At 40.4% G+C, this 144179-nt stretch overlaps 4 protein-coding genes, 1 long non-coding RNA gene and 1 pseudogene across 7 annotated transcripts; 5 read left to right on the plus strand and 1 right to left on the minus strand.

The window, feature by feature from the left end:
• The first annotated feature begins 10267 nt into the window (after positions 1–10267).
• LOC126380939 (tetra-peptide repeat homeobox protein 1-like) lies at positions 10268–16623 on the plus strand. Of its 3 annotated transcripts, none has more exons than XM_050030515.1 (3): positions 10268–10368; positions 10925–12136; positions 12234–16623. In XM_050030515.1, the coding sequence occupies exon 2, from the start codon at positions 11106–11108 to the stop codon at positions 12072–12074; it is 969 nt and encodes a 322-aa protein (XP_049886472.1). In that variant the 5' UTR covers positions 10268–10368; positions 10925–11105; the 3' UTR covers positions 12075–12136; positions 12234–16623. The 3 variants fall into 3 exon arrangements, with proteins under 3 accessions (XP_049886472.1, XP_049886474.1, XP_049886473.1); XM_050030517.1 differs by lacking the exon at positions 10268–10368 and having other exon boundaries at positions 10823–12136; positions 12234–12346; positions 13044–16623; XM_050030516.1 differs by lacking the exon at positions 10268–10368 and having other exon boundaries at positions 10823–12136; positions 12237–16623.
• Positions 16624–23799: 7176 nt separating this feature from the next.
• Positions 23800–87750, minus strand: LOC126380963 (protein RCC2-like). The gene is made up of 9 exons (XM_050030530.1): positions 87715–87750; positions 84321–84393; positions 83423–83522; positions 49184–49287; positions 45672–45838; positions 38449–38479; positions 37818–37895; positions 24484–24584; positions 23800–24343 (listed from the first exon to the last, which is right to left on the minus strand). Exons 1-9 carry the CDS (start codon positions 87748–87750, stop codon positions 24173–24175), a joined length of 861 nt encoding a protein of 286 aa, XP_049886487.1. The 3' UTR covers positions 23800–24172.
• Positions 87751–90436: 2686 nt separating this feature from the next.
• On the plus strand, positions 90437–94054 carry LOC126380940 (uncharacterized). Its single transcript, XM_050030518.1, has 2 exons — positions 90437–91163; positions 92987–94054. Exon 2 carries the CDS (start codon positions 93086–93088, stop codon positions 93989–93991), a length of 906 nt encoding a protein of 301 aa, XP_049886475.1. The 5' UTR covers positions 90437–91163; positions 92987–93085; the 3' UTR covers positions 93992–94054.
• A 23092-nt stretch (positions 94055–117146) lies between these two features.
• LOC126380956 (uncharacterized) lies at positions 117147–122699 on the plus strand. Its single transcript, XR_007568600.1, has 3 exons — positions 117147–117946; positions 118076–118179; positions 118289–122699. It is a non-coding gene; the product is annotated as an uncharacterized LOC126380956 (long non-coding RNA).
• Positions 122700–126845: 4146 nt separating this feature from the next.
• Positions 126846–133585, plus strand: LOC126380964 (uncharacterized protein K02A2.6-like; annotated as a pseudogene).
• A 4346-nt stretch (positions 133586–137931) lies between these two features.
• On the plus strand, positions 137932–142976 carry LOC126380965 (uncharacterized). Its single transcript, XM_050030531.1, has 6 exons — positions 137932–137945; positions 138075–138238; positions 138363–138737; positions 139196–139255; positions 139736–139840; positions 142936–142976. Exons 1-6 carry the CDS (start codon positions 137932–137934, stop codon positions 142974–142976), a joined length of 759 nt encoding a protein of 252 aa, XP_049886488.1.
• Positions 142977–144179: the final 1203 nt, after the last annotated feature.

The raw sequence follows: 144179 nt of genomic DNA on the forward strand, positions 1-144179 counted from the left end.
GTATATACCATGCCCAGCTCGAGCGTAACTCCGCGACCATCCCGGGCATTTATGGAGTCACGGAACTCCTTAACATGCCCGGGGTGAAGATAGAGGCCTGGCGGGGCAAAAAGGGACCGGCGCAGTGCCACCGGTGCCAGCAGTTCCGCCACTCCTCGCACAAGTGCCACCGCAAGATTGCGTGTGTGCGGTGCGGGGAGGAACACGCGGCCAGGGACTGCCCCAGACCAAGGGAGCAACCGGCGACCTGCGCCAACTGTGGTGGGCCACATCCCGCCAACCATGTGGCCTGCCCGGCCTTCGTGCGCGAGGCGCGCAACAAGAAGGCCGGAACCACAGCCCGCACCTCCTCGGGGCAAGCGACCAAGAAGGTCTTGGTCGCGCCCACAGGCGAGTCGAACGCCCAGGGGTCGCTCATGGCGGCGGCCAACGGCCCGAAGAGTGGCCCCACGAAGCGGCGTAAGAGGAGGCGCGGCAGGGGAGGAAAAGGTCCCTCCTTGCCCCAAATCCCGCCGCGACAGCAGCCTAAGGAGCCGGCGACATCGTCTGCTCCTAAGACAACCCCCTCCATCCGACCCCCCGCCCCAAGCCAGGGGAAGGGGAAGTCGGCCGGAACTGGCGATCCAGCCGCCGCCAAGAAGGCGGCACTACTGGTCGCCATGGGGGTACTCCAAGATGTCCTGAAGGCACTGGAGCAGGATCTCGATCCTGTTACAGTGCTTTTGGACGGGATGAAGAGGTTGTTAACGGCATAAAATTTATGCCGTTAAGAATCCTTCATTGGAACGCCGAAGGCCTGTCTAGAAAGATAGGTCTTCTACGTGTTCTCTTGAGGGAGCAGAACATTGATGTCGCCCTGATCTCAGAGACCAAGCTGAGAGGCGCAGATCGACTGAAGATCCCCAACTTCTTCGTATACCGGAAGGACGAGCTCAGTGACCTCGGTCAGGCCTATAGAGGCCTAGCCGTCCTGGTAAGAAGAAGGTTGGTGCACCAGCCTCTGCCACCTATCGCTGGTATTCAGTCGATCTACGCCCTGGGAGTAGAGATCGCTCTCGGAGACGTCCCAACACGTGTGTTTGCGGTTTATAAGCCGCCGGCGGCGCGCCTTGTCCTCGCGGACGTTCAGAAAATTCTGGACAGCCCGGGGCCAACGATCGCGGCCGGTGACTGGAACTGCAAGCACGTTGGTTGGAATTCCACGTGGACCTGTCCAAATGGACGACGTCTGTTCGATGACGCCAACGGGGGCGGGTATGTGGTTCTGGGGCCGGAGACCCCGACCCACTACCCGCACAACCCCGCTCATCTCCCAGACGTGATAGACCTCGCGGTGGTCAAGGGGCTCCGGCCCGATCCCACCGTTGAGACGTTAGACTATCACACAGGCTCCGACCATCAACCAGTCCTGATGGTCATTTCTAACCATCCTACCAGGACGAGGCTGCTGCCGCCGCGGCGGAAGTACTCCTGGGATAAATTCGGCCAGTACATGGTAGAGAACACTCCCATGCGACCAGTCTCGACCCCCACGGATGTCGACGAGTTGGCAACCGAGTTCGCCTCTACAGTCCAGCGGGCACTGCAACATGCCACGCTCGAAGCTCCCAAACCGGGAGCCGCTCCTCCCACGCCGAAGCATATTGCGAATATGCTCGCGGAAAAGAGGCGACTCCGCAAGCAGTGGAATACCACGCGTTGCCCCACCATGAAGTCCCGGCTGAATGCGCTGGCCGAGAAGATCTCGGCCGCGCTCGATAGTGCCTCCGCCGACTCTTGGCAACACACTATCGACTCAGCCGGCGAGGATTGGACCGGCATCCATAGACTGTGTCGACAGCTCTCCGGGAAGCCGACACCAGTGCGACCTCTCCTCGCTCAGGACGAGACACCCCGTTTTAGAGCTGAGGATCGAGCGGAAATCTTCGCTGAGTGTCTGGAGAGCCAATTTCGGCCGAACCCAGGCGCCGACCATGACGAAGAAGAAGTCTCCCGAAATCTAGCGGGCTATTTCGGTCAGCCGATAGCCCCTGATGAGGATCCCGTCGTCTTTACGCCCGGACAGGTGCTCCGGGCGCTAAGACGGACTCCGCTCCGGAAGGCCCCCGGCCCGGATGGCATTACCAACGAAATGCTGCGTCACCTTCCACCGCGTTCAGTCGCAGCGGTGACGCGCATTTTTAATGGCATCACGCGAACGGGGCACTTTCCGGATTGCTGGAAGCTTGGGCGAGTTATCATGCTCCCCAAGCCCGGGAAGAATATCCTGAAGCCTGAGAGCTATCGGCCAATCACCTTGCTACCGAACATCAGCAAGGTGTTTGAGAGATTTCTTCTGCGTCACATGATCCCACATATCATGCCACGCGAGGAACAATTCGGCTTTCGAGCCGAGCATTCCACGACCCTTCAACTGACAAGGGTACTGCACGATATGACGGCGGCCCTCAACAAGAGGGAGACCACCGTAGCGGTATTCTTGGATATGGAGAAGGCGTTCGATCGCGTATGGCACCCGGGCTTGGTATATAAGCTGTCCACGTCTACGACTCCACGTCGAGTCGTTAAGACTGTGGCCACCTTTTTAGAGAATAGGCGCTTCCAGGTGGCAGTGGAAGGCGCCCTCTCCCAAGTCCGAAGGATCGCTGCGGGAGTTCCCCAGGGTAGCTGCCTATCTCCGGTTTGCTACGCCAGGTACACGGATGATATCCCCGTGGAGGGAGGGTCCAAGCTGGCGCTTTACGCCGATGACGCTGCGATGCCCTCCCTGCCTGGCTGGCAAAGTGGAGATTGACGGTGAACGTGGGGAAAACCCAAGCGATCACTGTGGGACGTGGTCGGCTACACCCTCCGAATCTGACGCTGCATGGTGAGGAGATCGGGTGGTCCTCGCAGGCTAAATACCTGGGTGTGACCATAGACCGCCACCTCACCATGGCCCAGCATGCGAGGAATGTGATCGGACAGGCAGGTGCTGCCACTGCTCTGCTCCGCCCCATTCTTTGCTCGAGTCTCCCGTTGCGCATGAAGCTCGGCGTGTATAAGGCGTACATTAGGACACGGCTTACCTATGCCGCCCCCGCGTGGTACGCATTGGTCTCTGAGACCCATCGCCAAAGACTGCGGGCACAGCAGTCCAAGGCGTTGCGCACCATCGCGGACGCGCCGAGATTCGTCCGCAACGAAGTAATTCGGAGGGACCTAAAAGTCGAGACCTTGGATGAGTTTATCTCCAGGCTCTCGACTGGGATGTTCGCGCGCGCGGACGAGTCAGATTTCGTGCACCTACGAAATCTGGCTCCATACCACGCGCGACCCCCGGACTGGAAGCCGTATCCTCGCGAGCTGGCTGATGTGGAGGAGCTCGACGAGGATACCTACCCAGCAACGGACTGACCCAAGCCGCCGGTTTGAGGGCAACCGTCATTGTTGACGGTTTCGACCTTGCCGGCGGACTCACCGGACTGACCTCACTGGACTGACCCCGCCGGCTCGAGCTGACCTGGAAACTTCGGGTCAAGCTCGCCGGCCACCTACTATGACGAGACACGTACCGCCTGGCTGGAGTCGCTCACTGGGCCTCCCTCAACAGGGTCTCACCCGGTGGGCTGACTCGCCGGCGGTACCATCCCGGACAAGAAATTGGGCCTTCGGAGGCGCGAAACTCGCCCACCGTGGCCCGCCCCCGTGCCCCGCCCGTTTAAGCGGGCGGCGAGAGCTATCGCACCAAAGGGGCCAAGCCCCGAGGGTGCCTCCCCGACGTCCGCTTCGCGGACGTCGAGAAGACAACAAGACTTTTGAATAAAAAAGTGGAAGCAGTCCTCTCCCCCCCTCCAGCCGACTCGACACCAGCTGCCCCGGCGACGGAGCAGCTCACCGGACCTGACACCACCGCTAGCTGACGGGCGCTCACTGGGCCTCCCCCAACGGGGAACCACCCGGTGGGCTCGACCTCGCTAGCGGCTCCACGGACTGACTGACCATCGGGCTCACGGAGGGGCGATCATCGCCCGCCGTGTCCCACCCCCGTGCCACGCCCGCTTCCGCGGGCGGCGAGTGCGACCACGCCAAGGGGGCATAGCCCCGAGGGCGTCTCCCCGTCGCGGGCTTCGCCCGCGACGAGAAGAAGCAACCGACCGATGAGGAATAAACTCTCTCCGTATCTAAGTATGAAGTGGTTTCATTTCTACTTAGACTTTTGGGATCCTGTGCGAGATTAGTACATAAACTTTAGAATTTAAAAATATTCTACTTATAGATAATTTTATCAGCTTTCTTTGCAACTTATGAACTATACATCACTTGTAGCTTAGTGTCAAAAAATCAATTAACATGTATAAGTGTTTTCTGTACGTTCGTGTACATAACTAATAGTAACAGAATCAAAATTTTAGCACTGCTGGTACAATAGGTACAACCTATGCTATAAGTACCAGCTATCTCCCATTGACACAATAACATCCATAACAGTTTGAGCGGAGTTCTAATACAAGATGCAATTACTATTATTTTAGAAGTCTGTTAGCTCCGGCTTTATGTTCTCCACTATTTTAATATATTTTCCGTGCTAGTTCGTGTGTATGTATGAGGGTGTGCGATAAGTATGTCGAATAAATATTTTTTCTTTCTTTCTTTTTTTCTTTATGTGTGTGAGGGTGTTTTTTGTAATTGTAAGTTCTTTGGTCTGCTCGTAATTGTTGGTATTGTATGAAAACACTTTGCTCATTTCAGATTTACACGCATACTTCCCTGTGGTATTAGTGGAACGTTTGAGTCATAATTTCGAGACTGGCAGTCAGAATGGACGAGAGACTGGCAGTAGAGCCACGTCAGAGGGTAGTGGGGTTCACAGAACCTCAGGAGGCCGCGACCTCGCCAAAGGCTGTGACGCGTCTTCAGGGCGAGAAGGAAAAAGAAGTACGACACACAACGACACTCGCGTACTAACTGCTAGATTGGAAGAACCCAATCATATTAAAGACGACAATACGAGCTCAATAGCTGGTTCTTTAAGTGAAAGTTCAAAGGGCAATCGAGAAGATGAGCGCCCAATGAAGTATTTCAAAGTAAATAACCAAAACACGACGGCGTTGCAAGCCACACCAGGTATGTAACTGCAAGCTTTTATATCATTAGCAAAAGTGTTCGTAATGTCGTTCTTGTTCATCAACAAGTAGATAGAGAAAAGAACTTAAAGCTGTGCTTCTACTGGAGCGGTTTACGTTTACGGAGCGTGCGGAGCGTTCATATATCTTGCATTTTGTTTTTTAACAAAACCGCGCCTGCTTCCGCGCATTTCTAATATAAAGAAATGGTACATTGAATAGAAAATTATACTTATTATTAAATTCTTTACTTCAAAATTCCACTTGATGTTAACTCGGAATGATGAGCTGAATCATTCCTCTCAGTATTCGTTACGATCTCACTTACACCCCTTACAAGTACATAAAGGTAGCCTTACAAATAGGTATGGGTGTTAGTGATACCGTAACAAATACTGAGGGGGATGATTCAGACCATGATTCTGAGTTTATATCAAGTGGAAATTCCTGTCGGAAAATTCATGAAAATATTTAATGTTTTATTTTTTTAAAATTAATCTCAGTTTCATGCATACGTTAACACAAGTGAGGCTAACACAGCAGTGTCGGAAACATTTTCATGTTCATATCTAAAAGCACACGTGTATTACTATGAAAATGCCAAGTCGTTTGTCAGCGTGAGAATGACAGCGTGAGTCAGGTACCTTGGCCATGCGCCTGCGCCGACCTCGTCGCCACTCGTTAACTTTGAATGACTGGTCGTGATGACTCATCTTCCGTCTACGCTTTTGGACAAGAACATCCGCGCGAAATTCTACTCGGGAGTCGAGGCGACTATTTTCATGTAATCGATATTTTAGTCGATTATAAACAACTGCGTCATAATGTTTGTTTATAGTTGACGCAATGTGGTTTATTTCGCTAGAGTAACGTAAAAATAATAATTTTGCGTGGAATACTTCCGGGTACAAAAATTAAAGAATTAAATAATTACAAAATACTCACTACCGCTCCACGTAACTAATATCGATCGCAACGGATGCGTGTTTTTCGAGAATATAAAGAAAAATGAGTTTGTTATTAAAATGTGTCGCGTGCTATATAATAATTGACGAGATGCTTACGTATATCCAAAATAAAGTGTCGTTGGTGGATACTGATACTATGATCAAATTGTGTAAATCTACGTTTAGTAGTGAAGAAATCCGGAAATCGAAGACCTTGTTATTTGAATCCATCAGGACGAGCCAACGAAATATACGTCGTAAAAACACGGGCAAAGAACAACGAGATCTGGAGGATATCATAAATGTGTTTAAATCAGCAGAACCGGACGAAATGCCCGTGTTTGTGGCTCGGAACTTGGACAAGCTACCCCCTATAACCTTCGACCACTTGGACTGTTCCAAATTGCTACGAGATATTGACCGAGTTCGTGCAGAGGTGGATAAAGTGAAAACTGTGTATGCTACACTCGATCAACTCAACGAACTGAGAATTGAGTGTCTGCAGAATCGGAACTCACTTGGTCCATCTGCATTTAATGTCAACAAGAGGCGAGGCGCTTGGGGCCGAGACAGTGGTCCTATGGGATTTTCAAACTTACTAAATTCGACAACAAAAGACCAACTTTCATCTTCGCTCGATAATAAATACGATACACTCGTATACAGGGACTGCGAGAAGGTAGTTGCACAATCGCCGTCGCCGCTGACTGATCAGCTGTTACCACCTGCTAGTGATTCATCAACTAAGGTATATACACGCGCGCCGTCTCGTGTGTCATCGCAGCCGGTCCCGAGCGCGTCGAGTGTGCCTACCGACTGCGTCATTGCGTCGAATGAAACCGGTCCGTCTAAATCGCCTGCCCCTCCGCCACCGCCCGCTCCGCAGACATCTGAGCGACAGGTGACTGATAAGAATGCAGAAACTAATGATAACGGTGCTTGGGTAACTTATAAAGATAGAAAGAAGCGTAAAAAGAATGCGAATTATCGTTATATGGGTAAGAAAGGCGTAGCAGATGAGTTGCAATGCAATTTTAAGGCTGCAGAAATGAAAATCCCCATTTTTATAACGAACGTGCATAAAAGCACACTGGAGAAAGACATATTGAATTTTATACGCACTAAGACACAAGAAACAGTCTCCGTGGCGAAAATTAATATGAAAAAGCATACCGAACATGCAGCATATAAAATATTTGTGTCACCACAGAAACTGCCTATGTATATGGACGAGAACTTTTGGCCTAAAGGAATAATTTTTAGGCGGTTTGCACATTACAGTCGCAACGTAAACAGAGCCTCCTCTGATGGCCATTTAGAACTCACTAATGGATAAGCGCCTTTATAGATTTGCTAGCTTTAATTGCAAGGGCTTAAAACGCTCTGTAGGTAATATTAGGCAGTTATGTCATAGCTGTGATATCATAGCCCTACAAGAGACTTGGTTGCTGCCGTATGAAATATCCCATCTGAGTGACATAGACGACAACTTTGGGTACACCGGGACGTCGGCAGTGGACACGGGTGCAGGGATGCTGCGGGGGAGGCCGTACGGCGGCGTCGCGCTACTTTGGAACAGCCGCCTCTTCCAATCTGTGTCCGTTGTACCGTGTGATAACAGTCGTGTATGTGCCATAAAAATAGTGACTAACGATCGCCCCATTGTAGTGGTAAATGTGTACATGCCTACAAACGCGCAGGAGAACCTGCCTGAGTTTACGGACTGCCTCGGTACGGTGAGCGCTATTGTTGATGAGTTTGGTGTGGAGTCAGTGTTCATTTTAGGGGATTTTAACGCACATCCAAATGGATTATTTTTCAATGAACTTTTAGACTTCTGCTCTGAACAATGTTGGTCGTGTATTGATGTGGAATTGTTGGGTCTGTCATCGGATACATACACGTTTATATGTCCAGCTTCTGGATCGGAGAGATGGTTGGACCACTTTATTGTGACACAATCGGCTAAACAGTCAATATGTAATGTGTTTGTAAAATATGATGCACTGTGGTCTGACCATTTCCCCTTAATTCTGGAATGTAAGCTGAACCTGTTAGCACCAAAATTATCAGGAGGAAGTACGGCAGATAGATCTGTATTGTGGGGACAGCGCACTGGGGAACAAATGGTTCTGTATAGGACGAAAAGTCATTATAACTTGAGATTTATTGATTTTCCTGGTGAGCTTACCTATTGTGCAGGTCGGAACTGTAATGACCCTAGTCATAAAATTGTAATTAACGGGCTCTATGATAACATTGTTGCTGCCCTGAGTGGTGCGGCGGTGGAGGGTCGAGTAGGTACGAACAGGAGCAACCGTGGGAGGGACTCACGCATAGTCGGGTGGAATAGGCATGTCAGAGAGGCTCATTGTACAGCGAGGCACTGCTTTCGAGAGTGGATGGTATATGGGAAACCCAAATCCGGTCGCGTGTATGATGCGATGTGTGAAAGCCGGAAAGTCTTCAAGGCTCGACTAAAGTGGTGCCAAAGTCATGAAGACCAAATCAGGATGGACATTCTGGCTTCACAGCACTCTCGTCGTGATTTTAGAGGTTTTTGGAAAAACACTAACAAATTGAACCCACGACCTGGCCTTCCAGCAAGTGTCGACGGTGTGACGGATCTGAAGGGCATTGCGGATTTGTTTAAAGACCACTTTCAGGTACAATCACCTTTGGGGTCGGCAGCACGGTCGGTAATCAATGCTGAGACGCCATCGGGGGACGTGGTAATGACATTTACAGCTAAAGATGTGAATAAAATCATAAAGTCAATGTCTAGAGGCAAGTCTCCCGGGCATGACGGTCTCAGCATTGAGCATCTCCAGCATGCCGGTCCTCACGTATCGCGTGTCCTGGCAATGCTCTACTCGCTGTGCGTGAGTCACTCCCACTTACCGCCTCAGCTAATGAGAACCGTCGTGGTGCCTGTGGTGAAAAATAAGACTGGAAATATCTCCGATAAAAATAACTATAGGCCAATTTCCCTTGCGACGATCATAGCTAAGGTGTTTGACGGCTTGCTTGAGTTACAGTTAGACAAGTACGTAGTGTTGCATGGCAACCAGTTTGGTTTCAGGACGGCATTGTCAACAGAGAGTGCAATACTGTGTCTCAAGCACACCGTCAAATATTACACAGTGCGGAGTACTCCTGTGTATGCGTGCTTCCTCGACCTATCCAAGGCGTTTGACTTGGTGTCCTACGATATTCTGTGGAAGAAACTACAGGATATTGGGTTACCTCAGGAGCTCATAAATATTTTCAGAAGCTGGTACGGGCACCAGGTCAATACTGTGAGATGGGCAGGAGTGATGTCGGAGCCATATCGGTTGGAGTGAGGCAGGGCGGGTTGACCTCTCCCACACTCTTTAATCTTTATATAAATGAGCTTATCGTCGCGCTCAGCAGCACACGGGTCGGCTGCCATGTTGATGACGTATGTGTCAGTAACTTGAGCTATGCAGATGACATGGTGCTGCTGAGCGCATCGGTATGCGGCCTAAGGACGTTGCTAAAGATCTGCGAGTCCTATGCAGTGAGCCATGGCTTAAGATACAATGTATTAAAAAGTCAATACATGGTTTTTGAGGCCGGCAAGGTACACCCATTTAGTGTGCCGCCTATCAGGCTTTACGGTGTCCCCCTGGTTAGGGTGGAACAATTTAAATATTTGGGCCACATAGTGACCTCCGACCTCAGGGACAATGTTGACATGGAGCGGGAACGGAGGGCGTTGTCTGTGAGGGCCAACATGATAGCTCTCAGGTTTGCACGGTGTTCAACAAACGCTAAAATAACGCTTTTTAGAGCGTACTGTACTTCGCTCTACACGTGCAGCCTGTGGGCGAATTTCACTCAGAAAGCATACAACACTATCCGCGTCCAGTTCAACAACGCTTTTAGGGTGTTATTGCGGCTGCCTCGCTTCTGTAGCGCCTCGGGCATGTTCGCTGAAGCTCGCGTCGACTGCTTTTATACGACTATGAGGAAGCGATGCACGTCTCTGGTGCGCAGGGTGCGGGGCAGCGGCAACCCCGCCCTCTCGATGATAAGTGCGCGACTCGACTGCCCGTATCTGCGTAGATGCTGTGACTTGCATGTCATAGCATCTAATATTAGATAAAGCTACTAACATCTAGAATAAGTTTACTAACACATATGAGACATGTTTCGTGAAATAAATAAATTATTATTATTATTTTTAGCAACCCCATCCCGTGCACCGCCTTCACCGACGTCGAGTCAGGATGGCGAGTGCTTTAAACGTCGTGATTTACCAATAGGAGTCGCTAAATCGGATAAAAAGCCAGGTAAGATAGTTTTTGGTGCATTAAAGTGATTTTTGTATTGTAAAAAACAATACAGGTGTCAAATGTACAAATTACATGTGTATGTTTTCTATCACAAATACTTCTTGCCTGAGTTTCGGGAGATGCGTTATAATGCTTACAAATACAGGATGTTAGTGACCTAGGGATTAGAGCCCCAAACTAGGGATAAGAAAGTAATTTTTGTCATTTTTCCCTACCGGGATTCTAACCCGGGACCTCCGGATTGTGTTTAAAGTTTATTATAGAGAAATCATCAGCAAGCATGTTTGGCTGAATGAAGTCGTAAGTGTTAGTTCGAGAAACCATATTTAAACTTACTTTAGAACGCTGTGAAGTATAGATAGTATACTTTAGTAGACAGTCAATATGTTTATGTTGTTTGGAAAATTTGGTAGGTGTAAGTAGTATAATTACGAGTATAACCATAGACTTAGTAGCGCGAGTCTCTATAAGTTTTAGATTTCTAGATATATTTTTTTAAATTTGTTTGTTGTGTTTATTTTTTTAAATGTTATAGAAGGTTGATTCTTTGCAGGAACCATCCGTACACGGCGCGCCCCGTGGCCTGAGCCGTTGTTCACCTCGTCGCCCAACCCGTCGCCGGCACTGTCGCCCTCCTCGTCGGCCAACTCGCCGCCGGCCCCGTCTCCCGTTTGTTCGCCCGACCCATCGCACTACCTACGGCCGGCCGTGTCGCCTGCCCCGTCACTCGGACCATGGTCGGTTCCGTCTCCTACCCCGTCACTCGGATCATGGTCGGCTCCGTCGCCTACCCGGTCACTCGGAGAATGGCCGGCCCCGTCTCCCGTCCATTCGCCCAAGTCGACGCCCGCCCCGTCAGCCAACTCGTCGCTGACCCTGCCACCGATCCGGTGTCCCGTGCCGGCACCCAACCGGTCGCCAAGGCCGGCCCTGTCGCCTACCCCGTCACTCGAACCATGGTCGGTTCCGTCTCCTACCCCGTCACTCGGACGATGGTCGGCTCCGTCTCGTACCCTGGCACTCGAGCCATGGCCGGCTCCGTCGCGTACCCGGTCACTCGGAGAATGGCCGGCCCCGTCTCCCGTGCCGGCACCCTACCGGTCGCCATGGCCGGCCCTGTCGCCTTCCCCGTCACTCGAACCATCGTCGGTTCCGTCTCCTACCCCGTCACTCGGACCATGGCCGGCTCCGTCGCGTACCCGGTCACTCGGAGAATGGCCGGCCCCGTCTCCCGTGCCGGCACCCTACCGGTCGCCATGGCCGGCCCTGTCGCCTACCCCGTCACTCGAACCATCGTCGGTTCTGTCTCCTACCCCGTCACTCGGACCATGGCCGGCTCCGTCGCGTACCCGGTCACTCGGAGAATGGCCGGCCCCGTCTCCCGTGCCGGCACCCTACCGGTCGCCATGGCCGGCCCTGTCGCCTTCCCCGTCACTCGAACCATCGTCGGTTCCGTCTCCTACCCCGTCACTCGGACCATGGCCGGCTCCGTCGCGTACCCGGTCACTCGGAGAATGGCCGGCCCCGTCTCCCGTGCCGGCACCCTACCGGTCGCCATGGCCGGCCCTGTCGCCTACCCCGTCACTCGAACCATGGTCGGTTCCGTCTCCTACCCCGTCACTCGGACCATGGCCGGCTCCGTCGCCTACCCGGTCACTCGGAGAATGGCCGGCCCCGTCTCCCGTTCATTCGCTCAACAATAGCCGTCGCCTAACTCGTCGCTCAACTTGTCGCCGTCTGAGTACTACTAAACATCCGTAAATAGGTAATGTTAATTTCTATTCAATTAAATACTCGCACAAAATTGATTGCGCTACCTGTTTTAATAAAGGATATTTATTTACTGTTTTTAAATATTATAGCAGATGTTGCCGAATCCGCTGGCGTGAAGGCAAACTACTAACAAACCCAACACTAAACTAAAAGCCAAGATAGGCGAAGCGCAAGTGCCATGATCACGGGACGACGAAACAATGTACGTATAGAAATACATAATTACTGAAAATTTCAGCTGTGGAGCTGTTGCGTTTTTTGAGATACAGTTGATGTTTCTTACTAAAGGTAGGAGAAATAAAAGGTTTCGAAGGAGCGGCGAGTGGTAATTTTATGTAGGGTATTAATGACATTGTAACGAATATACTAAGGGGATGACTCAGACTATGATTCTGAGTTAATATCAAGTGGAATTTTCCGTCGCAAAATTCATGATGATTTTTTAGACTTTTTTGATAATTTTCAATTCTATACTTTTGCGATGGAAAATTCTACTTGATATTAATCAGAGTAATCAACTGAATCACCCCTCTCACTATTTGTTACGATGTCACCTTACACCCCATACAAATAAATACAGGTAGCCATACAAGTACGTACGGGTGTTAGTGACACCATAACCAATACTGAAGGGGATGCTTCAGACCATGATTCCGAGTCGATATCAAGTGGAATTACCTGTTGAAAAAGTTTTCTTCTGTACTTTTGCGACGGAAATTTCCACTTGATATCAACTCAGAATCATGGTCTGAATCATCCCTCGAAGTTTTCGTTACGATGTCACTAACACTCCGTATACATTAATTAGCTCTGTATATTGTAATTATTTCCATCTCTGTTATCATGTATCAGTCAGTATCTATCTAATCTTACTGACGCCTTATGAGTCGCATTTTTAGGTGTGGATTGGCTTGCTGGTGGTGATGTGTCTAAGTTACCACGCGTCAAAGTGCTCGGCTTTCTGTTTTCGATTTGAGATTTTTTTTCTTCAATCTTCTTTAATTCCGATGATTCTAGCACTATTTTTTGATCCATAGGTGCTAAGTCCTTCTGAATTCGTTTTTCAATAGCTTCTAAGGTCACTTTTGCCATATTGACTTAAATGTCGGCGTTAGTTATGAATTAAGAAGAGAAATTGATCAAATCGGAAAATAAAATGAAGTTACATCACTTCCGTTATGAAGTTGCAACGCTCCGACGAAAGGTGGCGTACGGCCAGAGCTGCGTGAAGTCGAGGGAGTCACTACAGAGTCGTCGTGTCGAGCGGACGTGCACTGCCGTTCTAGTCGGGCAGTCTACCGCGAACCTTCGTCGTGAACGGACGTGTGGAATAATTACGATCGGAACGTGGAGTGCTATAGTCGCTCACCTATAACTTGTAGGGACGTTAAGAAAGTGTGATCGGAAAAGAGCACCTAGCAAGTACGTTCACATGGCCCGATGATTCGGTCCGAATGTTGGAACCATGGGTGGTGGAGGGCCCCTTCGCGCTAACGTCCTTATGCGCGCTAGATAACGAGAGACTGTGTAACCGTTACGAATACTGTGACGTTGCCGTGAGTGTGTACCTTATGCTGTGACTTTATTTAATCGTGATACAAAAACTATGTGGAAGTAAATAAAATGATTGTGATACTGATGACGGCCATTATTGTCTTCTAACGCCCACTCTTCTAACGCCCATCCCTTCTGACATCACACCACTGTTACGACATCAGAAGCGGGATTAGTGAACTTGGATGAAGACAATGTGATGCGACGTTCACTACAAGACAATGTAAGTTTGGATTATCACAATCAGAAGAAGATTATGATGACTATCACGTTCGTGTGATCACGTGATGAAGATGTAGTCTACAGCCATGCCTGAATTTGGAGATGGACCTGAATTTGAAGTGACCTGGACCTTGTTAATGATCGACATCACTACATGCCGTAAGATATGATGGCGTGAACATCACAATATTTCCATACTGTGTGCAGTCGTGTTTGAAAATTATGGTACCTCAACTTGAAAACTGTTATTACGGTGAGTCGTTTTCATACTGGAACCTTATTGTTATTGACTTCATTGGTATGTGAATTTTCGTTTCTAATAATGAGAAAATTGCCTTTTTTAAAACCAAATTGCCGAGACATATTGTGTCAATCCGTGTCAATCATACCGCGTTTTCCAATCTGTTTTCATCATCGTCAAATCTTTGTATTTTGGTCTAAAAATATTTTGAATTGGTGTAGACACGCTTAACCTGCGTGGTTAAAGTTGTATTTTCTCACTTCAAACAAAAAGAAAATTAATCATGAAATGATAATAATTAACTCTAGTTAAATCACGTGTTTTGTTATCTACCGTCATTCATCAAATCTTTTTAAACCGATTGAAAGAAAGTCATGTGAATACGATAATACAGTGAATTCTTTTGTTTCATGTCAAAACTTTGCACGTGGTTCGGCAACTGGTGGATTGCAAGCGGCAATCCAAGTGGCGCGGGCTGAGCTGTAGCCGTGTAAAGTGACGACATCGTGGCAGCGCGTTGTATACCAGCCGGACTTGCTGCGCCGGCGCTGTTGAAGACCTAAACCATGTCACAAGACCGTGGTTGATCTTTTATTGGAAATTCTTATAAGGCCTGGTGAGTCGTATCTGTTTTACCTGATTTGAAAGATGGGAAGTTTTAATAGGATACAAACGAATATAGTGCAGAAAGTTCTCTTTTGTTAACTTTAGTTAAATTAGAAATCGTAATGAAGTGAAGTAAACATTGCGAAGTAAAATGATTTGGATTATGATTAAGTGAAATAGACTTGGAAAAAATGCCTCGAAGCGAATTGCCTTCTGAGTTAAATGTTACTGATTTAGAGAGTGAATAAGATGTTACACGGCACACATACTTTGGTATTGTTATTTTCTCTTTTGTTGTTGTGCTGCATTTCCAGCGTAGTCGTAACTGCAGTCCCGTTAGAGGCTGTTCAGGGCGCGGTGTGCGACTGGAGGTGTGGTGAGTGTGTAGGTCCATGGGGACCTGGTTTTAGTGGTATATGATTACCTTGTGGAAATGACCAATGATGGTCTGTTATGAAAGTGGCAAATGGTTGCCAATGTTATCACCGAGTATTAAGGTGCACTGTGGCTCCAGCGTAGTCGTAACTGCAGTCCCGTTAGAGGCTGTTCAGGGCGCGGTGTGCGACTGGAGGTGTGGTGATTGTTTAGGTCCATGGGGACCTGGTTTTAGTGGTATATGATTACCTTGTTGAGATGACCAATGATGGTCTGTTATGAAAGTGGCAAATGGTTGCCAATGTTGACTTATAACCGAGTATTTATGTGCCCGTGTATGTGTGTGTATAATGAACAGTCTAAGATACTTTTTGTTTTTTTTTTATCATTAGTTGTTGATTGAGGCATTCTTTCAAACTGTTTACTCTGTGTGGTGATGCACTCTGGAAATCCACTTGATGGATATGCGTACTGAAGTCTCATGTAGAGTCACAAGTAGAGCTCATGTAGAGTCACAAGTAGAGCTCATGTAGAGTCACAAGTAGAGCTCATGTAGAGTCACAAGTAGAGCTCATGTAGAGTCACAAGTAGAGCTCATGTAGAGTCACAAGTAGAGCTCATGTAGAGTCACAAGTAGAGCTCATGTAGAGTCACAAGTAGAGCTCATGTAGAGTCACAAGTAGAGCTCATGTAGAGTCACAAGTAGAGCTCATGTAGAGTCACAAGTAGAGCTCATGTAGAGTCACAAGTAGAGCTCATGTAGAGTCACAAGTAGAGCTCATGTAGAGTCACAAATAGAGCTCATGTAGAGTCACAAATAGAGCTCGGACGAGTCCTTTATAGAGTCTCATGTCAGGTCAGGAATGACCGAGCGAACTTGGATACTGTGCTGTGGTATATTGTTTCAGATTAACACACGAGGACGTGTGTCACGCAGGATGGCCGTGTCGGCGTTAGTTATGAATTAAGAAGAGAAATTGATCAAATCGGAAAATAAAATGAAGTTACATCACTTCCGTTATGAAGTTGCAACGCTCCGACGAAAGGTGGCGTACGGCCAGAGCTGCGTGAAATCGAGGGAGTCACTACAGAGTCGTCGTGTCGAGCGGACGTGCACTGCCGTTCTAGTCGGGCAGTCTACCGCGAACCTTCGTCGTGAACGGACGTGTCGAATAATTACGATCGGAACGTGGAGTGCTATAGTCGCTCACCTATAACTTGTAGGGACGTTAAGAAAGTGTGATCGGAAAAGAGCACCTAGCAAGTACGTTCACATGTCCCGATGATTCGGTCCGAATGTTGGAACCATGGGTGGTGGAGGGCCCCTTCGCGCTAACGTCCTTATGCGCGCTAGATAACGAGAGACTGTGTAACCGTTACGAATACTGTGACGTTGCCGTGAGTGTGTACCTTATGCTGTGACTTTATTTAATCGTGATACAAAAACTATGTGGAAGTAAATAAAATGATTGTGATACTGATGACGGCCATTATTGTCTTCTAACGCCCACTCTTCTAACGCCCATCCCTTCTGACATCACACCACTGTTACGACATATTGAATATTAATAAGACACGCACAAACACTTCGCGCGCGCACATTGTCTGATTCTTAATAATAATCTGGATTTAATGTGGATAAGTATAAGTAGATTATAATAGACTTCGATGATTAATGAGATTTCAATACATTATAATTCATATTGTAAGTGTACTTAAGAAATTATTTTTTTACTTATTAACACAGATCATCGGGCATTGGAGTGGAGTAGGTAGAAACTTCAAACAATGTAGAAATGCATAATTAGTGAATATTTCAGCTGTGGAGCTGTTGCGTTTTTTGAGATACAGTTGATGTTTCTTACTAAAGGTAGGAGAAATAAAAGTTTTCGAAGGAGCGGCGAGTGGTAATTTTATGTAGGGTATTAATGACATTGTAACGAATATACTAAGGGACTATAATTCTGAGTTAATATCAAGTGGAATTTTCCGTCGCAAAATTCATTATGATTTTTTAGACTTTTTTGATAATTTTCAATTCTATACTTTTGCGATGGAAAATTCCACTTGATATAATCAGTGTAATCAACTGAATCACCCCTCTCAGTATCTGTTACGATGTCTCCTTACACCCCATACAAATAAATACAGGTAGCCATACAAGTACAGGTAGGGTGTTAGTGACACCATAACAGATACTGAAGAGGATGATTCAGACCATGATTCTGAGTCGATATCAAGTGGAATTACCTGTTGTAAAAGTCATGAAAATTTTAGTATTTTTTCAGTTCTGTACTTTTGCGACGGATAATTCCACTTGATATCAACTCTGAGTCATCCCTCAAAGTTTTCGTTACTTAATAATGTTACATAGTTGAATTGGGATTGCCTGTAATGACTATGTAAATCCATACTAATATTATAAATGCGAAAGTAACTCTGTCTGTCTGTCTGTCTGTCTGTCTGTCTGTCTGTCTGTCTGTCTGTCTGTTACTCTTTCACGCCTAAACGGCTCAACGGATTTTGATGAAATTTGGTATGGTGATAGATGATAACCTAGAAATGGTCATAGGCTATAAATAATCACGCCATCGTTCTTAGGGGGTAGGCAGTTGGCAGATAACTAAATTGATTTAGTGATTTGTAGTCGTTTTTGTTGGGACTTTTGCTCTTTCACGTCTAAACGGCTGAACGGATTTTAATGAAATTTAGTAAGGTAATAGTTGGTTATCTAAAAACGGTTGTACGAGCAAATTGATCACGTCATCGTACTTAGGGGGTAGGAAGTAGGCAGAAAACTGAATTGAGTTAGTGATTTTTTTATAGTTTTTGCTGGGAGTTTTGTCTATCATGCCTAAACGGCTCAACGGATTTTGATGAAATTTAGTTAGCTGATAGATAGTAATCTAGAAAAGGATATGGCCTATTAATATTTATGCTATCGTACTTAAGGCGTAGGCAGTAGACAGAAAACTAGGTTAGTGATTTTTAATTGTTTGTTTTAAAAGTTTGCCTCATTCACGCCTTAACGTCTGAACGGAATTTTATAAGACTTGGTTAATTTAAAGATAGGATCTTAGGCACGGACACAGGCTACTTTTTATGGCGGGAAAATACCTCATTCCCGCGGAAATCTAGATTTCGTGATCGTGTCAAGAAGCGCATGACGCCATAGCTACTGGAATGATTTCGATGTTTTTTTTTTAAACTGAGTGACCTCAAGTTAGTATTTGATCACTTTTCTAACTTAGAGGGTAGGTAGGCGCCATAATTTAGGGAATTTATGATAAAATTTTGATGCAACTGTCTTTATTAAACAGTTATATCTCATTCCTACAGGAACCTACACATAGCTATAGCTAGCTATCTATTAACATTAAAACTCTTTCTAGAATCACATTACGCCAATTAATTGATCTGATTTGTATAAGTTTTTTTATTCAACTGACTGTTACATTACATACAGATAAAATCTAATTACTTACACCACATAATTAATATAGAACTACATGACTAGCTACGCTTTAAACTTGAGGAGGTAATTCGATAGACATTTATACGAACTTTAAGCCCAATCAATCAATCAATCAATCATAGTAATAAGGTAATACTCATTTTAGACAAAGAAACGGATAGGTAATCAGTTCGTCAACGAAATTATAACACCTACACTTAGTTTGTTTACTATTTAACGAGGGAAAATAATCCTTACTAATATTATAAATGCGAAAGTAACTCTGTCTGTCTGTCTGTCTGTTACGCTTTCCCGCTTAAACCTCTCAACCGATTTTGATTAAATTTGGCACAGACAATCTTTAGACCCTGAGAAAGGACATAGGATACCTTTTATTGCGAAAAGAAGGGACGAAGAGATTGAAATAGGGGTTGAAAGTTTGTATGGGATATTTTAATTTTAAAATATAAATCCATGAAACTTTATATTTAAGCACTTGATAAAAAATAATTAAACATTTGTTCTAGCGTTGCTGAAATTTCGACCAGTGAGGGGGTGAAATGAGGGTTGAAAGTTTGTATGGGAGTTCGTCATTTTTGGGGATAAAACCACGAAACTTTATATTTAGGTACTTGATAAGAAATAAAAAAACAATTTGTTAAAGCGTTTTTGAAAATTCGATCTTTGAGGGGATGAAATAGGTGTTGAAATTTTTTATGAGGTTCGTCATTTTTCAAGATAAAAATATTAAATTTTGTGTTTAGGCACTAAATAACAAACAAAAAATCGTTTGTTCAAGCATTTTGAAATTTTTACCAGTATGGGGGTGAAATACGGGTTGAATGTTTGTATGGGTATTCGTCATTTTTGAAGATAAAACCATGAAACTTGGTACGTAGGTCTCTTAGGATGTGCAGAGTTTTTCCGGATACAAACGGATTTTCCGAAATTCGAACGGAACGGAACGGATTCGGAACGGGAACTACGAAGCCAAACTTTTTGTATACAAAATATTAACCACTGAACCTAGGAACATGATATTTAGTAGTTTTGGGTGTATCAAGTTAAAAAAATTTGGCTTTTGTAGATAAAGTTCCTTTTAACGAATACTCTGCATCGCCGCCACTGCCGTCGGTCGTCGTTCGTCGTCGCGCACATTCGCCGAAGTGTGGCGGCAGTCAACGGCGCTGTCTTGTGGTGGGGGAGCGCACGTGGTGTATACGTGGCCTGCTCGCGAGTGTCGAGTCCAAACAATTTCTACATTTTAACAAATAATAACAAAATAGCAAACGTTGTGTACAAAAAAGTTTTAAATTAGGTCATTTTAAAATATTTTTGTACACAACGTGACGCTGACCCCTGTAAGTGTTCTGGGCATAAGGGACCGATAAATATTCCTAGGTAATTTCTGCCACTCAATGGAATACATAGGTACTTTATAACGACTGTAAACAGATATTTTTTATTTTTTTTAAATATACCTACTTACTCTCTTAATGACATGCTATACCGTTCCTTTTATATAATCCTTAATATTCAAATTATAAGTACGCAGACGAAGTCGCGGGTACCAGCTAGTTGTGTATAAATAAATAAATAAATATGGATAAGTATACGACTTCGATGATTATGAGATTGCAATACATTACAATTCATTTTGTAAGTGTACTAATTTATTTTTTTATTATTAACACAGATCATCTGGCAATGTTGATCTGATTGTTTTTTTAAATAATTGTAATAAATAAATAAACCGTATTAAGTATGTACTTAGATGTTCTTTCATTTCTTATCACGTAGATGCATACCCCAAAAGGACAAAGGTAGTCATGTCTCTTTTCCTGGCCCTGACAACATGACGGACAGGGATTCTGACTACACAGAAAAATGGCGAAATTTTTTCGCCAAATATCAGAAATTTGTGTCGGTCTGCCGTTTCAAAGTTATAAGCATTTTTTGGTGGCAGTGCCCCGATAAGGCTTTCCTTAGCATCACTGTTTTGTTATAGCACCTAGGGAGGATCTGATTTCACTAACAAAGATTTTTTGTGACAGCGCCTACGAAATCCTTATTCTAGGACCTCTTTTTTTATATCTCGATAACTACAGCAGGTAGCGAAGATCTGATTTCTCAGTAATGTTAGCATTGATTAAATTCTAGGTACTGCTTTATTTTTATCAGATTATTTTGTTATTATATAGTTTTAAGAGGTATTTAAATTAAAAACTAGTCAGATTAAAAGACAACTTTATTTACCAAATCACAAGTCTGTTGGTTGACTGCAGTAATGATAGACAAAATAAATATCAGTTTGTACCCGTTACTTTCACAATATCCCGAGCAAAAAGATTACGTGATAACCTACAAGCTTTATTATAATACTTATTTAAAATGGTGACTTTTAATCAAACAAGTGAACCAATAGGCAAAGTTTATGAGATGAAAACTGTATTTGTTAATTGTCTTGCTTACTTAAAAGTCACCAGTGAAGGAATGTATTTCCTCAAAGGAGGTAACATTAGACACAAAAACGTTTGAGATAGCGTATCTAATTATTAATCTTAACATTAATTGTTACATTACCACTTTATAAGTACGAAGATTGAACCTTAGTCATAATTAAAAATAAATCTTTAAAAATCGTAGAAAAAGTTCAGTAAATTCGATATACTCGTATGTAAATTAACAACTCAAAAGGGTAAACGTGCTTAATTGCACGGTAGTTACAATCTATGTCGTATACAGGGTGTGGAGGGCGCCCGCAGCAAGGGGACACGAGACGGTGGGTGGCCGGGCTCCTCGCGCCGTGGTCTAGCGGCTCTACTTGTTACAAAATCAAACTCTTCCTTCTGTATGGTTATGTAGTCTAGTTTCACAGATACAGCAATGTCCCCGGCGCATTGAAGACACATTTGTCTACACATTTAATTCGTAACTATGATACAACACGTTTATAACAAACACTGCACACTATCGCAGTCTTCGAGCGGTGGTGTACACGCAGAGCTTACAACGTAACATACATTTCTTAATTATACAGATACATCTATTTAAAGTCTGATTACGTTGATCGAAAACCACAGTTATTGTTCATACTGAAATCTAATGTTTGTTATGTACCTATAATGCCAGGCACTTGTGAATATATATAACACGAAAACATTGTAGGAAACATTACAACTAGTATAACAGGATATTTTGTCATTAAAGTACAAAGATAATTCGTTGATAGTTGAACTATTATGTGAAGAACAGCTTTCCGAATATCAGTTTCAGTATGAACAATAACTGACTTGTATAAACGCGAAATGTTTCGTTATTCATTACTTATATCGAATTACACATATTTAAAAGTTATCTATAAATTATGAAGCTTAAATTAATCGGTAATTAATTCGTATAAACCGAATAATTCGAAAATTGAAAGCTTTAACCATCTTAAAGCATAATTCCATTGGAAAAAACATACAGCTCGGCAAAGAATTAGAATGACACCGCGCTCTGTTGCCTCATTAGCAATACTAGTATATTTTTTGATTGAGATCAGTGCGCAACTAATTTAAAAAGTATTTTTCAAGTTTCTCTTTTTCGCCAAGCTGTATTTGAATAACATATTTTACTTTTAAAAATGGTGAATGTTATTATAATTTGTACCTTGTTCATTCTGCAAATATACAAATTATTGGTCGCTAAAACGGTCATGTGACATAAATCATGCATCCAGTTTGATCGTAAACCAACTAACTTATTGCTATTTAAAAGTCTGCTTAGAAATAAACTTAAAAACTAAGCGAATGATCAACTTCTCACATAAAATTAACTAAAATAATATCATTCAAATTCGAGGCGTGTGAATGAAAACGTGTTCAAACGATTTGTGTTTGTAATACTATTGTGACCTAGTCAGGTGTTGATTAGACTAAGAAAAATAATCGTTCGCGTCTCATCCCACGAGGAGAAGCAGTATTGGTCGGTGGACGGTTGTTGATACTCCAGCTAGTCTATCAGTCAAATAACGTAATCCACAAGGGTTACTCTTAAACGTGTAACAGTTGTTCCATGGTGAAGCAAGTCTATAAGTCTTTCTGGAGTTATTTAGTTTGGACAAGGTAGGCATTGAATTCCATCTTTTTTACATAAACACGTTCACTGCTTACCACTAACTCTCTTCCCATCGTGTATTTTAATTGGCTAATGTAGGCAGGACAAATAAACAATACGCGGTTAGAAGGTCAGACAGGCAGTCGCGTGTCACCGGACCTGTCAAATCTTCAGGTTAGGTAAACGAGTCATTTGGAATACGCATAACTTTGATACCATAATCTTAAATTTGTTTAAAATTGACAATTCTACTATTACTTTATGGCAGTGACGTGCATAATCACAAGGCAAGGTTTAGGTCCTGTTTCACTGCATGGTACATTTCTAACCTATGTCACATCTCAGATACTCCATACAAAAATGTGGTTCTTACTCATACATACATAAATACAGTGTGCGCGCTAGACACGGCCCACGCGCGCTTCCTTGCCACTTAACGGCTTAGTCTAAAGTGAACCGCAACGGGGGGTGAGGTAAAACAAGTTCATAACGGCGCGGGGCGAAGAGTGTCTCTTCTATATGTAGTATTATCGTGTATTGTATGCTTATTTTGCTGATAGCATTACTAAGCAGGTCGTATTTGGCGTATTTGTTTACTAGTAAGTGGTGAAATAGACAACTAGAAGACAGTGTTGGTCGCATTTGTTTAGGTAGATAGCGTTAACTGCACGTCTTAACGTTGATTATTGAGGTGTACACACCTCTTGTTCTAATCTATTGTAATAGTTGAAGCAACTAGCCCTGTCGCAATCGCATACAATGAACCAAATTTTATTTTACTTTGAGAGCTCTAAAATATGATGAATCTTCAGAAGTGAAGGGCAACAACATTTTCATGAAGAGTCACACTAAGTGCCATAATTGACACCAAACAATCACACAAATTCTATAAATAAACACATAAATAGCCATATATGTTCCACTGCTGGGCACAGACCTCTCAATCTGGAAGGGGTATGGAGCATACTCCACCACTCTGTTCCAGTGCGGGTTGGAACAACAACTAAATTATTATCTGTTAGTACTGGTTACTATCTACAGGCATGACTGATGCCTTCCAAACATTTTAGATTGAGTACCGATGCTCGCCACCTTTTTTTTTGTCGTTTGGGTTACTCTATTTCGCCATAGAGTAACTAGACGTCGCTAGCAGCATAAGCTTAACATAAGTGCCATCTAGTGACAGTATGTTGTATCATTATGAACACTTTGACAGTTAGTACAACCGATCGCCGCGCTCCATTTGTGCGCGTTTATTATATTGTTAGTTCCATACTAGAGTTCTGTACTTTAGCTTAAAAAGTCAAAATGGACATAAGTTTACATCAGTTACAATAATTTAAAAAGATAATTTTGTACAATCGCCCAGCGTTAGATAATCGCACAGTTCAGTTACAGTTCTGTGTATCAGAAAGGTATCTGATTAGAATAAAAATTGTATTGAAAAGATGAAAGTGAACGTGTTTTTGTGGTGTTTAGGGTTCGAAGAGGGGTACGGTCTCCAGTTTCTGTTTGACCTCGTCGTTGGCGTCGTCGCAGAGCAGCAGGGAGTGGGAGTAGCCCATCGCGACATGGGTCACATTCAGCCCCTCCATCTTTGTCACCTCTTTGGGCCGCGCGGTCGACTTGTTTATCTCCCCTGTGCCCTGTAATTAGCAATGATATTACAACATACCGTTTCAGTGGTATTTAATATTTTATCATATAAGCTGTTGGTGTACCTTTTTATAAGTAAATAAGTATGAAGTAGAAAGTTGTATGTATGAAATAATTAATTGTATGTTACCAGCTCGCCGTAGGTGGGTGATACGCCCCAGGCGATAACGGAGTCGTCCGCCGCGATCACAATCGAGGTGTTACTGCACCCTATGCTCCGGATGTTCCAGCCTGGAATGAGAAATACCTCGCTTAAAGTTCGGATTCCACCACACATTGGGTCGAAAGTGCTATTGCAGGGACTTACGATTCAACTTTCGTTTATCACATATTTGATTATGCCAATAGATAGAGCTCATCAAACACAATAAATGTTATGTTAGGTCATTTTTTCCTAAAGTTTATACTTTGGTCAGAAAAAAGCATTTTCTGTTTTTTTTGTATGAAACGTATCAAAGACAGTTAAATTTCTGCCAAGTCCATACCGATCCAGTCGCGAGACCTTATTTTCTGTAATCTTTGTCTAGTTGACTACTCAAATGCAAAATCAGCATCTGCCTAAAGTTGCAATTCTTTGAAAGAAATGGGTCAGAAAAAGACAAAAAATTCAACATTTCAAAATTCAGTTTTATGTTTTATTAACTTATTATAAGCTTAGTTCTATGTTAAATACTATACAGAAATACATTACAACACAAGTGACAAAGTTAAAATGAACAAAAAAATATTTTGAAGGTATCTACCCAGAACATATATTATAATTAATGAATAACCTTTACTTATGTTTTTTCGTTATAAAATTTCTCAAAATTAATTAACCTCTATATGTCACTATTGCTCGCCATAAATTGTGACAATACATTCTTACAACTCTTATTAATTGGTTACCTACATTAGTTTTAACAAAATAATAATATAATCTTAAGAGATACTTAAACAAAAATATACTACTTGTAAAAGACAAAAGATATTAAATACAAAAAAGTTAGCCATTATTTTAAAATACTATTCACTTCACTATCACTAGAACTATCTTCTAAATTACTTGTGTCTATAAATTCTATATCAGATTCAAGCGGATAATGCAGCAAAAGCTCTCTGGCTTCGGAAGAAAGAATCATTCCCTTTTGCTTTGTCATTCGAGGTCTAAGACTCGTTATCACTGGATCAGAAGACAATAGAAGATTATGCAAAATGTCTTCATTTGTCGCTGTCCTACTTATTTTTCTGGAATGGTTCTCTCTGTATTTCCGAAAGTCTTTGTTACGAGCTTCTGCTGCTTCTTCAGATAGTTTTTCTATGGGCATAGCACCAAAAATTGATATAATTAAAAATTTCTCAGTACTGTAAAAACACTGCAAAGATGTATGTGGAATTTTATCCATGGTATTACATGCCATCGAGCTATTGATCCATGGAGCAGATATAATTAAACATTTTGGTGCTATGCCCATAAAAAAACTATCTGAAGAAGCAGCAGAAGCTCGTAACAAAGACTTCCGGAAACACAGAGAGAACCATTCCAGAAAAATAAGTAGGACAGCGACAAATGAAGACATTTTACATAATCTTCTATTGTCTTCTGATCCAGTGATAACGAGTCTTAGACCTCGAATGACAAAACAAAAGGGAATGATTCTTTCTTCCGAAGCCAGAGAGCTTTTGCTGCATTATCCGCTTGAATCTGATATAGAATTTATAGACACAAGTAATTTAGAAGATAGTTTTAGTGAGAGTGAAGTAAATAGCATTTTAAAATAATGGCTAACTTTTTTGTATTTAATATCTTTTGTCTTTTACAAGTTAAGTAGTATATTTTTGTTTAAGTATCTCTTAAGATTATATTATTATTTTGTTAAAACATATGTAGGTAACCAATTAATAAGAGTTGTAAGAATGTATTGTCACAATTTATGGCGAGCAATAGTGATATAGAGGTTAATTAATTTTGAGAAATTTTATAACGAAAAAACATAAGTAAAGGTTATTCATTAATTATATGTTCTGGGTAGGTACCTTCAAAATATTTTTTTGTTCATTTTAACTTTGTCACTTGTGTTGCAATGTATTTCTGTATAGTATTTAACATAGAACTAAGCTTATAATAAATTAATAAAACATAAAACTGAATTTTGAAATGTTGAATTTTTTGTCTTTTTCTGACCCATTTCTTTCAAAGAATTGCAACTTTAGGCAGATGCTGATTTTGCATTTGAATAGTCAACTAGACAAAGATTACAGAAAATAAGGTCTCGCGGCTGGATCAGTATGGACTTGGCAGAAATTTAACTGTCTTTGATACGTTTCATACAAAAAAAACAGAAAATGTTTTTTTCTGACCAAAGTATAAACTTTAGGAAAAAATGACCTAACATAACATTTATTGTGTTTGATGAGCTCTATCTATTGGCATAATCAAATATGTGATAAACGAAAGTTGAATCGTAAGTCCCTGCAATAGCACTTTCGACCCAATGTGCACCAGGGCGGAGGCTTACATAGCTGCGTATTAATTTATACGAAATAATTGTAGCCCGTTGGTCCCGGCTGCATTAGCAGTCGATAATATCCCCGCACTGGGCCCGCGTGACGGTTTAATGCCCGATCTCCCTATCCATCCATAGGGAAGGCCCGTGCCCCAGCAGTGGGGAAGTTAATGGGATGATGATGATGAATCGTAGTCCAGTGAAATGCTATTATGCGTTTTTTTTGGTGTATTTTTGACTTGGCATGGTTGCAATGACCAAAAATCAAAAACAATAAAACGAAAATGGTTACAATATTTTGCATATAAAAAGGCAATTTCGGTTCAATGACTGCGATCATTTCACATACTTTAAGTAATCAATAGAATAAGCTTAGCGACTCAAAGATAAATTATAAAATGCTAATATAATAAAAATAGAACCCAGTTTGAAGTCGTAAGACCGTATGTCGTTTTAAAATACGTTGTTGTCACTATTAAGGTTGATCAAAAAATCGATTTCATTTTTTTTTTTTTGACTGGTAAACAAATTTCGATTAATAATTACATAACATGGAGTACGCTTTTGACGTTTATTGATGACGTCATACAAGTGTGATTCTATACAAATTTTAACGTTTTTGACGTTACGTCAAAACGACGCATTCCGGAATTAATAAATCTTGTGAAATTAGTTTGGTGGTTGCCCGAATAAGTCAATCAATAATATCGCGGTTATTATCTATTTATTTATTTTTATTTATTTATTTATTTATTATGGACAACTTACAAGCTACACTCTGCACATGCAAAGTTACAGACAATAAAAAAAAAGATTAAGAGCTAGCTCAATTACAAGTAGTCACAGCATGCACAATCAAGTGAACAAGAAAAACAAGATATAAACTATATTAAAAAATAAAAAATAGACATAATTTAACAAAAAGCAGCCAGTGCAATATTTTTATATGCATTTAAGGGCATAGTAATGTCAAGATCATGATATCTGGCCAACATATTATACAATCTACACAACCTGGAAATAGTAGCATATTGACCCAAATTTGTTCTAGATGGTGGAGTTACCAAGAAGGAGTAGGCTTTTTTCCTACGAAGTCTCAGCGGAGTACTTATTTTAAATTTTGATAAAAGATGTGGGGAATCAATAGAACCGTTAAATAGTTTGTGCAAGAACACGAGGTCCAGTTGCTTCCTTCTATCAGCTAGAGGCCGCACGACATAATGTTTCAGTCTATCCCGATAGTTTGTAAGCTTCTTAGCCAAGAAGTCACTGTATGATATATGGTACATAAAACGCCTCTGTACACTTTCTATTCTCTTCTTGTATATATCATAATGCGGATTCCAAACAACGCTACAGTATTCTAAAATGGGACGAACTAGCGAGTTAAAAAGTATAATTTTAGTAGAGTGAGATTTAAATTCTTTAGCATTTCTTATCACAAATCCAAGTACTTTAAAAGCCTTCGTAACAATGTTATCTATACAGGGTGTAACGGAAGGGGGGTATCAAGCCGAAAGGGGACAAAACTATACCTTATGTAGATCTTATCTGCAAAATTTCAATTAAAAAAAAACACTTTTGATATTTCTTTCAATTTCAGTTAAAAAAATATTTTAATATTTCCAGCATGTAAAAAACACGGCACAGCACTATTGAGGTCACTGTTCTTAATCCACTCAAATATTGGCACTACACAAATCTCCTAGCGCGTCCTGGTCGCCTGGTACTCGCGGCGCTCGCACGGCCGCGATAGGTACGAAATTCGAGCGGGCGGCGGCTTTGGCGGCAACGTCAAAAGGAGTCGGCGGCCGATTGGAACAATCCGAGTCGGCGGCACGTCGGCGACTGTAACAAACAAGAATGACACTAAAGCATCTAATAATTGGAGTCATTTTGCTTTGACAACTATTCTCACATTATTTTATGACGTGTAAAATAAGTTAAAATTACCTACTTGTTTAGGTAAGGTATTTAATTTAATAGTAAATAGGAAAAAAAAGTGTGAAAGTGTGGGTAAGTAGGTAGGTAATTAATAATTAGACTTACGTTTTACAAGAAAGGTTCGAAATGTCGTCATCCCCGTTCGATGCACAGACCTGCCGCTTCATCTGTCCACAACACTTTCGAAGCAAAGTCTGGTGAGCACTTGAACTCGGTACCATTCTCAGAATGCCACACGAGGTAAATAATCAGCAGGAATTAGCTCGGGCGTACGTTGCATGTGGTAAGGTTCGCGTGGTAGTCCTTGGGTTGGCTGCACGGCTAGTACGGCTTCTTCAAACTCCGGATCACGGGTCGCCGAGCGGCCAGTCTCGGATGACGCGTGGAAAGAGCCCGTTAAATGCAGTAGGCGATTGACCATTTTCCTGAAGCAATGCAGTGAAGGCAGTTGCCTGGCTTCATCAGCTGGTCTACCTTCTATGAATCGCTGATACAAGTTCCGTGCTTCACTTAAGTTGCCATCGCCGGCACCCACACACATCATCATTTCATAATAACCTACATTACTCAAAGACATCTCGAACTATCACTGATCACAGTTATCACAACAAATCCAAATTTCGAACTTCACTCCACAGATAGTAAACAAGCACTGACAAATAATTTGACAGTTTACTTTCGTGTGCATGTTTCTATCTCTTTCGAATGCTAGTATCCTGGTACTTAAGGGTATGTTATTTCTTTGTGCGCAATAAAATATTTTTATGGTATTGTTTGAATGTATGAATGTATTGTATTTTATGAAAGTAGGTACGTATTTTACTTTGAACCTAGAAAAGTAAAAAAGTCGTTTATCTAATAAGGATCACCCGCGCTCACACTCTGGCACTAACACAGAATTGCCACGTTTCTTCGCAAATATCCCGCGCAATAGCAGAAGGCGAAATTAATCTGTCAATAATAAGACATACTATCACTCTGCCCGTATCCCTAATGGGGTGGGCAGAGTCACAAGAACATCCCATTAGCGGTACGAGCATGATAATTATTTATGTACCTATGTTATGATTACTTGTGGCTCTGTCTGCCCCATAAGAGATAAAGGCGTGATATTATGTATGTATGTTTGGTAGCGATACGAGCGTGTAGTGGTAAGTGAAATTCCGCAGTCTCTGCCTACTCCAATGGGAAAAAGGCGTGATGTTATTGTTCACTGTTGGATAATACACGACTACAATTTAGGAAGGAAAAAAAAAACAAAAAAAAAAATAATATTTTTTATCATGGTTAATGATAACTTTCCCTTAACAGCACCGCCATTTTGAATTTCGGGTGCACTAGGGCTTGCCGATCAAAAAATGACTATCGATAATCTATCCCGACCGAGAGTCGATCGATAGCAAGACTATTGATAACTCGGAAAGTGGGAACATTTTCGATTTTATTACCTAAGTGCAATACAATCGATAGTATCGTTGCGGATTAATAACAAACTATCGATAATTTTGCCCTCAGTCAGTAGTATTGCTACACTCCGATAGTATGGTTATTTTGAGTGGGCTGATTGTCTAAACTGAATTTCAATAACTCAAAAGTCCATGGATTTAGATTTTTTGAAAAGCTATTTTTTTATTTCTACCAATCAAAATCGTAGTTGAAAATGATTATGATCGATAATCGATACTGAACCATCGATAGTTTGAAACACTAGCGTGCCTTTTTCTATTCGCGAGCCCTGGCATCCTGGTACAGGGTATAAATCCCATTAACTGTCCCAATGCAATTTGCAATTCCGTGCTTCGGAAGGCACGGTTGGTCCCGGTGACTACTTACTCATGTAAGAAAGTAGTTATTACATGAGTCATGTCAGGGGCCTCTGGCGGCTCAATAGTTACCCTGACACCAGGGTTGATGAGGTTGGTAATCCACCTCACAACCCACACGATAGAAAGATTTTAAAAAGTACTGTTATGTGTTTTTAATTCCTTGTACGCAATAAAGTATTATTGTATTGTACGAAAGTACTTATTTTAAGATTACTTTTACCATGTCATAGTAAAAGTAAAGTTATGTTAGGTAGGTACTTTACTTGAGAAATTGATTTTGTCTTTACTATGTTGTAAACGTAACATTAATGTCTCGTTAATAAGATACACAATCACTTGCAGCTGCTCGTATCCCTAATGGGGTGGGCAGAGCCATAAGTAATCAGAACATACTAACATAATATCACGCCCGTATCACTAAGGGGTAGGCAGTCACAACGGTACTTGAGAAATTTATTTTGCTTTTACTATGTTGTAAATCCCCAAGGAATTCTAAGAAGCCTCTGACGTTGCCGGCCGCCTCAGGGAGGCACCCCGTCTGGCCAAGGTGCCGGACCCGGTAGTTGGCGGCTCCTTCACACTCCAGTAGCACATGGGCCGCTGTCTCGTCCATGCAGGTTCTGCACAGGGGCTTGTCGGTGACACCTAGTGTAAACAGATGTTTGTTGATATCACCGTGACCACAAAGCTACACCTGCTACCTGCAGCTGTTACCTGTATTAGTGGAGACCTCTTCACATTTAGAATTCTTAGCCTGCCTGCATTTATTTACGGTGGTTCATAGTCTGGTGTGTTTGTTCATTCCCAAATACCCTAATACCGAACTAGCTTTATTTGCGGATGATACAGCCATCTATTCTTCGTGCCGTGGTCGAGTTATGATGACCGGAATTCTCCAACGCGCCAATGCCTTGGGCAAGTAGTTTCGCAAATGGAGAATCAAGGTAAACCCGGAGAAAAGTGCAGCGGTGTACTTTTCAAAGGGCTATTATAATACGTCACGGTCACGCTGTCAACTTAAGTCATCAAGATGTCTGGCAAGCCGATCCCTTGGGAGGAGCAAGTCAAATATCTCGGCGTAGTCTTAGATAGACGTCTTACTTTCAAGGCCCATATCAAACGTGTGCGCGATCGCGCCACGTTTGTAATGGGCCGTGTTCATTGTCTCCTTAACAAGCGTAGTAAATTATCCCTTTGGAATCTACACGACTTGCATCCGTCCGATCATGACCTATGCAGGGGTAGTTTTCGCTCACGCGAGTCTCTCTCAAATCCACCGTCTACAGGAAATACAAAATCGTTCGTGGTTCCATCGCAATGAAAATCTGCACATTGACCTAAGTCTGCCAACCATTGCCCAATGGCTCAAATTAGTTTTTTCGATTCTGCTCCGCACCAACCAAATCCCCTGGTAGTTGCGGCTTCCGAATACATCCCGCTTAGGAACGGTACTGAATAGCATCGGCGTCCAAAGTATGTAATACGATCCCGACGACCCGATTACTCTAGCCATAGAATCAGCCAATCAGCTCGCGACAACAAACATTTCAGGACCCCGATACCGACACCGCCGGCGTGGTCGACGACTTCCCTCAATCAGCGCTTATCGCTATCGACTTACTAGGGTCGATTAATTCTTTCAAATATTTTTCCTCTCAGACGACGCCCTGAGCCGAGGTTCGCGCCCAACTGGGCACCCTCAGGCCTGTTGTCTTAAACGTTGTACCGGGTGAGAGCCTTCAGCGCTCCCCATTTGTCCGGCAAAGTAGTTAATGTCATTTGCGGCAAAACTTCGATAAGTCACGTCAAAAAAAGGTGTGTTTGTTGGCTGCTCTCGTTCGTAGCAGCGAGCGGACCTGTCCGAATGAGATCGGCAATATCGGTTCCGGACCGATGGCTGTTACCTCCCGTTCCCCTTCTGGCCAACTCGTCCGCCGCGTCGTTACCTCTTGAATCACTGTGTCCTTTAATCCATTGTAAAGTGAGGTGTTAGTATTTGCACACCTTAGTCAGTGATTGGTGGTAACTGTGTATGAGTAGTAGTAGTTGTTTAGGGCCTGCAAAACTCTGAAAGTATTCTAATGAAACTGTCCCGTACCTAGCTAGCCATGAACGCATTCGCCGCTAGCGTGATGCCCATTTGACCTGGATGACGGTGTTAAGGGAGCCTGATATTACGTAATCATAAAATAAAGCATACTACACAAGGAGACGAGATGCATTGTAAAGTACATTTCTTTATCAACTATTAATGTAGGTAATCGACTACATTTTTGGACAAAACTTGTACAACAAAGTGACTCTGCCCACCTCAGTAGCGCAGTAAGTGTGATATTAGATATGTGTAATTACTTGTAGCTCTGTCTGGTCCATTAGGGATAAAGCCGTGATTTATGTATGTTCACATCTTGTTCTATCCTATTGGTTGTGAGGTGGATAACCAACCTCGTCAATCCTGGTGCGAGGGTTATTATTGAGCCGCCAAATGCCCCTGACATGGCTCATGTAACGACTACTTATTACATCAGTAAGCAGTAACCGGGACCAATGCCCATTGTTTTTTTAACTATTGTGTCTGGAAATCTTGGCCTCACAAGGATGAAACAAAACAATTTAAAAAAATATTGATTAATATGGCCATCACTGGCACGTTTACCCTTTACTAGGGCAGGCATAAATAAAAGAGGTGGTAGCTGTTCACTCAAAAGTTAAATACCTTGAACAGCTGATTGCTACGTAGTGTTGTGCAAATTTGAATTTATTACATGAAGACCTGGAATTCAATTGCTCATAACTAATGCAAATATGAATTTAGGCGGCCAATACTCTCGCATGTGATTTGTAGATAGTGACAGAGTAGGCACACTTCGGGTTGATACCCCCGTTCCGTTACACCCTGTATGTTTATTAAATTTAAGTTGATTATCAAATAAAACGCCTAGATCTCGAAATTCCTTAACGTGCAGCAAAGCCTCTGAATTAATCATGTATGTGTTGGCTGTAGGAGATTTATTACGCGTAAACTGCATTATAAAGCACTTAGATGTGTTCAAGGTCATATCATTTTCAACACACCAGACCGCTAACCTATCCAAGTCCTGCTGCAATAACTGTGGGTCAGTATCAGATTTAATGGGCTTCAAAATTTTAAGATCGTCAGCATAAAGGAAACATTGAGAGTTTACAAAGCACTTAGTTACATCGTTAACAAATATATTAAATAACAAGGGACCTAGATGTGAACCTTGAGGAACTCCCGATATATTAACATAAGCAAATGACATATAGCCATTAATGACAACCGTTGAACTTCTGTCTTGAAGGTAAGAATGAAGCCAATTTAACATGGAGCCAGAAACACCCAGACTTTTCAATTTATTTATTAGCAATGAGTGGTTAACACGATCAAATGCCTTACTGAAATCCGTGTAAACCACATCAACGGGGATTTTTCGGTCCGTATATTCAATTAATGAATTAGAGAAGGACACAAGGTTACTAGCAGTGGAGCGTGATTTTACAAAGCCATGTTGTTGGTCGACTATAATTTGCTTAAGGAACCACGTCAGGTGGTGTGTGACAAGCTTTTCAAAGACCTTCCCAAAATTAACAAGAATAGATATAGGCCGATAATTTTTAGCCTGGCGTTTGTCACCAGATTTATGCACCGGTACAATTAAGGCGTCCTTCCATTTTTTAGGAAAACTACCGCAACTAAGAGACCTGTTAAAAATTAAACACAGAGGCCAAGCCAAAACATCGGAGCACACTTTGATAAATACTGACGGTATGCCATCAATGCCAGCACCTTTCCTTTCGTTAATAGAACGTTATGCTTTAAGCACTTCAGACTCAGTAAATGAGAGGGAGCATAAGGATGTTGCAGGTGAAGCTTCACTAGTAGAGGGAGATACATTTATAGGAGTGTTATAGGTGTAAGTATAAGAATTTGCAAAGCAATTGGCAAATAAGTTGCACATATCAGGGCCATTAGTTGCAGTGGTGGAGCCGCTATGCACCTCAGAAGGATATTCACTACAGTTTTTTCTTTTGTTTTTAATAAAGGTAAACAGTGCTTTGGGATTATGTTTAATAGATGACTCAATTCTTTTCAAGTACTCACGGTAACAACTATTTTCCAACTTATCACATCTTTCACGCAGAATATTAAATTCAATTTTGTCCATAGGATTATTGAATTTTTTTACCTTAGAATGTAGTTTAAACTTTTCCTTCAGTAATGCAATGAGTTTAGCAGAGAACCAAGCAGGATATTTTTTGTTACCAATTTTTTTAAGGGGCACGTATTTGTTAATCAAAAAGTTTAGTTTGTCGTAGAATTTATCAATCATATCATCAACAGTATGACAGTCCTGAAAAATATAATCCCAATCAGCCTCTTTCAAACATGATATTATATTTTCATAGTCGGCATTAAAAAAATTTGGTTTGATGACGGTTTTAGGAACAAGAGTGCCGTTTATCATAAGAGGTAAACAAAATTCAAGCGGTGGATGTGGCGAATCAACTTTGCTTAAAGGATTATGACTAACCATCACATCATTTACTAAAATATTGCAAAGTATGAGATCGAGAATTCTAAAATCTTGATTCAGGATATGGTTATACTGATTTAGATTAGTAAAAGCCAAGAAATCCAATAATAAAGATGTAGTACTACTGTCTTTTTCTAGTGTCTCGGCGACAGTGTAAGGAACAGCGTCAACCCTATTCCATTTGATCATTCCCAGGTTAAAGTCACCAACAATAAGAGTATTAGCACCATGTTCATTAATAGCGTTAGTTGCATTGTTAACAAAATGCTCCAAAACAAGCTTATCAAGTGGGGAGGGCAAGTAGACGGCGCATATATATAGGCAAACATGATTATTAGGCCCACTCAATCTAACCCAGATATCTTCACAGTTACTATTATAACGCTTAATTTCCATAGAATTGAACCTCTTGGAAACAGCTATCAGCACACCACCACCATCCTTTTTTTTAGTAAGACTAGTAGTTTCGCGATCTCTTCTATAAATATTATATCTATGGTCAATTATTTCTGAATCAAAAATACCGCTATGCAACCAGGTTTCTGTAATAATGATTATATCAAAATCTTGTTTAATCAAATTTCTAAGGAAGACACTAGTTTTGGTTCTTAAACCACGTACATTCTGATAGAATATTTTTAAACTTACGAATTTTAACAATTAACGTTATGAGATCATGACTAATACAATTAAATCAAGAGTAAAGAAAAATACTAAAAAACTACTTAAGAGACTTAAGCCTATCGACGTTGCTAATAAGAATTGCTTCAGAGGCCTCATCTTTCCGCACAAATATTCTACCATTACGCACCCAAACGAACTTGTATTCAAGTTCCTTAGTACGCTTCCTGGCAGCAGCGTGAATCTTCTTGTTCTCAATAGAGAGGTGCTCAACAACGTAGATAGGTTGAGGTTTATCCGTAGCAATACCTAGATGGCCAGAGTGCAGCTTCTCCTGACGGTGAGACTTATTATATTTTATGACAGAAGCCAGGATGTCGTCGCGAGCACGAGGGCTAGGGAGCTGTACCAAGATAGATCTAGGTCTATCACTATCAGTTTGTTTTTTAGATATTCTGGTGCAGTGCAAGATATCAGACTCACTAATTTTGTGATTAACAGTCTCCCCCAGTTGTTGAACAATCTTCAGAATATTTTCGGATCGGTGCTCGGGAACGCATTGTATCTCAATGTTACTCGATCGTGCAAGCTGTTCCATCTGGTTAAGACGAACTCCCATGTCACGGACCGAAGAGCGCAGATTCTCATTTTCCTTCTCCAGCGCATGAATAGTTTCAGCCTTTTCCTCCAAACATGTTTTTATTTCTTCATATCGAGTGTTAAAAAATGAGAGCGAATCCTGGAAACCTGACACAAGTTCCTCAAATTTTTTCAGCTGAGCGGATACCATATCGCCAACAATTCCACTAAATTCTTCTCTAATTATTTGACGCAGATTGGCACTAGTAACGACGTCATCGTCCACTTCATCGTCGAGCAAGCGTGTTTTCCTGTCTCGCTGAGTGACATTTATGTCAAATGGAGTAGCAGGAGTTGAGCTGCAACCCCATTCTTGGGTCTTAGAGGGGGTCTTCTGGCGAGCAGGAGTACAACCAGCGGGAACCTTTTTTGCCAAGCAAATATGGCACCTCCAGTTTTTTTTAATGTCCGCCGACATTAGGCGGAATTTTTTTTCGTTTATGTTAGCACAGATAAGGTCGTATAATTTCTGGCATACTGAGCAGCACAAGGAATCACTGACATGAGTGATAGTGTCCTTGCATACGTTGCACTCCATTTTAAAAATCTATGAATAATCAGCAGCGAACGAAAATGACAGAGAGAAGCAATATACACTCAACAATAAAGTAAAACTTTCTCCGCAGCGCCTAACAGGGTACAGCGTTTAACAATTAGAAATAGTTGGTCAGCGATGCAGCGGCTAGTATGCACGAGCCGCACGCAGGTCCGCGGTCGTGTCCAAAACGTTGTAAGCGCCGTGGAGAACGTGTCGCTTACGCGTTACTTGCGGCGAAGCACAACACTTTAAAATAACACTTAGTTTGAGGTTATGTTTTGTTAGCTGTATAATTTAATTAGCCAGATAAAACAAAAAATACTGTATAAATCACTGTAAAAATCACTACACAGCCTTTATAACACTAATACTAGCTGTTAACACAATTTTTAGCAACGATTTCAAGAATTAAACCAGTTAAATTATTTATAAAATGAGGAGCGTTTAAGACGGGGTCTTGTTTTTTAGGCAACCGCAAATGTCATTGATATCATATAATATCGGGAGTCTCATATCCCTATTTCAAACGCGGTAAGAACCCGTTATTATGTGTTTTAATTAGGCATAGTCTATTCACTTAATGTCATTGTCATATTGATTAAAGATATTTTGGTTGACATTGGCAACACTAGTTGCCAATAAAAAAACTTAAGAAAGAAAAGGGAAGTGGAATTTTTCAACCATCACGGTTGCTTTTGGATTATTTTCATTTTTTAAATGCTTACATTGCAAGTTGATTAGTACACAGTTACCTCTATTATTTAAAACGCCGCTTATGCATTTATATTAAGCTTTGTAGATTTTTTTTTATGAAGGGGAATACAGTTTTATGTATGCAGGTGTTAAGAGCTTACCGTGCAAATCCTGTACTGGCTTGGGATACATGTTGGCCTCTCCAGTGCGCTTCGTTTGACCGAACAAGAAGAGGGCACCTGTAGCAACACATACGATTGTTTACAACAATTTTTTTAATACTACTTATAAACATTAACTCGCTCTGAACCGGTACAAGTGCAGATGATGGTTACATTTTCATGCATAACATTTTGTGCTCAAAGATACACTTTCGGGGCTACGTTCCCCCATAATTATATATTTATTTATTATATCGGTCCTGCGCTGCCCGCATCCAGCGGCTTTCCGCGACCTTCACCAGATCGTCGGTCCACCTTGTAGCGGGCCTACCCACAGCAGCACAGCTCGGCGCAGGACCGATCGTCGTGGAGATCCTTGGGGGAGGCCTATGCCCAGCAGTGGGCGTCGTACGGCTGATGATGATGATTTATTATATAAAAAATATATACGATACAGGGGAGCCGATTATAGGTTTCCACAAATAGACATAGTTTAAATCGGTCTGATAGCATTAATCACACAATACTACACTACACACAAACACTACAAATAAGGTAAACAAACGTAAGCACTAAACTTATTAAAAACAAATGATACACAAAAAATATGTAAAAAATAATAATAACTAACAATTCGCTATCCCATGCCGGAATAAAGCATGCTGAATTAAAATAACCTATTTAAAAATAAAAGTAAAGAAAAAAATGTCTGCAGTAAAAACAAAACAACGTAGATTCAACGTTATGACGCTATTAGATGGCGCTGTCCAGATTCAACATGATAATCACCTATTTTTCAAAAATACAACGTATTGGCAGAAGCATAATAATAGGTGGGTGTAATAAAAAGGGTCATCATTTACAGCCAAAAACAAAGATAAAAGATGAATCTGTCTGTTATACATGAAATGAGAAGGTTAAACGAAGGAAACTCTTACAGTGCCATCTATATTGTTTTTGAGGATCGTAGTCTGGAAAGTCCCTAATTCAGGTATTAAATCTTAGCATGCACATAATTTACACAATTTATGACGTATAATGAAGCAGGTGGAAGAAAAAACCGAACAGGGCCCCAGATTTTCTTAAATTACAGTTTCCTAGATCAAAGATTAATTATGAAATTTTTATTACTAAATAAAGACAGATCTAAAGGTGACTGACAATAGAGATTCTTTATTCTATTTAACACGTTCAAGGACAGAACGTCTAATGACGTTCCGATTCCAAGGTGTCATATTACCAATTATGAACCATCAATGACCCATGATCTCTGTCCGTGAAAGGGTTAACACTTTCAAGGACAGAACGTCTAATGACGTTCCGATTCCAAGGTGTCATAATTATTACCTATTATGAACCATCAATGACCCATGATCTCTGTCCGTGAAAGGGTTAACTTATTTCTGAATTTTAATAAAGAAAAATTTAATAATACGTACGACATTTTGTCACGTATTTCCATGACTTCACAGGTTGCTTTTTCATACAAATTCCATAGTAATTTCGGGTATTGACGTTTAGTAAAAAGTAACTGATTTGACCTCTGGGGTTAAAAAGGCCACATCGAAGCAATTCATCTAAGAAAGCAATGTTGCAATTTGACATTTGCACATATAAAAGTAAGTGCGCAGTGCAAACAAACAAATAGCAATATTGGTTTCTTAGATGAGTTGCTTCGATGTGGCCATTTTAACCCCCCAGTTGGAAACTAGCCTATTGTAGTATGATAGGACAGTTTTCTATGGCGAGCAGGCAGAACCCTTAATGGCATAATAAAAGATCTTGATATTGATATCTTCAACTGTAGTATACCATCATCAGTGCTTCTATGCTGTTCTGGGAGCAAATAAAAAACATAGAAAACGTTCAGCTGCTTGTCTTCCCGGGCATGTCGTAAAAACCGACAGATGGATTGTGTCCTCTAACATGATGGACTAATGTTATGGGCGATAGGCTGATCCCTTATCACCATAAGGTTCATCATATCCAGCTTACGACATCGTATCAACAGTGGCTGCAAGTTGTCTTTGATTACTTGTGGCTCTGCCCACCCCACTAGGGATTACGGGCGTGAGTTTATGTATGTATGTATGTAGTATACCATCAGTGAAGTGGAAATTGGCAAAAAGATATTAGTTGGTTGGGAGTATCATGCGTTGTAATTACGTGATCGCAGGCATTTTTCTGCTTGCAGTTTTCTATCCCGGACATTGTGGGCGACTAGTTGATTTTGCGTGAAATATGTTTGTTATGTCTGTATAGGTACCTAGTTTATTTTGCTATCTATTGTTGCTGTATGACCAACATATACCGAAGTCTATCTGTGGAAAACTATAATTGGCTCTTTTGTGATTTTTATGTTTATACTATTTGACGTATTTTTTTTTATTTACTTTCTTTGTATTGCTCTATTTATAACATTATTAATGACCGTATTCCTGGAGGTGGAATACGGTCATTAATATAGTAACCATGGTATAAGAAGAGCAGGCATGCTCAAAAGTGACAGCTAACATTTCAAGGTTAGCCCAGCTGACGTCATCCCGCCCTGCGTTGACATTTCGTAAAAACTAAATTACCCACGACCAATGTTTTTGTATTTACTTTGCAAGGAAAGGAGAATGGGCGAATCTGGTCCAAGAACCTCCACTGATGAGACTTATATGTAATGAAAGCTTATGCTTTCCCTATGAATCTGGCAAAGTTCTATCAGATTCTGTCCCGGGGTTCTTTTTTTACGGCCATGTTTGTCCTGGCTAAAAATGTGATAAAATACAGTGGGAGCTAAAATCGACTCAAGATTTGTTGATAGATAACCAAGTCTACATAAATAATTATGTATCATTATTGTATATCATTTTAAAGAGAATCTTTTCCAGAATCCGAAACATAAAAAAAAAAACAAAAAAAATCTTTTTGTAAGCGAATTATAGTCAATTTATATCTGCAGCGCCATTGTTTCTCGGTAGCTAAGTTCAAGTTTCATGCCTTTTACCCCTTCCAAAAGTATCTTACCGATTTTTTTTTATATTGCTTCCTGAATTTGATCTGAGTGATAATAACAAGAAAAATAAATAGACACCTCTCCGATAGAGACCGCCTAAGCTATTGCCTATTGCAAGAAATCGTCATCATTAGCAAGTCATTACGGTATTGCATATAAGCTTATCAGCAACTTGGAACTTGGTCCAAGAACCTCCACTGGTGAGAATTGCGTGTAATGATAGCTTATACTTGTCCTATGATTCTGGCAAAGTTCTATCAAACTCTGTCCTAGGGTTTTTTTAAGGCCATGTTTGTCCTGAGTGTACTAGTGGACTGCAAAATCACCTCAGGATTTGTTGTCGAAAAACTATTTAACTAAGTCTATATACATAATTATATATCATAATGTATATCAATTTTAAAGGGGAAGGTTATCAGAATCAGAAACACAAATAAAAAAAAAATGTATTATGTAAACGACTTTTAGCCAACTCACGTCCGTAGCACCATTTTTCTCAGCAGCTACGTACGAGTTTCGCGCCTTCCAACCTTTCCAAAGGAGCCCAATCATTTTTTCCTTCCACTGATACATTTCCGTCCTGCCGCATTCTAATCATGTTACGTCTGTTGGATTATAATGACTAGCCTTTGAGTACGTTATCTTGCAATAGGTCCATAGCTTACGCGGCCTCTATCGGAATGGTATCTATTTTATTTCTTGTTGTTGTCACTTGTCAGGTTAAGAATGCAATATCAGAAGAAGAAAAAAAATGATTGGGCTCCTTTGGAAAGGTTGGAGGGCGCAAAACTCGTACGTAGCTGCTGAGAAAAATGGTGCTACGGACGTGAGTTGGCTAAAAGTCGTTTACATAATGTATTTTTTTTATTTATGTTTCTGATTCTGATAACCTTCCCCTTTAAAATTGATATACATTATGATATATAATTATGTACGTATATAGACTTAGTTAAATAGTTTTTCGACAACAAATCCTGAGGTGATTTTGCAGTCCACTACTGTACACTCAGGACAAACATGGCCTTAAAAAACCCTAGGACAGAGTTTGATATAACTTTGCCAGAATCATAGGACAAGTATAAGCTATCATTACACGCAATTCTCACCAGTGGAGGTTCTTGGACCAAGTTCCAAGTTGCTGATAAGCTTATATGCAATACCGTAATGACTTGCTAATGATGACGATTTCTTGCAATAGGCAATAGCTTAGGCGGTCTCTATCGGAGAGGTGTCTATTTATTTTTCTTGTTATTATCACTCAGATCAAATTCAGGAAGCAATATAAAAAAAATCGGTAAGATACTTTTGGAAGGGGTAAAAGGCATGAAACTTGAACTTAGCTACCGAGAAACAATGGCGCTGCAGATATTAATTGACTATAATTCGCTTATATAAAGATTTTTTTTTGTTTTTTTTTTATGTTTCGGATTCTGGAAAAGATCCTCTTTAAAATGATATACAATATGATACATAATTATTTATGTACACTTAGTTATCCAGCAACAAATCTTGAGCTGATTTTAGCTCCCACTGTATTTTACCACATTTTTAGCCAGGACAAACATGGCCGTAAAAAAAGAACCCCGGGACAGAATCTGATAGAACTTTGCCAGAATCATAGGGAAAGCATAAGCTTTCATTACATATAAGTCTCATCAGTGAAGGTTCTTGGACCAGATTCGCCCATTCTCCTTTAGTAATTCAAATTTCACCCTCTTCCTGTCAACCGATTAATCTGAAATTTTGTATACACTTTGGATTCTGGTGACAATACAATTATGTTTATTCATTATCATTATAAATCCAAGATGGCGGCCGCTACAAAATGGCGGATAACGTAGGTTTTATCAATCCCATCAATATGGGTATCAAATGAAAGGGCTCAACAAGCAAAATACAATATACTAAAAAAAAATTAAATCCAAGATGGCGGCCTCTACAAAATGGCGGATAACTTAGGTTTTATCAATCCCATCAACATGGGTATCAAATGAAAGGTCTCAACAAGTAGAATACAATTTACTATGCAAAATTAAACGGTTTTATATTTAGCTCACCCCGTTTGTTTTATATTTCTTGGGTCAAATTTAGTAATTCAAATTTCACCCTCTTCCTGTCAACCGATTAATCTGAAATTTTGTATACACTTTGGATTTTGGTGACAATACAGTTATGTTTATTCATTATCATTATAAATCCAAGATGGCGGCCGCTACAAAATGGCGGATAACGTAGGTTTTATCAATCCTATCAATATGAGTATCAAATGAAAGGGCTCAACAAGCTGAATACAATATACTAAAAAAATTTAAATCCAAGATGGCGGCCGCTACAAAATGGCGGATAACGTAGGTTTTATCAATCCCATCAATATGGGTATCAAATGATAGGGCTCAACAAGCAGAATACAATATACTAAAAAAAATTAAATCCAAGATGGCGGCCGCTACAAAATGGCGGATAACGTAGGTTTTATCAATCCCATCAATATAGGTATCAAATGAAAGGGCTCAACAAGCAGAATACAATATACTAAAAAAAAATTAAATCCAAGATGGCGGCCGCTACAAAATGGCGGATAACGTAGGTTTTATCAATCCTATCAATATGGGTATCAAATGAAAGTGCTCAACCAGTAGAATACAATGTACTATATAAAATTAAAATCCAAGATGGCGGCCTCTACAAAATGGCGGATAACTTAGGTTTTATCAATCCCATCAACATGGGTATCAAATGAAAGGTCTCAACAAGTAGAATACAATTTAATATGCAAAATTAAACGGTTTTATATTTAGCTCACCCCGTTTGTTTTATTTATTCTTGGGTCAAATTTAGTAATTCAAATTTCACCCTCTTCCTGTCAACCGATTAATCTGAAATTTTGTATACACTTTGGATTTTGGTGACAATACAATTATGTTTATTCATTATCATTATAAATCCAAGATGGCGGCCGCTACAAAATGGCGGATAACGTAGGTTTTATCAATCCCATCAATATGAGTATCAAATGAAAGGGCTCAACAAGCAGAATACAATATACTAAAAAAAATTAAATCCAAGATGGCGGCCGCTACAAAATGGCGGATAACGTAGGTTTTATCAATCCTATCAATATGGGTATCAAATGAAAGTGCTCAACCAGTAGAATACAATGTACTATATAAAATTAAAATCCAAGATGGCGGCCTCTACAAAATGGCGGATAACTTAGGTTTTATCAATCCCATCAACATGAGTATCAAATGAAAGGTCTCAACAAGTAGAATACAATTTACTATGCAAAATTGAAATCTAAGATGGCCGCCGCTACCAAATGGCTTATAACAATTTTTTATCAATCCCACCAATATGGGTATCAAATAAAAGGGCTTGACAAGAAGAATACAGTGCACTATATAACCTCAATATTTAAGATGGGCGCAGCCACTAAATGGCGTATAATAATAAGATTAAAATTTAGAAATTGAATCTGGGATGACGGCTGAAAGAAGAATGTTGCCTTTAATACTAACATGGGCTTCTACAATACATAAAATGCAGGGCAGCACTGTGGATCACGCAGTCGTATACTTAGGTGCGAAACTGTTTGAAGAAGGTCAAGCCTACGTGGCTCTTAGTAGAGTAAGATCTTTGCAGGGACTACGTATAGAGGAGTTGGACTGCAATAAACTAACGGGCACGAAACCTTGCAATAATGAAGCACTAAATGAATTAAACAGAATGCGAAATAAAAACTAAAAACTAGAAAATAAAAATAGGTAAAAAAACTTTAACATAAAAACGTTAAACGGTTTTATGTTAAACATACATTGCAATGTTAAAGCTAAATGTACTAAAAACAAAAAAATAATAAAATAGATACAGTCGTGGGAATTATAAACATATGCATAGACTAGACTAAAATAAAACCGTGGGGCACGTCAATTGTCTACAATCGTTGATTAAAATGTTTGTTTTGTAATGTTACACTATAATTAGGCAGTTGTTCAACCGACAACGATGGACGTGTGATAAGTAGGGCTAGAATGTGGAAACAAGCTAGCAAGCTTGATTATAAGCGAGTTTTAGGGTTTCATAGTGGTGAGCGAGTAGTACTTTTATCATATGTTTTGTCGATTAAAGACAAACTACGAGCAGTGAAACGATTCCTCGCCAGCCAGCAGTGTGAATATCCAACGATAAACTAGTTGAAACATCTCTTTTATTTACATGGAGTGTAAAACTATTGGAATTTCCATGAGCAAGAAAATAGTAAGTAATTTCCTCACCGTCTGCGGGCCAACTGCCTAACGACGAATTAAACGATTCTTCTATCGCACATTAAGTCGATAATTTGTAGACAATTGACGTGCGCCACGGTTTTATTTTAGTCTAGTCTATGCATATGTTTATAATTCCCACGACTGTATCTATTTTATTATTTTTTTGTTTTTAGTACATTTAGCTTAAACATTGCAATGGCCCCGATTCCTGGAGACACCGTCTAATTTTATTTTAAGTTATATCTGTCATTTTCATATCCGTCGAAAAGGAAAGGGACGGATGATTCACATCTCTTAATTTTAGGAAGAATGAGTAAATGAACGTGTCGGGTTATTGACTGATGTAAAATTTTTAGACGGTTGGTTTAGATTTGTGCTTAAAATTGACGTGTGTTCCATAAATTTTATGCTTGTCGATTACCCGTCCCTTTCCTTTTCGGCGGATAAGAAAATGACAGATATAACTTAAAATAAAATTAGATGGTATTTACAGGAATTAGCACCATTGTATGTTTAACATAAAACCTTTTAACTTAAAAAGTTTTTTTACCTATTTTTTTTTTGTTTTTGATATGGTCTTACAGTGTGGTTATTTCCGCAGGAGAAGTCGACAATGTCCACGTCCTTGACGGGCATCACGTGGCCATCCTTGGTCTTCTCGAAGAACATCGCGACGTGCTTCGGGACCGTCTCAAAGTGGAACGAAAGCTTCGTGCTCGTCACGAAGTACTTCCCGTCCGTGTTGTGACCTGGGACAAAACAAGTTTTACGACAAAATTCGACGACCGACCGACAGCATGAAATATCATTAACACCCTCTGATGTCCAGTGGTTGAGGTTCGACTCCCGGTGAGGTCAAATCTAACAAAAAAATCGTTTTGTGAAACTGTCTGAGGTTTGGTCAGGACATAGCAGGCTGATTGAAAAATAAGATGATTCCGACACTCACGAAGTACATACGTCCACATACTCACAAACAGATTACACTCTGGTGTTGATGCATGTGCATTAAGCATGAAAAGAGCAGTTCGCGCTATTTATAATCTGCGTCGTCGGGAGCTGTTTAAAGAAATAAATACAATGACGGTCGCAAGTCAATATATTTATGAAAACACTAGCTTTTGCCCGCGACTTCGTCCGCGTGGCGTGTTATATAAGAGAGAGATCTTTGTGTGTGTGGGAGTGCATACTTATGCAGTTTAGATTTTTTCATAAGTACATTTTTTTTTTCCCAATAACTCCCATTTTTCAAAATACAGCCAAAAATAAACTTTATATTTACTAAGGTATGCATGCATGCTAGATTGAATCAATTGATTGAATTGTTTTTTTTTAATTGATTGTTCATTGAGTTTTAATTTTAATACACACTTCCTCTCTTCCCTTCAACGTTGCTGTGCCCTACAGGGTCCATGTTTTAGTTCCTATGCCTATGTAACACCCCATTGTACTACATGGAATGCAATAAATAATTTAATTGAATTGAATTGAAAATATCTATCTTACGCGGTTTCGATTTTATCATACAAATGTTTTTTTCCCACTAACTCCCGTTTCCGTGGGAATTTTGCAATATCCTGTTGCAACTAAGCTTTAAGTTAACTAAGGTACCTGCATGCCAAATTTCAAGCGTCTAACTTGAGTGGTTTAGATTTTTCATACAATACATACATACATACATAAACTCACGCCTATTTCCCACCGGGGTAAGCAGAGACTATAGAATTCCATTTGCTTCGATCCTGACACACTTCTCTTGCTTCCTCCACATTCATCAATCGCTTCATACACGCACGCCGGTTCAGAGTAGATCGTATTGAACCTTTTCTAAGGACATCTCCAATTTGGTCATCATAAGTCCTAGATTTTTCATACAAAAGGATTTTCCCGCTAATTCCCGTTCCCGTGGGAATTTCGGGAATTCCTTTCTTAGTACACCTCTACGGTATCTAAGGTACCTGCATGACAAATTTCAAACATCTAACTTGAATGGTTTAGATTTTTCATACAAAAGGATTTTCCCGCTAACTACCGTTCCCGTGAGAATTTTGGGAATTCCTTTCTTAATGCACCTCTACGGTACCTAAGGTACCTGCATGACAAATTTCAAACGTCTAACTTGAGTGGTTTAGATTTTTCATACAAAAGGATTTTCTTGCTAATTCCCGTTCTCGTGGGAATTTCGGGAATTCCTTTCTTAGTGCACCTCTACGGTACTTAAGGTATCTGCATGCCAAATTTCAAACGTCTAACTTGAGTGGTTTAGATTTTTCATACAAAAGGATTTTCCCGCTAATTCCCGTTCCCGTAAGAATTTCGGAAATTCCTTTCTTAGTACACCTCTACGGTATCTAAGGTACCTGCATGCCAAATTTCAAACGTCTAACTTGAGTGGTTTAGATTTTTCATACAAAAGGATTTTCCCGCTAATTCCCGTTCTCGTGGGAATTTCGGGAATTCCTTTCTTAATGCACCTCTAAGGTACCTAAGGTACCTGCATGACAAATTTCAAACGTCTAACTTGAGTGGTTTAGATTTTTCATACAAAAGGATTTTCTTGCTAATTCCCGTTCTCGTGGGAATTTCGGGAAATCCTTTCTTAGTGCACCTCTACGGTACTTAAGGTATCTGCATGCCAAATTTCAAACGTCTAACTTGAGTGGTTTAGATTTTTCATACAAAAGGATTTTCCCGCTAATTCCCGTTCCCGTGGGAATTTCGGGAATTCCTTTCTTAGTACACCTCTATGGTATCTAAGGTACCTGCATGACAAATTTCAAACATCTAACTTGAATGGTTTAGATTTTTCATACAAAAGGATTTTCCCGCTAATTCCCGTTCTCGTGGGAATTTCAGGAATTCCTTTCTTAGTGCACCTCTACGGTACCTAAGGTACCTGCATGACAAATTTCAAACGTCTAACTTGAGTGGTTTAGATTTTTCATACAAAAGGATTTTCTTGCTAATTCCCGTTCTCGTAGGAATTTCGGGAATTCCTTTCTTAGTGCACCTCTACGGTACTTAAGGTATCTGCATGCCAAATTTCAAACGTCTAACTTGAGTGGTTTAGATTTTTCATACAAAAGGATTTTCCCGCTAATTCCCGTTCCCGTAGGAATTTCGGAAATTCCTTTCTTAGTGCACCTCTACGGTATCTAAGGTACCTGCATGCCAAATTTCAAACGTCTAACTTGAGTGGTTTAGATTTTTCATACAAAAGAATTTCCCTTCACTACTCTGCTCCTATTGATTGTAGCGTGATGAAAAGTATACTATAACCTGTCCAGGAGTGTGAAGAATAATTGTACCAAGTTTCATTAAAATCCGTCCAGTAGTTTTTGTTTCTATAAGGAACATACAGACAGACAGACAGACAGACAGACAGACAGACAGACAGACAGACAGACAGACAGACAAAAATTTTACTGATTGCATTTTTGGCATCAGTATCGACCACTTATCACCCCCTGATAGTTATTTTGAAAAAATATTTAATGTACAGAATTGACCTCTCTACAGATTTATTATAAGTATAGATTATGCATATACTTACGTAAAATATATCCCTCCTTACGAGAAATTGTGAAAGGCATACTTACAATTCAAGGAATAAAAATAAAATTGCTATTCAAAATTCTAGATTAAGTAAATTATATTCGTCTTTTTTGGGGGTTATGTATACGTTTTAACAATAAAATACCAGATAATATTTTAAATTTGTCAGAAAATAAATTTAAAGCTCATGTGAAGATTACTTTATGTAAAAAAACTTATTATAAGATTAATGATTACCTAAATGATAAAAATGTCTGGTATTGAATGTGTTCCTCTATTTATTTAATAACTTGTAATGTATACCCTGGTTGATTTAAAAGATGAGTAGCTTTTGCTGTTTTTGTTTCTTGGAGTTTCTTGTGACGTAAATTCAAAAATGTTACATTGACTTTCAACAAGTTTGTCCATGATAATTACGTTGAATAAATGATTTTGATTTCTGATTTCATGTGCAGTGATAGGAGTGGCGAGTGTATGCGCCACCATGCAATTTAAGGGGTATAGAGGTGCACGTTATGGGGTATAAAGCGAGTACTCACCCAGCTGACCGTACTCGGGCAGGCCGAAGGAATGAAGGGCGCCATTGCAGTCGAGAATCATTGAGAACTCCGCACCGCAACCCACCTTCACGATTGGAGCGCCACTACAATCATTATTTGCATAAAAAACAGACGGGCAAATTATTAAGTTAAATAATAAGTATGCCGATTGAAAATGTAAAGAACTTTAAATGTCTAGGCAGTGAAACGGAAATCTTTTGCTACCTATAGACAAGGTAGGTAAATAGGAAATGGTGTTAAAATACTGATATGTTTCAGAAATTTATAAAGTGGTGTTTACCTGAAGGGCACAGCTAGATGTTATAGACCGGTGAGCATGAGACAAAGAAAACTCCCTTGAATTTGTACAATGTATATTTTACAATTATAATTATGGAAGTACAACCATGGGCAGGTAAAAACCCTATGGAGGGAGACAGGTCGCGCTTTGGTCCGTCAGGTTAATTGTCACTCCGTAACAACCATGGGATATCACTATATTTAAAAACACTGTCCGTACACCTGTAGGCACCTCACTTACTCGAGGACCTCCGACTATCAGGCCTACCTGAGGCGTTCCGGAATACCGTACAGGTGATGAGTTGAGGCCGGCTCAGGCCAGGGCGTGCTGGACGATGGCGGCGCAGCGGGCCAACTGTTACGCAGCTGGCGGGCTGCACGTCCACCGGTCAACCTCGCAGACCTTCACCGGGCCTTATCCGGTGTGTTGACAAAAGGAGAGGCGCGGCACATCCACATGCGCGCCGCACAAAGGGAAGCTTCGACGTGCAAACAACCAAGGCAAGCTCCGCCGAAATGAAGCTTGAAATAACTCTCAAATGCAGAAGAAAACAGTAGGAATCTTCATTCACAAAATTTGTAGAAATAGTCTGATCCAATCATAAACTTCTTCACAGAACTTAAAAACGTCAGAAAATTAAACAAAACTTTAAAGACGTTAAAACAATTAAAACTCAAAAACTTTAAAACTTTAAAAACTTTAAAAACCCCATCTGCAACAAGGAATGGCAATGATTAGCATGTGGTTCAGCTGACAGCGTGGCAGGGCAACTCACGAGTGTAAAACAAAGAAAATAACTTACAGGTTCATCCGGGATAGTTGGGCATCGCTCGGATGAAACCTAATCCCACCCACTGGACCTTCGGCGATGGGATTTCAGTGATGTTGCTGAAAACAAGGACCTCGAGGTTATCACAAAGTTGGTGCAAAAATATGCACGAAGAATTGCGAGGACTCACCATCTCGGTTAAGTTGTTTATTTAAATCGAGACATCGGCTCTTGATGTCGCCGATAAATCGTGGCTTTTAATTTGCCCACATTATAGTTACGGCAGTGGAGTCTCCGGCGCTCTCGCGACGTCCCCACTTTCCATAACCTGTCTCTCAGCTCAGCCAGCTGTCAGTCTGACACAAGAACCACGAACAAAGTTGCTAAACTAGAAAAAATCTACCAAACCATAAATTCGCCGAATCAACGACAACAATCGATCGACTTGTTTGATCCCAAAATTTAAACAATATAATTATAATATATCAAAATAAATGTTGCAGATAATTTTAATATACCAAATTTTGAAGAAAATAAAATAATTAAAAATATTCGGGCCCATCGATAACCCTGCAGCGCCATCTGTGATTTCCTGCGGGTAAAATATAAAAACAACGTTATATCGCCAGAAACCACAAGATGTCGCTACAAGGCTCGTTGGTCCGAAATGCTTCGTTACAATACCCCCCTACCCACGAGAGGTTTCGAACTGGGTGAGAAACACGGCTGCCCTCAGCCATAGAGCCTGGAGCGCACAACCAGTCTAAATTTTATCAAATTTTAAAAAAAATCTGTCACAGAAGACGAGACAACAACAATTTATAAAAAAAAAACGTAACGAAGCACAAACACCAACATCTAAACAGCACAACCCTAAGCACAACAATTACCCCGACCTGTTATTCACCACCATTCATTGATCACCTTTCACTTCTTTCATATAGTAGCACCCAGTATCCATTTCACTGGATGTTACCCACATTCATACCCCTGTTGAGCTGACGACTATCTTAGTGTCACTCGATACCCCAATTCTAAAGACAAAGACAAAAAACAAAACAACAGTTGTTAGAGGCTTATTTAAGGAGTCACTACCCGCTCCGTCAAAAAACAAAAAAAAAAAAAAATAGTCAACCTAATGAGGTTTCCTATTTAAGTATATTTTCTATTAAACGGCTTCTATATGCCTAAAAAAAAAAATGTTGACACGAGCAACATAAAAACTATTTTAAATAGTTGGCTATAATCGCCTATACAAAAAAATATGGAACGCTAAAGTGGGCGTTCATAAAAACGCTGCGTTGCAGACGCTAGTGTGCATGGGCCTTTATCAGCGCACACATAAACACACTAAAAAAAAACATAAAACCACATAAAACATTTATTTGTAAATCTAGTGATTTTAAATCAAAAGACTACATAAAAAAACGTGACAGTTACAAATAGGTTGTTACTAGGTCTATTACGACACAAGTAAGCACACCAGTTTTATTTTTCTAAAACAAAATGTTATCAAAGCTAACCATATGAAAAAGAAAAATAATGTAACTTTCTTTATAAATGTAAATTTAAATTAAAGCCAAAAACAAAGATCCAAGCCGGTAAAATGTTTTTAAAAAAATATGACTAGGGGAACACGGGGCAATTTGAAAATTAAATTTTTAAATCTTTTATATGCCAAGAACCTAAGTTCTTGCCACTAAATGAGACCAATTCGTATACCAAGGGTGATAATACCTTTTTAATTACGCACTGCTCGTATTTTGGGGCAAGTTTCGAGGCTTTAAAATTAGCGGCGTCACTCTGCACGTACGTTTTCCGCCACACTACTTGACCTTCGCGCAAAGTATTAACGTTACGGCGTCGCAGGTTGTAGTACTTCGCGTTCGTCGTGTGAGCCTTCTCTATATTAACCCGAACCTTATTAAAAATATCCCGAAGGACCCCAAATTCACCCGCATACTCGTCCCTTGGCATAGAGATCTCATATTCCCTGTCATCATTATAAAAAGAACCGTTAATAATTGGTTCCCGGCCATGGACCAAAAAGAATGGACTAAACCCAGTGGTTTCGTTCACCGCACTATTTATTGCAAATTGCACCTTAAATAAATTAATATCCCATGCCCTATGATCGTCAGCTACATAAGACGAAACAGCTGTCATGACTGTTTTGTTATACCTTTCCACCATGTTAATCTGTGGCGTATACCTAGGCCCGTAGTGAACTCGTGGAATATTGTACTTCTTGAGAAGGCCACTGAATTCTGATCCCGTGAATTGAACCCCATTGTCGGTAATTACGGTTTCAGGAATCCCGTGAGCTAGAAGCACATAATTCTCAAAGTTTTTAGCTACTGCAGCACTAGTCGCTCGACGAAGTGGAAATAACATGGTGTACTTTGAAAAACAGCATGTTACTACTAAAAGGTGCATGTAACCCGAACGTGATCGTGGGAGAGGTCCTACCAAATCTACGGATACAGCTTGAAACGGCCTATAACACTGCTTAGGCTGACCCATGATCCCAGGAGTGAGTTTGGTCCTGTGCTTATAAGCGGAACAAATACTACATTTGTTGACAAAATCAAGCACGTCGCGGTACATTCCTGGCCAGAAATACCTCAAACACAACCTACGGTGCGTTTTAAACACTCCGAGGTGTGCCGAGGTCGGTGGTTCGTGGTTTTCGGACATGACCTGCAGACGGTTTGACTTTGGCACAACAATCTTCCAATCAAACTCCTGAGTCAGGGCATACTTACCCTTGCTGTATCGTAGAAGAGTACCATTTTCGACGCGATAATTGGGATAATTTTTGGGATAAGCCGTACATCCAGAGTAAACCTTATCATACCACTCATCACCGGTTCCTGCATTTGGAGCATCGATGGCATCCACATGCAGCAATCGTGAGAGGGCATCAGGGACGACATTATCCTTCCCTTTCCTATGCTCGATTGTAAAATTAAATTGGGATAACCTACAACCCCAACGAGCTAAGCGTCCCGTAGGATTCTCCAAATTCATGAACCACCTAAGTGAAGCGTGATCGGTTACGACGGTGAATGGTCTACTACCTAAATATGGTTCAAATTTCTCAACCGCGTACACAACTGCTAACGCCTCCCTTTCGGTAGCACTATAGTTACGTTCGTTTTTGTTAAGGGATCTGCTGATATAAGCGATAGGGCGGTCATGGCCATCAATGTTCTGCGCTAACACACCTCCTACGCCAAAATTTGATGCATCGCAGTGAACTGAAAATGGTTTACTAAAATCAGGGCAGGCTAAAATTGGAGCTGAAACTAATGTGTTTTTTAAAGTGACAAAAGCGTTTTCTGCATCCTGGTTCCAGATAAATTTAGTTTTTGAGCTGGTAAGAGCGTGTAAGGGTGCCGCAATGGTGGAGAAATTCCTAATAAACCTACGGTACCAAGAACAAACACCTAGAAAGGTTTTTAGTTCTTTCGAACTTTTGGGTACCGGAAACTCCAGAACAGCACGAACCTTATCGGGATCCGTCCTAAGCCCAAACTCATCCACTACATAACCCAGATATTTTAAAGAGCTGCGGAAGAATTTGCTCTTCTCAAAGTTAATCGTTAAATTGGCGCTCTGTATTCTTTCGTGAAGCCTTTTTAAAAGAAGTATGTGCGTTTCCAGATCCTCAGCAACTACTATAATGTCGTCGATGTACACGAATATCATGCCTTTAGTTACGTCACTGCAGAAAGGATGTCCAAACAACATGTCCATGAGCCGTTGTTGGCGAGCAGGAGCTCCGCATAGGCCGAATGGCATAACTTTAAATTTAAACAACCCCCTACCAGGCACTGTAAAACTCGTCTTCTCCTGTGAGCTAGGGTCGAGTGGAATTTGCCAAAAGCTCGATTTAAAATCCACAGAACTGATGTATTTGGCATTCTTGAGGCTATCTAATATCTGGGGTATGTAAGGAATGGCATAAGCATCGCCTTTCGTCACAGAGTTGAGCCTCCGGCAGTCCAGACAAAATCGCCATGTACCGTCAGCTTTAGGAACCATAAGGACCGGGTTGTTCCAAGGGCTCTCGCTCGGAGCGACGACGTCCAGCTCCAGCATCCTGTCCAATTCCTTATGTAGTTCCTTCTGCTTTTCCGGTGACATGGGATAAGGTCTACACTTGACCGGTGGTGCAACCCCAGTGTCGATGACATGCTGAGTAAGATGCGTCCTACCTAAACCCTTGCGCTCAAAAGAAATGTCATGAAATTTCGATATCATTAGCTCCGCTAACTCTTTGTGTTCACTGGGAAGACTGTCATAAGCTTGTATAGAGTTGACTGGCATTTCTAAAAACATTTGTGGACCTTTCATGTAGGAAACACTTTCGAAAATTTCTGGCATTAAATTGTATGCCCGCCAAAAGTCCACGCCTAAAATAACATTTAATTTAATACTGGGTATTATAAAAAATTTCAAAATTTTGGTTACTCCATTAAATGTAATGGGCAACATTAAAAATCCTGTAGAGGTACACTGGGAACCATCCGCAACAGTAACATTAGTGTTTTTGCCAGATTGTACTGTAAAACCTAATGATTTAAAATATTCTTGTGCTCCATTTCCTAAAATTGAAATTGCTGCACCTGAGTCCAGTAATCCATAAATTGTCAAATCCAGGACATTAAGTTTTAAATATGGTCGAACGTCATCATCATTGGGCTCGAACAAAACGGAAGCTACGTTGTTAAGCTTAAAATAATTAGTTACTACCTGTAACCATTGTTTCCAATCCCCATCTTCGACCTTCGATGGAGGATCGGCGTTATTGTCCGAGCAACCTAGTTTTTTGGGTTGTTACATTTTGGGCACGACCTTACCGTAAACCCTAAATGACCGCATTTAAAACATTTGACTGTCTTGTCCCTACACCTTGCGGTTGAGTGAGTAGACACTTTACATCTTTTGCAAAATTCTGATTTGTTAGCAGCAGATTTTGTCCTATAACTACCAGGCTTTTCATTATTTGGCGGTTGTCGCTGCCTAAAAGTTTGAGCCTGAATTGGTGGCTGAACTACCGAAACCTGTTCGGTTTCCCTAACATCAGGGGATTCGCTGACTGGCATAATAGGTTTTGTTTTGCCTTTGTACACGAAGTCATTGTTCAAACTAGACTGCTTAGGTGGTTCGACAAAGAGCTGTGTCATTTGTCGCGCAGATTCTATTTTTCGGCATTTTTCTTTTAATTCAGCTATCGTAGCTATGTCGTGCAATGCTAACTGCTCTCTAAAAACGGGCCTAATATTGTGCGTCAAAATTTCTAATTTGTCACTATCCGAAAGTGGTCGTTTCAATTGTGAAAACATACAGTTCATGACTGCAAAATAGATGTGTGTTGGTTCATCCTGTCCTTGGGTGCGAGCTCTAATCTCCCCCAGCAAACGATAATCGAAATCAACGGGTGCGAATTCCTGGACTAAAAGCTCACTTAATTCCTGCCAAGACGAAACCTGCTCCTTAACACCTCTGTACCATAGAAGACCTTGGTCCGAAAAGAAACAAAAGGCGGACTTGAAAAGTACATTGTCACTAACTCCGAACGCTGAGGCGCGTTCACCTATCGATTGCAAGAACGTATGTGGACTCGTACGGCCGTCGAATTTAATGTTCCACTTCATTAAATTAATTGCTGAACCATCTGTCCCTTTTCCCCTGTTTTCCTCTTCTGGGTCGATGACGTTTTTTGTTGACAACAATTTCTCCAATGAGTGACCGCATGCTATAAGATTTTTATTCAGCTTCAATTTTATGTCCCTATCGACAGACTCCGTGCATACCACACGCTCAAGACGGTGATGAAGATGATTATATAAAGCCCTTGCACGCATAAGGTGATGACGTTCCCTAGACTTCACTGCTAAATCAAGTTTTGCCTGCAGCTCCTTCAGCTTTTCGGTGATGATTGGGAATTCTGCCTGTGGTCTTCGTTCATCATCCATTATTTCATCCGGAGAGAAACCAGTGATCAACTCCCTAAGCTGTTTCTTCAATTTGAGAACAGTATCAGCTGGTGCTTCTGCACGAATACTCACCTCATATATTAATTCATCACGGAGCAGTGAATGTAAATAAACAGTTTGGATATCCATGGTTGTGTTTCAGAGTTATAATTTCAAGATTGAAAAGTGGTTTGAAGTAAACTGAAGTAAATTTATGTTTCAAAATGTACCCGTCTGCCTCCAAAACTTATTTTCTAAAATATGTACTAAATTTTCATTAAATATAAACCAAATAAGTGTAATTATCACACAACATCAATTCTTTATATCCCTGTAGTTAATTTTCACAATAATAAAAGAAACAACAGTGTTTTTAAATAAATTTTGTTGAAGGTTATGTTTACTTTTAATTGTTATTGTCAAGTTGTAATATGTTGTGAATAAATAAAGATTGTAAAGCAAGTCGACTACTAAATATTACTCAATAAAGTTGTTTTTTTAAAGACAGATCTAAAATTATTCCAAAAAACAAATAAGTAAAATGCTTGCCAAGCAGCGGCACAACTAACAATATGATGATGAAGCAAAGTTACAAAATATCAATTTCTACTCAATGTCCTGTTGTAAATGTTATCAAATAACTATCTTTATAGCTGATGTTTTGAAAGTATTATTAATTGTTTTAATAATAAATGGTTTTTTAATTATTTATGTTTACAAATTGTAAAAAAAAAATGTTGAAAATATGCAGTACTACTATTATGGATATTAGTCCTAATTTTACCAAAAGAAAAACTCAATTGTTAATAATAATAATAATAATAATAATAATGTTTATTGAATAGCTCAGTTACAGTTCTCGTTGAAACCCTGTCTCCCAAACTAGGCGAACCTGTATTTTGGAAGACAGTGTCTTCCCAAAATAAGTACTTATTAGCTACAATAACAGTGGTGACAATACGGTATTAAAATAAACAATAAGTAATAAAATAAATAAAAATAAAAGTGTTCGTGTGTGTGTGTGTGTGTGTGTGTGTGTGTGTGTGTGTGTGTGTGTGTGTGTCGGTGTGTGTGTTTGTGTGTGAGTGGGCGTGGGTTTGCGTGCTAGTGTAGTGAAAGATGTCATATCAGTGGATGTAGAAATTTTTCCGTATGTTCATGGTTTAGCTCTAACATTATAGCTTTAAGTTTCTTTTTCAGGTTATATCTGCTAAATTTTGTTATATTTACTATCTCGCTACAGGTTCTATAAAGATACGGACCTCTGTAACAGTATTGTCGTCTAGCAAAGCTCGTTTTGTAGGATGGTACAGGAACACGAGGCCTTCGTTTTTGGAGAAAATTTGATGGTAGCGTTGGAAGGACAGATTTATGATGTCTTAAAACTGCATTGTGTATGTACAATTGTCTTACTGATAGTATCTTAGCATCTTTGTATATCATCTCCGTTGAATATCTCCTGGGTTTTCGAAACATAACCTTTAGTATAGAACGTTGTGCTCTTTCCAGAACCTCTAGGTGTGTTTCAGCTGCACCTCCCCAAGCTGGCAAACAATATGCTATTAACGATTGACACAGGGCTAAATATACTTTTATAAGGAGAATAGGATCAGCAACTTCGCGTAGATTTCTGAACACTGGTATCAATCTCCTTATTCTGCTAGCAGTTGCTATTATATGGGGTTTCCAACTCAGTCTTTCGTCAATCATGACTCCCAGATATTTCATCGTTGATGTTTGGGCCAGGCGTTTACAAGTACATGTGCCGGGCAAGCCCGTTTGCCTGTTGCACGGATAGGTATGAGCTGGTACTTTAAAAGATACTGGAGGTCTGGTTGCCGCTGTTTTGCCAAAACAGATATATTTTGTTTTGGGCACATTAATGGTAAGGAGGTTGTCTTCCAACCAATGGGTTACGGCCTTAAGTCCTTTTTCAGTGCTAGTTTGGACATCGTCCCAAGAAGGACCATGGAATATTAGGGCCGTATCATCAGCAAACGCAAGCAAATGACCATTCTCAAGTTGCAGTTGACAAAGATTGTTGGTGTAAATCAAGAACAATGTTGGTCCTAGAGTACTTCCTTGTGGTATACCGTACGTTACACGGGAGTTGCTACTATTAATTCCAGACACTCTTACTGCTTGTTCTCTAGACGATAGATAGTCTCTTAACCATTCAAGCGCTACTCCACGGACCCCAAGATGCTCAGACTTATGGAGGAGTAGTGGTATTGACACGGTGTCGAATGCTTTCTTTAAGTCAAGAAAAACACTTACGCATTTTTCGCCTGTATCAAGATAATTAGTCACCAGATTAGAGAGGGTTATAACAGCATCCTCAGTGCACTTGTTCGGACGAAATCCGTACTGGTTGCATGCTAGGAGCTCCTTACTTTCGAGAAATTTTATAAGTCTGATGTTAACAATTTTCTCCAATATCTTGCTAATCGTACTGAGTAAAGAAATAGGCCTGTAGTTCGACACCGTGGCTCTATCACCTCCCTTATGAACCGGTATAACAACCGCCTTTTTGAAGAGTCCTGGAAAACTTCCAGTAGCCAAACTTAAATTGCACATGTGGGCAATCGGATTACAAAGTATGGTATGGAATTTTTTGACAAAGTCGGAGGAGATTGAGTCCATGCCAGGGGCGCTTTTGCTCTTCATATTAAGAATTATCTTGTCCACTTCTAGATAGTCAGTTGGAACCATCATTATCGAATGGATACTATTCACCGGGGTCGTCTGTTGGGTATTAGTCAGATCCTGCACAGATTTTCCTAGATTTATAAGTATTTCGTCAGCTAGCTCACTACCTACTGACGTAAAAAACTTATTCACCAGATCAAGGGATTCAACTGGTGAATCTGTTATCTGAAGCAGATCAGAGGCGGGTGCATTCTGAGTGGTAAGATTACAGATCTCTTTTATTGTGGTCCAAGTAGCCTTGTTGTTTCCAACGTTTTTATAGAGTTCCTGCCTATAATATGATACTTTTAAAGATTTAGCTGTGGCGTTACATATGTTTCTATATGCTTTATAATTGCTTTTAAGAATCTCATCATTGGGTTGTTTTCTTGTTAGTTGGTGTAGGCGATCCCTTTTATGGAAACATTTTAGTAGGCTGTTTGAGATCCACGGTTTTAAGGGTCTTTTTTTACGAGTAAGTGTAGTCGTTTCGGTGTTAGATGCAATGATTTCTTGAAGTATGGAAATTAGTGTTTCTGCTGCTTCAGTAGCATCGGTGATATTTAGAAAGGAAGTCCAGTCAAATTCTTTAAGTGCTTTGCTGATCGCGTCATAGTTTATTTTAGTTCTAGTGAAGGGTCCTAATTTTGGGGGTTTTATCTGATGGACAGGTGAACCAGCTATAGACAACATCAGAGGAAAATGGTCGGTTATGTCTGTATCAAACACGAAGCATTCAGAATTTCCTACTAGCTTACACATGACATGGTCAAGGCAGGTTTTATCGTGTGTAGGTACATTCACAACAGAAATTAAACCATGCGAGGACAGAACATCAAAGTAGTTTAGGGTGTTAACACTGGTGGGAATAAGCACATCAATATTGATATCACCCGTAATTACTATATTCCGCGTGCGACAGGTGGTGAGGACGGTGTCTAATGATTCCAAAAAGGGATTTGGGCGGTCATGAAAACAATATGGCCTGTAAATACCAAAAATGGTCAAGTTACCAATTTTGGCCGCCAGGCAATTAGCTTCTGTTAGTTCCACTTCATTAACCGAACCACCAATATTCGTTTTGAGGTACATGATAACACCATCATTTTTATTATGACTTCGCTCTGTAGAATACACGGCGTAGCCATCTATGATTGGTGGAATTGACTGGTCATCACACCAACACTCTGACAGAACGAAGACGTCTACGTCTACTTTCAGGCGCATAATATAAATTAGAAGGGAGTCAAGATTTTTGTTAACACTTCTGATGTTAGCTGAGAAAATGTTAAATGTTTTACTGTTGTTTAAAGTGGTTTGTGTTATAAACATATTAGGGTTAGAAATATTTTTACATGGTATATTACATGATATTTCAATGTCGTCCACTAGTTGCATGTTGTCCATATTAATCCACAAATATAGAATAAACGATGACGTATCTCTTTTCCCTGTTAATCATTATAACTAGGTATAGTCTAGTCATGAAATTATGGTATGAAGGGTCTATGTATCGACGAACATCCACTAATGTGAGGGAATCAAATGTTGTGTTTAGATGATTTATGTGTGTGAGATTGTGAGTGTATATCATGTATTTCGGTGTGTGAGGGTGAGGTAAGCTAAAATTAGAGCATGCAGATACATAAAAGATTATAAGCACTACTATTAATGAAATAAACAGATTGATGGAAAATGTGTCTAGTCACATCTGTGTTTTCAGTTTCTGCAGGTCTTCTTCACTATTGATTCGACATGCAGTTGCTCCTTCTTTTTTACGCAAATAGATGTTACCATGCGAGACCCAACAAAATTTGTAGTCGTAAGTTTGAGCAACGTCTCGGGCAAGGAAGTGGAGGCGCTTGCCTTTTGTTGTCAGGTTTTCGGAAATGTAGATCGGAGTTTCAGGTCCATCAAACTTAAGTGTAGCTGTTGTCAGCTTTTTATTATCATGACGGATTTTCTTGGTTGAGTTTAGTAAACATTCTTTCTTCCATACCGACGTGAATTCGGCTATAATGGGTTTGGTACCGTTTTTGGCAGGGATGCGAAACACATCTCGTATTTCAGTCTGTTCTATGGGTACATTTGAACTGGATGCAATTTTTGTTACGATCTTGATAAGGTCTTCCTTAGACTCGTTCGGAGTTTGTGGAAAATTTCTTACCTCGACACTTGCCGAACGGGAAAGAAAAAAAAAATTGTGATAAATATAATTGCTAGTAAGCATTTAAAAATGTTCTAAATATGGTTTTAACCCTGTAATTAAACAAAAGGTTAAATAAATAATGAAAACACAAATGTAGTAGCTACTAAATATGACAATAAGCCCTGGACCACTTTGGTCTTAAATTTGGGTTTAAAACTTATTGTACAAAAAAAAGTATTTAAGTTAGGTCTCTGTAGGAGGCCTAGAACCTTACTTATGCTAAGACAAACACAACTTAACCTAAGATGCAAACAAAACACAATTCACACAAAATCCCATCACTTTTAATATTAAAAAAAAAAATACACTGTTTTCACAAAATTTATTCTTAAAGTTTATGCCAACACCACTTATATTCTAAAATGGTTGTACAGAGCGACAATTTCACCAAGAAGGGCGCCACTGAAACGGAAATCTTTAGCTACCTTACGGAGAAGGTAGGTAAATAGGAAATGGTGTTAAAATACTGATATGTTTCAGAAATTTATAAAGTGGTGTTTACCTGAAGGGCACAGCTAAATGTTATAGACCGGTGAGCATGAGACAAAGAAAACTCCCTTGAATTTGTACAATGTATATTTTACAATTATAATTATGGAAGTACAACCATGGGCAGGTAAAAACCCTATGGAGGGAGACAGGTCGCGCTTTGGTCCGTCAGGTTAATTGTCACTCCGTAACAACCATGGGATATCACTATATTTAAAAACACTGTCCGTACACCTGTAGGCACCTCACTTACTCGAGGACCTCCGACTATCAGGCCTACCTGAGGCGTTCCGGAATACCGTACAGGTGATGAGTTGAGGCCGGCTCAGGCCAGGGCGTGCTGGACGATGGCGGCGCAGCGGGCCAACTGTTACGCAGCTGGCGGGCTGCACGTCCACCGGTCAACCTCGCAGACCTTCACCGGGCCTTATCCGGTGTGTTGACAAAAGGAGAGGCGCGGCACATCCACATGCGCGCCGCACAAAGGGAAGCTTCGACGTGCAAACAACCAAGGCAAGCTCCGCCGAAATGAAGCTTGAAATAACTCTCAAATGCAGAAGAAAACAGTAGGAATCTTCATTCACAAAATTTGTAGAAATAGTCTGATCCAATCATAAACTTCTTCACAGAACTTAAAAACGTCAGAAAATTAAACAAAACTTTAAAGACGTTAAAACAATTAAAACTCAAAAACTTTAAAACTTTAAAAACTTTAAAAACCCCATCTGCAACAAGGAATGGCAATGATTAGCATGTGGTTCAGCTGACAGCGTGGCAGGGCAACTCACGAGTGTAAAACAAAGAAAATAACTTACAGGTTCATCCGGGATAGTTGGGCATCGCTCGGATGAAACCTAATCCCACCCACTGGACCTTCGGCGATGGGATTTCAGTGATGTTGCTGAAAACAAGGACCTCGAGGTTATCACAAAGTTGGTGCAAAAATATGCACGAAGAATTGCGAGGACTCACCATCTCGGTTAAGTTGTTTATTTAAATCGAGACATCGGCTCTTGATGTCGCCGATAAATCGTGGCTTTTAATTTGCCCACATTATAGTTACGGCAGTGGAGTCTCCGGCGCTCTCGCGACGTCCCCACTTTCCATAACCTGTCTCTCAGCTCAGCCAGCTGTCAGTCTGACACAAGAACCACGAACAAAGTTGCTAAACTAGAAAAAATCTACCAAACCATAAATTCGCCGAATCAACGACAACAATCGATCGACTTGTTTGATCCCAAAATTTAAACAATATAATTATAATATATCAAAATAAATGTTGCAGATAATTTTAATATACCAAATTTTGAAGAAAATAAAATAATTAAAAATATTCGGGCCCATCGATAACCCTGCAGCGCCATCTGTGATTTCCTGCGGGTAAAATATAAAAACAACGTTATATCGCCAGAAACCACAAGATGTCGCTACAAGGCTCGTTGGTCCGAAATGCTTCGTTACAATACCCCCCTACCCACGAGAGGTTTCGAACTGGGTGAGAAACACGGCTGCCCTCAGCCATAGAGCCTGGAGCGCACAACCAGTCTAAATTTTATCAAATTTTAAAAAAAATCTGTCACAGAAGACGAGACAACAACAATTTATAAAAAAAAAACGTAACGAAGCACAAACACCAACATCTAAACAGCACAACCCTAAGCACAACAATTACCCCGACCTGTTATTCATCACCATTCATTGATCACCTTTCACTTCTTTCATATAGTAGCACCCAGTATCCATTTCACTGGATGTTACCCACATTCATACCCCTGTTGAGCTGACGACTATCTTAGTGTCACTCGATACCCCAATTCTAAAGACAAAGACAAAAAACAAAACAACAGTTGTTAGAGGCTTATTTAAGGAGTCACTACCCGCTCCGTCAAAAAACAAAAAAAAAAAAAATAGTCAACCTGATGAGGTTTCCTATTTAAGTATATTTTCTATTAAACGGCTTCTATATGCCTAAAAAAAAAATGTTGACACGAGCAACATAAAAACTATTTTAAATAGTTGGCTATAATCGCCTATACAAAAAAATATGGAACGCTAAAGTGGGCGTTCATAAAAACGCTGCGTTGCAGACGCTAGTGTGCATGGGCCTTTATCAGCGCACACATAAACACACTAAAAAAAAACATAAAACCACATAAAACATTTATTTGTAAATCTAGTGATTTTAAATCAAAAGACTACATAAAAAAACGTGACAGTTACAAATAGGTTGTTACTAGGTCTATTACGACACAAGTAAGCACACCAGTTTTATTTTTCTAAAACAAAATGTTATCAAAGCTAACCATATGAAAAAGAAAAATAATGTAACTTTCTTTATAAATGTAAATTTAAATTAAAGCCAAAAACAAAGATCCAAGCCGGTAAAATGTTTTTAAAAAAATTATGACTAGGGGAACACGGGGCAATTTGAAAATTAAATTTTTAAATCTTTTATATGCCAAGAACCTAAGTTCTTGCCACTAAATGAGACCAATTCGTATACCAAGGGTGATAATACCTTTTTAATTACGCACTGCTCGTATTTTGGGGCAAGTTTCGAGGCTTTAAAATTAGCGGCGTCACTCTGCACGTACGTTTTCCGCCACACTACTTGACCTTCGCGCAAAGTATTAACGTTACGGCGTCGCAGGTTGTAGTACTTCGCGTTCGTCGTGTGAGCCTTCTCTATATTAACCCGAACCTTATTAAAAATATCCCGAAGGACCCCAAATTCACCCGCATACTCGTCCCTTGGCATAGAGATCTCATATTCCCTGTCATCATTATAAAAAGAACCGTTAATAATTGGTTCCCGGCCATGGACCAAAAAGAATGGACTAAACCCAGTGGTTTCGTTCACCGCACTATTTATTGCAAATTGCACCTTAAATAAATTAATATCCCATGCCCTATGATCGTCAGCTACATAAGACGAAACAGCTGTCATGACTGTTTTGTTATACCTTTCCACCATGTTAATCTGTGGCGTATACCTAGGCCCGTAGTGAACTCGTGGAATATTGTACTTCTTGAGAAGGCCACTGAATTCTGATCCCGTGAATTGAACCCCATTGTCGGTAATTACGGTTTCAGGAATCCCGTGAGCTAGAAGCACATAATTCTCAAAGTTTTTAGCTACTGCAGCACTAGTCGCTCGACGAAGTGGAAATAACATGGTGTACTTTGAAAAACAGCATGTTACTACTAAAAGGTGCATGTAACCCGAACGTGATCGTGGGAGAGGTCCTACCAAATCTACGGATACAGCTTGAAACGGCCTATAACACTGCTTAGGCTGACCCATGATCCCAGGAGTGAGTTTGGTCCTGTGCTTATAAGCGGAACAAATACTACATTTGTTGACAAAATCAAGCACGTCGCGGTACATTCCTGGCCAGAAATACCTCAAACACAACCTACGGTGCGTTTTAAACACTCCGAGGTGTGCCGAGGTCGGTGGTTCGTGGTTTTCGGACATGACCTGCAGACGGTTTGACTTTGGCACAACAATCTTCCAATCAAACTCCTGAGTCAGGGCATACTTACCCTTGCTGTATCGTAGAAGAGTACCATTTTCGACGCGATAATTGGGATAATTTTTGGGATAAGCCGTACATCCAGAGTAAACCTTATCATACCACTCATCACCGGTTCCTGCATTTGGAGCATCGATGGCATCCACATGCAGCAATCGTGAGAGGGCATCAGGGACGACATTATCCTTCCCTTTCCTATGCTCGATTGTAAAATTAAATTGGGATAACCTACAACCCCAACGAGCTAAGCGTCCCGTAGGATTCTCCAAATTCATGAACCACCTAAGTGAAGCGTGATCGGTTACGACGGTGAATGGTCTACTACCTAAATATGGTTCAAATTTCTCAACCGCGTACACAACTGCTAACGCCTCCCTTTCGGTAGCACTATAGTTACGTTCGTTTTTGTTAAGGGATCTGCTGATATAAGCGATAGGGCGGTCATGGCCATCAATGTTCTGCGCTAACACACCTCCTACGCCAAAATTTGATGCATCGCAGTGAACTGAAAATGGTTTACTAAAATCAGGGCAGGCTAAAATTGGAGCTGAAACTAATGTGTTTTTTAAAGTGACAAAAGCGTTTTCTGCATCCTGGTTCCAGATAAATTTAGTTTTTGAGCTGGTAAGAGCGTGTAAGGGTGCCGCAATGGTGGAGAAATTCCTAATAAACCTACGGTACCAAGAACAAACACCTAGAAAGGTTTTTAGTTCTTTCGAACTTTTGGGTACCGGAAACTCCAGAACAGCACGAACCTTATCGGGATCCGTCCTAAGCCCAAACTCATCCACTACATAACCCAGATATTTTAAAGAGCTGCGGAAGAATTTGCTCTTCTCAAAGTTAATCGTTAAATTGGCGCTCTGTATTCTTTCGTGAAGCCTTTTTAAAAGAAGTATGTGCGTTTCCAGATCCTCAGCAACTACTATAATGTCGTCGATGTACACGAATATCATGCCTTTAGTTACGTCACTGCAGAAAGGATGTCCAAACAACATGTCCATGAGCCGTTGTTGGCGAGCAGGAGCTCCGCATAGGCCGAATGGCATAACTTTAAATTTAAACAACCCCCTACCAGGCACTGTAAAACTCGTCTTCTCCTGTGAGCTAGGGTCGAGTGGAATTTGCCAAAAGCTCGATTTAAAATCCACAGAACTGATGTATTTGGCATTCTTGAGGCTATCTAATATCTGGGGTATGTAAGGAATGGCATAAGCATCGCCTTTCGTCACAGAGTTGAGCCTCCGGCAGTCCAGACAAAATCGCCATGTACCGTCAGCTTTAGGAACCATAAGGACCGGGTTGTTCCAAGGGCTCTCGCTCGGAGCGACGACGTCCAGCTCCAGCATCCTGTCCAATTCCTTATGTAGTTCCTTCTGCTTTTCCGGTGACATGGGATAAGGTCTACACTTGACCGGTGGTGCAACCCCAGTGTCGATGACATGCTGAGTAAGATGCGTCCTACCTAAACCCTTGCGCTCAAAAGAAATGTCATGAAATTTCGATATCATTAGCTCCGCTAACTCTTTGTGTTCACTGGGAAGACTGTCATAAGCTTGTATAGAGTTGACTGGCATTTCTAAAAACTTTTGTGGACCTTTCATGTAGGAAACACTTTCGAAAATTTCTGGCATTAAATTGTATGCCCGCCAAAAGTCCACGCCTAAAATAACATTTAATTTAATACTGGGTATTATAAAAAATTTCAAAATTTTGGTTACTCCATTAAATGTAATGGGCAACATTAAAAATCCTGTAGAGGTACACTGGGAACCATCCGCAACAGTAACATTAGTGTTTTTGCCAGATTGTACTGTAAAACCTAATGATTTAAAATATTCTTGTGCTCCATTTCCTAAAATTGAAATTGCTGCACCTGAGTCCAGTAATCCATAAATTGTCAAATCCAGGACATTAAGTTTTAAATATGGTCGAACGTCATCATCATTGGGCTCGAACAAAACGGAAGCTACGTTGTTAAGCTTAAAATAATTAGTTACTACCTGTAACCATTGTTTCCAATCCCCATCTTCGACCTTCGATGGAGGATCGGCGTTATTGTCCGAGCAACCTAGTTTTTTGGGTTGTTACATTTTGGGCACGACCTTACCGTAAACCCTAAATGACCGCATTTAAAACATTTGACTGTCTTGTCCCTACACCTTGCGGTTGAGTGAGTAGACACTTTACATCTTTTGCAAAATTCTGATTTGTTAGCAGCAGATTTTGTCCTATAACTACCAGGCTTTTCATTATTTGGCGGTTGTCGCTGCCTAAAAGTTTGAGCCTGAATTGGTGGCTGAACTACCGAAACCTGTTCGGTTTCCCTAACATCAGGGGATTCGCTGACTGGCATAATAGGTTTTGTTTTGCCTTTGTACACGAAGTCATTGTTCAAACTAGACTGCTTAGGTGGTTCGACAAAGAGCTGTGTCATTTGTCGCGCAGATTCTATTTTTCGGCATTTTTCTTTTAGTTCAGCTATCGTAGCTATGTCGTGCAATGCTAACTGCTCTCTAAAAACGGGCCTAATATTGTGCGTCAAAATTTCTAATTTGTCACTATCCGAAAGTGGTCGTTTCAATTGTGAAAACATACAGTTCATGACTGCAAAATAGATGTGTGTTGGTTCATCCTGTCCTTGGGTGCGAGCTCTAATCTCCCCCAGCAAACGATAATCGAAATCAACGGGTGCGAATTCCTGGACTAAAAGCTCACTTAATTCCTGCCAAGACGAAACCTGCTCCTTAACACCTCTGTACCATAGAAGACCTTGGTCCGAAAAGAAACAAAAGGCGGACTTGAAAAGTACATTGTCACTAACTCCGAACGCTGAGGCGCGTTCACCTATCGATTGCAAGAACGTATGTGGACTCGTACGGCCGTCGAATTTAATGTTCCACTTCATTAAATTAATTGCTGAACCATCTGTCCCTTTTCCCCTGTTTTCCTCTTCTGGGTCGATGACGTTTTTTGTTGACAACAATTTCTCCAATGAGTGACCGCATGCTATAAGATTTTTATTCAGCTTCAATTTTATGTCCCTATCGACAGACTCCGTGCATACCACACGCTCAAGACGGTGATGAAGATGATTATATAAAGCCCTTGCACGCATAAGGTGATGACGTTCCCTAGACTTCACTGCTAAATCAAGTTTTGCCTGCAGCTCCTTCAGCTTTTCGGTGATGATTGGGAATTCTGCCTGTGGTCTTCGTTCATCATCCATTATTTCATCCGGAGAGAAACCAGTGATCAACTCCCTAAGCTGTTTCTTCAATTTGAGAACAGTATCAGCTGGTGCTTCTGCACGAATACTCACCTCATATATTAATTCATCACGGAGCAGTGAATGTAAATAAACAGTTTGGATATCCATGGTTGTGTTTCAGAGTTATAATTTCAAGATTGAAAAGTGGTTTGAAGTAAACTGAAGTAAATTTATGTTTCAAAATGTACCCGTCTGCCTCCAAAACTTATTTTCTAAAATATGTACTAAATTTTCATTAAATATAAACCAAATAAGTGTAATTATCACACAACATCAATTCTTTATATCCCTGTAGTTAATTTTCACAATAATAAAAGAAACAACAGTGTTTTTAAATAAATTTTGTTGAAGGTTATGTTTACTTTTAATTGTTATTGTCAAGTTGTAATATGTTGTGAATAAATAAAGATTGTAAAGCAAGTCGACTACTAAATATTACTCAATAAAGTTGTTTTTTTAAAGACAGATCTAAAATTATTCCAAAAAACAAATAAGTAAAATGCTTGCCAAGCAGCGGCACAACTAACAATATGATGATGAAGCAAAGTTACAAAATATCAATTTCTACTCAATGTCCTGTTGTAAATGTTATCAAATAACTATCTTTATAGCTGATGTTTTGAAAGTATTATTAATTGTTTTAATAATAAATGGTTTTTTAATTATTTATGTTTACAAATTGTAAAAAAAAAATGTTGAAAATATGCAGTACTACTATTATGGATATTAATCCTAATTTTACCAAAAGAAAAACTCAATTGTGATAAATATAATTGCTAGTAAGCATTTAAAAATGTTCTAAATATGGTTTTAACCCTGTAATTAAACAAAAGGTTAAATAAATAATGAAAACACAAATGTAGTAGCTACTAAATATGACAATAAGCCCTGGACCACTTTGGTCTTAAATTTGGGTTTAAAACTTATTGTACAAAAAAAAGTATTTAAGTTAGGTCTCTGTAGGAGGCCTAGAACCTTACTTATGCTAAGACAAACACAACTTAACCTAAGATGCAAACAAAACACAATTCACACAAAATCCCATCACTTTTAATATTAAAAAAAAAAATACACTGTTTTCACAAAATTTATTCTTAAAGTTTATGCCAACACCACTTATATTCTAAAATGGTTGTACAGAGCGACAATTTCACCAAGAAGGGCGCCACTGAAACGGAAATCTTTAGCTACCTTACGGAGAAGGTAGGTAAATAGGAAATGGTGTTAAAATACTGATATGTTTCAGAAATTTATAAAGTGGTGTTTACCTGAAGGGCACAGCTAAATGTTATAGACCGGTGAGCATGAGACAAAGAAAACTCCCTTGAATTTGTACAATGTATATTTTACAATTATAATTATGGAAGTACAACCATGGGCAGGTAAAAACCCTATGGAGGGAGACAGGTCGCGCTTTGGTCCGTCAGGTTAATTGTCACTCCGTAACAACCATGGGATATCACTATATTTAAAAACACTGTCCGTACACCTGTAGGCACCTCACTTACTCGAGGACCTCCGACTATCAGGCCTACCTGAGGCGTTCCGGAATACCGTACAGGTGATGAGTTGAGGCCGGCTCAGGCCAGGGCGTGCTGGACGATGGCGGCGCAGCGGGCCAACTGTTACGCAGCTGGCGGGCTGCACGTCCACCGGTCAACCTCGCAGACCTTCACCGGGCCTTATCCGGTGTGTTGACAAAAGGAGAGGCGCGGCACATCCACATGCGCGCCGCACAAAGGGAAGCTTCGACGTGCAAACAACCAAGGCAAGCTCCGCCGAAATGAAGCTTGAAATAACTCTCAAATGCAGAAGAAAACAGTAGGAATCTTCATTCACAAAATTTGTTGAAATAGTCTGATCCAATCATAAACTTCTTCACAGAACTTAAAAACGTCAGAAAATTAAACAAAACTTTAAAGACGTTAAAACAATTAAAACTCAAAAACTTTAAAAACTTTAAAAACCCCATCTGCAACAAGGAATGGCAATGATTAGCATGTGGTTCAGCTGACAGCGTGGCAGGGCAACTCACGAGTGTAAAACAAAGAAAATAACTTACAGGTTCATCCGGGATAGTTGGGCATCGCTCGGATGAAACCTAATCCCACCCACTGGACCTTCGGCGATGGGATTTCAGTGATGTTGCTGAAAACAAGGACCTCGAGGTTATCACAAAGTTGGTGCAAAAATATGCACGAAGAATTGCGAGGACTCACCATCTCGGTTAAGTTGTTTATTTAAATCGAGACATCGGCTCTTGATGTCGCCGATAAATCGTGGCTTTTAATTTGCCCACATTATAGTTACGGCAGTGGAGTCTCCGGCGCTCTCGCGACGTCCCCACTTTCCATAACCTGTCTCTCAGCTCAGCCAGCTGTCAGTCTGACACAAGAACCACGAACAAAGTTGCTAAACTAGAAAAAATCTACCAAACCATAAATTCGCCGAATCAACGACAACAATCGATCGACTTGTTTGATCCCAAAATTTAAACAATATAATTATAATATATCAAAATAAATGTTGCAGATAATTTTAATATACCAAATTTTGAAGAAAATAAAATAATTAAAAATATTCGGGCCCATCGATAACCCTGCAGCGCCATCTGTGATTTCCTGCGGGTAAAATATAAAAACAACGTTATATCGCCAGAAACCACAAGATGTCGCTACAAGGCTCGTTGGTCCGAAATGCTTCGTTACAGCAGCATTGTAACAAATGACTCGAGATGTCATCATAATCAATTTAAGAACCACGCTCTTGTCGGTGCAGCATTTTCCATGATACTTTTTTAGGCAAAAATAGGGCAGTGGTTTCAGTCTTGCCTTCCGCCTCGCAGTACTCTGTCTGACGCAAGTGGGATGGCGCCCAGAGTAGTCTATTACAAAGCCATATTAGGACTCCTGTCCTCCGCCTCTGAAAAGTACTGACAGTTACTGCTGCCCTCTGTCAGGTTCCAGGTTACAGTCCCTGTGACTTGCCCTGCATTGCCGTATGGTTCCCATCTTCGCCTCTGCAACCGTTGAGGTCTTCACCCGTATCCCTGGGCATTCGAACTCAGCCACCATCTCACTCCGGCCCACTGAAGTAAGAGGCTTCCACCCCCACGGCAAGGACGCGCCGAACAGGAATTGCCCCAACGGAGGGCAGAGAAGATTACTCTGTCCCCCCTGGGGCCGGGTTAATGGTCTTGTATAGAACCAAGACCAAAGACTCGAGACGTACTTCAGACGTTAAAACCAGAATAGCAATGGCAAAACAAGATAAAATTGGCCTTTAATAGACAAGAATGGGAGAATGCTACACCGACAAGATCGTGGCCCTTAAAAGAATGATGACGATATAGTAACCATGGTATAAGAAGAGCAGGCATGCTCAAAAGTGACAGCTAACATTTCAAGGTTAGCCCAGCTGACGTCATCCCGCCCTGCGTTGACATTTCGTAAAAACTAAATTACCCACGACCAATGTTTTTGTATTTACTTTGCAAGGAAAGGAGAATGGGCGAATCTTGTCCAAGAACCTCCACTGATGAGACTTATATGTAATGAAAGCTTATGCTTTCCCTATGAATCTGGCAAAGTTCTATCAGATTCTGTCCCGGGGTTCTTTTTTTACGGCCATGTTTGTCCTGGCTAAAAATGTGATAAAATACAGTGGGAGCTAAAATCGACTCAAGATTTGTTGATAGATAACCAAGTCTACTGAAACAAAATATCTTTTGCTTACCTATAGGAAGGTAGGTAAAATAGAAAATGGAGTTATGAAAATACAGATATGTTTCAGAAAATTTATAAAGTGGTGTTTACCTGAAGGGCACAGCTAGATGTTATAGACCGGTGAGCATGAGACAAAGAAAACTCCCTTTGAATTTGTACAATGTATATTTTATAATATAATATTAAAGTACAACCATGGGCAGGTAAAAACCCTATGGAGGGAGACAGGTCGCGCTTTGGTCCGTCAGGTTAATTGTCACTCCGTAACAACCATGGGATATCACTATATTTAAAAACACTGTCCGTACACCTGTAGGCACCTCACTTACTCGAGGACCTCCGACTATCAGGCCTACCAGAGGCGTTCCGGAATACCGTACAGGTGATGAGTTGAGGCCGGCTCAGGCCAGGGCGTGCTGGACGATGGCGGCGCAGCGGGCCAACTGTTACGCAGCTGGCGGGCTGCACGTCCACCGGTCAACCTCGCAGACCTTCACCGGGCCTTATCCGGTGTGTTGACAAAAGGAGAGGCGCGGCACATCCACATGCGCGCCGCACAAAGGAAAGCTTCGACGTGCAAACAACCAAGGCAAGCTCCGCCGAAATGAAGCTTGAAATAACTTGCAAACGCAGAAGAAAACAGCAGGAATCTTCATTCACAAAACATTGTTGAAATCATCTGATCCAATCATAAACTTCTTCTTACATTAAACTAGCAAAACGTTAGACGTTAAAAACTTGCAAAAACGTTAAAACGTTAAAAACTTAAAGAAAACTCAAAACTTTAAAAACCCCATCTGCAACAAGGAATGGCAATGATTAGCATGTGGTTCAGCTGACAGCGTGGCAAGGCAACTCACGAGTGTAAAACAAAGAAAATAACTTACAGGTTCATCCGGGATAGTTGGGCATCGCTCGGATGAAACCTAAACCCACCCACTGGACCTTCGGCGATGGGATTTCAGTGATGTTGCTGAAAACAAGGACCTCGAGGTTATCACAAAGTTGGTGCAAAAATATGCACGAAGAATTGCGAGGACTCACCATCTCGGTTAAGCTATTTCTATTAATCAAGACATCGGCTCTTGATGCCGCCGATACATTGTGGCTTTAATTTGCCCACATTCGGGTTTCGGCAATGGAGTCTCCGGCGCTCTCGCGACGACCCCACTTTCCAAAACCTGTCTCAGCTCAGCCAGCTGTCAGTCTGACACAAGAACCACGAACAAAGTTGCCAAACTAGAAAAAATCTACCAAACCATAAATTCGCCGAATCAACGACAACAATCGATCGACTTGTTTGATCCCAAAATTTAAACAATATAATTATAATATATCAAAAATAAATGTTGCAGATAATTTTAATATACCAAATTTTGAAGAAAATAAAATAATTAAAAATATTCGGGCCCATCGATAACCCTGCAGCGCCATCTGTGATTTCCTGCGGGTAAAATATAAAAACAACGTTATATCGTCAGAAACCACAAGATGTCGCTACAAGGCTCGTTGGTCCGAAATGCTTCGTTACAATACCCCCTTACCCACGAGAGGTTTCGAACTGGGTGAGAAACACGGCTGCCCTCAGCCATAGAGCCTGGAGCGCACAACCAGTCTAAATTAAAAAAACTGTCTCTAAAGACGAGACGACAAAACAATTTATAAAAAAAAACGTAACGAAGCACAAACCAACATATAAACAGCACAACCCTAAGCACAACAATTACCCCGACCTGTTATTCTTCGCCATTCATTAATCACCTTTCACTTCTTTCATATACACAGACGACAGCCCCAACACCATACTGCGCGCGCTGGCGGACCGGTGGGACTCACGGTTGCTGGCCCGATGGATACGACTGCACGCAGTCAAACAAGTATAGTCTGCCGCCATCGGGGGTCCAACCGGCCTCGATTACTTATTTGCTACTAATACTAGATTTAAGTTTGTAATGTTACTAACAAATATGGATGTTTTTTTATAAGTCCGAAATAAACTTTTATTATTATTATTATATAGTAGCACCCAGTATCCATTTCACTGGATGTTACCCACATTCATACCCCTGATTGAGCTGACGACTCTCATAGTGTCACTCGATACCCCAATTCTAAAGACAAAGACAAATAACAAAACAACAGTTGTTAGAGGCTTATTTAAGGAGTCACTACCCGCTCCGTCGAAAAGGGAAAAAAAAAACAAAGAGTAACCTAATAGGGTTCCCTAACTAAACTTAATTTACAACGGCTACTATAATGCCCATTAAAAAAATTTTGTTGACACGAGCAACGTAAATAATAAAAAACTATACTAAATATTTGGCTATAACCGCCTAAACAAAAAAACATAAAAACGCTATATTGAGCGTTCATAAAAACGCTGCGTTGCAGACGCTAGTGTGTATGGGCCTTATCAGTGCACCATAAACACACTAAAAAAAAAAACATTAAACATAAAAACATTTATTGTTAAATGTAGTTATTTTAAAATCAAAAGACTACATAAAAAAAAACGTGTTTGTCATAAACAGGCTGTATAAATATACGTAGGTTGACTAGGTCCTAATGACACAAGTAAACACACCAGTTTTATTTATTCTAAAAACAAAATGTTCTGAAAGCTAATTATGAATAAGAAAAAATCTGTAGCTTTCTTTATAAATGTAAATTTAAATTGAGCCTATAACAATGATCCAAGCCGGAAAAAATTGTTTTAAAAGAAATATGATTAGGGGAACACGGGGCAATTTGAAAATTATATTTTTAAATCTTTTATATGCCAAGAACCTAAGTTCTTGCCACCAAATGAAACCAAATCGTACACCAAGGGTGATAAAACCTTTTTAATCACGCACTGCTCGTATTTTGGGGCAAGTTTCGAGGCTTTAAAATTAGCGGCGTCACTCTGTACGTACGTTTTCCGCCACACTACTTGACCTTCGCGCAAAGTATTGACGTTACGGCGTCGCAGGTTGTAGTACTTCGCGTTCGTCGCGTGAGCCTTCTCTATATTAACCCGAACCTTTTCAAAGATATCCTGAAGGACCCCAAATTCACCCGCATACTCGTCTCTTCGCATAGAGACCTCATATTCCCTATCATCATTTTTATAAAAGGAACCGTTAATAATGGGTTCCCGGCCATGGACCAAAAAGAATGGACTGAAACCAGTGGTTTCGTTCACCGCACTATTTATTGCAAATTGAACCTTAAATAAATGAAGATCCCATGTCCTATGATCGTCAGCTACATAAGACGAAACAGCTGTCATGACTGTTTTGTTGTACCTTTCCACCATGTTAATGAACCGTGGTGAACTCGTGGAATATTGTACTTCTTGAGAAGGCCACTGAATTCTGATCCCGTGAATTGAACCCCATTGTCGGTAATTACGGTTTCAGGAATCCCGTGAGCTAGAAGCACATAATTCTCAAAGTTTTTAGCTACTGCAGCACTAGTCGCTCGACGAAGTGGAAATAACATGGTGTACTTTGAAAAACAGCATGTTACTACTAAAAGGTGCATGTAACCCGAACGTGATCGTGGAAGAGGTCCTACCAAATCTACGGATACAGCTTGAAACGGCCTATAACACTGCTTAGGCTGACCCATGATCCCAGGAGTGAGTTTGGTCCTGTGCTTATAAGCGGAACAAATACTACATTTGTTGACAAAATCAAGCGCGTCGCGGTACATTCCTGGCCAGAAATACCTCAAACACAACCTACGGTGCGTTTTAAACACTCCGAGGTGTGCCGAGGTCGGTGGTTCGTGGTTTTCGGACATGACCTGCAGACGGTTTGACTTTGGCACAACAATCTTCCAATCAAACTCCTGAGTCAGGGCATACTTACCCTTGCTGTATCGTAGAAGAGTACCATTTTCGACGCGATAATTGGGATAATTTTTGGGATAAGCCGTACAACCAGAGAAAACCTTATCATACCACTCATCACCGGTTCCTGCATTTGGAGCATCGATGGCATCCACATGCAGCAATCGTGAGAGGGCATCAGGGACGACATTATCCTTCCCTTTCCTATGCTCGATTGTAAAATTAAATTGGGATAACCTACAACCCCAACGAGCTAAGCGTCCCGTAGGATTCTCCAAATTCATGAACCACCTAAGTGAAGCGTGATCGGTTACGACGGTGAATGGTCTACTACCTAAATATGGTTCAAATTTTTCAACCGCGTACACAACTGCTAACGCCTCCCTTTCGGTAGCACTATAGTTACGTTCGTTTTTGTTAAGGGATCTGCTGATATAAGCGATAGGGCGATCATGGCCATCAATATTCTGCGCTAACACACCTCCTACGCCATAATTCGATGCGTCGCAGTGAACTGAAAATGGTTTACTAAAATCAGGGCAGGCTAAAATTGGAGCTGAAACTAATGTGTTTTTTAAAGTAACAAAAGCATTTTCTGCGTTTTGGTTCCAAATAAATTTAGTTTTTGAGCTGGTAAGAGCGTGTAAGGGTGCCGCAATGGTGGAGAAATTCCTGATAAATCTACGGTACCAAGAACAAACACCTAGAAAGGTTTTTAGTTCTTTCGGATTTTTGGGTACCGGGAACTCCAGAACAGCACGAACCTTATCGGGATCGGTCCTAAGCCCAAACTCATCCACTACATAACCCAGATATTTTAAAGAGCTACGGAAGAATTTGCTCTTTTCAAAGTTAATAGTTAAATTGGCGCTGTGAATCCTTTCGTGAAGCCTTTTTAACAGAAGTATGTGCGTTTCTAGATCCTCAGCAACTACTATAATATCGTCGATGTACACGAATATCATGCCTTTAGTTACGTCACTGCAGAAAGGATGTCCAAACAACATGTCCATGAGCCGTTGTTGGCGAGCAGGAGCTCCGCATAGGCCGAATGGCATAACTTTAAATTTAAACAACCCCCTACCAGGCACTGTAAAACTCGTCTTCTCCTGTGAGCTAGGGTCGAGTGGAATTTGCCAAAAGCTCGATTTAAAATCCACAGAACTGATATATTTGGCATTCTTGAGGCTATCCAATATCTGGGGTATGTAGGGAATGGCATAAGCATCGCCTTTCGTCACAGAGTTGAGCCTCCGGCAGTCCAGACAAAATCGCCATGTACCGTCAGCTTTAGGAACCATAAGGACCGGATTGTTCCAAGGGCTCTCGCTCGGAGCGACGACGTCCAGCTCCAGCATCCTATCCAACTCCTTATGTAGTTCCTTCTGCTTTTCCGGTGACATGGGATAAGGTCTACACCTGACCGGTGGCGCAACCCCAGTGTCGATGACGTGCTGAGTAAGATGCGTCCTACCTAAACCCTTGCGCTCAAAAGAAATGTCATGAAATTTCGTTATCATAAGCTCCGCTAACTCCTTGTGCTCATTGGGAAGACTGTGATAAGCTTGTATAGAGTTGACTGGCATTTCTATAAACTTTTGTGGACCTCTCATGTAGGAAACACTTTCAAAAATTTCTGGCATTAAATTGTATGCCCGCCAAAAGTCTACGCCTAAAATAACATTTAGCTTAATGCTGGGTATTATAAAAAACTTCAATATTTTGGTTACACCATTAAATGTAATGGGCAACATTAAAAATCCTATTGAGGTACACTGAGAACCATCCGCAACAGTTACATTAGTGTTTTTACCAGATTGTACTGTGAAACCTAATGACTCAAAATACGTATGTGCTCCATTACCTAAAATTGAAATTGCTGCACCTGAGTCCAGTAACCCGTAAATTGTCAAATCCAGGACATTAAGTTTCAAATATGGTCGAACGTCATCATCATTGGGCTCGAACAAAACGGAAGCTACGTTGTTAAGCTTAAAATAATTAGTTACTACCTGTAACCATTGTTTCCAATCCCCATCTTCGACCTTCGATGGAGGATCGGCGTTATTGTCCGAGCAACCTAGTTTTTTTTGGGTTATTACATTTTGGGCACGACCTTACCGTAAACCCTAAATGACCGCATTTAAAACATTTAACTGTCTTGTCCCTACACCTTGCGGTTGAGTGAGTAGACACCTTACATCTTTTGCAAAATACAGAGTTGTTAGCCGCACATTTTGACTTATAACCAGGCTTTTCACTAGTTGGCGGGTGTAGCTGCCTAATAGTTTGTGCCTGAATTGGTGGCTGAACTGCCGAGACCTGTTCGGTTTCCCTACTATCGGCGGATTCGCTGACGGGCATTACAGGTTTCGTTTTGCCTTTATACACGAAATCATTATTCAAACTAGACTGCTTAGGTGGTTCGACAAACAGCTGTGTCATTTGTCGCGCAGATTCTATTTTACGGCATTTTTCCTTAAGTTCAGCTATCGTAGCTATGTCGTGCAATGCTAACTGCTCTCTAAAAACGGGCCTAATATTATGCGTTAAAATTTCCAATTTGTCATTATCCGAAAGTGGTCGTTTCAATTGTGAAAACATACAGTTCATGACTGCAAAATAGATGTGTGTTGGTTCATCCTGTCCTTGGGTGCGAGCTCTAATCTCCCCCAGCAAACGATAATCAAAATCAACGGGTGCGAATTCTTGGACTAAAAGCTCACTCAAATCCTGCCAAGACGAAACCTGCTCCTTAACACCTCTGTACCATAGAAGACCTTGGTCCGAAAAGAAACAAAAGGCGGACCTGAAAAGTACATTGTCACTAACCCCGAACGCTGAGGCGCGTTCACTTATCGACTGCAAGAACGTATGTGGGCTCGTACGGCCGTCGAACTTAATGTTCCACTTCATTAAATTAATTGCTGAACCATCTGTCCCTTTTACCCGGTTTTCCTCTTCTGGGTCGATGACGTTTTTTGTTGTCAACAATTTCTCCAATGAGTGACCGCAAGCTATAATATTTTTATTCAGCTTCAATTTTATGTCCCTATCGACAGACTCCGTGCATACTACACGCTCAAGACGGTGATGAAGATGATTATACAAAGCCCTAGCACGCATAAGGTGATGACGTTCCCTAGACTTCACTGCTAAATCAAGTTTTGCCTGCAGCTCCTTCAGCTTCTCGATGATGATTGGGAATTCTGCCTGTGGTTTTCGTTCATCGTCCATTATTTCATCCGGAGAGAAACCAGTGATCAACTCCCTAAGCTGTTTCTTCAAATTGAGAACAGTATCAGCCGGTGCTTCTGCACGAATACTCACTTCATATATTAATTCATCACGGAGCAGTGAATGTAAATAGACAGTTTGGATATCCATGGTTGTGTTTCAGAGTTATAATTTCAAGATTGAAAAGTGGTTTGAAGTAAACTGAAGTAAATTTATGTTTCAAAATGTACCCGTCTGCCTCCAAAACTTAATTTCTAAAATGTGTACAAAATTTTCATATAATATAAACCAAATAAGTGTAATTATCACACAACATCAATTCTCAGTCTATCCCTGTAAATAATTTTCAAAACAATAAAAGAAACAACAGTTTTTAAATTAATTTTGTTTGTTGAAGGTTATGTTTATTTTCAAGTTGAAGGTAATATATTATTAAATATGTAAAGAATGGTAAAGCAAGTTTACTACTATTATATTTCTCAATAAAGTTGTTATTGACAGTCAGTTCTATAATTATTTCCAAAAAACAAATAAGCAAAATGTTTGCCAAGCAGCGGCACAACTATCAATATTATGATGATGAAACAAAGTTACTTAATATCAATTTCCACTCAATGTCCTGTTGTAAATGCTAAAAAAATAACTAGAAAGTAATATATTATAATTGTTTTTAAATGTGAAATTGTTTTTTTTTTAATTAAATATGTTAACAAAATTTTATTGTTGGTAAGTTATTATAAGTCCAAATTTTAACAAAAAGCTCAATACTCATAAAAAAAAATTTGCTAGTAAGCATCAAATAAATGTTCAAAATATGTTTTAACCTGTAGTTTACATAAAAAAGGTTAAAAGAAACACATGTAGTTGTAGAAATGACAATAAGCCCTAGACTATTTAGGCCATAAAATTGGGTTTAAACTTATTGTAAATAAAACACAAAACAAAATAAGTGATTAAGTTAGGTCTCATAGGAGGCCTAGAACTTTACTTATACTAAGACAAACACAACTTAACCTAAGATGCAAACAAAACACAAACAATTCACACAAAATCCCATCACTTTTAATAATAATAAAAAAAAATACACTGTTTTCTCAAAAAAAAAAATATCTTCAAGTTTATGCCAACACCACTTATTCTAAATGGTTGTACAGAGCGACAATTTCACCAAGAAGGGCGCCACTGAAACAAAATATCTTTTGCTTACCTATAGGAAGGTAGGTAAAATAGAAAATGGAGTTATGAAAATACAGATATGTTTCAGAAAATTTATAAAGTGGTGTTTACCTGAAGGGCACAGCTAGATGTTATAGACCGGTGAGCATGAGACAAAGAAAACTCCCTTTGAATTTGTACAATGTATATTTTATAATATAATATTAAAGTACAACCATGGGCAGGTAAAAACCCTATGGAGGGAGACAGGTCGCGCTTTGGTCCGTCAGGTTAATTGTCACTCCGTAACAACCATGGGATATCACTATATTTAAAAACACTGTCCGTACACCTGTAGGCACCTCACTTACTCGAGGACCTCCGACTATCAGGCCTACCTGAGGCGTTCCGGAATACCGTACAGGTGATGAGTTGAGGCCGGCTCAGGCCAGGGCGTGCTGGACGATGGCGGCGCAGCGGGCCAACTGTTACGCAGCTGGCGGGCTGCACGTCCACCGGTCAACCTCGCAGACCTTCACCGGGCCTTATCCGGTGTGTTGACAAAAGGAGAGGCGCGGCACATCCACATGCGCGCCGCACAAAGAAAAGCTTCGACGTGCAAACAACCAAGGCAAGCTCCGCCGAAATGAAGCTTGAAATAACTTGCAAACGCAGAAGAAAACAGCAGGAATCTTCATTCACAAAACATTGTTGAAATCATCTGATCCAATCATAAACTTCTTCTTACATTAAACTAGCAAAACGTTAGACGTTAAAAACTTGCAAAAACGTTAAAACGTTAAAAACTTAAAGAAAACTCAAAACTTTAAAAACCCCATCTGCAACAAGGAATGGCAATGATTAGCATGTGGTTCAGCTGACAGCGTGGCAAGGCAACTCACGAGTGTAAAACAAAGAAAATAACTTACAGGTTCATCCGGGATAGTTGGGCATCGCTCGGATGAAACCTAAACCCACCCACTGGACCTTCGGCGATGGGATTTCAGTGATGTTGCTGAAAACAAGGACCTCGAGGTTATCACAAAGTTGGTGCAAAAATATGCACGAAGAATTGCGAGGACTCACCATCTCGGTTAAGCTATTTCTATTAATCAAGACATCGGCTCTTGATGCCGCCGATACATTGTGGCTTTAATTTGCCCACATTCGGGTTTCGGCAATGGAGTCTCCGGCGCTCTCGCGACGACCCCACTTTCCAAAACCTGTCTCAGCTCAGCCAGCTGTCAGTCTGACACAAGAACCACGAACAAAGTTGCCAAACTAGAAAAAATCTACCAAACCATAAATTCGCCGAATCAACGACAACAATCGATCGACTTGTTTGATCCCAAAATTTAAACAATATAATTATAATATATCAAAAATAAATGTTGCAGATAATTTTAATATACCAAATTTTGAAGAAAATAAAATAATTAAAAATATTCGGGCCCATCGATAACCCTGCAGCGCCATCTGTGATTTCCTGCGGGTAAAATATAAAAACAACGTTATATCGTCAGAAACCACAAGATGTCGCTACAAGGCTCGTTGGTCCGAAATGCTTCGTTACACTACATAAATAATTATGTATCATTATTGTATATCATTTTAAAGAGAATCTTTTCCAGAATCCGAAACATAAAAAAAAACAAAAAAATCTTTATGTAAGCGAATTATAGTCAATTTATATCTGCAGCGCCATTGTTTCTCGGTAGCTAAGTTCAAGTTTCATGCCTTTTACCCCTTCCAAAAATATCTTACCGATTTTTTTTATGTTGCTTCCTGAATTTGATCTGAGTGATAATAACAAGAAAAATAAATAGACATCTCTCCGATAGAGACCGCCTAAGCTATTGCATATTGCGAGAAATCGTCATCATTAGCAAGTCATTACGGTATTGCATATAAGCTTATCAGCAACAAATCTTGAGTCGATTTTAGCTCCCACTGTATTTTATCACATTTTTAGCCAGGACAAACATGGCTGTAAAAAAAGAACCCCGGGACAGAATCTGATAGAACTTTGCCAGATTCATAGGGAAAGCATAAGCTTTCATTACATATAAGTCTCATCAGTGGAGGTTCTTGGACCAAATTTCATACAAAAGTGCCCGTTGTCATTTGAAACTTTTAGTAAAAAAGTTACTTACAGTTTTAATGAAGTAATTTACTTAATTTTTAATAATAAAATTTACGTCCTTGGAATGTTGGATACCAATTCAGTAGTAACACTTATGTCATCAAAGGGCTAGAATGGCGGCTTGTCTTAGGATTGAGCATACCTGGTTTTCTTATACCATGATTGTAACGAGCGTCTTGGGTGCGCTGGGCTCTGCACGGCGAATTATATCGAGGGTTTCGACCAATAGGCGCAGTGAATACTATCTACGTGGGTAGACGTCGTACGGCTGTTGGTCAAAGGCCTCGATATAATTCGCGCCGCGCACGGATCGGTACCAGTGGCGCGAGAGCAGTACGGTTATATTTATACGTTTATTTAATAGGCATATAAACGGTAATCAAAAGACTTTGGAGTCTCATCAAGGTGATTGGACTCTTCTTCTATCGTGTGGGTTGTGAGGAGGATAACCAAACTCATCAACCATGGCGTCAGGGTTACTATTGAGCCCCCAAAGGCCTCTGACAAGACTCATGTAACGACTACGTACTTACATTAGTAAGTAGTAACCGGGACCAACGGCTTAACGTGCCTTCCGAAGCACGGATCCTTTTACTTTCGAACAATCAGGTGATCAACCTGTAATGTCAGCCAAATTAGGGATCACAAAGTGATTTTTGTGATATATCCCCACTAGGATTCGAACCCGGGACCTCCGGATCGTCGGCCCAACGCTTAACCACTGGACCACGGAGGCCGTATTGAGTTAGATGAAAAATTTCTTCCTTCGAATAACCTTCTAATTTCATGGATAACAGACATAATGCATCTTTTATCTTTGTTTTTGAGTATAAATGATTTTTATTAAACTTAGGCACAACACTAAGATTGAACTTATCAACAAGGGATAAAACTTACGTATGGCGGACTCGTGTAGGCTTCAGTATTTGCGCAGTATTCGTTCCCACTCCGCATTGACCGCTCTTGTTGTCACCGCAAGCGTACACGGCGCCCGTATCTGTCGAAATACAGGATTGTTGTCAATGTAATATAAACGCAAGATTCAGTTCTTTTGTCCAAGTCCAAGGAAGATGTCTTCCGATTGTGGCTCCGTCCACCTCCTAGTAATATTATAAAAGATGCACGAGAGAAAAAGTAATATTATAAACGCGAAAGTTTATAATGTGTCACGCAAAAAAACTACTAAACAGATTTTGTTGAAACTTCAGTTTGTTGTGGCCTTATGAAGATAGAGGTACCGGTCTTCTATCGTGTGGGTTATGAAGTGCATTATCAACATCAGCAAGCCTGGTGCCAGGATTACTAAGGAGCCGTATTATTGAGAGATAGAATCCGACAGAGAACCAAAGTTACCGATATAGCTCTGAAAGTTAGCAAACTGAAGTAGCAGTGGACTGGCCACAATAGTCGCAGAACCGAAACCCCTGGTGCATGCGTGTTCTGGAGTGGAGCCCGCTTCTACGGAAACGCAGTGTGGGTCGACTCCTGGCTGGAGGCGCCTGGATAAGAACGGCCGAGGATAGGGCGTTGTGGCGCGCCTTGGGAAGAAGCCTATGTCCAGCAGTAGACTGCAACGGGCTGCTGATGACCAGTAAGTAGTAACCGCGACCAAGAGATTAAAGTGCATTCCGAAGGGTCATAATATTACAATTCACACAATCGGGTGATCAGTCTGTAATGTATATTTATTTATTTTAATCGGGGTCGGGGTTTTTTTGTTTGGCCGCCCAAATTGTACTGTATTCATGTGTCTGATTGTTGAAATTTTACTTGCTTACTTGCTAATTTTACTTACTGGTGCATATACCGGGTGTTATTAGTGACAAAAGTGAAAACGAAAACTTTGAGGTATCATTCAGACCATAATTCTGTATCAAGATGAATTTTCCGTTGCAAAAGTATAGAACTGAAAATAATTAAAAAATAATACAAAAATTTTCATGAATTTTCCGACAGAATTATGGTCTGAATCATCGCCCTCAGTATTCGTTACGGTGTCACTAACATTCATAGCTACCTGTACTTGTACTTGTAAGGGGTATTAGTGACATCGTAACGAATAATGATTCAGCTCATTATTCTGAGTTAATATCAAGTGGAATTTTCCATCGCAATAGTATAGAATTCAAAATAATTAAAAAAAAAAGTTCCACTTACTGTAATTAATTTATTAACTCAGAATCATGGTCTGAATTCGGTTAGTTACGATGTCACTTGCACCCTGTATGTCGCGAAAGTCAAATAAGCAATACAAGGTGCTTGCTGTATTTAAGTAAATGTAGGTATTTATTTTCACTTAAAGTATTATTCATGTTTAAAATTGACAATAATTTATTAATTTAATATTTTCGACGGATACACTGTGTGTATACAATCGATAGAGCGATGACGTTACTTACTGAAAAAAATAGTTTTAAAGGTGTGCGTTCTGTGTATGCTGCGCATTGCACCTAGCTTTTATATGGAAGTATTTCGAAACGCTGGGTGAGTGCGCAGGCTACCTCACACCACATTGCTATCGGTGGGAGGCAAAAGGGATGAAAAGCTGGACGCGCTCGCAGATTTCCTCAGTATAATAGCGGGACCGTGGCATTACGGTTGCCTTGGTCCCCCTATTATACTAACATCACCTTGGTACCAAGCTCCCGGGCTTTATGCAAAAAGCTCCCCCGCCTTAATAAAAAAACAATAGGGTCCAAGTAAGAGAAGTACCTACCTTTTTTGAAGTATTTCAGACCTTAAAAAATATCCTGATTAACATTTATTTAGCTACTACAGCACTTGAAAAGCTTCCCCCTCTCTCTTTTAAACTTCTATTTCGTCGTGCCCGACCGACAGGGTCTACACTCTGAAGCTCATACGTAACTTACACCATCATACTTAGTATGCAAAATCGCGGAGGGCCGTGTTGCTCTATGTATGCAAATAAAGAATATTGGATTCTTGTACAAATTACAGTGTATAGTACTAAGGGCGTGTGTCTAATTTGTAGTTCACGAAAATAATACACACGGTGTTTAATTTATTTATTTTTCCTCGCCCATTTAAGGGGCATGCTAAAATCATAAGATACATGCTGCCACGGTTTCGAAACAATATTATTCTAAAGATTTTTTGTGTTTTTATAGCACTCACTTGTGCTTAGACACAAAGAGAAAATTAAATCGAAAAATTCGGATTTGAACGGGACTTGAACCCGCAGCTCTTGTCAAGTCGGGACGAGCGTGTTAACCATTACACCACCGGGTCCTCTACCCGTCCATGCGAAATTCTTCGATGTATGTATGGTCATTGCGTCGTACAAGAGCTGTAGGTTTAAATCTCGTCGGAGTCAGAACTTTTTAGTTTTATTTTTATCTTTGTGAATATTATTCTAGTTTCTTCTAAGACATTCTTAAGATTTTTCATAATGTAATAATAAAAACTATAATTGTTAACACTTTGATATATTGATGTATAATATGTTACTATAAGTAGTTACACCTTTGATAGGTCGCATCTCGTGTCCCTGAAATGAAATATTGACAAACAGTATAGATTTCACCCCATAAGGTAAACAAACATGCCAGACAGGCAACAAATCAATACAGCAAGTCTAGGCCAGATTTGAGGGGGTGAGTAGCGGTCATGAGAGGGGTCATGCCTACGTTAGGGAATTGGTACGCAAGTTGAGTTACATTCGACTTAAAAAATAATTATTTATTTATTTACTAGTCTGGACAGACGTTTTCGTGCCAGATCGAAGTCAGTCAATCCGTTCTCAAGAAAAAATATTCTATGAGGCAATTATACATATTTTTTGTCTTAACATACAGGGTGTTAGTGACATCGTAACGAAAACTTTGCGGGAAGATTCAGGCCATGATTCTGAGTTGATACATAAAAACACTAAAGAATGTTCATGAATTTTCCAACAGGAAAATCCACTTGATACCAACTCAGAATCATGGTCTGAATCATCCTATACGCTCTGTCAATAACGCTTTGTATACATATTTCAGTAGTTATTCTGGTAAACAGGGCGGAGACAAATTTACAAAAACAAATCGTCCGTAAGATGTTATAAATAATGTACTAATCCGTATTTGTTTATTATATACATTAAAAGATAAACTACTAGACTAACAGAATGATTTAATTTTTAACTAAGATCTAACTTCGTCAAATTGCAATATTGCTTTTTTGATGAATTGTGGGTTTTTTAACCCGCCAGATAAATATATATTGCTTTTATTTTGATCGGAATAAGTGGAAGATGTGTTGTGCCTAGTGCCTAGCTGTAATAACAAGGGTCATCCATCATTGTAATACAAAACAGGCACGGCAACTGAGAAAATAGCTGTTTGTTTTCCAGACTTTACTTACCAATTTACCCGAATCGGTGAGTAAGGAAAACGTAGAACCTTTCTAATTACTTACTATGAACTTTTTAAATTTTGACATATCCCAATAAGTTTTTCGGCAAATTATTCTGACCGCAGCTGCTTCGTACAAAAAAAAAAAACATAGGATGGTGGGTGGTTGTGGGGATGAAACGGGGGGAAGGTTGTGTATTTGGAATGCTTCAACTGTGTTTAGCGGCGAACATTGTATTACATAGTCTACGCCACTTGTTGATACACTAAGTTCGACAAATAGCTTCATACTTAACCACAATTTAGTCAGTCATTAGAGGAGGGACCGCCAAACTATATCTGACCTAACGTTCACACATATCATTAGCAGTGATGCATCGCATGCTTTGCTAAATAAATGTAGAAAATACTTGAAATAAAAACTCAGTGAATATTAATTAAACAATATTAACATGAAAGAAAAGGAAATATATCTATATCTACACCGCATGCAAGTAATACCTAAGTACTTATTGCCATGAGTGACGAGCGTCAGTAAAATACTGCTAAAATAATAATATTAGGTCTTTACCTATCAAATTGTCGTTCTGCAGTACTGGCCATTTCAAAATTTTTTTTTGTTTGACTAAGAATTCTAATTTAAAATTAATCTTATTATAAAAATATGGAATTCTTTTTCCAAATGTAAAAAAGACAATTTGTTTACTGATTAGTTTCGTCATCTTGGATTCGTTAAAAGTTCGAGTAATTATGGAATATGAGTAACGTCGGGACAGCAACGCGGAACTAGCGGCACGCAATATCAACGACGTTTACGGAGTTAACACTACAAACCAACGCACCGCCTGTTATTGGTTTGCTCGCTTCCATTCTGGAAATTTCGACCTGAAAAATGAACCTCGCGCTCGTCTGAAGACTTTGGTCGACTATGACGAATTAAAGGCGGTTGTGGAAGCTGAAGATACATAATCTACGGCTGAATTAGCAGCAGTTTTCGACGTTAAAATACTTTTCCTTTATAGACTTAACACGTTTATTTTCTTATTTTTAAAACAAAGAACTAAAAATGGTTTGTTTACACAAACAACGTGAAACGTGATCCATTAGGAAATTTCCACGACAAGCCGTGTGATCCGCCAACGCGTGGTTGATTTTTTCGTAAAATAACTTTTCTTTTGAGGGAATCTTTATGGATTTTTATACCTTTTTTAAACATTTTTATGGATTCCTGTAGTCAAATACTTAGAAATAAAACGTCACGTTTGAGCGGCAAAACAAACTTTGGAATTTAGGCAGATACTTACTCGAATATTTTAAAGTAAATACATAAGTAATTTTAAAAAGTAATCAAAGATAAATTATGAAATGCTAATCATATTGTCGCAGACACATGTTTGTCGCATGCACCTTGAGCGGTGGGTACGGATCGTCACGCATTAGGTGCCTCATGACGGGTACAAGCAGTCGTCGTGGTAGACCTCAAAAAAGATGGCGTGACGACTTGGACGCTTGCCGGAGGGACTGGCCGGAGTACCTTCAGGACCGCGAAAAATGGAAAGAGGAAGGGGAGGCCTTTGCCTAGCAGTGGGATCTTGTAGCCTAGATTACATTAGAATCATATTATAAAATTGTATAGAAGCTAGTCTAAGATGATTTCATTTTTCGATTACTACTTATTAAGAATTAGGTACGTAATAATGAGTACGATGTTTGGCCACGTTTATTGATGACGTCACCTTTTTATGTTCTCATACTAAAACGCAGTGTAAGTACCTAAATAAACTATTTTGACGTTTTGAAAAAAAGTATCTCATTGATCTCATTTGACTAGGTTGCGTCATCTAGTCTATTGTGAGTTAAGCTGTATTGACTGCATTTTTTATCTGTTTATTTAAATCAAGCAACACGGCATATTCAATATAATAATACCATTTTCTTTTGCTACCGTAAACTAACGTAAATAATAAGCCAATTACAATACATAATTTAATAAACTTAGGTAGGTAGTACAACTTACGAAAGAAGCTTTTGTAATCATCAGTTAATATTTATTTAACACACAAATCGCAAACAAAAAATTTTGAACTATGAAGGTTCAGAATATAAATAAATAGGTAGGCCTAACTTAAAAAAACACTGAACTGCTTAATTAATTGCATTTCATGTAACTAAAATAATAATTTCGGTGGATTTTACTGCCAATAATACAATTTACCATGATTGCATGCACAATGTGAGTAGGTACATTCAATATAATAAGTACTCTTAGGTACCTTTCTTAGTCTTACCTTTCTTTCGCGCTCTTCTCCGTGTTGACAGTTGAGCACGCAGCGTGCTCCAACTTTACGTCCCACCTTTTAGCGTTCATGTTCAATGAACGGTAATTGTATACCAATGCTATTAATATATAAAATAAAATATAAAAAAATGCTTGGCACTCTTGTGGTATTTCAGTACGCCAAGAGACATTAATCTTGTGGAATTTGGATGGCGGCATCGACAGGAGGGCGCTGGGTTGCACCATCTAACAAACAAGTGTTATTATATGTAATTTTTTAGGAAAACAGCAGCAAAAAAAGTTGATTTTGGCCATATACCATAAGATCCCTGTCGATTATATTACTTCGCTTCATTCTACGATATAAGTTAACCAGGTAGTCCTTTTAGCCTACAAGGCAGCTCCGCACGATTTTAAAGATTAAAAAGTATCGATTTTGACTCGATACCAAAAAATCAATTACGATAGTTTTACTTCACTTGCCACCCCATCCTAGATTACTCATTCTTTTTCCGTGCGAGGCAGCGTAAACACGTCTCTTGCGTATCTATAAACATTATTTCAAAATGCCGAAACGAAGTGCCGATGAAAAGATAGCTCATTACCAACGAAAAATAAGAAAACTCGAATTAAAAGAAAACCAAAGGCGATTACAAGTATTAAATACTTCCCCTGTAGGCAGTTCTGGTAAGTACCAGTGTTCTATGATATTTTTGGTGGACAATAATATTACAGTGGTATTATATATATATTTTCTTTTTGATTGAAGTGTTTACAATCGTAAACAAAGCGTTGTTTTAAGGAAAATTATAAAATTAATGCCTAGATTCGTATATCGAACGTGGCTAGCCTGGGGGTTGTCCGTGAGCCAACACGAAGGCATTACAAAGCATAAAAAGCATTACAGCTTAATGAGAGCTAATGCTAGTGCAAAATTAAGCGCCTAAGCCGGTCCGGGAGACAGGCCACGGTCAAAAATTTTTTTTATTTTTTTTATATACATACATTTTTTTTACCTACCCTCATTTTATTTATTTTTAGATAATGAGGAAGAACCTTTGGAGGATGATATACCAAACGAGGAACAGCCGATGCAATGTCTGACAGCTATACCAGACCCACCTAACGTGGTAGATCAAACAGTTTTGATGGAACCAGTCTCGGTTTCAGTAGACCCCGCACAATCACAAGATAATGCGGCTGTACCAGAGTTAGACCCTGAAATTTTATCGGCTTTAGGAGAGGCAGTTGATGACACGCCTAAATTCGGCGAAAAGATTCATCCCAACTTGGCTCAACGTTGGTTACCTTTACTTCGAAAAGGCTTAACTAAAGAAGCGAAGGAGAACCTGTCAAAACAGTACCTAGTTCCGGAAAATTGTCCATTGCTACAGGCACCGAAACTGAACGTCGAAATTGCAGCGGCGATTAACGAAGCCGTTCGAAACCGAGACAAAAAGTTGGAAACCACGCAACAGCAGCTCGGTATCGGGATGAGCGCCATAAATCGAGCTGTAACACTCTTGCTTACAGGCGATGACAAAGTTGCAGCGATAAAACATTTAAGCGATGGTTGTCGCGTCTTATGCGACTTACATTATATGGAAACGCAAACTCGGATAAAACTCATAACACCTGGACTAGCCAAGCCTTTCCTCAACGTCATCCAAGACAGTGAGCGGGACGAGACCTTGTTCGGTAACAAACTTCCCGAAAAAATTAAGGCGTCCAAGGCAATAGAAAAACAAGGGCTGCAGATTAAAAAACCTGCAACCAATAATAATACCAAGAGTGCAACTCCAAATACACCGACAACTTCCCGCGCTCCCGTCTACCATTACCAATACCAGGGAAACTGGACAGGCCCTCCGCGCTACCAGTCGAACAGGGGGGGGCGAGGGGGGCAGAAGAGAGGAGCAGTAGGGCCGACCCGCAGAGCACCGCAGCCACAGTCTCGCGCAGCTGGACAACCGAAAACACGTGCTGCTCCCCAGCAATAAACGAGGTATTCGTACATGCTGGCAGACTTAAATATTTTTATCATTGTTGGCGTAATATCACTGATAATACAACTATTTTAAAATGGATTAATGAAGGTTTCACAATACCATTTTCAAAACCTGTAGTTCAACATACTGCCCCGATACAATCATGGTCAGATTTAGAAAGACGTGATATGAATTTGGCAATTAAAAAATTATTAGACCTGGGTGCTATCTCTACTTGTACAGCTTCAAAAGACCAGTTCTTATCAGGAATATTCTTAGCGCCTAAACCTAATGGTGGTAAACGGTTTATTTTAAACTTAAAAAGTTTAAATAAATTTGTATCGAGTCCCCACTTTAAAATGGAAGATTACAGGACAGCTATGAGGATGATACCTAAGGATGGCTATTTAGCCACTATCGATTTGAAAGAAGCATATCTGCTTACTCCTGTAGCCTCCTGTGATCGCAAGTATTTGCGTTTCCAGTTTGAAGATGGGAACTCGCAATTGATTACATATGAGTTTACCGCTATGCCTTATGGACTATCAGTAGCACCCAGAACATTCACTAAATTAATGAGAGAAGTTGTAGCTCATTTACGGTCACAGGGTTTCAGATCTGTCATATATCTAGACGATATTCTTTGTATTGGGGACAGTTATAACGATTGTTTACGTAATGTTCACGAGACAATCAAATTACTCGAATGCTTAGGATTCGTCGTTAATTATGAAAAAAGCGCGTTAGACCCACAGCAATTGTGTAAATTTCTGGGATTTATATACAATACATCAGATATGACCATATCCTTACCTAATGACAAACGATATAAGATTGCACAGCTAATAGAAAAGTTTTCACATTTGCCTACCTGTTCCATCAGAGATTTATCTCAACTTATTGGAGTTCTGGTCGCCTCCTGTCCAGCAGCTAAATACGGCTGGCTATATACAAAAATCCTAGAACGTGAAAAATACTTAGCCTTACAAATACATAAAAACTATGAAGCTAAAATAAAACTAAAAGGCATAATCCTAGAGGATATTAATTGGTGGAAAGAACATATTGCAAACACTTCAAATTCATTGAACATTCTAGAATATGAATTAGAAATATATTCAGACGCGTCGCGTACTGGTTGGGGTGCGTATTGTAACAACTCACGCGCACATGGTGGATGGAAAAGCAGTGAAAAAGACCAGCATATAAATTATTTAGAGTTGTTAGCTGTTTTTATGGCTCTTAAATATTTTGCTAATCAAAAAAGTAACTGCGCATTATTATTGCGAATTGATAATACGACGGCTATTAGATATGTTAATCGCATGGGCGGGGTACAGTTTCCCCATTTAAATAACCTTGCAAGACAGATTTGGCAATGGTGCGAAAACCGTAATATCTGGATTTTTGCATCTTACATAAACACAAAACAAAATATCGAAGCGGACGAGGAATCCCGAAGAGTGAATCCTGACACCGAGTGGGAATTATCACAGCCTGCTTTTCAGCGTATAGTCGATCAGCTTGGCCAACCCGAAATCGACTTATTCGCTACCCGAGCCAATGCTAAATGCGTAGATTATTTATCGTGGAAAAAAGATCCAGATGCTATCGATGTCGATGCATTTACTGTAAAGTGGACTGACAAATTTTTTTACGCGTTTCCACCATTTTCAGTTATGTTAAAATGCCTACAAAAAATTGTTCATGATGAAGCTACGGGAATAGTAGTATTCCCGTTTTGGCAATCACAAGCTTGGTTCCCATACCTTAAATCTCTAGCTGTGTCTAAAATCTTAATAATGAAACCTGAACAACACTGTATTTGGTCCAATTACAGGAGCCAGCACCCGCTTCACAAGCAGCTTATCCTGGGTGCCGCGGTGCTCTCCGGCTCTCATTCACGCGACGCTCCGTGCCGCCGGTAGCCTGGGAACTGATGCTTGCATCACTTTCTGACAATACCATTATGCAATATAATGTCACACTCAAACTTTGGTGGACATATTGCCATGAAAATAAGCATAATGTATTTGAAGGGTCCGTAGCAATAGTTTTGTCTTTTCTTACGGAACAGTACAATAAAGGAGCATCTTATGGCTCCTTAAATAGTCACCGATCAGCCCTTTCACTATTTCTTGGAGACAATATCGGTTCCAATGAATCAGTGAAGCGGTTATTGAAAGGTGCATACAGAAAGCGACCTAATTTGCCAAAATATAGCTTCACGTGGGATCCACAAGTTGTGCTCAATTGTATTGCAGAATGGTATCCAAATGAGGAACTTACATTAGAAAGGATAACTAAAAAATTAGTAATATTGTTAGCGTTGTGTACTGCGCACAGAGTACAAACTTTTTCATTAATAAAAGTTGACAACATTGTAATTTCCTCAAGTGGTGTCAGAATATTTATAACTGACATCATAAAAACGTCAGCGGCAAATAGAGAACAGCCACGGTTGTTTCTTCCCTTCTTCACGGACAGACCAAATATATGCCCTGCTACCACTTTACGGGACTACCTCTCCATAACGAGCGATAAACGCCCAGAAAGTGTTCCGAACCTCTTATTAACTGTGAAGCGCCCTTATAAGAGCGCGTCAGCACAGTCAATAAGCAGGTGGATAAAACAGGTACTTGCAGAAAGTGGGGTAGATGTGAACACCTTCAGCGCTCACAGCACACGTCACGCGTCCACGTCTGCTGCGGCAGCCAGTGGTCTCAGCGTCGATATTATTAGGAAAACCGCAGGCTGGACAAAAGATTCCGAAATATTCGCAAAATTTTATCACCGTCGAGTTATCGATGAAAGTGATTTTGCCAGATCAGTGTGTAATCAGTAATGAATTATTATTGTTAGGGCAAGAAGCCCAAGTTTTTTGTTATGTACTTACCTTTATGAAATAATCAACTGGAACTAAAATTATTTGTACTATGTAAAAACAAGACTGATTGATTGGTAAATGTTTTCTGAATAGTTATAAATATCGAAGAATAAACATATATTTAAGTTATCTATCGGCGTTAATTTCTTTATGAAAGCAAAACTTTGCTCTAAACATCTACCTGGTTAACTTATATCGTAGAATGAAGCGAAGTAATATAATATATGATCAAACGAACTTCGTAAGTGAAGTTCGATCAATATTATATAAGTCGCTTCATTCGTAGATATAAGTTCCCACCCTCCCATCATCCCTTTCGAAAGTTTTGCATCATCTCTTTAACTCTAAAGAATGAGTAATCTAGGATGGGGTGGCAAGTGAAGTAAAACTATCGTAATCGATTTTTTGGTATCGAGTCAAAATCGATACTTTTTAATCTTTAGAATCGTGCGGAGCTGCCTTGTAGGCTAAAAGGACTACCTGGTTAACTTATATCTACGAATGAAGCGACTTATATAATATTGATCGAACTTCACTTACGAAGTTCGTTTGATCATATATTATATTTTTCTTTGATATTTTTACGTGACTTTGCGTAGACTTGGCCGAACAGCTGTGGAGCGCTGGAGGCTTTCGGTATAATATTTAAGATAACAGACTGAGGTAGCAGCTCAGTTGAGGGAAATCATTGACCTCGCCGACGGGATCGGTATCGGGGTCCCAAAGTGTTTGTTGTTGCGAGCTGTGGTAGGGATAAGAAAAGAACTTCCTGTTCAACTATATATTATACAAAAATGATGGTTTTATTTTAACTCCACAAAATTAATTTATAAAATCAGTGAAGTTCAATAATTTATCTTCGTGCTAAACAGAAGAATTGGTCCTTCGGAAATAGGACGATGAAAAAGTTACTTATATAACTGTGCTTCGTCTGTTGTTCCGGCTGACCGACAAGATCCGTTGAAACGGCCTTTCATTTTCATTGCGCTGACGCGGAGGCTGGATTTCCACATTCCACTAGCCAAAGAAGCTGAAGGAAAACAAGATTTTCAAATTAGAAGATTAATGCCTGCGTTACTGCCTGGAAGTGCACTTCAAAGAAATTGGTGTTATTACTCATTGCGTCGTCGGTGCGTATTTTACGCGCGAAACAGTACTTTGAAGAAAAACCTATTGTTTGTTACTAGGTACTACCTAAAATCGTGGCAAATCAGAAGATTACTTCTATAAAAGGCTGTAAATCATTTTTTTGAAAATGTAAAATACATTTTTACATTACAAAAATATTATATTTTTAATCAGATTTACCCTATCGTTAAATAGATGAGTCTTATTCGTCTTCTGAATAAAAAAAAAACGGAATTTCCAGTCCACACTTGTCTGTGCCATCCGCCCCGCGCTTTCTCAAATTGGGTCGTGTACTAGGTTCAAGTTAAATTATTAAATTCTGATTACCTACTAAATAAAGACACATCTAAAAGTAACGAAAAACGTTTTCTTTTTTCAATTTTACTCATTTTTGAATTTCATCATCATCATCAATTTAAGAGCCACGCTCTTGTCGGTGCAGCATTTCTGTAAAATACTCTCCATGCTACTTTTTTAGGGAAAAATAGGGCAGTGGTTTCCCTCTTGCCTTCCGCCCCGCAGTACTCTGTCTGACGCGAGTGGGATGGCGCCCAGAGTAGTCTATTACAAAGCCATACTAGGACTCCTGTCCTCTGCCTCTGAATAGTACTGACAGTTACTGCTGCCCTCTGTCAGGTTCCAGGTTACAGTCCCTGTGACATGCCCCTTCCGTCCTGCATTGCCGTACCGATGGCTCCCATCTCCGCCTCTGCAGCCGTTGAGGTCGTTTTTGAATTTAAAACAAGAAAAACGTAATAATAAGTCCGACAATTTATCACGTTTTTCTGTGACGTCACAATGTGCTTTTGGCTTTTTCAAACAAATTCTATAATAATTTCGTGTTTTGACGTTTAGTAAAAAGTAACTGATTTGACTAGTTGGAAACTGTTGGATCAAGCCTATTCTCAGTATTTCTCATTCCCGCCAAAATCGGGACGTCTGGCAACGCTGTACACTGCATATCCTAAGTGTGTGAACGAGATAACAATATACATCGCATCCGTGAAAAAAGAAGACAGCAAAATGACGCCAACTCAATTTGCCGCGAAAATTAAATTGGCGCGAAATCATGTTTGCAGCGCTGCAGCGAGGAAGATTTTTTGTATGAAGAAATCGTCTAGCGAAATACCGCTTGAAGCGGAATTGTTCATCGGCTGTATAAGTTTGTATCCGAACGCGGGCATTTTCGTCACTCTTCTTTCAATTCTAGATTTTACCAGTACAGGATTCTTTCAATTTAAAATCGCTATTTGTGTACTTTGCGCCTTTTTTGTTCATAGTTTATTATTGTACATAAAAACAAATTGTTCGATTATAAAATATTCGTCAAGGGGTTTTAATCACAATAGGTACGAGCTCTCATGAGCTTTTATACGAAAAGCGTAAACAGCTTGTCGAAGCCTATAAAGATTACGAGACTTACATTTATTGGTGTTGTTTGACGATGATGACGAAGAAGACTATGGCGATGGCGAATATGAAACCAAATACTTTAATAGTATTGCGGTTTTGGATCGCCTACTTAGATCCAGCACCCCTGCAGTGGCTCCGAGTCCAACTACGGTACGTAAAGTATAATAATAAAAATTATGCCACTTACTGATAAAAATTATAATGATGCTCTTAAACTTCTACATGATAGATATACCTAACAATGGCTCTCAAATTACAAACTTCCATGTATAAAGCATTTTAGATATAACATCTTTTAAAAAGTGCACAGCGCAAAAATTTGCCTACTGATTTTGATTCATGGGACACACCTACTTGTGAATATTTTAATAAAAAAAAGGTTGTCACATATTCCAACAGGGGTTTTTATTTAGAAAGAACATAAAGGAGGTGCCCATACTGGATGAGTTTTTGTTATTTACAGAAAACTGGCCGTTGCCATTGAAAATAGCGACGAAGAGAGGATTGTTCCATCCCCAAGGCGTGCCAAGTCCAGTGGTAAAGTTGTCACTGGTGTGGCCACCAAGTCTTCCACATCACCATCATGTAAGTACTGCAAACTTTATGAGTGTACTATATTTAAGATATCTATCTTCATCAGATACATTTGACAAAGGTAGAAAGATACCCGAGCACCATTTGCTTAGACCAGCATCGAGGTAAATGTTTCCTTCGCTTGAAATGTGCAGTTTGTTAACAAAAGCACAAAACGCTTGTGCATGCACCATTATCACCCCATGCTCATGTGGCTACTGTTGGCAATGCTCCAGAGGTAGACAATGGTGTGGTATCTATGTTGGGTACTGCACAATCGCAAGATGTCCTTCTCCCAACTGCTGTGGTGAGGTTAAAAGGTAAAGGTGGCACGACCATATACGCAAGAGCTTTACTTGACTCTGGGTCTCAGCTATCTTTTATAACTGACGATTTAGCAAAGAAAGTAAATTGTGAAGTGTATATAATGTAATAAATGTCTCAACAAAGGCTAATGTGAGGTGTGAGGTGTGTATACATTCAACAACAAATAGCTTCTCCATGAATATTACCTGCTGAGTTGTAAGAAAAATAACCTGTAATTTAAGTCAACATTCTTTTCACATTTCCAAATTTAACATCCCTGCTCATGTGCAATTAGCTGACAAAAACTTTAACAAAAGTCATGAAATATTGTTGCTATTGGGTTGTGACATACCTATTCTTTCAGGTGCTGCAGCGTGATTCCTGTTACATCGTCCGGCCCCTACTTAAAATAAGAAATACAAGTTTTGGTTATAAGGTGGCAGGGAGTCTGCTGGCAAGGTTTTTTCCTCCAATTTATGTATTAATATACAAGATAACAATTAAATGAGATTAATGATAATATTTCCAAATTTTGGAAATGCGAAAATGTGCCTAGTGTTTTTAAAGAAGTGACTTCTGAGCACCAATTAGCAGAAGAATGCTTATCTAAGCTTCTGTAAGTTTAGTAAATAAAAAAAAATCCGTTGCCCTATCTTTGAAACAGGAACTAGAGGATATTCTTATAGGATATTCTTTTTCTTCAGCATTACAAAGACTTTATAACCTTGAAAGGCGTTTCTTAAAGACAGTATTCTATATCAACATTATACCTAGTAGGTTTATTAATGATTATTATTGTTGTTGTGTTTTTGATGATGATGGAAAATGCTACACCGACAAGAGCGTGGCTCTTAAATTGATGATGATGATTAATGATTACATAAACCAGGGTCATATATTTTAATATTGACAGTTATGATTTAAATTCTGGAAATGTGTCATTTCTGCCTCATCACCCTGTTTGCAATCCTTTGACGCCAGTATGAAAACAAAAAAAATGGTTTATGCCTTAATGATATTTTGTTAAATTGCTCCACTGTTCAAAGTGAACTTTTTGACATTTTGATTTTGTTTAGAACATAATATTATGTCTTACTTTGTGACATTAAGTCCACGTATAGACAAGTGCTTGTTGATAATAAATACCTATTGTTGTTTACAAAACATTTTATGGCGTGACTCCACACATGATTTCATTAAATGCATTCAGTTACAAACTGTGGGGCTTAAAAGCTCAGCTTTTTAACGACACGGTCTCATGGAACTTTCACATCGTTTTAAAAGTAAATATCCATTAGCTTCCTTTGCATTGGAATATTCCACATATGTTGATGATGTTCAGTGTGGACAAAGACCAAGTATAGAATAGACAGATAATATTTTAGAATGACGATGAAACTATCATACCTAGCTCTCTTTCTTCCCTATGGCAACATTCTCTGTGAAAAAAAGAAACAAATATAGACAAACGCCGCTGTCTAGAACGTCAGGTTTCCCGTTTTGAGATGTTGTGGTAGCCAGCTGGATACCAAACCTGGCGTTAGTTTTTCGGTGTTTTGGGATGTTATTTCAACTTTTTATATAAAAAATCTGTGAAATAGTTATTCATTATGAACCATGGCTTGCGTAGCCATTGGTTGTGAGAGTAGAATGGGTGTTATAATGGAGAACGATCAAATAATGTCTCACCATGGGTAAGTTATCGACCACATTATTCATATTTGTGTGCACGAAGTACATTACATGGTCTGTTTTTTCAAAAGTTTATTGAGCCCTAAATACGATGCAGACGCATATTTTCAGCAAAGCCGTCGACATTTGTACAAATAATTGATTTCACATTTTACGTTAATCAGCTTTGACAGATCATGTACTCAAAGTATTATAAGTAGTGTTGTCCTTTGATGTCGACAACATATTATTATGTTTTAATGTAACATCTAGATGTGTTATTCTATTCATCTTTAATTTATTCTTCGACCTGTTTCCGATTTGGATGAAGATTACATATTTCCTAAATATCCTAATTTACGAAACCAGAAAAATGAAAAAAAAATTAAAAATGTTTATTTTCTTTTACAATAAAGCCTTAACTACTGGTGGATTGGGGTCTCCATTTAAGCGACATAGCCTGTGTTTGCAGGCCCCGCTCTTCCATTATTACAAATAAATTGTATGTAAATAAAGCAGTGTGGTAGGTTTAAAAAAGACAAGTACTACGGCGTGCAGATAGAATATATATCAGCACACCCAGCCCTACGATGTATAAATCTTGGGATCAGCACATATTACTAGGACAGAAATTAAGAAACAATTGGATTCAGACCATGAAACGAGATGATTCTCTCTTCTGAAGGACGCGTTTTTCTTATTTTCACCTGTGCTCATTACATTTCGATATATCTTGCTTGCTATCGAGCAGGATACCAAACAAAATTATTACATAGTGATGCAGTACCAACAATATTCACTCCATAGACATAGAAACTCTATAATTCACTCACATACCTCTCATAAGGTAAGTTTAAGTTTAGTTATAACTTTATAGATGAATTTTATTTTTGTATTCTACTATTTACTTATTTTTTCCATGCAAATAGAAAAAAAAATTAAATACAATACAAATATTTTTTATTGCACTAAATAATTAGCATGCATAACTATTTTTGTAAGTACCTGTGATTTATTCCTCCTTCTATGTGCAATGTGTGTATTTGTGTGCTCCACGTTAATATGTGCCATTCTTGCAGGTAAAGCTAAGAGTACCAGAGCCGACACTATGCACTTCTAAACAAAGTGAACAAGAGAAAATATATTTTTTTTATCACCAAAAATCGGAATTGTTAAGTGGTTCGTGGTCAAATAAAAATCTTATAAAGAAGTATCTGCTTTTATTCTTTAATTTCATTGTGATAATTCCCGAAATATACTAGAAGGTTGTCTGCTTCTTGTATCGAGAGCCGATTCGATTCCCGGCCAAATCAATGAAAAACGTAAAAAACGTGTATTTCATTGTTTTCTGCAATTAAGTCACCACTTAATGTGTGGTATCTGGATGATGGTACTATTGGCGGGAGTCCAGATACCGTTATGCGTGACATTCCGGAGCTTTTTCGCAATTTGGCGGCAATGGGCTTGGAGGTTAATTCGCGAAAGTGTGAATTTTACTGCAATCGGGATGTGCCGGAGGTTTTTTCGCAGTTCGAGGAGCTAATACCGGGAATACAGAGCGTGGGTGCGAATAGTTTGACACTCCTTGGGGCCCCGATCTTTGCTGAGGGAGTGCCAACTGTTTTGTCCACGAAAGAGGCGGCTCTGAGTTCGCGGAAGATGCACTTAAAGCAGCTCCATATGTGTGTCGCTTTAGTACTTTTGCGAAATTGCCTCGCTATGCCTAGGTTGACTTACACGGTACGTACATCTCCTACTTGGCTTTGCCCAACTCAAGTGACATCTATGGATTCATGTGTGCGGAATATTTTGGAGGATGTGTTAAATATATCCTTGAGTGACACCCAGTGGTCTCAAGCTTCGTTGCCGATTAGGCATGGCGGCCTTGGTATTCGTCGGGTACAGGATGCCGGTGTTACAGCTTTCCTGGGTTCTGCGTATGGTGTTCGGGTTTTGGTCGCTCAAATACTTGGTGTTGATGGTGACGGATTCTCGATGCCATATGTTGATCAGGCTCTGGCTGAGTGGGCTATACTGTACCCTAATCAAACGATTCCAGAGCATCCGGAAGTACAGAGGGAGTGGGACGAGAAGGGCTGCAAAGTCATATTTGAGGGTCTGTTGCAGAGTTCCTCCGGGTCGGAATTGGCGCATTTGCGGGCAGCGGCAAAACCGGAGTCTGGCGCCTGGCTGCATGCTCTCCCTTCGCCGCAGTTGGGGACACTACTGGACAGAGACACTACACGTATGGCCGTGGCTTATAGACTGGGTTGTGATGTGTGTATCCCTCACAGGTGCGTTTGTGGTGTTCATGTCGAGGCTGATGGGCACCACGCATTGGGCTGTGTGAGGGCTGCGGGAAGATTTTCCAGACACAGTGCCTTGAATGATATCATCTGCCGGGCCTTGACGACCGCAAACGTGCCGTGTCTTTTGGAACCGCCGGGGTTAAGCCGTACGGACGGTAAACGCCCGGATGGACTTACATTGGTTCCTTGGCAGAAGGGGCGTTCTTTGTTGTGGGATGCAACGTGTGTAAGTACGTTTGCGGCGTCGCATCTCACGGGTACTGTCCGAGTGGCCGGTGCGGCGGCGGAGACGGCAGCGAGGGCGAAACATGCTAAGTACACGAACTTGGTGGGTAACTACGTGTTTTTGCCCTTCGCGGTTGAAACTGCGGGTCCTTGGGGACATGAGGCTTTGTCTTTTATTAGGGAACTTGGGAAGCGTCTGCGGGAAAGGGGGCAAGACCCTCGCTCCGGTTCATTTCTGGTTCAGCGTATCTCTCTGGCAATTCAGCGCGGGAATGCTGCCAGTTTGATGGGTACGTTTGAGCCAGGAATGATCCGGGGCGGGCTTTTCGAATAATGACGAAGCTTGTTGCTGATTTCGGTTTGTATTTTGACGAAACTTTTGTGGATTTATGGTTTATTCTTGTTTTTAGTTCCTTTTTGACGAAGCCTGTGGTGGATTTAATTATGTGAATTTATTATTTATAATTGAATTTGGGAATACTCTTAATACATATATATTTTTTTTCATTGTTATAAAATATTTTTTGAATCAAGCATGATTTAGAGCGAAACAAACCTTTTTCCCGGGGTAGGTACGTGATTTATAGCAACCAAAGAGTGGCCGCAATGTCGTATTAAAATGATACTATAGTATATTTGTACTAGATGAACCGTCCTGACTTCCTCGGCTATAACACCTTGCGAAATGACGTAGATTCCAAAATTTTTAATTGACTTTCAACAAGTTTATCCATAATAATTACGTGGAATAAGTGGTTCTGAATCTGTCGTCGTACCGTACGGTTCTTCATAGATATCTTTCTATCTGGGAACGAATAGGTATCGTTTTAACTAATTTACTTCTGGTTCTACCCACCCAGATATGGATACTAGGGCGTTATTTCTGTATTTAATCACTCAATTTGTAAAGTATAAATTTTTAGATCTTGGACTAACAGCAAATATTTACGCGATAATAATGTCGATAAAGACATGGAACGGCACTAGTGGTCTTCACACAAAAACAACTACGCGAGTACAAAAGACGTTACGACGATAGTATATTTATCTCTTTTTAACTTATGACAGCTCATATGAGTGCGAAAGACAAAACCTATGTTTTTCTTTCGTCTTAAATACGCTCCGTCTATTCTATACTTGGTCTTTAAGTGTGGAAGTAATGATCTTGTAGAGCTTTCTACTATAAAAAATCAATTAATTGCATTAATGAATGAGGCCAGTTTTTTATTACACAAATGGTGTTCATATACCTAATAGTGATATTTTAAATGATTCTGTTAGATCTCACCAAAGCTGTAGGGTCAATACCCTCGGTTTTATTCGAATTAAAAGAAACTGTGTTTTACATACATTTTGGTGAAAACGTGAAGTGCCGACCAAGAAACAATATTGGTGTATCCTTTAGAACTTATCTGAATGACCATTATTTCGACTTTTATTGGACTTTACGTATTAGTTTCTATGTGAAAAGTGCCGGTTAGTAAAATACACATGTCAAAGCTATCGAGAAGATACCTGTAAACATTATTCACTATGACAATAAACGTGTATGGCCGTTAGTTTGGCTTTTGTTGGATTTAAAAAATGACGATTTTTGATTTATTTTGTTAAAAAATAAAATATAACAGGCGCGTTATTTAAAGGATCGTCTCGTATCGTATTTATTACATTCAAAGTCTATGACCACTTTTTCTCCTTAATTAGATTTATCAAACATCTGGATTTTTCATAGATACCTACTCTTTGGCGAAAAAATGTTTTATCTGCCGATAATGAAACTATCTTGCTAAAGGCGTAATATGGTGGTCGTCTTTTACACATTTTTATAAATCAAAAATAGGTTTGCGTCTGAGCTGATGGTGATACACTCTTTAGAAGCAAAGTAGTTAAATGACTAATAACTAGTCATTAGGAAAGCTCTGCTTGTTGTCATTGTTAAAATGTATAAAGTCGACATTTGGTGTTATAGTAAAAATAGTTTACCAAAAGATTTGACGCATTTTGTTTCGCTGGCTGACATTTTCACATTTGAACCAAAACGCAGAGAGAGACGAACAAAGAATGGTCAAAAAAGTTTTGCGCCATAGTAATAAATGTTCTAACGGTCCTTACAATACGCCTGTATCACTGTTTTTGAGAACAGACTTATATTTTTTTACAAAATGTATGAAAAATCGAGATTTTTAAAATCCAATTAAAGCCAAACTAATGGTCATAAACGTTTGGTGTCATAGTAAAAAATGTTCAGAGCAATCTACTCTAAAGGTTCGACACATTTATTTTCTCTGGCCGGCACTTTCGCATTTGGGCCGGCCAAAATATGGAAAGACTTTTTCTGACTGATCTCCTTTTACTGAGTTAGATTGGGATGAATATAGTATATACCTGAACCGCTTAATACACAGTGGGTTAGCTTTCCTACCGTTACTATTTCTATCCCGAGAAATATTAATGTACCATCGTCTATTGAACTTGTCGGTTATGCGGATGCCTCTAATGTATGGTTGTTGCTTGATCTCGTATCAATCCTGAAAATAAAAAATTAACTACTCCCCGACTTGAATTAAATAGCGCCTTACTTTTGTCGATTCTGGCCAAAAAAAATCCATGACGCATTGTCATTAAAATATGATGTAGACGTTTTTTTACTTGGATTTGCAAATTGTACTATCCTGGCTTGAGATTGAACCTGTTAAGTTAAGCGTATATGTTGCTAACAGAGTGAACAAGATATCACAACAGACTACAGATTTTCAATGGCGTTATGTTAAAACTAATGACAATCCAGCCGACTGTTTGTCGCGCGGCATTTCTACTCGGTAATTGGAGACTGATCTGAGACAGTTGTGATTTCATGGACCTCAATATTTGCAAGATAGTAAGTACAAACATTGTGATAAAGTATGTAATAATTCTGATATTGACATTCCTGAAGTAAAGCTCTTGTAATCCAATTTCATGAAATATTAGAAAAATATTCAGATATTGAAAAGTTTACAAGGATATTTGGTTATGTTAAACGATTCATAAACAATTGTAAAAATAAAAATATTAAAAAAACTGGATCTGCCCTGCATACTATCATACAATTAGATCAACAAAGGCATTTTGAAAAATAAATTAAAGCTTTAAAAGATAAAGATTGTTTAAAGTCAAGTATTAGTAATTTGATTCCGTTCTTGGATGTTGAGTGGGAGGTCGATTGCAAAACTCGAATTTAGCATAATTCTCAACGACACCCATTTTGGCATAACACTCTAATATCACAAAATTAATAATAATCAGATAGCATTTGCGACTCAAGCATGCAGGACAGAAGTTAGTACTCAGTAGTTTGCATGAAAGGTTTTGGATTGTAAATGCAAACAGGGAATTTGAGAATGTTTTGCATAGACGTGTCATTTGTTTCAAATTAAACTTAAAATCTTGTGACTCAGCTCATGGGCTCTCTGCCTTATGACCGTGTTAACATGACACGCCCTTTTTAAATACTTAGTGGGCACTGATTATGCCGGACCATTTTGTGTGAAACAATCTCGCATTAGAATACCTGTAGTCATATTTGTATACTGTCATGTATTGATTATTAGCTCTCATTTTTGACTAACATACGTGTTCGTTACTTTGTCAACCACGTCATAAGTTCCCTCGAGGAATTCAATTATTGGTCGTGACATGAGTATGTTTGTTTATAGTATTTTGAGCCGCCATTTTAGATTGCGTTACCGGTTCGCCAGGTCATAATTCAATTGTAGGACATCAGGGGAGCTGGGCTCATTTGATGCTTTGTTGATTTTGGTGCAAATGGACGACGGCGACGGAGCGTGCAAAATTTTGTTACGGATTGAATTACACGTAGGGTAAATTATAAATTTATTATTTCTATTTTCAGCATAGAATAATGAGGATAAAGCTAGAAGCTCAAATGTAGGTGGCGGCACAGTTGAGTGTCCCTAAATTTTGACAGTTCTCCATACTTACTGTTCAGTTAGTGATAAACTGCTACAAAAAGTGTGGATCAGCGTGGAGTGTATCCTGTCTGAAAGATGGGTTATGAAAAAGAAAAGCAGCCAGTTGGAAGAAGGCAATTTTTATTGAAAATAAGTTTTTTCAAGATTTCTATTTCTCTTTCCGATAATGAGAAAATAAATAGTGGTGTGGTAATGGGTTGCTGCCTATTAATAAATACGTAAAATCAATATCAGAACACTACTTTCTTTTCCCAATATTCGATTTGGCAGCATTGATTTAATATACGTATTTTTCCTTACATAAAAATGCTTATTATACGTCTATACCGTCTGGAGCCCAGGAAACTTTATGGTGATAGGCATTTGACTATCTCGAGTGCGAATGGCGGAAAATATTTCAGTTGGCAACATTTTCTCCCGCTAAAATGCAGTGTCTTTCGCTAGGTTATAAATATATCGCGATGACAGTTGAACATTCAGTTGCGTCATCACCATGCAGAAGATGTTTTCCTGGGCTCCAGACGGTATAGACGTATAATAAGCATTTTTATGTAAGGAAAAATACGTATATTATACGGTCTGTCATACCGTCTGGAGCCCAGGAAACTTTATGGTGAGATGTGTTTATTATCACACAACGAATTCATTAAAAACATCATAGAAGGAAAGCTAGAAGGAAAGAGAGGAAGGGGAAGACCAAGAAGAGCTTACATGGAACAGATTAAAGAAAAGGTTAACGTCGTGTCTTATAGGGAAGTCAAGGAATTGGCCTTTGATAGACTGGAATGGAAAATGCTACACCGACAAGAGCGTGGCTCTTAAATTGATGATGATGTGTTTATTATCGCATGGTGAGGGAGAAAATTCTATATGCCAACCGATAATCTACCTATGTATTGTGATGTTAGGCAAAGTATGTGCCTATCAATCCAATGTTGCTGTAAGCAAAGTAAGTATGTGTAAGATGCTAAGCTGCATGTAAATAAACAAGGAACAAGAAACGAAAATACTTCTTTATTCTCTTATTATTACTAAAGATACATAATTAAACAAAAAGCATTAGATATGCTTATTACAAATCAAATTAAGAAAGTGTCGGTATACAATCAAGATGAATAATATGAATTACTAGCTTTTGCCCGCGACTTCGTCCGCGTGGCGTGTTATATAAGAGAGAGATCTTTGTGTGTGTGGGAGTGCATACTTATGCAGTTTAGATTTTTTCATAAGTACATTTTTTTTTCCCAATAACTCCCATTTTTCAAAATACAGCCAAAAATAAACTTTATATTTACTAAGGTATGCATGCGTGCTAGATTGAATCAATTGATTGAATTGTTTTTTTTTTTTAATTGATTGTTCATTGAGTTTTAATTTTAATACACACTTCCTCTCTTCCCTTCAACGTTGCTGTGCCCTATAGGGTCCATGTTTTAGTTCCTATGCCTATGTAACACCCTATTGTACTACATGGAATGCACTAAATAATTTAATTGAATTGAATTGAAAATATCTATCTTACGCGGTTTCGATTTTTTCATACAAATGTTTTTTTCCCACTAACTCCCGTTTCCGTGGGAATTTTGCAATATCCTGTTGCAACTAAGCTTTAAGTTAACTAAGGTACCTGCATGCCAAATTTCAAGCGTCTAACTTAAGCGGTTTAGATTTTTCATACAAAAAGATTTTCCCGCTAATTTCCGTTCCCGTGGGAATTCCGGGAATTCCTTTCTTAGTGCACCTCTACGGTACCTAAGCTATGTCCCTTCCAAATTTCAAATGCCTACGTTTAGCCGTTCAGGCTATGCGTTGATATATGTCAGTCACTGAGTCAGTCAGTTTCTCCTTTTATTTAGATTTGATTTTTTCATACAAATGTTTTTTCCCGCTAACTACCGTTCCCGTGGGAATTTTGTAATATCCTGTTGCAACTAAGCTTTAAGTTTACTAAAGTACCTGCATGCCAAATTTCAAACGTCTAACTTGAGTGGTTTAGATTTTTCATACAAAAGGATTTTCCCGTTAATTCGCGTTCCCGTGGGAATTTGGGAATTCCTTTCTTAGTGCACCTCCACGGTACCTAAGGTACCTGCATGACAAATTTCAAAGGTCTAACTTGAGTGGTTTAGAATTTTCATACAAAAGGATTTTCCCGCTAATTCCCGTTCTCGTGGGAATTTCGGGAATTCCTTTCTTAGTGCACCACTACGGTACTTAAGGTATCTGCATGCCAAATTTCAAACGTCTAACTTGAGTGGTTTAGATTTTTCATACAAAAGGATTTTCCCGCTAATTCCCGTTCCCGTGAGAATTTTGGGAATTCCTTTCTTAGTGCACCTCTACGGTACTTAAGGTACTTGCATGCCAAATTTCAATTGTTTAACTTGAGTGGTTTAGATTTTTCATACAAAAGGATTTTCCCGCTAACTACCGTTCCCGTGGGAATTTTGTAATATCCTGTTGCAACTAAGCTTTAAGTTTACTAAAGTACCTGCATGCCAAATTTCAAACGTCTAACTTGAGTGGTTTAGATTTTTCATACAAAAGGATTTTCCCGTTAATTCGCGTTCCCGTGGGAATTTGGGAATTCCTTTCTTAGTGCACCTCCACGGTACCTAAGGTACCTGCATGACAAATTTCAAAGGTCTAACTTGAGTGGTTTAGAATTTTCATACAAAAGGATTTTCCCGCTAATTCCCGTTCTCGTGGGAATTTCGGGAATTCCTTTCTTAGTGCACCTCTACGGTACTTAAGGTATCTGCATGCCAAATTTCAAACGTCTAACTTGAGTGGTTTAGATTTTTCATACAAAAGGATTTTCCCGCTAATTCCCGTTCCCGTGAGAATTTTGGGAATTCCTTTCTTAGTGCACCTCTACGGTACTTAAGGTACCTGCATGCCAAATTTCAATTGTCTAACTTGAGTGGTTTAGATTTTTCATACAAAAGGATTTTCCCGCTAATTCCCGTTCCCGTGGGAATTTCGGGAATTCCTTTCTTAGTACACCTCTACGGTATCTAAGGTACCTGCATGCCAAATTTCAATTGTCTAACTTGAGTGGTTTAGATTTTTCATACAAAAGGATTTTCCCGCTAATTCCCGTTCCCGTAGGATTTTCGGGAATTCCTTTCTTAGTATACCTCTACGGTATCTAAGGTACCTGCATGCCAAATTTCAAACGTCTAACTTGAGTGGTTTAGATTTTTCATACAAAAGAATTTCCCTTCACTACTCTGCTCCTATTGATTGTAGCGTGATGAAAAGTATACTATAACCTGTCCAGGAGTGTGAAGAATAATTGTACCAAGTTTCATTAAAATCCGTCCAGTAGTTTTTGTTTCTATAAGGAACATACAGACAGACAGACAGACAGACAGACAGACAGACAGACAGACAGACAGACAGACAAAAATTTTACTGATTGCATTTTTGGCATCAGTATCGACCACTTATCACCCCCTGATAGTTATTTTGAAAAAATATTTAATGTACAGAATTGACCTCTCTACAGATTTATTATAAGTATAGATGACATAATATCTATTATTAAGCCGGCTTAAATGAGGAAGCTAATGAAGGAACATTCGCTAGAGGTTGGGCTAGAGGTCTTCTGTAATAAGTGGCGAGCGTATTTTGCGAGGCCCAGTTACCTCTGGCGAGTATTTCTTCAAGAGGCTGCTCTTGCACCCAGTTGAGTGACGCCATCGCTGAGCGAACCGACCCAGGCGAGTCGGCGACGCCAGCGTCTAGCAGTACGCTTTTGACCCATCCAGCTATGATAGTGCGGCTAGCCGGGCGCGGTTGGCCGGCTGTAGTCACGAATAAGCTGGTGACTCCACCCAGTGCCCGCCGCGTCGCGGACAGCTTCAACAGGATTGTTAGCCAGTGAACCGGGTCCACGCTAGTAGGCGCACCACCGGTTAGCAGCCAGCCTGATTGCCGATGTGTCAGCGAGTCTGTTTTTGAGCCGTATACGGGCCAGAATGTGATGGTGTTCTGCTCGATAAAGACATTTCCCTCCGCAACCGAGAGCAGCGTGAGGTCATGGATGCGCCTCCCTGATGCGAGCAGTAGAAGGATGGCACATCTCCTGGATACATCATACAAACTGTCTACATCGGGACTATTATGCATCAACCAGTCTACGACTACCTGGGGATTCCATACTGGTGGTTTTGGTTTCGACCTTGTATTGTTAGTCGTATTTGCTATACTGGTGGGTATTTGTATCACCTTTCATAATTATATTTGTATGTAGGTAGATGTCATGAAGCAGTTCGGAAATACATATGGTATCGACCACACGCCGTCTTTTATTTAACAGTGGCGATCGAGGATAAAAAAGTGATATTACGCGTTACATTATGTCGGTGGGACGATTAGGCGAATTCGATGTGCAAAATGGTTGTTGGCAGTCGTATTGTGATCGATTGGACATGTTTTTCATCACAAATGATATCACCGGGGAAAAGAAAGTGCCGACATTGATAACGGTTGTGGGTGAGGCGGCGTATGAATTAATGTGTAATTTATGTAGTCCTAAGAAACCGTCTACTATGAAATACGAAGAAATCGTAGATGTGATGAAGACTTATTTGCAGCCGAAACCGTCGATGTTGGCAGAAAGATATAAATTTCGATTATACCGACAGTTAGAAGGTCAAACGATTGCGCAATTTGTTGAACAATTGAAGAAGCTTTTACGTTTTTGTGATTTTGGGTCGAGTCTGGATGAAAACATGAGAGATCAATTCATATGCGGCATATCGAGTGATGGCATTCGTCAACGACTGTTCGCGGAGGAAAAGATAAATTATGCCAAATCATTGACATTGGCTTTGTCATTGGAGGCGGCCGAACGGAACGCGCTCGCGATTGATAACTCTTCCAGTACATCGCATGACGTACAAGGAATGCATTTAATAACAAGTAGCGGTTCGGCAGCGGGATGTTATGGCTGCGGAGATGTACATCATATCTATAAAAACTGCAAGTTCCGTGACTATGTGTGTAGTCGGTGCAACAGAACGGGTCATTTAAGGCGGGTGTGTCAGTACGAAATCAACACTAGAGGCAGCGGCGGGAACGGTCGCGGGAAGAATGGGTCAAGTGCGGGACGCGGTTTTTACAGACCAGGGCGCGGCGGCGGCGGCGTCACCGGGAGCAGCGCGGGACGCGCGGGGGTGGGCCGCGGAGCGCGCGGCCGGGGCGGCGGCGCCCCTGCGAGGAGGCCGGCGGCGGCGGAGGCGTATTGGGTGCAGGAGGAAGACGAGCATGACTATAAGCAGCTGACGGACGAGGTCAAAGATCACGGGGCGGACGACTATTCCGAAGAACCGTTATACCAAATGTCTTTAGGAAAATATAAAGCGGTGAGCATGGTTATATTTATAGGTGGCATTCCGATTACTATGGAAATAGATACGGGATCGGCGCTGTCTTGCATTAGTCTACAAACTTATAAAACTAGTTTTAAACAAATACCTTTACAATCGTGTAATTTAATCGTTAATTTTTACGATGGGAGTAAAGTAAATCCGGTGGGTTATATACAGGTCGAAGTTAAGTATCGTGATGTGATAAAGGAACTGGATTTGTATGTGTTAAACAAAGGTACCACCAGTTTGCTAGGTAGACAATGGCTCGCTGAGTTAAACATAGATATACCAAAGATAAATGTAAATAAAATAGATACTTTGAAGGCGAATAGAAGTGACATAATAAAACAATGCATTTCCAGGTTCAGTGAATTGTTTACGGAAGAGTTGGGGTGCTTCACGGGTGGGCAGGCGACGTTGCGCGTGCGTGAGGGCGCGGTGCCGATATTTGTGCGCGCGCGACCCATGCCATACGCACTGCGCCAGCGCGTCAATGACGAGCTGGACGCCATGCTGCGCGCCGGCGTCATCGAGCCGGTGGACCACTCCGACTGGGCCACCCCCCTGGTAATTGTACATAAACCGGATGGATCTTTACGCATATGTGCCGATTATAAAATGACCTTAAATCGTGTTCTTTTAGTTGATAAATTCCCAGTACCAAAAATCGAAGATTTATTCGCTAAGTTGAATGGATGTAAATACTTTTCGAAACTAGATTTATCACAAGCCTATAATCAGGTGTGTTTATCGCAGGAATCTACAGGGTTGACAGTTATAAACACTCATCGTGGGTTGTTCAAATATAATCGTTTAGTGTATGGGCTCGCTTCGAGTCCGGGAATATTCCAACGGATTATGGATAACTTATTGAAGGACATACCTAATGTCATGTTTTTCTTAGATGATATACTTATAGGCGGAGCGACTAGGGAGGAGCACGTCAAAAGTCTAGAAAGGGTCTTATACACTTTAAATCAAAATGGGCTTAAAATAAAAAAACAAAAGTGTGAGTTCCTTGTGGAAGAGGTTGAGTATCTAGGTTTCATAGTTAATGGGCAAGGTATACGAGTTAATTCAAACAAAATTGAACCCATTTTAAAAATGGTAGCTCCTGCGAACGTTTCGGAGTTAAAATCATTTTTAGGAATGATAAATGTCTATGGAAAATTCATAAAAAACTTGAGTAGTTATTTATCACCATTGTACGAATTGTTACAAAAAAATAAAGCTTGGACGTGGGGTAAACGACACGAAGAAGCATTCAAAAGCGCGAAACAGCTGTTAACTGGGGCCGGGAGCCTGGCTCACTACGACATGTCGCTGCTGACGGTTGTGACGTGTGACGCAAGTTCGCGAGGACTCGGCGCCGTGCTGGCGCAACGGGATGCGCGCGGCACCGAACGAGTCGTGGCGTACGCATCGCGCGCGCTCACCTCTGCCGAATCCAATTACAGTCAAATACATAAGGAAGCACTAGCTATTATTTATGCAGTTAAGAAATTTCACCAGTATTTGTATGGGCGGGAATTCACTTTACGAACAGACCATAAGCCCTTGGTGAGTATATTTGGACCGGGATCGGGTGTGCCTAACATGACGGCAAGTAGATTACAGCGGTGGGCATTAATATTATCAGCATATAATTTTAATATTGAATATGTTAGGTCCGAGGAAAACACTGCCGATGCACTTTCACGGTTGATAGCGGCTTATAGGGCAGAAGACGCAAAAGAAGAAGAATTACCAGAGCAAACCTACTTACACTTTGCGGCCGATGCGTTATTACTAGATTACAATATAGTGAGACAGGAAACAATGAGGGATCCTTTGCTAAGCCGAGTATTAGGCTATGTCAAATATGGCTGGCCGACTAACGTAGACATTAAAGAAATTAAACCCTTTTTCAATCGTAAAGCGGAGCTATACACTGAGTTAGATTGTATCATGTGGGGGTATAGGGTGATAATACCGACGGCATGTCAGGATAAGGTTTTAAAGGAATTACACGAAGCCCACATGGGTATTGTAAAAACGAAGAGTCTAGCTAGGAGTTACGTGTGGTGGCCCGGGGTGGACGAGGCGGTGGAGGCGGTGTGCCGCGCGTGTGACGTGTGCGCCGCGCTCGCCGACGCACCGCCAGCGCACACGCCCTGCCCCTGGCCGTGGCCGGCACGCCCCTGGACTAGGATACATATAGACTTCTTGGGTCCGATAGGAGGAAATAAATATATGGTAATTGTAGATGCGAGTACAAAATGGATTGAAATTTTTAAAATGAATTTAACAACGGCACCTCTCGTCATTCGGAAAATTCGGGAAGTATGCGCAAGGTTTGGTATACCAAAACAAATAGTGACCGATAACGGTCCACCGTTTACAGCATACGAGTTTAAACTATTTTGTGAGACCAATGGCATAAATCATACTTTCTCCGCACCGTACCATCCCGCTTCCAACGGGGCAGCGGAAAATGCCGTTAAAGTATGTAAGAGGGTAATAAAAAAAGCTATGTTACAAAAGGTTACCCCGGAAATAGCTCTCCATAGATTTTTGCTAGTTTACAGGAATACTGCACATAACACAACAGGTGAAAGCCCCGCACAGTTGATGTTAGGCCGGTCAGTGCGAACACGGCTTGACTGGGTGAGGCCTGACCGAGAGCATAAGGTAGCTTTGGCCCAACAAAAACAGGTAGACTCAGCAGGTGGAGGTACTCGTGAATTTGCAGTAGGCGATCTGGTATGGATAAGAACGTTCGGCAGTAGTAATAAATGGGAAAAGGGAAGAGTAGTAGAGAGATTAGGTGACACCAATTATAATGTTAAGGCTTGTGATAACTCTATACATCATAGGCATGTCAATCAGCTTAGGAAACTCGATTTGAGGTCAGTTCCGGAAATAAACAAAGTTGCTTTAAAGAAAAAACCGACACCTCGATTACATCCAGGGTTGATGACATTACCGGTGTTGGGGGCTAGGGAGACAGTCGGCTCGGTGGCACGGGCGAACGAGACTGAGCGAGGCGCGCGCCTTCTCGCCCGTGAAGCTAGCGGGGTGTGTAGGGAGCGTAGGCCACCCATACGTTACGGGTTTGATGAGCTATAGTATTTAGGTTTAGGTTAAGATGTTAATTATAAGTAAAACTGTGTATCTATAAGCATATGGTGTAAAAAAAAGAATGTTGTGTAATATTAGTATTAATTAAGGGTGAAGGTGGTGGGTATTTGTATCACCTTTCATAATTATATTTGTATGTAGGTAGATGTCATGAAGCAGTTCGGAAATACATATGGTATCGACCACACGCCGTCTTTTATTTAACACTAACTTTAAGAGTTTGCTTTATTAAGACGTGTGAACCAAGCGACGAAGCGTCTTGAGGATTGCAGAAGTTGATTACAGCGCTCTTATGTACTAGGATAGAATTTTACTTGAGTCCGAGTTGATTATGGAGCCATGACAAATACCTTGAAATATCGCTGGCGTTAGGGTTTTTAACGTCAGTACCAGAGCTCTCGCACCAAGTTGTCCACTTGGCCCAGGCTTGCTTGTATGTTTTTAGCGTTGATGGCCGCCAGCTGGCTTCGATCAGAGCACGTTGCGATGGGCACCAGCCTTGGAGCAGGTCCTCCCACCCTGTACCAACCATGCCTCCAATACTAGCCTGTTTACTTGCAGGGGTGGCAGGTGTGTCCTTGTGTCCACTAGCCTTTTGTGTAGGTGACGAATTATAAACGGTGGGCTCAGCTTCCGCGATTTGAGGTCTGCTCTCCACGGTACGTTCTCCCATCGAGGACAGACGACGATGTACCTGCCTTGTGCCTGATTTAGGGCCATCAGCACTTGATTCATCAGGCATGGTGGTGGAAAGACCCATGCTAGGCTGAATGACCATTTCTTGCTGAAAGCATCGTGGTAGAGTGCTTTGAGGTCGCGTAGGTCCCTGCTGACATAGTTGCGGACTACGTGAGCCGTCCGTGAAGCAAAGAGATCGACTGTCGGGGTGCCCCAATTGTCGAATATTATCTGACAGGCGGCAGGCAGCAGGTGCCACTCCGGCAACCCCACGAATCGAGATAGGCTGTCCGCTACTGCGTTGAGCGGCCCCGGTATGTAGCTCACCTTCAGATTGATGTGATACTTGATCAGGAATTCGTAGATCCCCCTGGTGACTTTCATGAGACTCTGAGATCGCGTTCCCCCTTGGTTTCGAAGGTAAGCTAGGGCAGTGCGATTGTCGCTCTGTACGATCACCGTCTCTCCAGGGCACTGCGGGACAAGCTCTTGAAGGACGAAGAAGATAGCTAGAAGCTCCTTCATATTCGACGGGAGCGAGCAATCTTTCTTGTTCCATGGACCTTGTACATGACGGCCGTCCACATACGCACCCCAGCCTAGATCTGAAGCGTCCGTGACTACAAAGTGAGTGGCCTGTGGGGGCCAGATTTTGCTGTCTGTTGCTAAGTTGGCCTTCCACCAACTGAGGTCCTCTAGAGCATGAGGAGTCGGTACCATGGGGATTTCCTCCCTGACTGATGTTTGCATGAGGTTTAGTAGGTACCGAAAATGGAGCCGGCCATAGGGAACGACGAAACTTGCGAAATTCAACCAACCAACCATCGCTTGCAGGTCGAGAGTAGTCCAGACCACTCTGGAGAGCATTCGTTGTATGCAGGCTTGCAGTTTGTGAATTTTCTTGACCGGCAGTGATTTCAAGTTTTCGGCTGTACTCCACTGAATACCAAGGAATTCCAGACCTTGTGACGGTGTCCTGGACGATTTCCTGTCGTTTATTACCCAGCCGAGCTCGCGAAGGAGGGCCCTCGCGAAGGATGCCTGTGCTAGCAGAGTACGCGGGCATTGGTTCACCAGCAGGAAGTCGTCGAGGTACACAAGTACTCGTATACCTTGAGCCCGGAGTTTTAGTGCCACCCAGTTGGTGAGGGTAGCGAAAGTCTTCGGTGCAGTCGCAAGACCGAATGGTAGGCAGGTCATTTGCCATACGGTTGGAGTACTGCTGACCGGGGATGTTGCAAGGAAGCGCAGGAAGCAACGATGAGAGACCGAAACAGGTACGTGAAAATAAGCTTGACTGAGATCTATCTTCATCATCCAGTCGGCCGGTTGTAGAAAGTCCGGAACTTTGAACATATTCACCAACCTGAATTTGCCTGGTTTCATGTAACGGTTCAGGGCCTTTAAATTCAAAACTGGACGGTTGGACCCGTCGTGCTTCTTCACCAGAAAAAGATGTGATTCGAAACCCGAAGTGAGGCTCGGTGCAGGTTCGATGATGTTTTGAGCCGCCATTTTTAGAATTTCCAGTTTTATTTCCGGAGACTGGTCGATTGGAAATCGGGATTGAATTAACCTCCTCAGCGGTGGTTTTTGTATAAACGGGATTCGATAGCCTTGTATGATGTTTAAAATGTGAGGCGGGGCCTGCCGTGCGCTCCACGCCTTCAGGTGCTGGCGCAGACGCCCCGCACGGAAGTCAGCGGGCTGGCCGTCCGCTGTCACGCCATGGCTGATGACGGGCACGGGATGCTTCACGCTTACCTTTGGGTTTTGTGTTATGCGTGGCTGCTTGCGGTCGAGAGGGTGCACCGCTGCCAAGAGGGGCGCGAAATGTCGCCGGTAATGGCGAGGCGGCAGGAGCCGGCCTTGCAGACTGTCTGTATCGGCCCTCAGCGGACTCGAATGGCCTGCGTAGTATCCTAGACGCACCGCCCATCTTCGTCACTGCATCGGAGAATAAGGTTTTGTTGAAGAGGCAGTCTTGACTAATTGGGATCCGTCGCAGAGACGTTTTATTAAATTTGTCCTTAACACTGCTTAGCACGAGGTCACGTCGTTGCTCTAGGATGCTGGCACGTCTGCCACAAACTACCTGTAATAGGTCTTTAGAAACTTCGCCATAGGGGCTGCTTGCAGAGAAAACACTCACCAGTTTTCCATGCAATTCAGGTGTGGCACCAGGCAAGGACAATATCTCTTTTATAGCGCCCTGCATCGCCTCACGTTGGGCTAGCAACATAGAATAGAATAGAATAGAATAGAAATTGTTTATTATAAAAGGACGCCACATACAAAGACAAGACAATAACATCACTTAAAAAAAAAAAAAAAAGAAAATCACAAAACAATTACAAAAAGCATAGGAGGATGTTAGTTACAATGATCATAAGGTGGTGGTGGACGTCCTGAGATAAAAGGGCCTCACTCAGCACAAGTCGCGGCGTGAACCACGACGCTGGTATTATGTGGACCCTGTTGGGTGAGGCACGAATGTCGCGTTTCATAAATATGCGTTAATATTCGTAAATAGATTAAATATTACCAAATTACTTAAAATAGAAATTATATGTAAGTACATAATATATATATACACACACATATACACATACATACATACATTATCACAAAAACGTATATATAAATACTTAATGTTAGTATTATAAATAGTAATTAATGCAGGTATAAACTAGAATGCATAGAACATAATAAGTAGGATTATAATATATTATGTAAGTATGTGTATTGTGCAGTCTGTTTGTGTTAATATCTATCGCGCGCGCAGCACCCCGAGTCAGCTCGGTCGGCAAAGTACTTCAATTTCTGCCAGTATAATACTTATGGAAATGATATTTTTCCCATTCGACCGTCGCGCCTCCGAACAGGCACGACGCATTCCAAGGAAAAAGAAACGAAATTATTAAAAATTGTAATAAAATTGCACATTAAATCAAATAATAGTGAATAGTAGTAACACAAAAATACATAATTTAAATAGGAAGCAACAAATTTCGTCAAATGCTGAACACCATCCACAAATATTTATACAAAACGAAAAACGAAAAAGTGCAACGAGTATAAGCCACGAGCCGTCATCGCATTCAAGGTTAAATTTAAAACCCGGAATAAACCTTCCATGAGGTAAGCGTTTTCTTCGTAAAATACCCACAACATTACCTAACTTGTATTGATATAAGTACCTACCTAATTATTTTTTTTTGTTGATTGAGGGACAGTTTAAAGAAGCCTATGTGTGCAATTATTTTCCAGACCATGCAAAAGGAAAGCAATAATTATTATTATGACAATGGTTGCGGTGCCGCATCCAGCCCGCTGGGAGGACTCCGCCGCGCTATCGTGTTGAAACCAATGAGGTAAACAAACTTTATTGGTATTTGATGGGTATTTATTAGTTTAGTTTAGTAGTTGCATATCTAGAAGATAGCATTTGTACCTTGATTTAAAGCTGTGAATTGTTTTCAGACTACGAAACGGCGGCGGCAAATCGTTCCAGCACTTGGATGCGGCGAACCTGAAACTGCCACGAAAAGCGGTGGTGCGGTGACGAGGTACTGCGAGTGAGTAGTACGACGCACGGGTCCTGGCAGCAGTCACGTCGCGGGCCCAAACTAGTTTGTCCGCAAGATATGGCGGTAACTTAAATTTAACTACTCCGAACATCAGCGTTGCAAAATGATACTGTCTGCGATATTTCATTTTTAAGATTTTAGCCTTGTTTATGTAAGGTGTAACGTGTGTGCGGGGAGGAATTTTGAAGCAGAATCTAGCGCAAGCATTCTGTACTCTTTGAACCAGTTTTTCTGAGCGCACCAGCAGCCGAGGCCCATACACAGCGTCCATATAATTTAACTTAGATAAAACTAAAGAGTCGCATAGTTTAATTCGAATGGGAGTGCTTAAATATTCTCGAATTTGGTACATTACTTTTAATCTATAAAAACAGTTGCTAGCAGTGTTCGTAATGTGCTTTTCAAAAAGTAACTCCTCGTCCATTAGCAACCCTAGGTTTCGCGATTCAGACACTCGCTGTACCACCTCGCCTCGAATACTAATGTTCAACCCTTGACGCGTAATACTCTCTATCTGTTGTCTAGAACCCAAGACCATATACTTCGTTTTATTTCCGTTAAGCATTAGGGTGTTCGCTTCTGCCCAAGCTGCTACACGTTCCAAGTCCTCTTCTAGTCGCTTTACTGCCAGACGGGTATCACATGGCTTACACGAAGTATAAACCTGTATATCGTCGGCGTAAACGTGAAATTTGCAATTTTTTATTTCTTTCATCACATCGGCGCTGTAGATGATGAACAGAAGAGGACCCAATATTGACCCTTGAGGAACTCCCCTACTAACGGTTTTAGTGACAGACCTAACTGAGGAACCGTCCTCGTTGCATAGTTCAACAAACTGCGCTCGATGTTCAAAATAGCTGCTAAACCAGTTTATGCTATCCACGCTAAATCCGTAGTAATGTAACTTTGATAGTAGTATTGGCACATTTATACAATCAAAAGCTCTGGAGAAGTCTAGTAATGCTAATAAAGTCCCTTGGCCATCGTCACGCGCAGCCAGTATGTCATCAACAACCTGCAGCAAGGCAGTTGTGGTGCTGTACCCCTTCCTGAAACCTGATTGCACGCCCGGTAGTATGTCATTGTTTTCTAAGAATGTTATAAGCTGTGAGGCAACAGCTTTTTCTAATATTTTGGATATACAGGGTAGGATGCTAATCGGGCGCAAGTCTTTCAGTTCGGTAGCATTTGAAGTTTTTGGTATTGGCCTAACCAATGCTTTCTGCCACATAGCTGGATAAGTATTTGTACGAATGGAGCAATTGATTATATCAGTAATTATAGGCAGGGTTTCAGGCAGGACAAGCAGAAGCATGTCAAGCGAAATACCATCAACTCCGACAGCTTTTGTTTTAATGGTGCGGACTATCTTCATAATATCACTTTCTGAGACCCTGCTTAAAGTAAATGTGTTGGATATACACCGATGACATTCAAAGAAAGTTAACTGTGAGATCTTGATATTTATGTTGCCGGGAACATTTAAAAAATAATTATTTATCTCGTCTGGGTCTTTAAAAACATTTGCCGGAAATTCTGGTCTATTTTTTATTCTAACATTTTTTTTAATATGCTTCCACAGAGTGCGCGAGTCATTCTCTGTGGAGTTGATATAATATTCAAAGTATGACTGCTTTTCCCTATACAATGCCTCACTCACTACCTTTTTTAAATCTTTATAGAAAGTTTTATGACTATCCTGTTTACTAAGTCGTGCTCTAGTATGTGCCTCGTCTCGCTTTTTCATCATTTGCCGTATGTTGTACGTTATCCATGGGTATTGTTCGTACCTAATAGCCTTAGTTTTGAGAGGTGCGTGGACATCGAACAAAGACAAAACCGTATCAACGTATATAGTAACCATATCGTTTACACTGGACAGTGAGCTAATATAGCTCCAATTTAAAGATGACAGGTCCCTATTAAACATTTCTAAATCAATATCTTTTAAATATCTTCGCGTAACTCGAACGGGCGACGGTTTGTATTTGGGAATATTTATTAGACATGTAATGAATGCATGTTTTCCTAGGTCAGGGGCATGGTCAACACCAACAGAGCTCCCCTTTACATCCGTGCAGACTACGTCGATTAGTGTCTCACTGTGGCCTGTGAAATGTGTTGGTTCAGTAACAAGTTGTTCCAAATTAAAACACGCAAGAAAATTATTAAATTTCTTAACACTGCCGTCGCGATCAACGACGTCCAGCATATCAATGTTAAAGTCGCCAAGGAGTGTAGTGTGGTCAGCCCACGAAAACGCAGACATAGACTCGGATAGGGCCTCCAAGAATAGGTCTACTGTCACCCACTGCGGGCGGTACGCGGTGCCTATAACGATTTTTTTGGTGTTAAGTGTAACAGTGAGCCACATCTGTTCAACACACCCAGACGGTGGGTGTGGCAGCACCCGGGCAGAGAGGCCGCGGCGGGTGTAGAAGCCGACGCCGCCACCGCGCTTACGTTTGCCCGGCGGCCGCGGCTCGTGCCGCAGCCGGTAGCCCGGCACGGCGGGGGCGCGCCCCTCATGCCCCTCCTTCAACCACGTCTCGTTAATTGCCATTATATCCACGTTGTGCCGATTCATGGCCACTAAGAATTCGTCCTGCCCCGTTCCCAAAGAGCCTGCGTTAAATAAACCAACCTTTAATTTTCGTGTTAAAATCATTTTAGATATATTATAATAACAATATGCGAAAACTTATAAATAAATCTCATGAAAAGTGCGAAAAGAGTTGATTTTATCAATATATTTGTTGTGCAGTTTACATGTAGTGTTGTTGTGTTGTGTACATTTTGAGTGAATACAATAAACGATATTATACATATACGATATGATAATGACGAATAGATAACAATACTTTTTCCTTCAATCTGCGCGAACGTCCCCACCTGACGACATGAGTCATAACGACGTTGTACAATAAAAACACAGACAGATGACAAGAAAGATCGCGTAACATACACACAAACAAAGAATATTATGCGGTATAATAAATTGATTATAATAGTGGTATTAATAGCAATAATAATAACGCTAGTGTGCTGCTTGGGGTTTATATTAAACTGAGACGAGTACTTTGCTCTCGACAGCCGCGGGAGCGGGACGAACCCGTGCCGGCCCAAAAACACTGTCGAGATCCTTTTCGGACCTGATTCGGTTTACCGGATCCCCTTGGTCTCGACGGGTGAAAATTCTACCGTCACGCGTCCACACAAATCGCCAATTTAAGCCGCTGGCCAATTTTCGAGCTCGGCCAAACAGCGATCGGTTACGCTTTGTGAGGCGCTCGTTAACGTAAAACCGTCGAAACTCGCCGCGCAGTCCCATCCCCTCAGTGGTGACGGTGCGGCGTACGCGCGCGGCACGTAGCAGCTGGTCGCGCGCGGTGCGGCGGGCGAGGCGCACGGCGATGTTGCGCGGGCGAGGGGCGCCCTCACTCCCCGCATGCAGGCCTCCTACTCGCACACAGCTAACTATGTCGCGCTCGTCGACCGCCACACCCAGCTTCACGGCGCACGCTGTTACGAGGTGGACGACGTTTTCACCGCTTTCCTCCGGGATTCCAGAGATCTCGACATCATTCAGTAGCAACTCCTGGTCACGATCATCGAGATCCTGTTTTAATTGGGCGACTGTTGTCTCGAGCATGCTAACGACGCTTCCGTGGTCATCATTTGCGCCGCTGCTTGCACGCCGCTCCATCTCGTCCACCCTCGCCTCAAGTTTGTTGAGGCGCGCGTCGCAGGAGGACACCAGGGCGCGCAGGTCGAGCATCTCCTGCCGGAACGCGCGGAACTCCTCTCGGGTTTGTCTCATTTCCTCTCGGAACTGTCGCAGTTCGACGGACAGGTCAGTTTGCGACTCACGATACTCCGCGGTAACGTCGAGGGCCGTGTTGTTGAGCGGTGCGGTGCCAGCAGCAACACCCAGCTCGATGCTGGCCTGTCTGGTGGCAAATGACTCCGACATCGAGTCATCCAGCACATACGCGGCACTCATTCCTCGCAAAGGCGTGCCGTTTTCGTTGTTCCTTGGCAGCGCAGCCTTGCATTTCGGACATAGCCACGAACTATGTATTTGGGCGTCCCTCGGGATATTTACGCACGCCCTATGGTTTGCCTCTTTGCAATTGGGGCAAATAACACCTTCCATGACAGACATATATTTACAACACGCGTTACACTTTGCAGGCATTGTGATTTACCGATCGATGTTCTGTTAGGTATTAAGTTCCTTAGGTTGTATTTTTGTGTATTTGTATTATAAAATTTGGCCGAGAAGTTTTATGTTATTATAATTATTATAAATATGTATAACTGGTCAATCGGCTTTTATTTATTACACAAATCACTCAACACCAATGTGTAATGTGGGTACTTTTCACTTCACCGCTTGAGGGATATTTTTATTTTAGTTATATCTCAATAATGCTCGCACTTTACCGGTAGCCTACAATGTATGTTGCACAATATAATCCGTTTTATAGTTTTTAATAAGTATTTCACTCTTGTAACCGACTTATGTATTTTTAATCGACGCAGTGAGTTGGCGTTCCGTATGTCAACACAACGTTCGTGACGTAACATATTTGTAAGCACACCGAAAGTTTGATCTAGTGATCTAAGCTGATAGGGCTTAAATTCGTATGGTGTAAGCTCATCATTCAATTCCAAATATGTAAAGGCCGGAGCCGCCAAATACTTTTTCTGCGTTTCCGCATAACGAATGTTAGCCCACTCTGGATCATCAAAATGCTGGAGACGGATTACTGCAGATAAACGGGCCGGGTCAGCCTTTTTAGTAGTATCTGCTATAACAGTCATTGGAGTTTCGAACTCCGGTGTCTGGCATGGCGGGACAGGCGGTACTAGGTCCTCGAGAACCTCGTTCGACGGGCCAGCCCGCTCCGTGGGCTTTGACCCGTTCATTATAGAAGGAGCCTGATTTGCCACTAATAAAGATTTAATTTGAGCAAACTCACAAGCCAATGCGTAGAATTGGTGCTCCAAAACAGAATGAGATGTCCCCACTGGATTCCCGCCAACAGTCTCGGACGGCGATGGCACGTGCTTGGCCGGCACATGCACAGCTGAGCGCACCGTGCCGGTCGACTCGTCCAAGCGAGGCCTCTTCGGCTGGATTTCATCTTCGCTGCTTGAAGCAGAACTTGAAGATGGGTTGAGACGTCTTGAGGAATGACTTCGATGTGACATTCTTCCGATTCGCACTCTCGAAAATTCAAACGCCAACTGAATGTTCAACTGTCATCGCGATATATTTATAACCTAGCGAAAGACACTGCATTTTAGCGGGAGAAAATGTTGCCAACTGAAATATTTTCCGCCATTCGCAGTCGAGATAGTCAAAATGCCTATCACCATAAAGTTTCCTGGGCTCCAGACGGTATGACAGACCGTATAATATTGAGTTTTGTTTATGCGTTATTTCGGGGCGTGGCATCCGTTGCCCGACGTGGGTTGGGTTGACCGATGGAGGCTCTGGTCGAGGGGGGCGCTTGGTCTAGGGCCATTATTTTGAACTCGATCCCCGCATAGAACGCACGCAAGGTGCGTTATGTGCAGAGTACTTCGCGTTTCAAATTATATAGGATATTCAAATCAGTGAGCTTTTAATAAAAGGGCGATTTTGCGGCAGTGAACCATCCATCCTAAGTTATGGCACTACCGAGGAAAATCAGGTTTGACTTCTTTATTTTAAATTAGATGTTTTCGCGATAAGTTCTCACTGGAAAATACTTGAGTTCATTTTTGCGAGTTAAATGTTTTGTCGGAGCGCACTTATTCAAAACTAGCTTTTGCCCGCGACTTCGTCCGCGTGGCGTGTTATATAAGAGAGAGATCTTTGTGTGTGTGGGAGTGCATACTTATGCAGTTTAGATTTTTTCATAAGTACATTTTTTTTTCCCAATAACTCCCATTTTTCAAAATACAGCCAAAAATAAACTTTATATTTACTAAGGTATGCATGCATGCTAGATTGAATCAATTGATTGAATTGTTTTTTTTTTTTAATTGATTGTTCATTGAGTTTTAATTTTAATACACACTTCCTCTCTTCCCTTCAACGTTGCTGTGCCCTACAGGGTCCATGTTTTAGTTCCTATGCCTATGTAACACCCCATTGTACTACATGGAATGCAATAAATAATTTAATTGAATTGAATTGAAAATATCTATCTTACGCGGTTTCGATTTTTTCATACAAATGTTTTTTTCCCACTAACTCCCGTTTCCGTGGGAATTTTGCAATATCCTGTTGCAACTAAGCTTTAAGTTAACTAAGGTACCTGCATGTCAAATTTCAAGCGTCTAACTTAAGCGGTTTAGATTTTTCATACAAAAAGATTTTCCCGCTAATTCCCGTTCTCGTGGGCATTTCGGGAATTCCTTTCTTAGTGCACCTCTACGGTACTTAAGGTATCTGCATGCCAACGTCTAACTTGAGTGGTTTAGATTTTTCATACAAAAGGATTTTCCCGCTAATTCCCGTTCCCTTGAGAATTTTGGGAATTCCTTTCTTAGTGCACCTCTACGGTACCTAAGCTATGTCCCTTCCAAATTTCAAATGCCTACGTTTAGCCGTTCAGGCTATGCGTTGATATGTCAGTCACTGAGTCAGTCAGTTTCTCCTTTTATTTAGATTTGATTTTTTCATACAAATGTTTTTTCCCGCTAACTACCGTTCCCGTGGGAATTTTGTAATATCCTGTTGCAACTAAGCTTTAAGTTTACTAAAGTACCTGCATGCCAAATTTCAAACGTCTAACTTGAGTGGTTTAGATTTTTCATACAAAAGGATTTTCGGGAATTCCTTTCTTAGTGCACCTCTACGGTATCTAAGTTACCTGCGAGCCAAATTTCAAACATCTAACTTGAATGGTTTAGATTTTTCATACAAAAGGATTTTCCCGTTAATTCGCGTTCCCGTGGGAATTTCGGGAATTCCTTTCTTAGTGCACCTCTACGGTACTTAAGGTATCTGCATGACAAATTTCAAAGGTCTAACTTGAGTGGTTTAGATTTTTCATACAAAAGGATTTTCCCGCTAATTCCCGTTCTCGTGGGCATTTCGGGAATTCCTTTCTTAGTGCACCTCTACGGTACTTAAGGTATCTGCATGCCAACGTCTAACTTGAGTGGTTTAGATTTTTCATACAAAAGGATTTTCCCGCTAATTCCCGTTCCCTTGAGAATTTTGAGAATTCCTTTCTTAGTGCACCTCTACGGTACTTAAGGTACCTGCATGACAAATTTCAATTGTCTAACTTGAGTGGTTTAGATTTTTCATACAAAAGGATTTTCCCGCTAATTCCCGTTCTCGTGGGAATTTCGGGAATTCCTTTCTTAATGCACCTCTACGGTTCCTAAGGTACCTGCATGACAAATTTCAAACGTCTAACTTGAGTGGTTTAGATTTTTCATACAAAAGGATTTTCCCGCTAATTCCCGTTCCCGTAGGATTTTCGGGAATTCCTTTCTTAGTGCACCTCTACGGTATCTAAGGTACCTGCATGCCAAATTTCAAACGTCTAACTTGAGTGGTTTAGATTTTTCATACAAAAGGATTTTCCCGCTAATTCCCGTTCCCGTAGGATTTTCGGGAATTCCTTTCTTAGTGCACCTTTACGGTATCTAAGGTACCTGCATGCCAAATTTCAAACGTCTAACTTGAGTGGTTTAGATTTTTCATACAAAAGAATTCCCCTTCACTACTCTGCTCCTATTGATTGTAGCGTGATGAAAAGTATACTATAACCTGTCCAGGAGTGTGAAGAATAATTGTACCAAGTTTCATTAAAATCCGTCCAGTAGTTTTTGTTTCTATAAGGAACATACAGACAGACAGACAGACAGACAGACAGACAGACAATAATTTTACTGATTGCATTTTTGGCATCAGTATCGACCACTTATCACCCCCTGATAGTTATTTTAAAAAAATATTTAATGTACAGAATTGACCTCTCTACAGATTTATTATAAGTATAGATGAATAAGTATCTGATTTTAATTGTATCCTACTATGAAGTGAATAATAAGTTGCTTCAAAACTAACATTTATTGCACGTACACATGTTCTAAAGATACATAAAACCATTATTATTAAGAAAATATAGATTATGGTGACAAAAAGCCGGTGTGTTTACCGTTGAAAAACTGTTGTGTCCATACATCGTCACAGGTCGGGATTAGTTTACTGTAAGTAAGCTTGTTAGTAATCGCAAAAATATAATATTTTTTGTGATGGTACAACAAGTTACGATTTTCAAATTTTTTCGAAGTCCTTCCTTTTTGCCAGTTGGGCGAGAACCTTAAAGTCGTAAGACCGAATGTTCTTTTAAAATCCAAAACCCATTGTTTAACTATTGTGTCTGGAAATCTCGGCGTTAAGAGGTTAAGGCGGCGTTCGAAAGGATTACTGAATGAGTGAAATCGTCGACAACGCCGGCGGAGTCGGTATCACTCGATACCGAAATATTTGATACTTTTCAGTATTGTCTCTAAGCGGGACGCATTCGGAATTTATTTTGTCTTTAACCTGATATGTTTTAATGTGAACTTCAATGTTATGAATAAAAAAATATGTGAACAAAGGGGCTCCTTTTTGTATCATGTAAGGGGGGATAGTCATCATATTTCACACCTACCTGACCGAAGTTTCAGGTTTTAACAGAAACAACTGCTTGAATTTTCAACTCAAACCAGCCCAATTAAGTCACATACACTTCCGAAAACACTTTATTTTTCTTTCTCGGGTATTTCTTTATTGTTATATATGTATGTCTGCCTACCCTTTTGTCTGTGACGAGTTAGTTGCCTCTCAATAAATGAGTCAGTGTGCTAATAGCCGTGTTTCATTTTACTCGCCTGCGTTGCATACCTAACAGTGGCGACGAGTTACCCACATAGGATTTAATAAGTTACAATGGCAAATTACGGGGTTTTGACTACTTTTGACCATACCTCACAAACATGGGGAACGTTCAAAAGCCGGTTAAACCAGTGGTATATTGCAAACGACGTGGAAAAGGAGGTGAAAAAGAGGGCTATTTTGTTAAGCACACTCAGCGATAGCAGCTACAAGCTCGCAGCGGACTTAGCACTGCCAAAGGAATTACAAGAAGTGCCGTACGATGACATCATCAAGCTGTTGGATGAGCATTTCACGACCAAAAGAAGTGGTTTTGGTGACCGGTATAATTTCTACGCTGCGACGCAAAATGTGGGTGAAACCTACCCACAATGGGCAGCGAGACTACGTGGTTTAACTGCTCACTGCCAGTTCCAAAGCGTAGAAGAGGCACTACTTGACCGTTTCTTGATGGGCATGTTACCGGGTCCGGAGCGAGAAAAATTGTTTGCGCAAGATATGAAGCAATTATCATTAGCAAAGGCGGTAGAACTTGCGACCGCCGTGCGTAATGCACGGGCGGTGGCAGCGGCCGCGCCGCCGGCACACTCGCCGGCGACCGACGATCAGCTGTTCAAGATTAAAGGCTATAGTGCTAGTGTTAGCAAAATGCAGTGCTCAGTGTGTGGTTATAAGAACCATAGTGCGTCCGAGTGTCGTTTTGCAAAGTATAAATGCAAAAAGTGCAACGAAAAAGGGCATTTACAACGTATGTGCAAAAAAATAAATTATTTGTTGCGCGAAGACGTGAGCGAGGGAGATGACGACGACGGTGAGTTATTTTCTATTCGCACAATGCACGGTGAACCTATGACAGAAATAATCACTATACAAGGCATGAGTATGAAGTTTCAAATAGATAGTGGCTCCGCCGTCACTGCGATTTCCGAACAATTATATCAAAAACATTTTTGTAATGTTCCATTGACGTCAACTAACAAGCGGTTATTTACTTACACAGGGGATAGTATTAACTGCCTCGGCACGGTACAGCTGACGGTAGGCTACGCGGGCAGATCTCACATGCTCATTGTTTACGTAATACGTAACGGCGGACCACCGCTTTTAGGCCGCGATTTTATTTCCGTATTTAAATTAGAAATGTTACCGTTACATTTTGTAGAACAAAATGATCTAATTGTTGAACAATTGCAAGCAAAATTTCCAAAAGTTTTCTCAGATGAATTAGGGAAATTTAATAAGTATAAAGTTAAACTGCAGTTAAAAGAAGACGCTAGGCCAATGTTCTTTAAAGCGCGGCCGTTACCTTATTCGCTTAAAGATAAGGTTGATAAGGAGCTCGATCGTTTAGTGCAGGTAGGGATATTAAAACCGGTTGATTACGCGGAGTACGCCTCGCCCATTGTCCCAGTGTTGAAACGCAACGGTACAATTAGGTTATGTGCCGATTATTCGGTAACGATAAATAAACAACTAGTTATAGAACAATATCCCCTACCCACTGCACAAGAATTGTTCACAAAATTGCACGGAGGGCAGCAATTCAGTAAATTAGACCTTTCTCAAGCTTACGCTCAATTTGAACTGGATGAGGAATCGCAAAGTTTCACCTGCATAAATACACACAAAGGTATATTTAAATATACACGTTTGATTTTCGGTCTCGCAAGCGCTCCGGCTATTTTTCAGCGAGCTATAGAGTGTGTATTGTCGGGTATGGAAGGTGTTCTCTGCATGTTGGACGATATTCTCGTAACAGGGGTAAATAAGGCGCAACATTTACAAAGACTAAATGCAGTATTGCAGAGACTAGAAGACGCGGGGTTAACACTCCAAAAAGAAAAATGTGCATTTTTCCAAAATCAAGTCCAATACTTAGGTTATACAATTGATGCTAACGGATTGAAAAAATCATCAGAAAAGGTAAAAGCAATTGTTAACGCGCCCGTACCAACAAACGTAAATAAATTACAATCTTTCCTGGGATTGGTGAATTATTACCGCAATTTCGTGCCAAGTGCGTCTTCTATTCTTAGTCCATTGTACACATTATTGCAGAAAGGGAGTAAATGGTGCTGGACACCTGAACACGATAATGCGTTTAACTCAATAAAAAAACATCTAGCCTCCGACCAAGTACTTGCCCATTTTAATTCGGATGCTAAGATTATTCTAACCGTCGACGCATCGCCGACCGGGTTAGGTGCCGTGTTATCGCAAATAGAAGCCGACGGAACCGAGAGACCAGTGTCATTTGCGTCGCGAACATTGAATAAAGCGGAAAAACGTTACGCGCAGATTCAAAAAGAAGCGACCGCAATAATTTTCGGTGTCCGCCGGTTTCACCAGTATTTGTATGGCAGGTCGGTACCATTTGTATTGAGAACCGACCACAAACCATTGTTGTCGATATTTGGTCCGTACCGCGGAATTCCAGAAATATCTGCAAATAGATTGCAAAGGTATGCAATATTTCTAAGTGCTTATAATTTTGTTATTGAGTACATACGCAGCGCGGACAATAGCGCCGACTACCTATCTCGCGCCAGCTTGCCCGACGATGAGTCACACCGGCCGGGAGAAGTAGGTACGTGCGCGGCCGCCGCCGCCGATAGCATGGTGGATCGAGCCTCTTACGTAAACTTTGTTATTGATGGAGATCTACCCGTAACACGTCGCAAAATAAGTGAGGAAACAAAACGGGATTATACATTGAAAAAAGTTGCTCATTTAATTGTAAACGGCTGGCCGCGTAAGTCAACTGATGCACAAATCAGGCAGTACTTTCAATGTAGAAATCAGTTATCTTTTGAAAACGGTTGCATCATGCGAGGACACAAGGTGGTAATACCAGATAGTTTACGAGGTACGTTACTAGGCGAGTTACATAAATCGCATCTAGGCATAGTAAAAACCAAAGCTGAGATGCGTAGTAGATTTTGGTTTCCAGGAGTCGATGAAGCAGTGGAAAAAATGATAGCTAGTTGTGAGATATGTAATCAGCTTAGACAGTCTCCAAATCGCGCGCCACTTGCTGTATGGTCTTTTTCATCACAGCCGTTTTATAGAGTTCACATTGATCTATTGGGCCCCATCAACGGTAACATGTTTTTTGTTATCGTAGATGCACACTCGAAATGGGTCGAAGCTTATCAAATGAAAAGTACTACGACGGCAGAAATCGTAATAAAATTGCAGGAATTTATGTCCAGGTTTGGAGTACCACACACGATAGTTAGCGACAATGGCACAGCTTTTGTATCACAGGAATTTAAATTATTCTGTAAAATTAATGGAATATCGCATGTGACGTCACCCACATATCATCCGTCCAGTAACGGGCAGGCGGAGAGCTTTGTAAAAAATAAAATTTTTAACAAAAAAAAACCGACTTCAAACGCAAAACTAAAAAGCAATAAATAAATTTACTTCGCACAAAGTAATTAGTACGTATTTTCAATTAGTTAATTATTTTATAAATCTGAAGCCGGTGCCAAGGAAATGCTACAACGAAGTACCGATTCATATATTTTTCAATACTGATTGTTTTGTAATTTTTTGTTTGACATTGTTTTGTAATTGCTTTGATATAGGTATTAAACAATATTGTGTGTACATAGTAATTTGATATTGTAGTAGGGTTGTTGTAGCATTTACTTGGCACCGACTTCAGAATTATAAATTAATTAACTAATTGAAAATACGTACTAATTACTTTGTGCGAAGTAAATTTATTTATTGCTTTTTAGTTTTGCGTTTGAAGTCGGTTTTTTTTTGTTAAAAATTTTATTTTATTTTACGATTTTAAGTGATGGTTAGACCGAGCAAGGATGCAGACAGACAGATTTTCTGATTTATATTCATATATAATAATATAATATATTATTAGTGGTGATCACAATTATTATTGATGAACATGTTTACACACACACACTCACACACGCGCTAACGCACACGAGCACACGCGCACGTACACACGCACACACACAGATACACGCACACACACAGACACACGCACACACACACACACACACACACACACACACACACACACACACACACACACACACACACACACACACACACACACACACATGTGTATGTGTACATACACACATGTGGTTGTCAGTGGAAGCTGCTATCATACACACTCACGCATACATATAGATACAGTAGATTTCGCGTGGTTCGCTCGCTGCTAAAGCAGCTCGCGTGTCCTGTTTATTCGAAACTGTCCCTCTTCGTATGGCGGCCATCTTGTTTTTCCGCCATTTTGTTTTATTTCACCGGCGACAGAATTTGACCAAGATTTAAATGGGTGTCGTGGAAACAAACAAAATCCAGGTGCAATAGGTTTGCCAGACCGTAGGATGTCTCCCTGATTGGGAGCAGTTTTCAAAGATGACGTTCCGATCACACCCCTATACATCATTTTTACCCCCAAGACATTTTCTGGAAAAACAAAATTTTGTATAGCGGCCATCTTGTTTTTTCGCCATTTTGTATTTTTTTCACCGGCCATTAAATTCGACCAAGATTTAAATAGGTTTCGTGAAAGAAAAATTGGTTCAGGTGTGATAGTTTCGCCAGGCCGTAGGGTGTCACCCTGATGCGGAGCAGTTTTCGAAAATCGGGAAGTATTTCCATACTCAACATGACGATTCGATCACAACCCCGATATATATTTTATATCCCGAGACATTTTCTGAAAAAACAAAATTGTGTATGGCGGCCATCTTGTTTTTCCGCCATTTTGTTTTTTTTTTTACGCGCTATGGAATTTGACCAAGATTTAAATAAGTGCTCTGAAAGAAATATTGGTTCACGTGCGATAGTTTTGCCAGGCCGTAGAGTATCTCTCTGATGCGGAGCAGTTTTTGGTGACCAGAAAGTATTTCCGTACTCTACATGACGTTTTGAGTAAGCGCCCCATACATTATTTTTACCCAAACGGGCTTCTTCCAAAATCGACAAAATTTTGTATGGCGGCCATCTTTTTTTTCCGCCATTTTGTTTTTTTGCACCGGCGATTGAATTTGATCAAGATTTAAATACGTTTCGTGAAAGAAAAATTGCTCCAGGTTGTATAGTTTTGCCAGGCCATAGGGTATCTCCCTGATGCTGACCAGTTTTCGAAGGTCGGGAAGTTTTCCCGAAGCCTAAAGATCGATCCGATCAATATGACTTTACAAACGCACTAGTCGCTCCTACGATTTTTGAAAATTCCCCTCGATTTCTCTGGTCTTCCATCATCAGATCGTGACTTCCTTGACATGGGACCCCCTTGGGTATATCTCCTTTCAAACAAAAAAAGAATTATCAAAATCGGTTCATATACGACGAAGATATGCCCGAACAAACATAAAAAAAAAAAAAAAAAAAAAAAAAAAAAAAAAAAAAATATACGGTCGAATTGAGAACCTCCTCCTTTTTTGAAGTCGGTAAAAATAGTGAAAAAAGGTATTAAGTCTAGCATATTAGCAAGTAATAATGCAAAAGAAAGGGATGCAAATTTGTTAAAATATTTGTATGATTATAGAAATTCCATACATACTACAACTGGGTCTTCGCCTGCCGAGTTGGTTTTTGGTCGTAAACTTCGTTCCCGTCTTGACCTTATTAATGATGCAAACACACCGTCGCGTCGTCAGATTCACTCGCTAAACGTGTCCGCGAAAAACAGTGTTTGCAGAGTAAAGCTTATAGAGGAACAAACATACAAAATTTTACCACGGGGGACAAAGTATTATATAAAAAAAACGATGTAAACAAGCATGTATCCTGGCATAAAGGCATTATAATGAAGAGATTAGGTAAAGTGACGTATTTGGTTAAAGATTGTTTTACATCTCATACGTTCAAAAAACACAAAAATCAATTGGTTTCTTACAAAGGACATGAGACTTCACCTACATGGGACTGTGCGATAGATTTGCAAGACATTGAAGCCCCTAGTACACCTGCTTCTAATGACTCCGCCGAAGATGACAACTTTCAGGAAGCTACAGACACGGCGGTTGAAACCGATCAGAATGATCAGCCTGAGTCTATACAGGTGGAAAGGAAGACATTACGTCCCATTCCAAGGGTGAATTATAAACCTTTTTTTTGTTTAAATCTATAACTTATGTAAAAAAAAAAAAAAAAATTTTTTTCTTTTCTTTCTTCTGTTTCATAAAAATGTAAAAGTGTAGTATAAAAAGTGTTGTTTATCTAAGGGGAGGAATTGTTATATATGTATGTCTGCCTACCCTCTTGTCTGTGACGAGTTAGTTGCCTCTCAATAAATGAGTCAGTGTGCTAATAGCCGTGTTTCATTTTACTCGCCTGCGTTGCATACCTAACATCTATACTTATAATAAATCTGTAGAGAGGTCAATTCTGTACATTAAATATTTTTTCAAAATAACTATCAGGGGGTGATAAGTGGTCGATACTGATGCCAAAAATGCAATCAGTAAAATTATTGTCTGTCTGTCTGTCTGTCTGTCTGTCTGTCTGTCTGTCTGTCTGTCTGTCTGTCTGTATGTTCCTTATAGAAACAAAAACTACTGGACGGATTTTAATGAAACTTGGTACAATTATTCTTCACACTCCTGGACAGGTTATAGTATACTTTTCATCACGCTACAATCAATAGGAGCAGAGTAGTGAAGGGGAATTCTTTTGTATGAAAAATCTAAACCACTCAAGTTAGACGTTTGAAATTTGGCATGCAGGTACCTTAGATACCGTAAAGGTGCACTAAGAAAGGAATTCCCGAAAATCCTACGGGAACGGGAATTAGCGGGAAAATCCTTTTGTATGAAAAATCTAAACCACTCAAGTTAGACGTTTGAAATTTGGCATGCAGGTACCTTAGATACCGTAGAGGTGCACTAAGAAAGGAATTCCCGAAAATCCTACGGGAACGGGAATTAGCGGGAAAATCCTTTTGTATGAAAAATCTAAACCACTCAAGTTAGACGTTTGAAATTTGTCATGCAGGTACCTTAGGAACCGTAGAGGTGCATTAAGAAAGGAATTCCCGAAATTCCCACGAGAACGGGAATTAGCGGGAAAATCCTTTTGTATGAAAAATCTAAATCATTCAAGTTAGATGTTTGAAATTTGTCATGCAGATACCTTAGATACCGTAGAGGTGTACTAAGAAAGGAATTCCCGAAATTCCCACGGGAACGGGAATTAGCGGGAAAATCCTTTTGTATGAAAAATCTAAACCACTCAAGTTAGACAATTGAAATTTGTCATGCAGGTACCTTAAGTACCGTAGAGGTGCACTAAGAAAGGAATTCTCAAAATTCTCAAGGGAACGGGAATTAGCGGGAAAATCCTTTTGTATGAAAAATCTAAACCACTCAAGTTAGACGTTGGCATGCAGATACCTTAAGTACCGTAGAGGTGCACTAAGAAAGGAATTCCCGAAATGCCCACGAGAACGGGAATTAGCGGGAAAATCCTTTTGTATGAAAAATCTAAACCACTCAAGTTAGACCTTTGAAATTTGTCATGCAGATACCTTAAGTACCGTAGAGGTGCACTAAGAAAGGAATTCCCGAAATTCCCACGGGAACGCGAATTAACGGGAAAATCCTTTTGTATGAAAAATCTAAACCATTCAAGTTAGATGTTTGAAATTTGGCTCGCAGGTACCTTAGATACCGTAGAGGTGCACTAAGAAAGGAATTCCCGAAAATCCTTTTGTATGAAAAATCTAAACCACTCAAGTTAGACGTTTGAAATTTGGCATGCAGGTACTTTAGTAAACTTAAAGCTTAGTTGCAACAGGATATTACAAAATTCCCACGGGAACGGTAGTTAGCGGGAAAAAACATTTGTATGAAAAAATCAAATCTAAATAAAAGGAGAAACTGACTGACTCAGTGACTGACATATCAACGCATAGCCTGAACGGCTAAACGTAGGCATTTGAAATTTGGAAGGGACATAGCTTAGGTACCGTAGAGGTGCACTAAGAAAGGAATTCCCAAAATTCTCAAGGGAACGGGAATTAGCGGGAAAATCCTTTTGTATGAAAAATCTAAACCACTCAAGTTAGACGTTGGCATGCAGATACCTTAAGTACCGTAGAGGTGCACTAAGAAAGGAATTCCCGAAATGCCCACGAGAACGGGAATTAGCGGGAAAATCTTTTTGTATGAAAAATCTAAACCGCTTAAGTTAGACGCTTGAAATTTGACATGCAGGTACCTTAGTTAACTTAAAGCTTAGTTGCAACAGGATATTGCAAAATTCCCACGGAAACGGGAGTTAGTGGGAAAAAAACATTTGTATGAAAAAATCGAAACCGCGTAAGATAGATATTTTCAATTCAATTCAATTAAATTATTTATTGCATTCCATGTAGTACAATGGGGTGTTACATAGGCATAGGAACTAAAACATGGACCCTGTAGGGCACAGCAACGTTGAAGGGAAGAGAGGAAGTGTGTATTAAAATTAAAACTCAATGAACAATCAATTAAAAAAAAAACAATTCAATCAATTGATTCAATCTAGCATGCATGCATACCTTAGTAAATATAAAGTTTATTTTTGGCTGTATTTTGAAAAATGAGAGTTATTGGGAAAAAAAAATGTACTTATGAAAAAATCTAAACTGCATAAGTATGCACTCCCACACACACAAAGATCTCTCTCTTATATAACACGCCACGCGGACGAAGTCGCGGGCAAAAGCAAGTTTATAATATGGAAGTGGCCGTATTATCAGCCTGCCTACCTACCGCACTTATTTAAGATTCATATTTATATCCTTTCGAGCACTTGCTGAGTAGAGATAGTGGTCTAGTTCTTTCAAGCCACGGTTTTTCAGAAGGTAACGCTCTGTATTACTGACTTGACGGAGTAGCTCCGGGTACCCGGGGGCCGGGGCGGGTCGCTAGTTTATTTCATAAATTATAAAATAATTTAGAAAGTGTACATAATAATTTAATTTAATAATAATTTAAACGGTATAAGATGATCGAAAATCAATCTCATTTTTCTTTTAGTCTTATTTTCGAATTTAAATTAGGAATGATGTAAAAACGAGTGCGACCGCTTTTATTGATGACGTCCCACCAGTCCCATACAATCTCCAAAGAATATAATAATGCGTTTCGACATTTCGTAAAAAGTATCATTTGATTAAAAATACTTATAGTGATCAACACATTGTTAATACCCGGAATAAGCATGAACTTGCCTTACAAAAAGAATGTCTAAGGCCCTGTCATATTATTTCTTATTCTATGGCCCTGTGCCCAGGTTTTTCTTGCAGCTTCTTTTCCCCGGCTATACAGGTTGTGAGAAGCTGCAAAAGTTTTAGGGCGAATGAGACGTTCGTTATGTAAAAAATACGATTCAATGTGTAACTATGTTACCTACTGAATGAAGATATTTTTGAATTTGAATTATGATATCGGGTTGCATCTTTGGACTTCGTACCAACAGTGGCTGCAAGTTGTCTTTGATTACTTGTGGCTCTGCCCACCCCATTAGGGATTACGGGCGTGAGTTTATGTATGTATGTATGTATATCGGGTTGCCTATTTGGTCCTCATGCCGAAGAGTAGTCGTTGAAATAATATTGTTGTTCTCTTTAAATTATTGGTATACTATCATACACCTAGCTTCATATACACTTTATTTAAATGTCCATTATTAAATGTACTTTACATGTTTTTGTTTAATTTGCTTTTATGAATTTATGTTTATGAAATATGTACGACGTATTTTAAATTTGTGCAAAATAATGTGATTGTAATTATACGTATATATTTTTTATTTATGGGAGTCTTATGTACGTATAAATTGACATATTCATTTTCTTCTTTTTTATAATTTTTGCATGATTATTATAATTTAAATGCACGATAATTATTCTTTGTAACATGTTTTTCACTGCATTTATGGCAATAAAAAACATTAAATTAGTGTATTATAAAATATTAGATGAATTATTAATTGGATATACTGCGACTGCTTTTTATTGTAAACCTGAGTTATTCTTGTGTAATGTAATGGCCACTAGTGCATGTGCTTCCAAGACAAGTGGGAGGCAGAAATTGGATGGGAGGGGCCACTGGAAGGGCGCGGAAAGGGGGCGGGGTGCGGTGACGGGATGAAATTCACAAGCTGGTCGCTCGTGTAGTTCCTGACCTGACTCCTGTCAGTTATATACGGGGACCGTAGCAGGGTGGTCGTTTCGATCCCCGTAAATAATTCACTAATGCACCCGCTTAGCAAACAAAAGTGTTTGGATAATATGCAAAACGATCCGATACAAAAAACTGATGACTACAATTTAAAAGGGTGGTAATAATAAACTAATCTCAGCTGAAACTCAGCTCAAGCCCCTGTTTTTATATAAGAACTGTCACATTGACATGATCTTGAAAGCAGTCTCGAAGTTGAGATTAGTTTATTAATACGAGTACCACCCTAAATGTTTATCTAGATGTGACTTAGATTTTGTTATCGATTTTGTATGGACCATCGCCAGTCGAGGAGTTTCGTGTGAAATTAGTATGGCACAGGAAATTTTAAAATTATTGATCACTACGAAGCCAGGACTTGAATCAAGTTTTGATCGACTTTGTATGGTATATATCTCCCCGTTCCTCCCTCATGAAATGAGAACGAGACGGTAATATTTGAAAGAATTCATCCAGTACCGCCCCTAAGCGTGATTTACAGTGATCGAGTGATTACATTCTCTGTGGGTTCCAGCTGTACAACTATGTATATTCTAACATAGTTTTTTCCCTTGTTGCAGACGTGTACAAGCATTAAGAAAATTTGCACAAAACAAACCAAAGACTGACGGTAGCCATGCAGCCGTCAAGCACGGTCCTTCGAAGGAGGTTAAGAAAGACAGGATTATCCATAAGCACAACCAACTGTCGGCTAAGAGTCTTCTGGACATCGTGTCATTCCAAAGTTAGTAGCAAATTACAAAAATAATACCAGATGTTGCCTGGAAGAAATTGGTATTTTCCAAAAAACCGCCAATTGTACGTTTTTCGGTCTTCTCGTAATTGTAGATACACTTTGCTTATTTCAGATTTACACGGACACTCCCCTGTAGTATTAGTGGATCGTTTGAGTCATAATTTCGAGACTGGCAGTCAGAATGGACGAGAGACTGGCAGTAGAGCCACGTCAGTGGGTAGTGGGGTTCACAGACCCTCAGGAGGCCGCGACCTCGCCAAAGGCTGTGACGCGTCTTCAGGGCGAGAAGGAAAAAGAAGTACGACACACAACGACACTCGCGTACTAACTGCTAGATTGGAAGAACCCAATCATATTAAAGACGACGATACGAGCTCAATAGCTGGTTCTTTAAGTGAAAGTTCAAAGGGCAATCGAGAAGATGAGCGCCCAATGAAGGATTTCAAAGTAAATAACCAAAACACGACGGCGTTGCAAGCCACACCAGGTATGTAACTGCAAGCTTTTATATCATTAGCAAAAGTGTTCGTAATGTCGTTCTTGTTCATCAACAAGTAGATAGAGAAAAGAACTTAAAGCTGTGCTTCTACTGGAGCGGTTTACGTTTACGGAGCGTGCGGAGCGTTCATATATCTTGCATTTTGTTTTTTAACAAAACCGCGCCTGCCCCCGCGTAGTCTCGATTTATATCGAATCTCTCATCCAATAGGTTACGACGCTTATCTGCGTAGGTAGCATTCGCTGCGTCTATTGGTATAATAAAATAAACCCTAACATAATAAAAACATTGATATCATTCGCGCTGCGCGCACCGCGTTTGGTCTGCCGCGGGTGCTTTGCTATCGTAACAACGCAGACAAGTAACATTCAAGCAAACCGCGGATTCAAGATCTTGTAAGGTTTATTATTTATATGACAAAACAAACATATTTTTTTTTATTTTAGAACGGGGTCCTTCGGCAAGTATTACTCGTCCAACCACCAAAAGAGCTCTGGCGACAAGACGTAAGTAGATGAACATAACATTACATAAGATATGATATTGTTGTCTTTCTTTTTGTGTGTGGCGTCCTTTCATAATAAACTATTTCTATTCTATTCTATTACTAATTTCGCCTGTGGTTCATAATGGTGTGAACAGGGACGTGAGAAATCCATCGAATATTTCTGACACGAAGTCCTAAGATGGATGTTCTATACTACGTATGGAATGGACACTCCCCCCCACCGATCCGATCTTATCTCACCTCTCCCCCGATATTTGGTTCCGTGCGTGACTACACACAAGAGTTGCTGATGATTATTGTTTCGAATCGATTTCACTGTCTGTTTCGCTAGCACGCAAGGGTTAGTTATGGGTAACGCGAACAAAACCAAGTGTGCCCAAGAATGAGTGTATTTTATGATGGAGTCTCCGGAGTGTCCCATGGGAAAACTTATGCAGAAGGAAGCTAAGGGTGTTATATATTTCTTTATTATTTTTAGCAACCCCATCCCGTGCACCGTCTTCATCGACGTCGAGTCAGGATGGCGAGTGCTTTAAACGTCGTGATTTACCAATAGGAGTCGCTAAATCGGATAAAAAGCCAGGTAAGATATTTTTTGGTGCATTAAAGTGATTTTTGTATTGTAAAAAACAATACAGGTGTCAAATGTACAAATTACATGTGTATGTTTTCTATCACAATTACTTCTTGCCTGAGTTTCGGGAGATGCGTTATAATGCTTACAAATACAGGATGTTAGTGACATCGTAACGAAAACTTTGAGGGATAATTGAGAATTGATATTAAGTGGAATTTTCCGCCGCCAAAGTATGGAAATGAAAATAGTTTAAAAAAAACTAATCAATATCATGAGTTTGTATAATATGCTATATTCACGATTCAAATATACACTCGCCTGCAAAACTAAGTACTACAATTTTAAATATTTTTTTTTCTAAACTTTAGAATTTAAAAATATTCTACTTATAGATAATTTTATCAGCTTTCTTTGAAAGAAAGAAAGAAAAAAATATTTATTTCCATATTGGACGCCACATTTACAAACTTACATTACAGAAATAAAAAAAAAATAGAAAAAAAAAAACAAAGACAAATAATACAGACACAATGGAGGCGCCCAAAATAAAAAAAGGATCTCCCTCAGCATAATGCCGTGACACGTGCTTAGCACGGGCCGCGGCGCTGGTATTATGGGAGACCTATCGAACGTGAGCCACGGACACACCAAACTCATTTACGTACCTACTTATATATAATAAAGAAAACATACTATGATACTTACATAGATTATAATGCACTAGCTTTTGCCCGCGACTTCGTCCGCGTGGCGTGTTATATAAGAGAGAGATCTTTGTGTGTGTGGGAGTGCATACTTATGCAGTTTAGATTTTTTCATAAGTACATTTTTTTTTCCCAATAACTCCCATTTTTCAAAATACAGCCAAAAATAAACTTTATATTTACTAAGGTATGCATGCATGCTAGATTGAATCAATTGATTGAATTGTTTTTTTTTTAATTGATTGTTCATTGAGTTTTAATTTTAATACACACTTCCTCTCTTCCCTTCAACGTTGCTGTGCCCTACAGGGTCCATGTTTTAGTTCCTATACCTATGTAACACCCCATTGTACTACATGGAATGCAATAAATAATTTAATTGAATTGAATTGAAAATATCTATCTTACGCGGTTTCGATTTTTTCATACAAATGTTTTTTTCCCACTAACTCCCGTTTCCGTGGGAATTTTGCAATATCCTGTTGCAACTAAGCTTTAAGTTAACTAAGGTACCTGCATGTCAAATTTCAAGCGTCTAACTTAAGCGGTTTAGATTTTTCATACAAAAAGATTTTCCCGCTAATTCCCGTTCTCGTGGGCATTTCGGGAATTCCTTTCTTAGTGCACCTCTACGGTACTTAAGGTATCTGCATGCCAACGTCTAACTTGAGTGGTTTAGATTTTTCATACAAAAGGATTTTCCCGCTAATTCCCGTTCCCTTGAGAATTTTGGGAATTCCTTTCTTAGTGCACCTCTACGGTACCTAAGCTATGTCCCTTCCAAATTTCAAATGCCTACGTTTAGCCGTTCAGGCTATGCGTTGATATGTCAGTCACTGAGTCAGTCAGTTTCTCCTTTTATTTAGATTTGATTTTTTCATACAAATGTTTTTTCCCGCTAACTACCGTTCCCGTGGGAATTTTGTAATATCCTGTTGCAACTAAGCTTTAAGTTTACTAAAGTACCTGCATGCCAAATTTCAAACGTCTAACTTGAGTGGTTTAGATTTTTCATACAAAAGGATTTTCGGGAATTCCTTTCTTAGTGCACCTCTACGGTATCTAAGGTACCTGCGAGCCAAATTTCAAACATCTAACTTGAATGGTTTAGATTTTTCATACAAAAGGATTTTCCCGTTAATTCGCGTTCCCGTGGGAATTTCGGGAATTCCTTTCTTAGTGCACCTCTACGGTACTTAAGGTATCTGCATGACAAATTTCAAAGGTCTAACTTGAGTGGTTTAGATTTTTCATACAAAAGGATTTTCCCGCTAATTCCCGTTCTCGTGGGCATTTCGGGAATTCCTTTCTTAGTGCACCTCTACGGTACTTAAGGTATCTGCATGCCAACGTCTAACTTGAGTGGTTTAGATTTTTCATACAAAAGGATTTTCCCGCTAATTCCCGTTCCCTTGAGAATTTTGAGAATTCCTTTCTTAGTGCACCTCTACGGTACTTAAGGTACCTGCATGACAAATTTCAATTGTCTAACTTGAGTGGTTTAGATTTTTCATACAAAAGGATTTTCCCGCTAATTCCCGTTCCCGTGGGAATTTCGGGAATTCCTTTCTTAGTACACCTCTACGGTATCTAAGGTACCTGCATGACAAATTTCAAACATCTAACTTGAATGATTTAGATTTTTCATACAAAAGGATTTTCCCGCTAATTCCCGTTCTCGTGGGAATTTCGGGAATTCCTTTCTTAATGCACCTCTACGGTTCCTAAGGTACCTGCATGACAAATTTCAAACGTCTAACTTGAGTGGTTTAGATTTTTCATACAAAAGGATTTTCCCGCTAATTCCCGTTCCCGTAGGATTTTCGGGAATTCCTTTCTTAGTGCACCTCTACGGTATCTAAGGTACCTGCATGCCAAATTTCAAACGTCTAACTTGAGTGGTTTAGATTTTTCATACAAAAGGATTTTCCCGCTAATTCCCGTTCCCGTAGGATTTTCGGGAATTCCTTTCTTAGTGCACCTTTACGGTATCTAAGGTACCTGCATGCCAAATTTCAAACGTCTAACTTGAGTGGTTTAGATTTTTCATACAAAAGAATTCCCCTTCACTACTCTGCTCCTATTGATTGTAGCGTGATGAAAAGTATACTATAACCTGTCCAGGAGTGTGAAGAATAATTGTACCAAGTTTCATTAAAATCCGTCCAGTAGTTTTTGTTTCTATAAGGAACATACAGACAGACAGACAGACAGACAGACAGACAGACAGACAGACAGACAGACAGACAGACAATAATTTTACTGATTGCATTTTTGGCATCAGTATCGACCACTTATCACCCCCTGATAGTTATTTTGAAAAAATATTTAATGTACAGAATTGACCTCTCTACAGATTTATTATAAGTATAGATAGGATTCAATTAATATTAATAGTACCTAATCGTCAGCAAACCGAACACAAACAAAAGAGTTAGACCAGTCCGCATCCGTGAATGCTTGGAATGTAACCGCTGATGCCTCGCGTGTCGAACCTATTGGGTAAGTCATTGAGAATTACTTAATATGGCATAGAATAGAACATATATGTGTGTGTATGTTTATAACTATTAAAACATATTTGATCACGTCGGGCTCCTTTGACAATGCAAAAGATATTTTTTGTACATTGTTTTGAATGAACCTAACGTTTTCAGACAACGTACCGGCGGCGGCAGATCGTTCCAGCATTTGGATGCGGCGAACCTGAAACTCCCGCGGAAGGCGACATTACGATGGGGCGGCACAATCAGGGCATATTCCCATGACCGCGTCTTGTACGACTGCACATCGCGGGCCCACGTCAGTTTTTCAGCGAGATACGACGGCGTGCGGTACTTCACCAAACCAAACAAGAGACACGCCAGGTGCAGTTCGCTGCGAGGTTTCATTTTCAATATATTAGCACTATTCAAATATGGGGTGACATGAGTGCGTGGAGGTATTTTGAAACAAAACCTGGCGCATGCATTCTGCACTCGCTGTATCAGTCTTTGAGTTCGCGCAAGAAGGCGCGGCCCATAAACTATGTCCATATAATTAAACTTTGAAAGAATTAGCGAGTCACACAGCTTTATTCGAATGTTGGTACTTAAAGAATCTCTAATTTGATACAGCACTTTTAATCTATAAAAACAATTACTAGCAATATTACCGATATGAGCTTCAAATCTGAGTTCATCGTCCATCAACAATCCCAAATTGCGAGCCACGTTAACCCTCTCCACAACTTCTCCTCTAATATTCACTCGCAAATCATTTTCACTTATTTTAAGAATCTGATTTCTGGATCCCAATATCATAAACTTGCTTTTGTTGCCGTTTAGAACTAATGAATTGTCTTCCGACCAAGTGGCTATGCTTTCTAGATCTTTGTTTATTTTATTTACAGCGGTCTGTGTTTCTGAGGGCCTGCAACTTATATAAACTTGTATGTCATCCGCGTAGACGTGATATTTACAGTAATGAATGTGATCAATCACATCCGCACTATACAAAATGAACAGCAAGGGTCCAAGAATGGATCCCTGCGGAACACCCCTTCTCACACGCTTGGACTCGGAAAAACGTGATTGACCACCCTCTTCACGCAATTCGACCCGTTGAAAACGTTCGCAGAAATAACTATCAAACCATTTAAT

The sequence above is a fragment of the Pectinophora gossypiella genome, unplaced genomic scaffold (genome assembly GCF_024362695.1).
Source record: "Pectinophora gossypiella unplaced genomic scaffold, ilPecGoss1.1 Pgos_32, whole genome shotgun sequence".
Taxonomy (NCBI): domain Eukaryota; kingdom Metazoa; phylum Arthropoda; class Insecta; order Lepidoptera; family Gelechiidae; genus Pectinophora; species Pectinophora gossypiella.

Bases quoted from the DNA above. Each gene is read 5' to 3' on its own strand.
- LOC126380939 (XM_050030515.1), top strand. From the start codon at position 11,106: ATGGTCGGTTCCGTCTCCTACCCCGTCACTCGGATCATGGTCGGCTCC.
- LOC126380963 (XM_050030530.1), bottom strand. From the start codon at position 87,750: ATGGAAGCGAGCAAACCAATAACAGGCGGTGCGTTG. The intron at 38,480-45,671 runs GTAAGACCATAT...ATTTTAATTCAG, and splicing joins CCTGCGGAAATAACCACACT to CATGCTTTATTCCGGCATGG. The intron at 37,896-38,448 runs GTTAGTTATTAT...GTGTTGCTACAG, and splicing joins CCGGCATGGGATAGCGAATT to GTGCCCTCTTCTTGTTCGGT.
- LOC126380940 (XM_050030518.1), top strand. From the start codon at position 93,086: ATGCTTGCATCACTTTCTGACAATACCATTATGCAATATAATGTCACA.
- LOC126380965 (XM_050030531.1), top strand. The intron at 138,738-139,195 runs GTATGTAACTGC...TTTTTATTTTAG, and splicing joins GGCGTTGCAAGCCACACCAG to AACGGGGTCCTTCGGCAAGT. The intron at 139,256-139,735 runs GTAAGTAGATGA...TATTATTTTTAG, and splicing joins AAGAGCTCTGGCGACAAGAC to CAACCCCATCCCGTGCACCG.